Here is a 144,179-nt window from a genome sequence, read left to right as displayed (position 1 = left end):
AATGAGATTGGAACACTTCCTTCTTGGTATAACATTGACCCATTAGTAAAAATGAACCACATAATCATGAAATATTATGCGTGGAAAAAATTAATCCGAGGTTTAGTCATTAATGGCCCAACTTAAAAAAAAACATTCACAACAAAATTTTTGTACAATTGCTGCGTATGAAATTTATGAAACAGACAATTTTGATAACCCAAAAAATAATATGGAAAATATTGTACATCGCATAGATTCGAATTTACTGATTCAAATACGATTTTTGTACGTACAAGTAGTGAAGAAGGCATATGTCCCATCTTACTGTATTTATGAAACTTAAGGATGAATGAATATAGTGTAATTCCCTGCAATACGCATGAGTAATTTCTGCATTGAAGCTTAGTTACGTTACTCTTTCTCCTCCGGAGATGATATTTTAGTTTTTCGATCTATGTAAATCTGTATTTTCTTAAATTATATATTAATAAATACATATATATTTTCGTGACAGCAACGAATTTTACTTCGGATGGAAGAAGCTCATTAGAATTAAAGCGTCTTAGAGCCGAAGCTATGACGGAATTAGTAAATAAACGGCAACTTTAGTAGCAGAAAAGTTTCTCGGGTTTTCCACCGGTGGATGTCGCCCATGACTCCCGACGTTTCGATCCGCAACTTGCTGATCATCCTCAGGGGATCTTCATTCGGGTTTTCCACCGACATCATGGACGACATCAACCGGTGGAAAACCCGAATGAAGATCCCCTGAGGATGATCAGCAAGTTGCGGATCGAAACGTCGGGAGACATGGGCGACATCCACCGGTGGAAAACCCGAGAAACTTTTCTGCAACTGATACGCCGGGAAAACCTAAGATCAGGCAATTATAGTGTTCCAAGAGTGTAATATTGGAGGCAAGGAAATAGTGTGTGAAAAAATTCTTGAAGGCAGCTTATCTAATTGCCCATGTTCTTGATCCAATGGATATTGCAAAGAATGAGGGAAGAAATGCAATCATGGAGCAGTGAAGCACCATATTTTATAGAAGCACCCGTTTGATAATCCATGTTTTTAAACACAGTGTTGACATTGGTGATACAAGGCGGAAAAAATGAAGGAAAAGTTCACCTTGGAAGATCAAGAGGTAAGTCATTGGGACAGATAAAGAAGAGGAGGAGGAAAAAAGTGGGGAGGAACTCCAGAATCCAGAAGGAACTGGTTCAGGGTACTGTCGTTTGACTCATTCCTTTCTCTTTACCGAGGAGAAGGAAGCACCTCAGAGCGATGAGTGCGGATGTCCTTTAAGTATCAGACATATCCTGACAGAGTGCGACAAATACCGTGACGCGAGGATTCAGCTCAATATAAGGGGGGACCTTGAATCCCTCCTAGGAGACCGCACTACTAATTTGAATGGTATAATTTTGTTTCTCAAAGAAACAGGTCTGTTTAGTAAAATATAAATTTCAATAAATAATGTCTGTTTGATAAAGTTTCTAATCTATGTAAATAAATTATGCAGTGACGATCCTTCTACTATACGACTTGAATCAAATGACTGAGTAGTGGTGGAGAATGACCTAGCCGTCGACGCACCCTAACGCTCAATATTACTACTACTAGGAACTGTTTTGGGTCAGGTTACATTATGACTCGAATCAATGAAATATGAAATAGATTTTCCAGCTTCACCTCTTCAGAAAGGAAGCGGGAAAATTTCAATCCGGACAATTGAAATCTTTCAAGGTAGAAATACAGCTTTATGAGTTGATAACAACTGATATGAGCAAAAGTTTTATGGTAGCTCATGTAATAAATAATATCCTCCTATAATTCCAGGTCAAGCATACCGGGACAATGATAGGACTAATAAAGGTGTCAGCTTCAAAGGCATGTATGTATTGCCCTACAAACCACCTGAATGATATCTTCAGGTGAGTTGTCTTAATCATTCAGTACGGTTCAAAGGCGAAAATAATTTTAGTAAGGGCTGATGCGGTGAGTGTAAGTATAACGGCATATATATGCCTCTAAATACAGAGTTTAAGGTTCGATGGGTTACAATTTTACTCATAAGTTGTAACTCGAAGGAATATCATTCATATAATTCACATGTAATGTGGGCAATCTAAAAATGTGATTGCTGTCAATATTAATATACGTAATTTCTTATGCAATAGCAATCGCAATGAAGACAATAATAATTTTCAATTGTGTGAAAAAAAATTCTCCAATGCGTGATTTTATTTTGTAGTATGAGACATTATCTAACGATAAAAATTAATTCATAACTTTATCCTAATTTAATAAGGAGGTTTTAGTCATAACCTTGGCGAGACATTGCGATTCTTCACTACGTAAACATATAATCTAGAGAATCTCATCTTGATTTGATCTTCTTCCTCTTTCGCGTTGGTAGATGTGGTTGAAAATCATTGTTCATTTTTAGTGCACCGAACCAGTTTATGAATTTCCAGTGCTGTAATGGACGATTATATAACAATTTTAATCGCAATAAATAAAACTTTTGAGTGCCTTCATTGTTTCTTAATGGTTTTTAACAAATTTAAACAAGTGCCATCAGTATTAAGCTTTTCACTGTCATCAGGATGATATGTCGGCCCTCCTTGAGTGTCACTATAATAACTCTCGAAGGCCAACTTTTTTCAATGAAAGTAATTGAGTTATTATTTTTTCCTTTGTCGTGATAATATTCAAGCCTCCTATCTATTCCGCAGGTTTTGCCCCTAAACGCTAACTTAACTTTGGCATTGGGGAAAATGCAGGTGCATTAATTTCCAGCTAAATACAAAATATTAAAATACAGCTAAATGGTTAAATTCAGTTCTCAGTTCACAAGAAAAAAATTGGAACGGATATTGCAGAAATAAATCGCAATGATTCCTCCATGGTTTTGCATTTTAACAAGGAAATCTATGAAGACATGTTTGATGATTTTTGGACAGTGAATTTTTCGGATGTTCAAATTGATTCCCGCGCACAATATGCAGAAACCCGGGTCGTGCTATTTAAAATAAAGTGTGGAATAAAAGTATTTTTTAATTATTTTTAACTTGAACCTAAACAAGCTAATTGTGATACTCAGGGATTCGAAGTTATCTGTAGGCCTAAGTAAATCAGTGAAATCGGTAAAGTAGTCGTAGATTACAAGCAAGTATCGATTACAATGAATGTAACGATTCCTCTTTCACCTTAAGAATTGAAAAACAAATAAAAATTGCATTTCGTGAAAAGCCATTGTTAAGGCCGTTTTACACGGTACACGGAACTGCGAAATCTGACATACGTGCGAAGGCGCAATCAAAATTGCGTCGAGTAAAGCGGTGAATTGCTAGAAAAATGCGAAAATGCGTAAATGCGATACGGCAAAATAGCCCCTGTTCTAATTTCGTTCATGCATTCGCGCAACTCCACGCCATTTTAGAGATAAATGCACCTGCCCAACTCCGTGCCCCTTGCAAAACGGCCTTTACAAGTGCAAATTACTGCATAAGTAATCGTTACAGTAATCCCATTACCTTTACTCGATTAATTACCAGCACTGCTTATAAGTGGCAAACAAGAGTTGTGTCTCGTCGAGGCCGATGAGATGTTAAGGAATAAGGCAAAGCGACGGTAATGGTGAAAATATAATAAGATCTTTTGACGTGCAGTTGCAGCGAGCAATGCACGTTGCGGTTAAGACCGCGTCATTGGACCATGGATCAGAGTTATTAACCCACAAGACGGTTTGTGGGTGAGTCGAGGATGGAGCACCGCGAAGCTTACTCGTTTAGTGTGGGGGATTTCAGCTACGCATCCACCACCATCTGTGGATTCTCAGGAGGATCCCCTGCCCACGAGTCAACGGGTGAACGTACCTTATGGTACTGTGGAAAACATTGAGGATATGAACCACTCAACTGCATCTGTGGGAAATCCTTGTGGGGAAAATGTAGATGCATAAAATTCCAGCTGAATACAAAATATTAAAATACAGCTGAATGGTTAAATTCAGTTCTCGGTTCACCAGAAAAAAATTGGAACGGAAATTGCAGAAATAAATCGCTATGATTCCTTCTTGACAATTCTTATTTGCGATTTAACAAGGAAATATATGAAGACATGATTGATGATTCTTGGACAGTGAATTTTTTGGATGTTCAAATAGATTCCCGCGCACAATTGTTTGATTGCGTAATCAAGTAGTGGCATAACTCGTCAAAAATTACTTATAAGCAGTGTCGGTAAAAGTACTGAGAAAAATAACTGGGCTTAATCACAGTTACTTCGTAAAAAAGCAATCAGTTCCGAGTGAAAATTACTGATGTTAAAAAGTAATCAGTAAAATTACAGTTGCAATTGTTTCTTGTAATTTGCTGTTTACTTAATGATGAGCTGCGTAAATTTGGAAAAAAGAAAATGAAATATTGGAAATGAAGTATCAAAGTGTCAATTATAACATCGAAATTGCCACATTTATATATTTTGATAAAATGAATTGTATGTTCTGAGCGCATTTAGACAATAAGAGAACATTCAACATTTTGAAATATTTATAAGTATAAAAAATACGATTGCTCTCAACACCGTGCTCACAATGGAACTGAAGATGTAGAAAAAATTGTGAAAGAAATTGTTATGTATCATCTATGGGAAGGAAAAATGTCTACTTGAAATACAAAACTTCCCCAATAATGTTTCATTTTTTGAATTAAATATACTATATGCGTGTAAATCTACTCGAAATATCTGTATACTAGTTCCTAAGGTATTTGCACAAGATCTATCTTAATTCGTATATTTCTACTTATGACATCCACTGTGACCTCACATTGCTTCGGAGCGCAATAATATTTCAAAATAAAAATAATCGACGAAAAGAAACTATTTGCCCCAAGTTGACAATTAATAATGGTTATTAACTGGAGAAACTCGATATTTTCCCAGGATATATAGGAAAGTGCAAATACATTCCATGCCTATTCATCCGTCTGAAGTTACTTTTATTTCTCCTCTTCATCCACGAGCAGGCAAAGTTATCTCTCCGGAGTCAATTTCCATTTTGATGTCTCTTATATCGTCTGCCTTAATATAATCCATCCTAGACCTTCTTTGATCATTCCCTTCTCTTTATTATCGTTCATATTGTTTCCAGAGGCTTGAAAAGCACGGAATTCGGCCATGATATTTCTCGTAGATAATACCTTTCGCCGAACTCTCCTCACGACTTATTTCCCTTCTTTTTTCCCCTTTCTAGTATCATCATCGTTTCAAGAAATACCTTTGACCTCCCTTTATTCTTCTCCTCCTTCACTCCTATGCTTTTTCCATGAATATTACAAAAGAGGATCCTCAACTCGAACTCCATATATGTTGTCACCCACCGCGCACTTAAATAGCCTTACAAAAGTCGCCTCTCGCGTCGCAGACGGACAAAATGATCCTTATAGTTTCACTGGGAAACATGATATACTTAGGGGCGTTAACCGAAATTTGTGCATGACGATTTGATCTATCAAATTCATTAGCTTTCAATTCTACTCCTCGCAATTACAAACATTACACTGAAAAATATTGAAAAAAAAGTGGATTTCATTGCACTCCGCACCACGGACATGTTTTGCAGTACTCTTGCTTTTATCTTTCAAATTTGTTTCTCCTTAACTTGCCATTTACGCACAGTTTAATGGAACACTTGCCTTTTGCAATGGCTTTGTGTTTTTCCAATATTATTTCTCACAGTGCATTCACCCTTCCATATAATGCATTTTCTTGTTACCTGATCTGTTCTTCCGATTGCATTTTTTATTCGTTATATCTGTGAACAATTATTGGCGGATGACGAGAAATGCTCAAAGCTTGACTATGTCGATGACATAGTGTTCACAATTTTCATTATTCTTTAGTCGAGCGTTGAAAAATTGCTCGGATGAAAAACCATCCTTGGGCAAGTCTTGGGCAAAGCATACTTCGGAGAATATGGGGAATAATTCGTGGCTGGGTCGTTTTCTCGTTGTCATAATGCAACAGATACGATAATTTTCCTTGTATAAGGGGCATATAGCTTTTAAAATTCCCGGTTGTATGAGAGCATTGCATTGCGAGGGCAAAATTTTGCAAGACAAGTAGTCCCTGAACTGGCCGCTCTCAGACGCCAACGAGCTTTGCGTTAATTTTTTTCCGCCTCTGTACATGTGTCCACCACAATTATAAAATTTGTCCCATTTACATCCACATAATACCCTGCGAGCCACCTCTAGGGTGTTTGGCAGGGGGTGACCGATCACCATCATGCAGCATGCAAGAGGAACGCCACAAGCACACCGCACGGTCATAGAAATATTACGCATACGCATATAGGATTTTGTACCGAGTACTATAAAAAAATAAGTTTGAGTCATAGGGAATTGATGTGACACTACTTAGCCTATATCTCCACTCAAATAATAATATTTTACCTATAGAAAGGGAAATTTTCAGATCTGACCCCAGTAATCCAGATACTATTCTCATTATTCCCGAGCCAAAATATAACGGACGTGACGGCTGGCTCTCTCGTGCGTATCGGCCTAATTCCAACGCAACGTCTGATGTCATTTATCTAGAGACAGCGTGGGGAGTAGGTACAATGGCGGCTTTGCACGGAATAACAGGAGTCTCCGAGGGCAGCGAGGGTAATGGCAGAAGAGAGGGATCAGATCAGACGGGGTGAGTCGTGGGTGGGCGTGGCTGGAGGCGAAAAAGGGGGACATCTGTCGGTTGGTTCACGCGGGGCGAATGACCCTGTCGCCCCAATCTCCACCCCCTACCCACCCGCCCAACTCCATCCACCCCGCACCGCCCCCAGACAAACCTCCCCTAGCACCACCCAAGTCTAACAATCGAGAATTGGCGGAGGGGGAATGAGCGTGAATGTATGTGATTCGGGTGCCATCGGAGATTGTGTAAGAAGTTTAACAAAAACGCTTCAACTTACAAACAGTCTCAAAACAATTTTTTTGTAATTTATCAGGTGAAGGCAGGAGAGGCATCTTGAGATACGGAGGAGATAGAAGGTATGGATGGAGGGAGTGCTTAGCCGGGGGGGATATTTAAAATTGTGTAGGTTAAAGTCCAAACATCATATTATCTTCGTTCGAGTGAGGAGAGGAGATTTCGTTAGGAGTGACTGAGGAAAGCAATTTTTTATCGTAGGATTAAAATATTATCCAAACATCTGTGGCTTTGCTTGAATGACCTGTGCGTTCATTTGTTATATTTATTTTTTATATATTTTCATCACTCCAAAACAGCAATATGTGGCCTTTAAAATCATTGGTGTCCAGCAATTCACTTAACATAACCAGAAACCACCTTTCCCTGTTAGGAGTTACCTACTTAGGCGGGAGTTGAACCCGCGATAGTAGCAGGCGAGGGCTGTACCCCGCCGCCAACGAGCCCGGCAATCTTTTATCGAACTTTCGAAAGGCAAATAAACGAAACCCTTCATATGCAAGCTTAAAATGTTCGGCATTATCGTTGATCTAGTATTTCGTTTGTCGATTATTGAAGGCAAAGAGTATGTCAAACGGTATGGATATTATAAAACCTTTGAACCTCTATATTAATTTTCAAACATTCATGTGTGTACTTGCACATCTTAGTATTTCAAAATTTTACGAAATGGTTCAAATCGACCAAATATAATCGCGTAGGTGATGAAATTTGCATGCTCGGGATGGACAGGTGACGTGACGAAAGTGTTTGATGCCAACGAGGAAGAAAACAGCATGTTGATCTGACGTTATTTTTCCACGACGTCGTCGGGTCTCCAGACACTCATTTCCCCATCACATCTCCCGGCGTTTTAGTCCTCTCGCCCTCCCGCAATGTTGTCCTTCTCCATTTTACTGCAGAGTGAAAGGGTTGAATGATCTCCACTTCTTTCGCGCGTTTACCCTTCGGTGTCATGTCGCCCGGATGGCTTTGATCCCTCAGGCGTATATTGCGGAGCGTATCGATCGATAGGTATCGTGTGGTGTGTGTCCAATGACATCACTTTACTCGAATAAAATTGGTCCTCCCAATAGCGAGGGAACACTTCATCGGCAAAAGTGTGGCGTTTGGGAAGTAAAAGCAGCGATTGTTCCTCTAGTTAATTTAAAAACTCAATTAAATACTGCATTTTTAATATTTGTATACAATATAGAATATACTGGCGAATATTTTGAGCTTTGTCGATAGTACAGCGAGAACATCGGTGATAGATATCGATCTATCGGAGAGCTTTATAATAATTTAGCTTTTAATTGATAAATAAAGTAATGCATTATGTTTGGATTCGACGACAGAGATCATTATTTGGAGTTATTTCTTCATTTTTGTTTCTAAAATTGCATGAATTTGTGCAGTAAAATTGGGAAAAGAATAATATTTTTTTCGCAGTGACAACGCTAAACTTGACAATATCTCGTAATGAGTGCTTTTTTCAATCCTCAGTTTTTTTGCTAATATTTTCACCCAACGACGAACAGGGTTGAATAATTCATTTGAAAGACAAATGCAACTGTGTGGAAGGATTTAAAATCTGAAATCACTGTTAAAAAGAAATACCACGTTCCATTCCTTATCATTTATTAGGTATCGATTACCTTTTTCAGCTTCGAAATGTCAGTATTAAAATGTCTCCACTAAGCTTAGGTTAAACGCCTCTCTGAATATGCTTTCACTCATTACTTAAGACTGACTATCATATGTTGACGGGTAGGTATGTAATTTTAGTGATTAATTAAATAGTAAATTAAAATGAGCCGAGGATCCTACGTTGCGTTTAGTTTCCTTCTTGAACTTACAAGAGTTCTTGTGGTTGATTTAATGAAGCGAGAAATAAATATTTTTTGTTCTACAAAGCTAAATCTAAGTTCTATAGTTCGTTCGCTTCGTTCACTTAAATTCCATGAAGATTCAAGATCCATAAAAAAATTTTGATATAATTTTTAGTAATAGTCCTTAAGGTGCCAAAAATCTTTAAATAAAACTTAATTGTCGAGCCACAAAAATGTGTTACGAAAGTCCATTCTCCGCAAGTAGTAATACTGTAACATGAATACGTCGAAATACGTCAAAACCTGCGGTCTGAGCATGTAGAACAGTTGGTTCCTTTGTAGGAGAATTTGAAATGATCAAATTTTACGTGATTCATTTACCTGTATTGGTAATATTTATTGCAATTGTGCAAATTGTGCTTGTAAGAGCCATGGGTACTCATCAGTACTCATGGCTCTTACGAGCAGTTTTGATGCTTATGTGTATTGAATTGAGTACATATTATTAGAAGTTAATTCATTTCAATTGTGCTTATGGAAGTTGTTTAGAGACATGAATTTATTTCACCTCCAAATTCTTACACAATAATCATCAAAGTCCCTCATTATCTTTTCCGTTTTAGATCAAGCTAAACATTCACAATAGAAAATTAACAAGGGTATTGGAAACGTGAGAATATGTTGGAGAAGATATTGTTGTATTGCCCGGTCAAGGAATTATCATACTCGACTCGACTTAACTCGATACTCGCGCGTAGTTTTCAACTCGACTCGAGATCAAAAAGCAGTACTTGCACATCCCTACTTAGATTTTAAATGAAATTCTGTTACTCCTCATTCTTCTTGAGTATTAAATTTAGTGAAAAACCAATCTAAATAATTGCAATCAAACTCTAAGGTACGAATCAGCCAATATCAGACACATGAGAAATCAGGGACTTTGCTGTTTCAATTTTGGTTACAGTCGCCGAAAACGACAGTGGCTCCTGCTTATATTTACTTCGTGTGTTTTGCCCATTAATGTTCATCAAAGCATGATGTCAGACGTCGGGATACGACCTCAGCGATTCCATAGCCTGAAATATCCGATAATTTTTGATTTCCAAATAAACTATTGTTTAAAATAGGCCAAATTGAGAATGGGCTATTTTCACTCAAATTTAATATAAACAAAAGCGCTCAAGGTAGTTGTGTCGTAACTAAATATGACACCAATATTAAAACCCTCAACTTAAATGTTGCCGTGGGAAATGGAAAAAAATAAAATTAAATAGTAAAAACTATTAAATTTTAAGTGAAATCCTAGTACTCCTCATTCTTCTTGAGTATTAAATTTAATGAAAAACCAATCTAAACAACTGCAATCAAACCCCAAGGTAAGAATCAGCCGATATCAGACACATGAGTAATCAGGGATGTTGCTATTTCAATTTTGGTTGCAGGCGCAGGAAACGACTGGCTTACATTTACTTCGTGTGCTTTGCCCATTAATGCTCTTCAAAGCATGAGGTCAGACGTCGGGATACGACCCCAGCGATTCCATAGCCTGAAATATATTCGATTCCTTGAATGCTGCTGTTGGAGATGGGGCGAGAGTGAGGAATTTGGGGAGGCGAGAGCTTGATGACTGGAGGAAATGAGGCAGTTCACGCTGGGCGACGACGGACGATGGGAGGAAGGGATATAAGGACGCGAATGGTGTGGACCTCAGTGACCCGCATTCATCTCGCGAGACCCCTCTGGGCACGTGTGACACTTGTGTGCGTGAATCGGCCGAGTTCCTTTCCGAGGCCGAATTCGCGATCGAGAGAAAAATATGGCTTTACCTCCGGTCTTTCCGATTATGCTGATAGGTTTTTCAATTTCTCCCTTTTGCAAATGACTGAGTCATTTAAAAAAACTTACTCACTTATTTAAGCGAAGATAAGTAGGTAAATATAATGTATGGCTTGATTACAAAGTAAATTTTAAGAGAATGGACCTTTTCACATATTTTTAGGGCTATTGATACGTATAGCTTAAAAACTTAAAATAGACGTTAGTTCTTTGTGGCATGTTTCCATTTTGACGCTTAAACAGTGGTTAAATTCACATTACTTGCCGTAAAGATAAATAATCGTGGGCTAGGAAGTGATCCGTGGACCTTTGGCTTTTCGAGTAACTGCGCAGGCTGCTACGTAATGTAGGCTCCTTGATTACAATCGCATGAGAATTCGATATCGAGTCCTGGGGAAAATTTTCCCATGGCCATTAATCCGAATTCATTTTTTTAATTCACTGTCGGATCTTCGTCATTGGATTTCACAAATCTCAGCTAATTTTCAGGGGACGTGTGACAAAAGACAAATGCCTAACTAGAGACAAATACCGCCTAAGAGAGGGGAGTTCTACGGATGTGAAGAGTACTAAGTATTGTTTCGTAATGGTTATAAAATCGCACCATGGAAGTTATGACTTATTTAGACTTGGCCCTGGTTTAATTTTCCTCAGTAATCCACATTTTATAAATCAAGCCATAACATCGTATGTTGCGAGTGATCAGAGATCAAATCTCCTAACTCAGGAGACCCAAGGGGGTCTAAAAATATGCCCACGGTGGGTAATGAAAATAAAGAAACTATGAGAATGAGACACCTGTGAGGAGAGTATAAATTAGTGATCAGTCTCATGTTATTTTAGGATTGTGTTGCAGTTCTTTTGAAAATGCTCCATTTAAATAAAATCGACCATAACATCCCATACTCTACTCCACGCTCTTTTGAGTTGCCTTGAACGAATGAAAATTTTTCCATAATCGTTGCATCTAAGCTTGTGACATCATGCACCACGTTTCATTGCATAGGATCTGATTAAATAGGTGGATGTGGAACTAAATTCATATCCCAAATTTTTCGGCGGAACACGTGCTGTAACAAGATTAATTTTAGAAATCCATACCCTGATTCGGAAGAACGGAAAGAGCGACCGTTCGCAACCTTTTCTCGGACTGTTGATTTTATTTACTCAGAAATTGTTTACTTCTATAATAAAACTCCTCCAGGTGGGACATCAATACCAATTATCCTTGACATATTTAGAGGAGGCTGTCATCGACAACATATTGGTCTCAAAATGAACTCTATTCCTCTGATTGCCCTCGGATAAACAGCATTTTGATTCACCTTTCTCATGGCTAATGTTTTTTATTCTTTTTAGCCTTTTTGCTCCTCGGAAATTTAACAATCTCATTAAGGAATTTTGAAGCCGATAGATTTACTGTGAATAGGAAAGATAGCGAGGAACAGATTGCGATGATTTTACTTTGGGATCTCGCTTCATAAATCTTCCTCCTTTTTAATTCAGTCTGAGAGTTTAAGCGACCGGTCGCAACCTTTCCACAGACTTTTGACGCTATTAACCCAGAAATCCTTATCGTGAGGTAAGCTATCTGTTAGGATAGTCTCTCGATGTTCGCGCTTGCGATGGTATTTTATGACGTCGTTTACTGGTATCGTTTTATTGGTTCGAGCAGGCATCGCCGATCAACCTGCTACATTAACGATTTTAAAAATCCATCGCAAAAAAGGTAAATATGGGCAGGGGATGACTCAGTGTTGATGTAGCTAGCATATTTTCTTGGTGAAGAGGGCTGCACAGGGACAAAAACCGCTTCTGTGACGAAAAATCGCCATTAAAGAAACTAGGTCACGAAGAGGATGCGAGGAACTTTTGAAAATAGGCAAAGCAGGTAAAGATATACTAGTGGAGGAGGATGGAGATTAGCATGAGGAACTTAAGTTTCCTCCGAAAAAGCCTCGTAAAAACACTTCGTATTCGTTGCATCGTATACGCGGTCCTCTCGGTTTTCCAGTCGTTTGGTAACAACATGTTGAAGGCTAATACACGCTATCTCTTTAGCTGCCTGCTTTTTCATTGGCACGATAAAGATGAGGGAGGGAATCCCACGTAAATTTATGACAAAAAATGTCCTCCTGAAAAAGAGTAATCAGCGAGTCGTGTCTGTGAATTGTGGTACAGACAGGAGGTAGGGGGAGTGAGAAGGAATGATCAAGGTATTTGTCAAGGAGAGTGGTAATGTGCTTCTGTACATATTTGTTAGTCTATACGTGTCGGAACGTTTTTTTTGTCTCAAGTAAAATTCTGCTTATAATGAGGAACTTGCATGGGTCGTAGATTGCTCTAAAAACTATTTTGAATAAGTCAAATGGATACATTAGCTCGCAAAAATACCTTCAGTTTCTCCATTCAACATCAAAAGAAATAAAAAAATTGCGTTTAAAATCGAGAAAAATTTCTCTGAGCCGACCACTGTGCGAAGACACCCGAGCGTTGCCGAGGCCAGGCGTGACGTCATAGGTGCCTAAACAACCGTAGGGAGTAGGGAAATACGCTGAGCGCATGGTGTAAAATTTGTTTTGAGGGAGTATTTAGCCGCTCATTGTCACTTTATTTTGTTCTGTTATTCTTGGGCAAGTTCTCCTATTGCTATTGTGCCTAGATTATTACTTGGGATATTAATAATGCGGCATCGGGATTATGAAATACAAGCGTTTCACTTCGTGTGTTTTGGTTATCAGAAAAATGGATGATAACGTTGCCACTCGTTCGAATAGTACACCTGAAATTCATCTACGTCTACATAATACCCCGCAAGCCGCCTAAAAGGCGTGTGGCATGGGGTGTTAGGACACCAGCCTTTTTTTAGGACACCAAAAATAGATGCCACGACCCTCATGGAATTTGTTAAGACAAATTATTGCTATACGTCGGCGGCAAATCGAGTTCTAAAAGAAACTTGTAATACTGGAGGATAACGATCGTAAGCTGTGCTGTTGACATTAGAGTAAGCTGTGCTGTTGAATTTGGCAACGCCGGATTAACGGAGAAGGTAGTCCTATCCGTCCCACGGTACAAATTCACAGCAAAACAGTCTGCACACAATCCACATGTGAGATCGCGAATCGGTTCCGCTGCCAACACACACACAAGCTACAACCTATTTAAATAATATAGGTAAATCCATAAACAATATACTAGCATATACCATAAAAATATAATGGGAAGTAGGCAAATACTCTTATCAAAAACTGGATGTCACTATCACATTCTTATGTTCATCACGTACAACTTACAATAACAGAACTCGTTATAATGAATACAACTATTTATTCACTGATTTAAACCCTTAAATTAGCCCACACAGGTGACATTTCTCACTACTATTCGTTGAAATAATGGAATAACAAACTTCACACATAGTTTTTATTTCAATAGCGTGATCGTGAAATGTCATATCTACGGTGAACAACGGAGATTAACACGCCACTGACAATTTTTACACTACTGTTAGACATTTATCGATAGCGTAATAGCACTTTTTACAATTCAATCACGATGGAACACTGATAACTCTTGGCCGATATTTTTCAACCTTGTCAAACTTTGTGCATTACAACCACTGGCACTGTGATTATTAGCAGTAGCTTAACGGGAGATGTCACGTTGAAAATAACACTATTTTGGCACAAAAATGTTTCTAGATGTCTCCAATCAGCGAGCAAAAGTTGCATTGACTGGAATTCACCCCATAATACAAGCACAGACAGTCCTAAACGACGAATTCTCCGGTACCTACGAATAAACGGATGAAGTTATTGTATATAAAAGCTAACCGGACATTAGTAAACATCAAAATCGTTCTAATTACATACTTAAATGAATGATATGCCGTCGATAACATCAACTTACAATTAACGTATCCCCCTTCCAATGGCCGTGGCTCAGACTCCTACAACGATGTTATTTAGGTATTATCAAATTTTTGGTTTAACTGCTCCAGTTTTATATTTTATGCCCTTACTCAGATATTAATATTATAAATAATGCAAAATACGAGGGCTTCCAAGCCTCTATCGTCGGATATTTATCTTTAAATATAAAATAATCAACACGTCTAACAAACGAAGCTCTCACAACTGCTGGAAACTATTACAAACAATCACAACAATAGCTTCGCGTGATGTTTAGGCACCTTTGACGTCATCGAGGCTTCGTCGGCAGTGGCTTGGGGGGTGAGGGAGTTTTTCCCGCGCTTTAAAATTCGTTATATTTATCATTAAATATCTCGCGAAGGAAAACTCAGATTTACATGCGGTTTTCTTTGTTGTATTCAGAAAATAATTTTCTGTCCGCCTATGAAATAAAAAAAAATCATGCAAGTTCCCCATTCTTACGAGTACTCATTTTTTTAAAACTCCTTAGTGAATCTTCACCATCGTAGTATCCATATTTCAGCTAATTTTCATGGGACGCATAACGAAAGCCAAATACTTAACTAGAGAAATAGACACCGCCACACATAGAGTGGGGAGTTCTACCGACGTTTAGAGTATATAGTAGTGTTCCGTGATGGCTAGAAACTCATTGCACTAAAAGTTACTTGAATGACTTATTTGAGTTTAGCACTGATATTCATCCTTTGATCCTCATTATTTCACATTTCATTAATTAAACGATACCATCGCATGTTACGAGTGGTGCAGTCAGAGATCAGACCCCTTAACTCTCGAGACCAAGGGAGTTTTAAAAATCGGGGGGCAATGAAAACAAAGAAACTACGAAGAGGCTAAGAAAAGTAGAGGAGTCTGTCCAAACTAATTAACTAAGAGGAGGCTGTTATTGACACCAGATTGGTCTCTATTGAATTATTAAAAAAAAACTTACTGTATTAGGGCTTAGAGTAAGAGGTTCTAGGAAGTACGAAGTGCTGGCTGGACATGATGGGCGAGGAAAGGAAACTTCTAGATGAGATACGGAGGAAACAAGGGGTCTAAATTCGCGTATCCGCGCATTCGCTCTAATCGCGTACAAAACGGGAATGGGATACTAAAAACCTCGCTTTAGGAGGAATTTTAGGCAAGCAGGGAAGGAATATAATAGGGCTTATAGATGTAACAAAAGATACTAGTCCTAGTTTCGACTTAAAAAGAGAAGTCCAAATTACGAGTGGGACCCATTAGATGGAATTAGGACGAGGTGATTGCAAAATGCTGCATGTAAACCTGCTGAAACCAAATGAATATTTTAATTAAAATGTGAGGGATCTTGATATTTTCGTCTTACCATAGGATAAATAAGTATATACATCGATTCTCCTCTATGGTCTCGCGCATTGAACTGGAGTGGTGGAGTAAACCGCAAAACCGCAAGGGTCTGTTGATTCATATTCTCATCGCTTGAATACTGGAGAACTTGGACCCGTCCCAAGAATGGGAAATAAAACTCCAAACCGGCTAAGAAAATAGAACTCTCAAGCATAGATGTTAATGCATGGAAACTTCGTACCTATACGTCTAATGTATCACTGATAAAATAATATTTTACCTATCAAGCAATCCTAGACAACGACTCTTTTCGAAATTCTCTTTTGAATTTCTACAACGAAAGCTATAAAATCGTGAAACACCATCTTTATTCTTATCTGTCTGATTCTTTGATTAAAATGAACTCATTAAAATATTTCCAAGGCATTGATTTTTTTGCGAAGCATTTTCTGATTTCAGAGCTAAAAATTTTATCGCTGTTTTGTTTATTCAAAAATAGTACCCTAGGTAACGTACTCAATAGCAGATTTCTTTAGAACAGGTAAATTATCTTTCATTTTCTCCTGCGTGTTTATCGACAGGTATATACATTCTATCGCAATGGAATATATTATGTTATTAAATTGCACTGCAGGACTTAGGTAGTTTCCGATTTATTTAGTAGAATTAAGTACCAAACCTTACTTGAAAGAACAGAAATAGAAAAAAAGCTTGCGATTTTTCGTTTTGACGGAAAATGCATTTTATACACCTGGGTTTAAATTGCGTTTCAGTGGTTTAACGGAGTGATGACGGAGGGGTTACGGACAATGATGGTTGCATTTGGTTACATGAGCATTTGGTTACATTTTACAAATGAGGATGCTATTACTCGAGCTCGCTAACACGACCGCACTGAAATGTCTCACGACAAGTACTTGAAGCATTTGAATCAATTTAGCTCCTTTTTCGTTAATGCAGTTTCAATTTAAAAATGGAATGGGTTTGTTGGGTTGAGTTAAATGGAAGGAATTGTAACAGTTGTTATTTAACTTAATTCAGAGTAGAGAGTAATGGTAGTAATCCAATATTGATTTTCTGAGGGAGGGAATATTATCAAAGTTATTTCGTAAATGTACAGGGTCACACAGCAATATCAGTCACATTTGAAATTTATTATTCGATTTAATTAATCAATCGGAATCGTTTGCTTAACATATTTTAAGCAAAGATCCGTCGTAAAAATTGCGAGTTATGACGACGAACTCATGAATGTCCTCTATTTTGATCTGAAATGTTTACTTTTGATTTGAATCGTTATAAATGACCTTTGACGGCAGTGAAAACATTTTGAATGATTTAATGGTCATATTAATGAATGTTGATGTTATTTATTTTTTCTGGGTGATGTCACATACAAAACCTTCAAGTTGTAAATATTCATTTTATTCATTTAAATCATTAATTCTCATGTAAATATTTCGTGCTCCACCTACGTCCAGGTGTAAAATCAGTCGTGATGAACGAATTATACGGTGAATTGCATACAATTAAATGCTATTATTCAGTAAATAATGTCACCAATAAAATGTAACTCCAATTACTCATGCATGTGACCCCCTACATTAAATATCTAATTTTTCATGAATAACATCAGTTCTTTTGTAAAAACAGAGAATTGAATAAGTTCATAATTATTGCCTAAAACTTAATTTCTCTGTACACATTCTAAGATTACTAATCAAATTCAACATACTATACATGTGCATAAAGAAAAAATGCCAATTACTTCAATCATTTTACACATTGCACACTGATGCCATATCCGTCAATATCACCGAAACAATGGCAATACTTGAATGCATATTTAGCAGAGTGATTGAGAGACGATAAGGTCTGTTTTTTTTTACTTAAGATCCTTGAAAAGTGCTGAAGTTCATGGATCCTTGAAGGGTTGATTAATCGTAATAATGGTCACCCAAGTAGAATATAACGTTTTGAAAAGTAACACTTTAACAACTTATTCTAGCACTCACTTCAGTTTTATAAAGCAGACTGGTCTTTCGAAGTACTCATGAGTTCCGTAGATTAGTTCGAAACGTAATTTTCCAATTTTTTCCCGGTTCCAAAATTTTGGCATTTAGGCTCACCCAGATCCAATGAATTGACTTTATAGCCAGATTACCGGAACTTTGAACTTATATTTGGTGTGATTTGTGAATCGTAGAGAACCATTTGCGTGATACCAATAAATATCCTATAAAGTAGAATTCCTCACTATTTAGTATCGTTCTTTTATGGCTCAATTTTTTTCTTTGCCTTAAGGGGTAAAGAAGGAACACTTTATAAGGCATGTCGGACCACATGACATCCTCCATCGAGACTCACACATGTCACACATGTGAGTCTCGATAGAAGCTGTAATTGGATCATTTAAGGAGTCAAGTATTTTGCACTGTGCAATTATTTTAAGCATTCAACACAATTTAATATTTCCAATTATTTCTATTGTGACATCATTTATTACTATAAGTGAATATGAATTTGCTCCGATTTAACTATTGAGTACCCTCGCGAATTACCCTCCCTTTTATTGCGATACTTACCCGTGAATTTCCCATGCAACTGAGAGTAGAGCATGGAAATATCTTATATATTCTGCATATATTTTTAATTCATTCCTCCGATTGAGACCTCTCGCTGTCGTAATATTTCTGCAATCGATTGATTGAAAAATCGCAGCGATGAGCGGCATTGACACGTGAAGTCCTGCAGTCTTTCTAATTGGTCGGTTGTGGTGATGTCGACCCTAAACTAAAGCGAGGCATGTCAAAGCGCCGTGATCTCTGAAATGACGAGTGCTCGCAGGCTGCAGAGCGATAATTCTAGCCTGCATTTCCATTAAGGGCGGTGGAAACATGCCCACCCTTTGCCGTGAACGTACGAGGCGCTTCTCGGCACTAAATGGTCTTCAGAAATTTTGCGTGCACAACGACACCCACCAGCCTATCGCCTCTCACACATTTTCAAATGTTAAAGCTCTGTGTCCACGATAATTATTACGTGGGAATCATTTGACGGGTTCTCTTCGCTCCAATGCGGCTGATTCGATTTCATGATATCATGACTTGGTACCGCATGCCTCGTCCTCTGTCGATTGAAACTTATGTGAGAGCCTTCAAAGTTGGTCGTTGCAATAGCGTTACGCTATGCCAGACAATCGAATTCCATTCGAAGTGATGTATCCAAAACGCTGGTTTCCGAATCCACGGGGAAAGGTCTATTTACTGCCGAGTCGGAACTCAAGTATGAGCCTGAATGGTTCTATGCGCCGACGATTATTGCGTTGCATTGGAATGATTCACAGCCACTCTATGCTATGGCTGTTGGAGTTGTAGATATGGGAATCAATCGGCACTCTACAAAAAAAATGATAAAATTTGTAGATCAGTGATAGCATGTATGCCAGCAGGGCAGGGCCGGAACAAGGAGTTTTTTCAGGGGGGGGGGGGAGTTTTCCGCTCCCTTAACCACAGCCACCAATAGAATGTAATACATCCGTAAGCTATTTTTTGAGGTGCGGTAGTTGAAATAGCACATCGTATGTTAGCTATCAAGAAGTTTCATTTATTAAATATAATAAGAATTAATAAATTAATAATTATTGTTACATAATTTAAATAGAAAAATTGATAACTTTTTCAATTTAACTTTTCAAATTTTGCCTCCCTCTGGAATCTGTCGCCCGGGGCACGTGCCCCCACTGCCTCGCCCTTGTTCTGGGATAATAGGTAAAATAATAGGATCTATATGCAATGTTTCGTAATTATGAGATTATTATATTTAGAATCAAATCACTTTGTTAAGTTCCACAGATATTCTTCACCACAGACCTAGGTTTTGACTTCAAGAGTCATTGTCAATGTAACAATAATTCACCGTGAGCTTGAGCGTCATGAGTTTGAGCATCTATCCTAGTACTGGGTGAATTTTGGAAGATTCAAGACCTTATTTTAGACAGACTTGGCGTCGCGGCGTGGACTATTTTTCGTTGTTGGCAGCGTACGGGTCTACCCCCAGCGTTAAAGCCTACTTCCTTTAAAAGCCGTTTTACACGGGTCACTTCATTGCTCAATCTAACGCGTATACGAAGGCCTAGTCAAAAATTGCGTCGTGTAAAGCGGTGAATTGGGAGAACGTATGCGAAAATTTACGTATGCGAGATGACAAAAGAGCCTCTACTCTAATTCCGTGCTCACATTCTTGCAAATTCAACAAATGTTTTCAGTGCTAACCTACGCAATGATGTGCCCCTACGTTAAACGGCCTTAAAGCGTGACTGAGCCTGTGCTGCTGGCCAACGCGGTTCATAACCCAGTAAATAAATTCAAAACTTATGAACCCTTCTGAAAGAAGGAAGGCTGCCCTACGAGTTCCTCTTGGGTCGTTGACTCAAGCAAGGTCTCACCCTCAGGTGAAGCTACCCACAACCTACCGCAATGTAAAGTTCTGCGTCCCTCCCAACGGCAAGTCTGAGTACCTCTCCTTCTCCTTTCAACTGTGCCCTTTCTTTTCCCACACTATTCGAGTCATTTCGTCATCGAGAACCATCGATGGGTAAGCGGGATGTGCGGTGTGGCTTGGCTGCGCTAATTGCCCGCCTCCGCATTCTTGCGCACAACGTGACCACACGCTTGTGGATGCGCCTTCATACTTCATTAAGCCTTCTTCGCCGGGTGACATAGGAGAAGAGCGACGCGGCTCCTTGGGAGTGCAACGCAAAGATGAGAACGTCTTGGGTGCACTCTTTGCTATTTTTCCTCAGGAGCTTCTATTGTGACAAAGGTTTGAAATGAGAACAGAAGCGCCGTTCAATGTCTAAAAAATTTCTGGAGCTCTTAAACTCTGTCAAAAGATTCCATAGTTGTCCATGTTAAATTAACAATGAAAATATTTCTTTGACTTTGAGAGATTCAATTCCAAGAACTGTATCCATTCGTGTGCTGTGTACCAATGGAGACGAGGCCCTAACATTGATATTGACGAATAGGAATTACCATGGAAGCAAAAATTATTGAATATGAGGTTAGATGGTACGTGGTGGATTTGATGCAAATACTGTCTGTATTGTTACATTCCATTTTCAGGTGTACGACTGCGTGCTTAATATTTAACTCGACGTTTCGTTGACGACGTTCCCAGTAGGAGGAACGAAACGTCGAGTTAAATATTAAGCACGCGGACGTACACCCGAAAATGGAATGTGATAGTGCATCTAATCGCTGCGGAAACCCTAAAACCAAAAAATGTCTGTATCGCATGTGATAATATCGGCTACGTCAAAAAAATTCTTTTAACGTAAGTGTAGGTCAAAAATTTGGTTGAAAATTGAAATATCAGAAAAAAGTAGAATGAGCAGCTATCCAACCACCACACAAATGTTAAAACGAAGACTCAAACGAGGCAAAACGATCAGATCATTCTTGGCACATGAGCGGTTAAACATTTAACATACGTACGCCTATGAAATCTAGTTCAGCCTGTAGGCCATGCATAGAAAGGAAATTTTTGTTTTCGCAACGTCCGCATAAATTTATAAACCGCAGAAAGAGCGAATACTTTTTTCTATGCTAGATATTAAGGGGAGAGAGAGTCCCTGCCGACGGTATCTCCTTGCTCCCCATGGGCAGTGTTCACCGTGCTCTCGGACAATGCCGCGTTGAGGTGCCGTCATTGTCCCCGTCCGCATGTTACAACGCCCGAGGAGGTCAAGTGAGGTCCAAGGGGGAGGCGGCGGCGGTTTTCGAGTGAAGTGGGTTGATGGAGGATAGTTCTCATCTCTCAAAGGAAGTATCGCTCCGCGGAAGGGGCGCTGAACACTGGAGCAGGGAGGAACAATGCAAGTCGCAGTGAGGGCGAGGGAGGCGCTAAGTGGGATCCAGATGCGGAAACGTCACCCTGCGGCGTTGCATCGTAGTCGCTAAACCGATGAGCGCGCCTGAGTTCCCTCCAAGGTTTCCCTTGTTCTTCCGTTTCAGATCAATTGCGAAAACCCGCGAGCTCATCCCGACAATGCTGGGTAAGAACTAGACGCACTAATGCGAAGAGAACTTAAATCCGCCTCTGAAGCGGATGAACTGCATAATATAGGTTCTCAATATTCACTGAGGAATACCTTTTCTTATCGTAACAAAATCAATTACTTGATAAAGTGAACGGTTTTAGCAATATACATATATTAGCCTAATGATAGATATTCTTACGAGCGGTCACCGTAGCGATGGCGACGACTATGTTTTATCATAATTGGAGATACTGAGTCGTAATCCCTTGTGTAAATGGAAAGTTTTCACAATCTTCAGCTATATATTTATGCTCTGTTATTAATGCTATTTTAAAGTAAGTTACCTACTGCATTTTGCCTTGATTAAACCTCTAATACGTTTTAACCCGACTTCGCAAAAAAATTGAGAGTGCGGGTTTGCCAGATAACCATAACTAGTCATACTGAATAAGAAAAACGCGCACAATTTGGTGGTAAAACTCGGTGTCGTCATCAGCCTCCTCTTCACAAAATAGTCCACGGGGACAACGGCTTAACGTCCTATCCGCCGGACGGAGGGCTGTATTTTTTGAAGTGCCTTCCTCAAAGTACTCCAGCAGGGATGGAGCGGTCTTCGAAAAACGCCACCGGGGCTTGAACCAAGGTCCACGGAGTGTGAACCTAGCCCTTTAATCACCTCGCTAGCCCAATCCTCGTAAACTGATGGAGGAGGGTATGAAATAGGTGATTTACATATTTGAGAAAAGCAATGCTCATAAATTGCTTGCAAATCAAAGGTCTTAATCAATATTCCACTTGATCTAATTTTTTATGAAAAATCGGCGTGTCGGATCCTCCGTTTGAATGAGAGAAGGGAAACCTGGAGCCTAATTTCATGCATAGAAAGTCATATTTTCAGCGCCACACGTTACATCCATCCATATACTACACCTTAATGATCTTGGTGTCAGTAGCAGTTGGGTTTTTTGACATCAAGTAGCCCTTTATATACTTAAGATGTGATACGTGATTATTTTTCGATCAGAATTCTGTTTATTGATCGGGAATAACTAGATAACAAGTGGAATTGTGTACTTTGCATGTCGTTAACCCCACAGTAGTAGGGTGGGAAAATAATACCCCCCCCCCCCACGGTCAGCACTATGTCCATTGGTAATCATCTGCTTTCATCATACTTTGATGCGCTGGGTACTTCGAAAACTAGGTTTTTATTTACATGCACTGACTCCATACCAGTCAGTAGATATGTATATATACCCGTATTCATCAATTTTTAATATACATACCTATCTGAATAATGGTAGTGAGACGTCAACATACCTTCATGTCAAGCTTTACATTGAACGAGTCAGGCCAAAAAATCTCTAAAAACTTATCCATTCTTAAAAAATAATTAAATTATCTAATAAATAGTTTCAGACTCAATGAGGGAAACGAATAGCCTAGGAAATCATACTACCGGCATTCCGGCTTTGTTTTCATAAGATGTAGATTTTTCCATCGCAGAACTTCAACGTAATTCCTGTTACTATATCAATTATGGCGTAGATAGAGTTCACGATCAATGTAATTGGTGAATTGCCATTGAATTAATTAATTAATTACGAGATCAATGATGATTTCACATATTGATCTTTAAAAATTTCTTATAAGTATTTTCAGAGGTAAGGAAAGAAAGGGATAGGAACATACAGTAGAAAAAGGACGAGGACAACGGTGCTGTGGTAGATGGAAAAGGCCAGAAATCAGAGGGTAAAAATGCTACCTGACCTCCGGTAGCATTTTTACCCTCTGGTTTCTGGCTTTTTCCATTTACCACAGCACCGTTGTCCTCGTCCTTTTTCTATTATATGTTCCTATCCCTTTCTTTCCTTACCTCTGAAATTATTTGAATGTTTACGCCTAAGGCGTCGTGTGAATGAATTAAGTAGTCTTATAATTATTTTATATCTATCTCTTCGCTAATTACTCCATTAAAATTTCAAATCAAGATACTGTAACTTTACCTTTCCTATCAATAGTACGCATTAACCCCGTAACATCTTTCGATTTCATTTCCAGATGTTCGTGATCCCACGTTTCCATCAAGGAATCGTTCACATAGTAATGCATTCGAAATTTGAATCATCACTTATAATTCCCTCGCTCTTTTGCTTCAGCGGGGTATTAAGTCTCTTTCCCACCAATCACGAAGGGTGGAGGTTAAGTTCCTGAGTACCGAGCAAACGGTAAAGGGTTGCGAAATTTAATTAGGCGCCGGATCGCCGCGGGCTGTTTGCCAAACTTGTGAACCGCTTCCAAGCGATCGAAATTTCCTCCAACACTGAGCGAAACTCGCTTCGTTCCGCCCGAGTCCTGCCAGAGGGCCAATTCTATCATATATCTTTTCTTCCTCTTTGATGGAGTTGGTTGCTGGCGGTACTATGATCCATAATATAAATTCCAGGACCGCGGAATTAAGATAATCATTAAATATACTACCGGCTCATGAAGAATTTTAGTTTTTCCCGGCGTTTTTAGGAAAAATTCTCGGATTTCCTAATAGGTGTGCTTTTGGGTGATTGGTGAGAACGTTTCGAAGTTTGAGTCTGCCATCATCTTGAGGGATAGAATGTGGAGCCAAATTCTTGTCGGTATTTTCTTTATTTATTTATTCCTTTGAGTGACCGGATTGGTTCTTTCTCGATTGTTTTTTTTCATATATATTGATAGATTATGACATTCCAAGTATCACTTAGTTGGAAGCCTTTGTCCCTATTTGTATTATTTTCTTCTAGGTTAATTTCAATCGTCCCTTTTACAATGTGACCCCAATAATTTTTCGTTTAGCATGGAACCTTCGTATTTTTTAAATTTATTCTATGGCCATGGTCCGAGCCATTGCCCAAGGAAAGGTGGGACCAATTACCAAAGACCACACCCGCTTGGAAACCTGAGAATTATTCCTTCATAATCCCGGCTCATTTGCTAGCTTTATTACCTCGTACACCCCTCTGATGGGAATTGGAAATTACTTTTCCATTTCTTTCTTAATTCAGGTGGCGTTTCCAGGAATCATTCGACTCAATGCTCCTCGAATTTCATGCCAAGTGAGATAATTATTTCCGTAGTTGATCTCCGGTATTCACTCACTCAAGATCATCCATTAATTTCTTAATGTGTTGCAAGATGGTCTATTTTTTTAAGATTTCGGAGATTTTAAGCAAATATATTTTTATACACGAAATATTTTCATACGAATGAATCACGAAGAATATCACTATTTCGTTGAGTTTTATCTTTTTCGGTGCGTTTATTTTCCTGCAACCCTTTTTACCAAACTTGTGAACAACAACCTTCAACACTGAGCGAAACTTGCTTTTCGCTCCGCCGAATTCTGCCCAAGGGCCAACTCTGACAGTTCTCTATTCTTCCTCTTGGGTGGAGTTGGTTGCTGGCGGTATTATAATCCATAGTCAAAATTCCTGGGCCGCGGACTAAAGATCATAATTTCATATACACGCGGATTATTTGCTTGCTTTATTGCTTTATTACCTCGTATTACCACTCTTCGATTTTCATGCTAAGTGAGAAAATTGTTCCCGTAGTTGATCTCCGTTATTCACTCACTAATGATCATCTATTCAGTTCTTAATGGTCGATTTTTTTCAAATCTCGGTGAATGAAGCATTTTTTTAAATACGAATAAATTACGAAGAATATTACGCTTTCGTGAAGTTTTGATCTTTTTGGACTGCGTTTATTTTCCTTCAGCCCCTTCGGAGATGGTGCGGGGAAACTTACGTAAAACCAACGCACTATGTTCCGCATAAACTAAGGGAAGATGTGATTCTGTGCAATTATTGGTTCACGTTTGGTGCAAAAATGAAAAGGATTAGCCATTATCATTTGAGAGCTTGGCTGGTAAATAGAATATTGATATCACTTAATGTATCACATTCGGTGTATGATGGCCTGTGCTAAGAGATAAAAGATTGATTCGATCGATGAAAATGAAATAAATTATTTGATGGATGAATGGATTTGGCATTCATCCCTATAAAGGGTATGTTACCTATAATCTCTCTTTATGCAGATCCTCTCTACATTCAAAAGATTAAAGTCAAAATCTATAATAGGTCTTGGGATTATCTGCGTCAGCAAATGAATCATCGTCACCTTCGAGAATTTCTTTGGCGGAATACTTTCCTCTTATCCATCACTGTGTTCTTCGCAAGTCATATAATGTAAACGATTTTCATGCTATGGCAGCAAACGCTCAGGGTATTCATATTGTTACCCAATACCATATTTATTATTCATTCCGACTAGCAATAGTGTTTAACGACTACAAACATTTGCATATCATCTGAATAATTAAGCATTCAGTCGGTGTCGATCCGAAACATGTACGCTTAATTTCCTCATTGCCATTTATGCTTAGCAAATTAATCGTTTAATCTGTAAGTCGATTTACTTGTTCAAAACTGCATATTTTACTATCCATAAATGACATCATCCACTGCATTCACCAGGTAGTACCTCCTATTCTTTACTTTTTCCGTTATAATTTTCCGTAGAAAATACGGCATCTGAAAACACTTGTCTTTTTATTAACCTCTACCCTCATTTTGGACTATGTATTTTTACTGCGCATATTCTCTACATAGGGAATCTGATGGGTTAGTGTATTAAATTAGGACTCGGAACGTCTCGGGATCGGCAACGGGTAAACTTTTAAGTATTCAGATGATTGAAATACTACCGCTTCGTTTGTAAAGAGTCTGAAGTTTGTGAAGAAAATTTCGGGTAATCCATGGAAAAAAGCTGTCCTGTGTGTCTCTTGATATGGATTGATAGGGATATAGAGGCTGACGAATGCAGCATTCAATTTGTAATGCTCATTTTTCCCTGCTGGAGGGAATTATTACAATTGGCAAGAAAAAATGGAAGATTATAATTTTGCGGATGAAATATTTAGACAGTAAACAAATGTCCGTCATAAGTAAAATTTTCACACAGTACATAGGTATTCGTTTCTGCTATCATGCATAAAAAATGCCTCCTCTCCAACTATGATCTCTACACGGTAATTGCCGAGAAATAATACAATTCGTGTGTTATTTACCGAATTACGTGGTATGGATAATGTGAAACTCTAATCAGGGTATGTTGAACCCTTCGATGCTATTCGAGGCATGATTGTCTGAAGAACTACGCTATTTGAAAATCTATGAAAGGATAGGTAACAGCCATCTTTTGTTGAAAAATACAAAAGGGATGGATGGAGACCGCCGAGGAGGGTAAATTGACCGTGAAATTTGGGGGAGAAAACTCCGTACATTGGTTTCACGGAGAATTGAATGACGTGCATAAAATCAACATAGTCATGAAATTCTAAAAACTATATCAATTGGAAAACTAAGTGAGGCCATCAAGTCACAGGATAAGATACCGTGAGCTGTGACGGTAGGACATCACGAAAAAAAAAAATAAAAAATTGCGAATTCATAGGTATTATCGAATTGCTAACTTATATCATTTATGGCACATACTTGACGAGCTGATGGCTCAGTAGCACTTGAGGTGCGAGCATGTTTGTTGCTAGTATAAAATTATTATTATTGTAAATGTTTCCTATCTTTGAGAATGTAACTATTCAAATGTATAATTATTTTGAACAATTATCCTTATCCTTATATCGGTACCTTAAATTCCCTGATAAGACACACACTGAAGCATATTTCGGCAAATGTGCGTGAGATCTAGATTGAAGAGCTGAAAATCGAAGTAATTGTTTGATTTTTTCGATTGTTTAATTTGGGAAAGAAAATCACATCTGTAAAATGAGGAAGGGCGAGAAACATTTTCCGGCTACGAATATTCTAAAAAAAAAAAAATAGTGTCAAAACGAGAAGGCACCCTATGGAGCACATCCACGTGCAGTCCCAATTTTTATTCGTGGAAGGGCCCTGTAACGAGGCGGCTTCGCTCCCGTATCTGAGTCAGTCCAGCCATTCATCTCGTTCGCCGGCCTTCGTCATCGCCGCCTCTCTGTCCCAGAGGGTGCAGATTGCGTTGTCAATGTGGATGGCGATCATCATCCATCTCTCGGCACGGTCCAGTTCGAGAAGAGAGAGATTCCCCCCCTCTACCCCCTTCCTCTTTCTCTCTCTCTGGCATTCCAAAGGGGAGAGTTGGTTGGGAGGGGTCTCCAGGGATTAGGGGGGGGTGCGGAGGGAATCATTTGGGCCGGAAGCGAGGGGGATGGGTCCACTTGACGAGGAGTAGGGGCATGAGTGCCCTTTGCTATCTTGACGGGAAAGATTTGTGAATTCGGGAAGAGGGGGGTAGGCGAGGATACTGGAGCATCTCTGAACCAGTGCACAAAGAGAGCTGGTCTCGCGCTCGAGGCATCCCCGTGTCGTGATGCCGTATTGGATTCAAATATGGGTTTTTAGCGCATTTTCTCATGCATGAGAAAAAAAAGGCTCTATTGTATTCGGTTTGTCCTCACTTTCACGTCAATTTACAGAAAAACATGCAATGTGATATGATTTCAATGGTGGTTCTAGGTTTGGCGTGGAATGCCATTTCCAAAAACATATGATGATGCCCAGGTCTCGAATCCACGACCTTAGTCTAGCGCTTTGTTTGTTTAGACATGATGAATTTTTTCGGTTAATTTTAACATTATACCTACCGCAGCGGAATATACTAATCGCAGTTTGATATACTAATCGAAGTTTAATATGGTAATTGCAGTAAAAAAAGAACGATCTATACCTGAGAAAATGCACTATATGTCACTCACTGCAGTCAGTGCTGATACATTTTTAATATTATAATCAAAGTATTCAACCGATTAAGTTAGATTTGGAAGAGAGAGGAGTCAAGAGTGGAGGCATTCGAAATGTGGTGCTGCCGAAGAATGATGGAGATAAAATGGATCGACCGGTTAAGAAATGAGGAAGTACTAAGAAGGATGGGAGAAGAGAAGTCTTCTAAAAACCTCAAAGAGAAGACGGGACAACTTAGTTGGCCACATTGTGAGGTATGATTGCCCGATGAAAACTATTTTAGAAAGACAAGTGGAAGGGAATAAGGGCAAGGGATGGCCGCGAATATGGACTATTTACATAGGACAGGCGATAAAGGATGTAAAAGGGAAGAATACATGCTCCGCGGAATACATACTTACCTACTATTCTTAAAGTACTCTTGTAAGCTTCCACTTTAGATTATAAATGCGTGAGGTTTATGAATCTTCCATTTATTTCTCCTTGTACTATTTCCTATTCCGTTTTCGATATCTTCTGATTAGAAATGCAAATCGCTATCACTCACAATCAGTGCTTCTGCTGAAAATTATGCAGAAAAACCGAGAGAACTGAACACAATGAATGTGACCTTTACGTTAAGCATTAACGCCCATGGCCGTGATCTCGATTCCTGTGGAGCGTCTAAAGAAGCGGTGGTAGGTCTTGTATCAGTCGTTACTTCACGGCGAAAAATTTTCGTGGTGAACTCTCCAATCATCATTAATTTTTTACCTTTCTATATACTCTGGGTGGCAGCATAAATATTCGTCAATAATATGTCCATAAAATTGCTTTCCACTCTTTGAAAATTCTCGCTGCTTATTCACCAAGCCCATTTCTAACTATTCAATGAAAATTTTCAATACTAATCCGTATATATTCCACCAACCGCTGATGTATTTCATTTAATTCTTCATATCTCCCGCTTTTCTTTTTCTCCTCTTGCTTCTCTGGCAACTCTTCTATTCATCAAATGAGCCCTCACTTTCTTCCCCCAGTTGTCTAGCGGACAGACTGTGGCCAATGAGTTGAGGGGTATTTTCTGCTTCAGCCGTCACGAGGTGGAGAGAGAAGATGACGAAGCGAAACATGGTTGCAAATTATATTATGGCCATCAATTGCTCGACTGTCGGGACTAAGCGTCTATTAATTCAGCGAGCCAAATTGACACATGGTGAAATGGAATGACTTTCGAAGTATTTTACTTTAAAACAGTCAATTCTTGACGAAACTGAGATTATGGTTGGCCATTGTAAACTGAATTCATGCACTCTTTGCAAAAGAAAAATTGATGGAAGGCATTCGTTTGATTCATTCATTTTTATGGTGGAGACCTATCACATTGAATATTCAGACTCAACATTTGGTTTTATTGTTATTTATCAGCATATTTTCTAAAACTTTTTCCGAAATTTTCAAAATTTTGTTGTGCCCTTGTGATTCATTTGGTAGCTGATTCTTTCCTTGAGCCGTAAATTTTCATCCTCAATGCAGGGTGGATATTTTTGGGAAAAACTTAATGCTTTGATGATTTTTTGTAACGTATTTTTAATTTTTTTAAAATCTGCCTTTCACTTGCCGACAAAAAAAATTGTTAAAACTATTCTTATTCTTAAAAATTCACTGACGAAGCTACGAGTGACTTAAAAGATTTCGTTACTTTTACCCATGTCGGATGGTAAAATAAAGTAGGTACCTATTTATGCAACTCTAAAGATCTTTTCCCATTCATCATCTCTTTCAGTATTTACTGTGGTACTATGAATGGACGGATCCCTCGATAATTAGGCTGTAATTCTTTCCATGAATTGGGAAGAAGAATACGATTTGAAGAACAGAAAAAGTTTTTTGCCATGTAGGATAAATGACGCCAAAAATATACATGTTTTTCCAGTCGTCATTTTACTACTACGTTGATTGCGTTTGAGTTTAATAGCTGCATAACTCCTTCAATAATATTTCTATTTATTACTAATATTCCAGCAAAATTCCTAGACACCTCCTAAGAAAAGCTCCTCAGGCTAACTATCATCTTCAGCTTATTAAAACAACTTGTCTGTTTCCACACTCTTTTATTTTCACCGACCATGGTTTTGGCAACTTGTGCCATTATCAGGGTATCTTCGGGGTGAAAATAAAAGAGTGTGGAAACAGACAAGTTATTTTAATAAGCTGAATATCAAAGATTTCCACCGTATCACGCCGGACACAGTATATTTTAACTATCATCTCTTTTGTACACTCACAGGAGATATAAATATTGCGAATATCCAAGTATGATGAGATATTAAACTATTACTGTTATTATAATGGGTAGACACGATAGAATGCATCCTCTAAAGTTCCATAATTTCACTCATGAGACTAAATAACTACGTAATGTAGGATTTAATCAAAGCCTCGTCATATCATGCGACTCGACCCAGCCTATCTATATTTATAAGCATGTGACATCTTCTAGGCTCCCTGTCCCTTCATTGACTGATCTTCATCTTGCACAGAAAGGATTGCATCATCCATTATTAATGATCCTCTTACCTTCCAAGTCTATTCCTCGACGTCTGTTGACGGAAACCGTTTGTTTGCACGTTAGGCACACCGCTTTGTTTCGGTAAAACGTGTCATCCGTTGACTTATATTGATGTTTAATGATCGTGGCGTAAACGGTCATGCTTTGAACTAGGGAATCCCAAAATGAGCTCCGTGGACTAAAAATCTCATATATTAACTTCCTTTACATAGGTTTTTATAGGATATTAATTATTTCTTTCACGTGGATTAGCGTACTTTACTATGGATATCAGGAAGGGAGATTTATATTTTGATGTGTTATTGAATTTTCCTTATACACTCGATTTACTAGTGTATGTGGAAATATTCCTTATTTCTAATGTAATTCAATTATATCGGGACTTAACACCGGGATAACTTTACGGAGTCACCCGCAAAAAGCACAAATGTGCGATCGAATCCCGGCCAATGGGAATGATTTTTTTTCTCTGTGGAATTCTCGCAAACTTCAAACCTAGTCATTTGAATAAAAAACGGTCCTTGAGGAACAAACGGAGTATGTACTAAAATTTCTATCCTCACACCAATGCTCGGCGGGCGGGTTTGAATTTCGGGCGGTTTTTCCGCGGGAGCGATGTCGGTTCGGCATCAATCCCGCGCAATTCCAAGCGGAGCTGACCGGAACTACGCGAGGAAAGCACATCGCTTGTCGGGCGAGCCCATCGCACATCGAACGAGCGCCATCACGGAGAGTGGAGGAATCGGGTCAGGACAGTGAAGACTTGGAAGGCGCTGAAGGAGTGTGCATTCAGTGATAGCAGGGGCGCAGCTAGGAATTAAAGCTAGGGGGGATTTCGGGTGTAAAACACTGGGGTGTCTGAGGGTGTGGAATACCCGCCAGGGTAAGCGGGAGGTGCGGGGAGCCTCCCTTAGAAAATTTTTCAGATAAATGGTTCAAAATGGTGAGTTTTACGGCCTTCTGAGGGATATTTTATTAATATTTACATTATTCTATAGGTAATATTAATCTAATGAAGTGAAATTGGTGAATTAATATTTACACTATTCTATAAGTAATATTAATCCAATTAAGTGAAATAGGTTAAACTTAAACATTTCTCTGAGCTCTAGGGAAGGGGTTTATCTCCCAAAATCCCCCCCTCGCTGCGCCACTGAGTGATAGTGCCTGGTTACATGTCCTATGGTATCAGCACTGATATTTATTCGTTTTTTGTAACAATTCCGCATTATGCGACTGAAATAATTCGTGGGGATTCATGGAAATAAATTGGTTCCAGTGATACATACTTGTTGTTTTAATTAATTAATTCACTTAGTTCTACTCTTAAGTCGTGATTGATCCAATTTATACTCAAAAACTTTGAGTAGAATAGGCATTGTTTTCCAGAGGACTTTTCAAGGGTGATATCAATGTTCAATTGTGCAATGCATTGTGCATCCCTTGATGCAGTAGGTACCTCTCTCGTGCAACCCGCAATACAAATCTCTCCGCTTTCTTCTGATAAGAGGCTTGTCCGATGAGGGCTATTATTTTCGAGGAAACAAGCATTAACTACCCCTTTACTCAAGATTTTCCTCGTTTTAGTTCAAAGTGTATCCATCCTGAGTCAAAAATTACCAAGTATCTTTCATCACTACATCTGCTCAGGGTGAGGTTGCGGTGAACACTAGAAGCCATCCTTGTATACCATATTTACTTTCATTTGCTGAAACGTCGAGTAAACCGTATTTCGGAGAACCCGCAAGGAAATAAAAAAAATTTGTTTAACCTCTAGTAAGCTTGTTTGCTAAAAAAAGATAATCATGCTATGCTTTCTGAGATCAAGCACAAGGATTGCATGCAAAGGGCAGGTAACATTCTTTATTTTTACTTCCTGTGTCCCAGACGTATTTTCAAAAGGACTTCGTTTTATGGTCACTAAAATACGGCGCATTCGTGTTATACGTCCATATAATTATATCACCTTTATTTTGTAGAAGAAGGTTAGTGGTTGCAGAAATAAACACAATAGCTATTGCTTATACACCCGAAAAATACGAAAGGTTTTCCAGGAGGATAGTTGTAGTAATTAGAGACATTTTTTGGTTTAAGTTAAATCATGATGCAGAAGTATATGGCACAATTGAATGATGATTGTGGGCCATCAATTCAAATTATGCTGAGCGCATGCATTTGTCTGGGAAAAATCTGGAGGTCGTATCTTACATTAGTACCAGCTGGTTGAAGAAGATTTACGATTGCGAATAAAACTTGAGGTCGTAAAATGCTATGAGCACTTGGTACATGGAAATTTGAATGTACACAAAGTGTACATTTAAATTTCCATGTACCAAGCACAGATCGCCTCACCAAGCCTACCTCAAACATGCTTCAGTGCCTAAAAATAAAGCAATAGTCAAGAATGAACATAGTTGAGGGGGTGGAAGGACAATCATCCAAATGATGTCTACAATTGTATATGAAGTCTGCCTTAACTGTTCCGACAGCAGACCGCACTGGATTTGAACTTATTTCAGTGCCTCAGAATGGCCTGAGAATGCTTATCACATTCCGTGCGGAAGACTTCTTAAGCAGTCATGCCACCTCCCAGCCCATGGCGAATGACTGCTTATACAGTCATTGGGTCCATGATGATTCTTTCGATTCCCCCACCCTGTTGCCGCTAGGTAGGGCTCTCCTTTCGGTCCATCGTCATCAATTGACCCCTTAGAGTCGTTCACCAAGAAGTCGTTCTTGGATCCATCACTTTCTTTTTGTTACACGTTTTAAAATTTTGAAGGAAACATTTCTCGACAATTTTCAATGGACTTCAAAATACTCCGTTTTTCAATTTTAATTTCGTGAGTATTTTTTAATCACGTATAGGGTGGTTTCCTATTATTTTTTTATTGCCTAAATCGAAAGATTATTACTCCTGGAGTACGTATTTCACGCTTTTAGATTTTTAAATGACGATATCTATTTTTCGCGATTAAATGACAAGTGAAAATTTTCAAGCGCGCGAAAACGCGACGCGTAAGTATGAATGCCGGGAAATCTCTCCGTGTGACGTTTTTCTGGTTCCCGCTGCCGCCCTGTGAGGTGACCTTGAGGCGAGGCTTAGCGCTGATACGACGCAGGCTGCTAGCGGGTAGCTGAGTACCCTGCTGGCTGGTAGCGCTTGGCTTAAATAAGGATTATTAATACCTTATCAAATGAAGAAAACTTTCCGACCTTAGCCAGTTTTAATAGGACATGTTTCCCTGAGCTCTGCGCCTCATGCATGCATTGGTAACCTCAGACGATGTATAACTCCTATCTTCTCGTATAGAAACTAGGTCCCTGTGACGTCACGTGGAGTGGCATCGCATGGGCGCCAATCTGGCCCATTTCAAATAAGGAAAAAAATTGACCATTGCCTTTCGTCTTAACCGGTATTTCTAAAACGAAATAATTTGTATATTATGAATACACTAGTGGTGGGTAACGAATCGCAATCAATGCCTTTCGTTTTCTTTGATGAAGGAAACTACCCTATTGTGATACTATTGATATAAAAAAATTATAAACATTGTACATCAGACTCTACTGTAATTAAAGTTAGCATAATAATCTTTCCTGGTCACTCTGAAATACTTTTTGTGATCGATCAATGATATATATCGAAAAATAACTTTGGGGCAAGACATCTAATGGAATAAAATATTTGTGTTGCGAGTTACCTAAGTAATCATATAAGCTATGGCGAATGACTGCTTAAGAAGTCAAGAATTGTTTTTTAAGAAAAATTTTTTTTGCAGAAATATGGTAATATGACGTAATTACTCGGTAATCAGTCTTAAGAAATTAACGAAATAATAGATTCTCCATCGAATATGAACTCCAAATTTACACTCGCACTGAAAGTGTAGCATAGTAGGAGAATCGCCATGGTGACAACGTGGGCACGTGACCACGTCACAGTCGTGACAACGCGGACGAAAACCGAGCGACCGCCTTTTGGTGAATCAAAAATTTTATACCAATAAAAGGTATTTATTCATAGTTATGCATTCAGTCCAATTTCGTGGAGCTTCAATTCTTTATGGAGAATGAGGAAAATATGTAAATAATTGAATACATTATATGTATTCTAGACTGTGTACAATATATGAAAAGGTCGTCAACATTCTTACTTTAAAAATATTTTTACAAAAAGCTAGTATCTTAATTTTCTTAGGAAATTGCTCTCAAACGGTGCTTTCTGCGTCACAAAAATGTTCAAACGCCAAAATTCAAAAGGTCAAAAGTCAAAATTTTCGAGTCGGGTATGTATTATTCGATTCTCCGGAATGTTAATATCCTGGTCAACCCAATCAGACCATGGGAAAATAAAACCAATTTCCCATCTCAAATAATAATTACAAATAAATTGCACTGCCTATTTTACAGGAGTCACATTTTTCCGATCATAATTCACTGCAAAAACAAGAACAAAGTTTATCTATTTTTTAATCATTAACTACTTCCAAGAGGAGCGATGGACGTTGCTCTCCATCACTAGTCAAATTTTTATAACTTAGGGATTTTATTGCTAACTGACCAACTCTTTCCGCTCTGTCATTAACAATATGTTTTTAACAACCCTAAGTTCTTTTAGGAAATCCTTATCAAGCCTCCATTGATTCGGGTCTCTATCTACGTAGCTCGATGACATTCCAGTTGCTGCGCGTCTATCTTTATTTAACCCATAGAGTTTATTTTATCTTTTGACCAAAAATCAGAAACCAATGGTAACCATTTTACCTTTGTTTGATGAATTGCCGGAACCTTGGCTGGTCATGATATTAAAATTGAATGGAAATTCATCATTCTGGTTTTCAATTTTGACTTGAAAAAGACCAATTTCCACAAAGTTGAATCTGATATGCTTGTATACTTATAAGGAGTAGCATTAAAGACCTTGGTAGGGCATCTCCGTCTCCCCAAACGAGTCGGTTTGAGGTTTAAAGCAAGGGACAGAAAGGGATGAGACGTTGTAAAGGATTCACCGGAACGAGGAGAGAGAAAGATAAGGAGAGAAAGGAAGGGGACTAAGGACGGAATGAGTGAAGAAAGGGAAAACAGAGGAAGCGTTAGGGTGAGGACGAAAAATGATTGCGGTGAATAATGGAGAATGATGGAAAGGCACTTAAAATAATGGGAAAAGGAGGAAGAGGGGCGGGGAGGGGGAATTTGGCGCAGCAGAAAGGAATGGGGTGGGGGTGAGAGCGGGGGTGGAAAGAAACTCCGTCAGGGGATGCTCAAGGGAGGATTATGAAGAAAAAAATGTGGTGGGAAGAATGCGAAAAAAGGAATGAGAATATTGGAAGTATCAGATCCTCCCGCTAAGTGGCGCTGAGGTCGTGAGAACCTCCTCCTTGAAAACAAGGGATGTGCTTCGTTTTCGTGGTTTGTAAGGTTTCCACCGTGCTACTGATGATTCAGATCGATTGTTGACGAGTTCGCTTTGTGGAAATTCATTGTAATAAGGTAAAAAGAGAGAAAATGACATTAACGAAAATTAAAATTGGACGTACTTAGTGCTCAAAAAGGCTAAAAGATAGCGCCACTTGTGACGTCAAACACAGGGATAAACCGGCATTGCCCGCTGAAACGTAAAAGTTGCATTTTTTTCCATAGTAATCCGAAGCTTTTTACGTATTCCCTCGGCGTTTGAGTAAAGAAAGTATGTTAGGGTAAAAAAGTCTTGCATAAGAAAGTATGAGCGATGCTGTAGTCCACTCTGATTACTCGGAGTACGCCACCGGGAAGACGAAAAGGTATTTGGCTAACACGTCGACTTCTATAGTGGTTGAATGTTACTACGTAAACGGCAAGCTGAAACTCCCAGGCCAAGGCAAAAAATGTACTCGCACATCCCCACTAATAGGTAATTTTTAAATTTTAATTTATTTCCTAAAGTGTAGTGCATTTTTTCATAAGTATATTAATGTCACTTTGTCATGGGGTGACTTCTTCCTTAGTTCACACTGCATTTTATTTCTGATTAAGATAACTAAGAAGTTGAATTGACGCCAATTTTAGTACTCACTGATCACTATTCATGAGGGGATTATGGAAAAAATGCTAAAAAATTGCCACCCCTATCACCTCCTGAAGTTATTCCAGATTTCTCCTGAACCACCCTGTATATCTCTATTATATACAGCCCTTGAGGTAACTGACTCACTGATGGATACAAATTCCCGACCACTTCTAGAAGTGCTGGAGAGCTGAAATTTGGCACGCGTGCGGGGAACCCGAAATGATCCGGAGGAAAAATCCGAAAACCGGAAGTTTCCGCCACGTGTCGTCGCTAGGACGACAAAATGGCCGAAATCGGGCTTTTTTCGGGGACAGTCTTTCGGTTTTTATTTTACTGCGCGCGAATGGTGTGTGCCACACGGATCGCTAATGCATTTCCTGAAAGCTGATGAACGTGGGCACGTAATTACGTATTGCTGTTTATTTCTTTTTAAGAAAATTGCAGCCAAAATGGCGTCCAAAAATTCGTTTTTCGAATAAATTTTCATAACTTCCGCTCCCTTCGACTTAATTTAAGGTATAGGATAACGAAAATGATTATTATATATGCTAATAACATCGTCTACGAAATGAAGGTAACAATTTTCTTTCATCGTCCTTGGTTACTCAGAAAAAAATTAAAATATTCCGAAAATCACCGAAAATTACGATTTCCAACAGATTAATAGAAGATTATGTCAATTTTAACCTGACCGATTCCTTTCAAACTTTGTAGTTACATACACTTCTTTATTGTCTTTCACAAAACATGAACGTTCAATAAATGATTCAATATATTTAACCGCGAAAAAATAAAAATGGCGGGCACTACTCACTTTTTTTGGGGACTGGTTTGCTAATTATTGTATAACTCTCGAAATACGGATGTTATAAGGCAACCTCCTGTTAGAAATGACAGTAAATGAATGTGACCATATAGTATCGTCAAATTTAAACCCCCCGAAACCCCCTAAAATATTAAAATTTTCATATAAGTAGCCTTTTCGGGTGCTTATCGTCACAATTCCGCCGCTTCTCCAATCCTTACCACTCATCGCTACGGAATTGATGTGGACGATTGATGACCGCTGGCAGTAAAAACCTGTAAACCCCCGGTAAACCCTCATACACCCCCCAAAAAATAAAATTTTGCATATAAGTCTACTTTTTGGGTACTTTACGTGACTATTCCACCGTCCCCAACGACTCATCCCTACGGAATTTATGTAAATGGATGGTGACCTCCAGGAGTACACACACAAACCCCCGGTATCCCCCTGAAATCCCCCCAAATGTAAAATGTGCCATTAAGTCTCCTATTTGGGAACTTCTCGCAAAAATTACGCCGCACTACCCGTCCCCTCTGAGCTCTAGATCCGGAATATTTGGTGAGGGCGAGCCACCGTAAACCATACGGGAAAAAATATCAGAAAACCCCCGATCACCTCTTGGTACCTCGCAGAAAAAAAAATTTTAAAGTCGCCTTTCCGAGTACTTTGTTACAATTTAGCCGGTGCCCCTTCTACTTATTAAAACCCCCGATAACCCCGTGAAACATCCCAAAACAATTCTCTAATAAGTAGCCTCTCCGGGTAAAGGAATTGTCAGAACTCCGCCACTGTTGCGGACCCCTAGGACTTATCGGCGCGGAATTTATAAGGACGATTTCTTTGGTTTAACACAAGTATAAGGCCCCCGGTATTCCGTTGGAACCCCCCGCAAAAAAATGAAAAACTTGCCATTAAGTGTTCTTTTATGGGTACTTGTCGCCACTATTACGCCGCATTACACTACCCTTTACAATCATCGCTACATGATCACTGTGGATGATTGATGACCGCATGTATAACACATTAATACCCCCAATCCCCCTGGGCACCCCTCTCGGTGGAGAAGACCATGTATTACGACTAAGCGGAGCAGCAGCGGGGGGCTCCTCATTCCCAAGGCGGCGAAGCCGCCCCACAACGAGCTTATGTAACCCTCGGGCGGCGAAGCCGCCCCGACATTCAAGCGGCGCAGCCGCTGTGGGCTCCCTCCACCCCTGGGCGGCAAAGCCGCCCCTTAAACGAATAACGGTGAAACATCCGAAATGCCCTTGCCCTCTGGGCGGATATGCCGACCCCAGCCGAGGAACGGCGAAGCCGTTCCGAGGAATGGGTGGGGCGCTTCCCTACCCCCTGGCCGGCGAAGCCGGCCCCTAGACTTTTCTGGTGAGATTATTCAAACTAAAATTCTTCGAACGACCACAAATGTAAACGGCGAAGCCGGAACCGGGGTTTTTAAGGGGCGGAGCCCCTTAACGAGCGCGCGGAGCGTGCGAGTTGGAATATCTATACTGATTGAAGAACACGACTTAGAACTATCTACCTTTTTAAGTTATCTTCAAATAGTGTCCATACCAAAGCGTTATTGTAAAGTATTTTTACCCAGCTCTCATATCTTCTCTCAACTTATTTTACACCTCTTCCCTCCAATATCATCAGTAGCATAAGATATAAACAGCTGTAGTAATTTTACGCACCTTTTTATTCGCTCAACGTTCACACGTCATTATCGAGAGCTGTCTCAGAGCATGCATTAAGAAGATGAATAAGAGCATTCATTGTTGCATTGCCTAGTTCAAGAGATACCATACTCGACTCGATACTCGCGAGTAGTTTTCAACTCTTAGGTTTTCCCGGCGTATCAGTTGCAGAAAAGTTTCTAGGATTTTCCACCGGTTGATGTCGTCCATGTCTCCCGACGTTTCGATCCGCGACTTGCTGATCATCCTCAGGGGATCTTCCGAATGCCGTTCTTCAAAATTTTGAAGAACGGCATTCGGAAGATCCCCTGAGGATGATCAGCAAGTCGCGGATCGAAACGTCGGGAGACATGGACGACATCAACTGGTGGAAAACCCGAGAAACTTTTCTGCAGTTTTCAACTCGACTCGATACTCGACCCGAGGTCAAAAAGTGCCACTCACACATCCCTACCTATTAGTGTTATCCCTTCTTCTGGGATAAAAATATTTGAAAAAAGAGTACAATTCAAGGCTTGTTGAATCACTTTTTACAATGATATCAAAGGCATCCCAGTTGACGGTAGCGATAAAATATGACGTCTTCTTCACCCAGTGACTGATGCGTGGGCCTTAAAAGTTCGTCAAGATGTGATCTACTATTTCATTCGACGAGAATTTCATACGATCTCCTCCAAGACTTTCCTCCTTCTTTGTAAAAGAACTGCGAGAGTTTTTTTTGTGTGGGAATATTCAGTGTTACAGAGGCAAGATGATGAGGAATTGGCTAGTGGGGTGAGTCGGATGGTGAAGTGAACAGGTGGAATTGGAAGGGATATGTACGCAGGGAAAGGGAAGTCGGTTGCAAGGCGGAAGAAAGGAAAGGAAGAGAGGAAACCTTATTTTTCAATTTCTGGTCTATATTTATGCTTACAGAGTCCCCCGCGATGGATGGGGAGGGTTGGAAAGAGGGCGGAAAAGAGTTATGGCGCCAATTTGGTTTCTCGGATGGAGGGAAGAGTGTATTTGGACGGCTTTGAGGGCGGGGTGGCCTCTCTCATTTTCAATTCATGGATCCACCCAGGGGAAACTTTCATTCTCCTTCATCCCTTCAAGGACAAAGGAGGAGCGTGTTGCGCCCACCAGAGGGTGATAGCTACTTTCCCGTCTCGCGCCTCACACCCTCTAACTCGTCTCCATCTCTACTCAGAGCGCCGTCCTGCGAGATGGTAGTATTTGTCATGTCTTCTTGAGTGATCATAGGTGTAGAGGAATAGCTATAGAAGTGCACTCAATATTCATTCTCAGTTTTCAATGCTTCAGACAGGAAAAATATGCAGGAATTGATTAATAGGGATCAGTAACCAAAGTATTTTTCTTTGTATTTACCAGGGTATTTGTAGCTAAAATATCACCAGAAATGAGTAGTTATTTTACAATTTATTTTTTATGAATTCCATTATAGTATTATTACATACTATTTCCCTTACGCGTTAATTCATCAGGATAAATTTATCTTCTGCGATATAAATTATAGGGGTAACTAATTTCATAGGTTTTGGTGGGCCATTTGGACTCAATACACATCCATAAATCCTAAATGAAGAACCTTACTTGAAACAAAGACCTGCCATTGAGTGCTGCATCAATATTCCATAAATATTTTTCTATTTTATAGACATTAACTCCATGAAGATATCGATTAAATTATTGCATAAAAAATTAGTGCTTATATGATGCTATAAACTTAGGTAATATGCTGTGATAGCTAACAACGAATTTAAAAACATCGGTTGTGAGAAAGACATTTATTTGTTGCCGTTTTGGTACCGTGTCACGAAATGAATAATGTATTGGTAATAAAATCGCCGGAAAAATGCTTCCAGTTTACTTAGGAATGTGAAAAACTGTCATTGTGAAACTTTTTCATAACATTTGTTTAATGGCAAAAATAAATTAACTGAACGTCTCAGCACTGCACCTGAAGCCGTGCAGTCTATCACGGGTTATGTTTGCAGCCTGAAGTTTGGGGAGATATATGGAAACAGGAGAAGTTTCGGGCGAGGAAGATTTATAATGAACCTACTCCCAAGGTGTTAGGCGCATAAGGTTAAAATTTTTGTTTCTTTCGAAAAAGAAACTTTTCTCATGGCACGCTTGCAATGCAAGATAAGACAAGGGCGAGATTATTTCCTTTAATGCCGATTAAACGTCAGCGTTCATAAATACTTGCGAGGGGAAAGTCATATCAACCTTTCCTACCTATTTTTTTCAATAACTTGTGAATTATATAACTGTATATTTCTTTATTAACTTATTTTAATGCATTTTATTCAAGATACGGGAGCCAATCGCATACCCAATCGCATAAACAAAATCTAGGAAGCTCTATTATGTCCATACTCAGCATATAATTAAAATTAATATAATACTCAGCATATAATTAATAACTCGCTGCGCTGCGCGCGCTCGTTAAGGGGCTCCGCCCCTTAAAACCCCGGTTCCGGCTTCGCCGTCTACATTTGTGGTCGTTCGAAGAATTTTATTTCGAATAATGTCACCTAAGCTAGGGGCCGGCTTCGCCGGCCAGGGGGTTGGAAAGCGCCGCACTCCTTCCTCGTAACGGCTTCGCTGTTCCTCGTCTGGGGTCGGCATAGCCGTCCAGAGGGCGAGGGCATTTCGGAACTGTTTCACCGTTATTCGTTTAAGGGGCGGCTTCGCTGCCAAGAGGTGGGGGGAGCCCACAGCGGCTGCGCCGCTTGAACGTCGGGGCTTCGCCGCCCTGTGGTTATTGAAGCTCCCCCTCGCCTACGCCAGTTACTCCTCGGAACGGCTTCGCCGGCCAGGGGGTAGGGAGGCGCCCCACTCATTCCTCGAAACGGCTTCGCCGTTCCTCGCTGGAGGGCGGCTTCGCCGCTCAGGAGTTGAGTGTGAGTTGAGATGGGTGGAGTCTACAGCGGCTGCGCCGCTTGAAAATCGGGGCGGCTTCGCCGCCCGAGGGTTACTGAAGCTCCCCCTCGCCTACGCCAGCCACTCCTCGGAACGGCTTCGCCGTTCCTCGTTGTGGGGCGGATTCGCCGCCTTGGGGTCGAGGAGCCCCCCGCGGCTGCTCCGCTTATTCCTCATAAATGGTCTTATCCAGCGAGAGGGGTGCCCAGGGGGATTAGGGGGTTTTAATGTGTTATGCATGCGATCACCAATCGTCCACTGTGATAACGTAGCGATGATTGTAAAGGGTAGTGCAATGCGGAATAATAGTAGCGACAAGAACCCATAAAAGAAGACTTAACTGCATGTTTTTCATTTTTTTGCGGGAGGTTCCCACCGGAATACCGGGGGTTTTTACTTGTGTCAAACCAGTGGTCACAAATCGTTCTCATAAATTCTGTGACGACAAGTCCTAGGGGTCCGGAACAGTGGTCTGACGATTCTTTTACCTGGAGAGGCGATTTATTAGAAATTTTTTGGGAGGTTTTACGGGGTTACCGAGGTTTTAATAAGTGGTAGGGGCATCGGTTACATTGTGACGAAAACTACTCGGAAAGGCGACTTAAAATTTTTTTTTCGGCGATGTTCAAGTAGGTTTCATAAGTTTTGGCTCGCCCTCAACAAATATTCCGGATCAAGATCTCAGAGGGGATGCTAGTGCGGTGTAATGCTCGCGAGAAGTTCTCAAATAGTAGACTTAATGGCATTTCAGGGATGGGATTTCAGGGGGATACCGGGGGTTTATATGTGTGTACTCCTGGCGCTCACCATTCGTTCACATAAACTCCGTGGGGATGAGTCGTTGGGGTAAGAACCAGCGGTGGAATAGTCACGAAAATTACCCAAAAAGTACTTCGCCGTTCATCGTCTGGCGTATGCATAGCCGCCCAGAGGGCAAGGGCATTTCGGAACTGTTTCACCGTTATTCGATTAAGGGGCGGCTTCGCCGCCAAAGGGCGGAGGGAGCCCACAGCGGCTGCGCCTTTTCAAACATCGGGGCGGCTTCGCCGCCCGGGGGTTACTGAAGCTCCCCCTCGCCTACGCCAGTTACTCCTCGGAACGGTTTCGCCGCCTTGGGGATGAAGAGCCCCCCGCGGTTGCTCCGCTTAGTCCTCATAAATGGTCTTCTCCACCGAGAGGGGTGCCCCGGGGGATTCGGGGTTTTAATGTGTTATGCACGCGGTCACCAATAATCCAGTGATTATGTAGCGATGATTGTAAAGGGTATGGCAATGCGGCGTAATAGTGGTGACAAGTACCCATAAATGAAGACTTGATGGCAACTTTTTCATTTTTTTGCGGGGGGTTCCAACGGAATACCGGGGGTTTTATACTGGTGTTAAACCAATGGTCACAAATCGTTCTCATAAATTCTGTGCCGATAAGTCCTAGGGGTATAAAATAGAGGCGGAATTCTGACGATTCTTTTACCTGGAGAGGGGATTAAAAAAATATTTTGGAAGGTTTCACGGGGTTATCGGTGGTTTTAATAAGTAGTAGTGGCACCGGCTAAAATGGGACGAAAACTATTCGGAATGGCGACTTTAAAAATTTTATTTTTTTCGGCGAAGTTCCAGGAGGTGATCGGGGGTTTTCTGGTATTTTTTCCCGTATGGTTTACGGTGGCCCGCCTTCACCAAACATTCTGGATCTAGAGCTCAGAGGGGACGGGTAGTGCGGCGTAATCTTTGCGAAAAGTTCCCAAATAGGAGATTTAATGGCACATTTTACATTTAGGGGGATTTTAGGGGGATACCGGGGGTTTATATGAGTGTACTCCTGGCGGTCACCATCCGTTCACATAAATTCCGTAGGGATTAGTCGTTGGGGTGGAATAGTCACGGAAAGTACCCAAAAAGTAGACTTATATGAAAAATTTTATTTTTTGTGGGTTGTATGTGGGTTTACCGGGGGTTTATAGGTTTGTACAGCCAGGGGTCATCAATCGTCTACATCAATTCCGTAGCGATGAGTGGTAAGGCTTGGAAATGCGGCGGAATTCTGACGAAAAGTACCCGAAAAGGCTACATATATGCAAATTTTAATTTTTTAGGGGTTTTCAGGGGGTTTAAAGATGACAACATTATATGGTCACATTCATTTACTATCATATCTAAGAGAAGTTGCCCCTATGACATCCATATTTCGAGAGTAATACAATAAAAAGTAAATCTCTCCCCGGAAAAAATTAGTAGTGCCCACCATTTCTATCTTTTCGCGGTTATATTAATTAAATCATTTATTAAATATTTATGCTTTCTAAAAGATAATGCATAGGTGTATCTAACCATTAAATTTCAAAGAAATCGGAGAGGTAAAAGTTGACAAATCCTGTGTTCATCTTTTGGAAATCGTAATTTTTGGTGATTTTCGGAATATTTTAATTTTTTTCCGGGTAACCAAGAACGACGAAAGAAAATTGTTACCTATATTTCGTAGAGGGTGTAATAAACATATATAATAATCATTTTCGTTGCCCAACTCACAAAATAAGGCCGACGGCAGTGGAAAGTATGAAATATTTTCCGAGAAATCAATTTTTTGACGCCATTTTGAAAGCGTTCACCTTGGAAATTAACTTAAAAAATTACATAAATAACAGGCAACATTTATTGGCTTTCATAATATGCATCAATGGTTCGTGTGACAGAAATGTATCGCCTGTATAACGATATTTAGTAAACGGACTCCCGGGAAAAAATGGGAAGTGTCCGCCATTTTTAATTTTTTGCTGGTTTATCGATGGCAAAATTGTAAAAATGTTTAAATTTTCTAATACAAAATGAATATTTTTATGCATATACTAAGTCTAAACGATATCGGTCGTGTAAAACTTGACGAAATGTCGTGTTAATCTTTTGGAAATTGTACTTTTTGGCGATTTTCGGCATATTTTAATTTTTTCCTCGGCAGCCAATGGTGACAAAAAATATTGCTGCCTATGTTAAATGGAGAATCAAGTGAACATATATAGTAATCATTTTTGTTATCATACACTTGAAATTAAGTCCAGGGGAGCAGAAGGGATGAAATTATTTTCGAAAAACCAATTTTTGGGCGCCATTTTGGCTGCAATTTTCTTGAATTGAAACTAACAAAATTACATATTTACGTGCCCACGTTTATCATCTTTCAAAAAATGCATTTAACATCCATGTGGCACGAACGGTTCGCGCGCAGTAAAATAAAAACCGAAAGACGGTCCCCGGAAAAAGCCCGATTTCGGCCATTTTGTCGTCCTGGCGACGACACGTGGCGGAAACTTCCGGTTTTCGGATTTTTCCTCCGCATCATTTTGGATTCCCCGCACGCGTGCCAAATTTCAGCTCTCCAGCACTTCTGGAAGTGGTCGGGAATTTGTATCCATCAGTGAGTCAGTTACCTCAAGGGCTGTATATAATAGAGATTAAAATAACAAGTACGTATCAGTATATTGAGTTGAAATAATAGTGAAAGCAGAGCTTTTTTATTGATAAATCAATGCGGCAATTGAATAGATATGTATAATTTTTACCTAATGGTGAAATTCCAGAATATATAATATACCTGGTTATAAATGATAAATAGATATAATACATTAAATTAAATTTAGCAACATAATTAATTTTCTCGTTCAATTTCCGAGGAAGTCATTGTGTCGCAACGAGGCGCGGAAAATACGAGTTATGAAGGATGTAAATTTGGTTATGGAGAAGAAAACAAGGAAGTGAATAGCGAGCGAATTACGATACAATGTAGTACATTGAACGCGCAATAAATACTTGATTATAACTAATATCCCATTCCATTATATGATTTATTCCTCCAATATGGTAATAGAATAATTATTTCTTTTTCCTGGATTTTGCAAACATATAAGCTGGTAAATTGCTCATGGATTTTGTATACATTTAACTTTAAATTATTCTCCACTTGAATTATGTAATTTGAAATTTTCAACTTTTCTCCAATGCCCTCCATTTGCTGATATCTATTTATACCTTTTGTTAAAATATCTGGTGGAAATCTTAGAATATGTTGTACTATTTCCGCTAAGATATCCACCAATCTTTTGTCTTCTATGTAGGTACATATTTCCACGATCTTTATGAATTTCTACATTATTTATTTTATTTAATAACTCGCAGCATTATAACTTAGAAGAATTAATCATACAATTCTTAAGAATAAAGCACTTGATTAAGCACGGAATTTATGAGCCATAATGTCTGCAACTTCCTCTGATTAACACAGCAATACTGTATTCTTAGGAAAGAAGTGAATATTCCAGGAAATCCTCGCTGATTCACCACATCGCAGTCAAAGAAGTGAAGTTTCCTCGCTAAGCGGCTCTAACTTACGTCGTGTGGACCCTAATAAGTATTGCAGGAGGTGAGAAAGCAATCTTGGGACGAGCGCCAAGTCCTGATTCACTTTCCGTGTTTTATGCGTTGGCCCGAGGGCGACATGGGGGAGGGGAGGGAGGAAACATGCATTCCTCCGTTTGAGACACTCTAAGAAGGGTCGTAGGCGGAAGAAATTTTACTCCATGGGTTAAGAAAAAGGCAAAATAAATGTGAAAAGTTGAAGGAGTACACATTTATTTGACCGCGATAGAATCTAAAACTATCGGTCTTTCCCCAGAGTTTCCTTGAAACTATCTTGATAGTTTCAAGGAAACTCTGGGGAAATATATATTTATTTATTTATTTACTATATTGATACGCAAGACCGTTAATTGGCGTTGGTTTTCTGGATGATCAAAATATTACTTGTATATTGAATTAAGGCTTATATTGAATTAAGATTTAGGGCTTCCATAAATCTTCCATAAACAAGGCATCCATATTACTTCGTCTATAAATGAAATTTGGTTACCTGAAAGCCTTATTAATAATTCAAAATTGGTTGTGTTAATGGCGAGAGTTAAATAGCCGGTAAATTGAACTCTATTCATTTTTTCAGCATTTCATCCTTCAAAGCCCATGACATATTTTTCACTTCGCACTCTGGTTGCTATACAAGAAGAACATAGCGCACGCAAATTAGGAAAGTAAATGAAACAAAATAGTGAAATCCACCTCAGAAAATAATTATCGTTTAGATACGTTGTTAAAATTAAAACCTCTTCGTTATTCCTCAGCTTCTTGTGGATAGACTCGCTAAAATACCATGCAGTTTCCAAAGAGTGGAGACTTAAAACTTACTTCACAATAGGGTAGTTTCCTTCATCAAAGAAAACGAAAAGCATTGATTGCGATTCGTTACCCACCATTAGTGTATTAAAAATATACAAATTATTTCGTTTTAGAAATAGCGGTTTAGACGAATGGCATGGTCCATTTTTATCCTCATTTGAAAAGGGCCAGATTGGCGCCCATACGATGCCACTCCACGTGACGTCACAGGGACCTAGTTTCTATACGAGAAGATAGGAGTTATACATCGTCTGAGGTTACAAATGCATGCATGAGGCACAGAGCTCAGGGAAACATTTCTTAATAATCACTTATTAAAACTGGCTTAGGTCGGAAAGTTTTCTTCATTTGATAAAGTATTAATAATCCTTATTTAAGACAAGCGCTACCAGTCAGCAGGGTACTCAGCTATCCGCTAGCAGCCTGCGTCGTATCAGCGCTAAGCCTCGCCTCAAGGTCACCTCACAGGGGGGCAGCGGGAACCAGAAATAAGTCTTATGGAGAGATTTCCCGCCATTCATACTTACGCGTCGCGTTTTCGCGCGCTTGAAATTTTTCACTTTTCATTTAATCGCGAAAAATAGATATCGTCATTTAAAAATCTAAAAGCGTGAAATACGTACTCCAGGAGTAATAATCTTTCGATTTAGCCAATAAAAAAATAATAGGAAACCACCCTATTATGTATATTACTGGAATTTGTTATTATTCTCCACCTGCCGCTATTAAAATTAGGCATAATTTGGAATAAATTGGAGATGGCTTGGTTTAGCAAAGTGACGAATTCACATTGAATGACTTGAAAGTGTGATTGACGTGAAGGAGGGGCAGAGTAGCGCTGTCCATGATGAGGGCAGAGTGGAAACAGCTGGTGCACAGATAAGGAGGAGGTTGGAGGAATTAGGCAATAATGGGCACGAAAACGTCGAGCTCTATGGATTAGTTGAAGATGTTGAACAAATGAAATGGGATATGAAATAAAACAGACTTTGAGGGATGGGTGAAGAGATAAGATTCACTGCAGCAGTATTAAGAACACTACTATTGCCTTCAATAGATTTTTTCACGAGGTCTCACATATGTAATTCAAATATATCAAATTGGTTGCGTAAACGCGGTAAACAATAATTTTTGTTTCCATGAAAAACAAAATGCCGTAGGAACGGTAAGACTGGATGTATGTTGAGTAGAATAAAAATTTGTTTTTGAAACTTGATGGTCAAGTCTCGTTCAATAAAAAATATTTCTCGGAAGAAAAAAAGGACTTAATAAAAAATATTGTATGATTGTATGTAAAAACTGAGGTCTTAGCAGTGGCACACAAACATGGTTGAGGTGCCTCTGAATTCTACTCAATATATTGTCCACTCGTTTTTTTATCATTTATGCTGTTAAATTGAAAATACAGAATGAGCTAAAATTTTGGGGCCGACTTTGAAAGTGGACATAAGTAGACTTAAGTAAACCTCCGTCAACATGTCATCAGCGGCAAAAGAAAGTTCCTCGATAATAATGAAAACACATTAAGGTTCTGATGGATTATTTCTGTTAATCTATGTGTGAGATGCTGAAAGAACTAAGAGATACCTTTGATGACATAATAACCAAAGGCTTTGCGTAGCCTGACCTGCAGTTTCAGAAAGGTAATGAGGACTGGTGGTCGTGGGCTATAGGTGGAATTGCAAAGTTTTGGCTTTGCATGCCTGGGATTTCACTTCAAAACTCGATGTTTTGTTTGACTTTTTCTCACTTCTAGCTCTTATGGGTGCGAAAAACTATTATTTCCGAAATAGGATTAATTTTGCGGCTTCTGGCTTTGCTTTCTCAATTGAGCGAATCCATATGTTCATTTTTATTAAGATATTTTGCCACATTTTTGAAAAGAGTCTGCGATTTTAACTCGACTTCTAGGGTAGGAAAAATGATGGTAAGAATTTGCATGGTTATAATTCATTTCGTTTTCCGTAGAAATAAGATATTTGTTCTCTCTAACCGCTGAATAGGAAATGAAGGATACCTTCACAAAGTACAGGTTCCTTCCTATAGTGAGCATCAAACAATCGGTCGATCAGTTTCTTCTATTGGAAAATTCATCGATAACGTAGCGTGTGTGCGATTTGTATCGTGGTTGGGCCAAATATTTGGATAAGATTTATGGCGGGAAATGATTTTCCGTTTTCCAGCCAACCCATGCGGGGAAACGCTCCAACGACACCGTTTTCCAATCAGTGAGTGTATTTTGAATGATAACTGATTAAACTCTCCTTGTGTTGGCATAAGTATCATTTTAAATTCATTTTGTTTGAGCATAATCCAGTCATGAACCCGACGAGTGACTCCAGTAGCGGAGGCAAAGTAGGAATGTATAAAAATTCAATGGATACTTTATTTTAGAAAAACTTCTTCCGTGTAAATCACAATCCATATCTCTATCAGAATATCAATACAACGCAATGGTTCGGAGAGAACGAATGATAATTTGAAGGAAGGTACAATCATTGAGTACATAATAAATTTATATTGTCCATCACTAAGGAGAATTTGCACAGAGTTTCTCATTGACATGCACTAAGTGAGAAACAAAATGGCACTTGTCACTTTGATGAATGCAGAATTGCTCACAATTTTCTGATTAATATTATTCTTCTCAAAAGTCAAAGTGTACAAAACAAGTAAAGAGTGCAAAAACATCATCTATTGAGACTACTCTTACACGAATTTTGATAGCCAACGGAAAAATATTTGGAGAGTACAAAAATCTTAATTTTCGATAGGTATCCATAACTATAACACCATTATTCCCAATTCCACTACTTATAAATGCATAACACAGCACTCTATTAGATCGCTCACTATCACATATGCGAGATTTCAATAGAATTGTATTTTTTTATCGAATATACGAGAGGAAGAGGAAATATGAAGCAGTGATGCACTTTTAAGCTGACACGACGAAGTAGCGTGACTTGTGATGAGGGTCGAACCATGCCGTTAGCATTCCAGCACTCCGTGCGTTGAAATTTAAGTAATATTTTTTATTATTAATGGGAAGTAAGTACCAATGGAAATAAAAGTCACACTCAGAGGATGAATACTAAAAGCAGGATTTTGCTCAGTCCACATTATTATGGAGTTAGTTTTGCATTAGTGTAACTCAATTCCCAGAAGAGCAATCGCCCAAGAACGCAAAGGTAGCCAAGGAGACCAAAGCTGAAGTAAATATTATGCATCTAATCCCTTTTATTCAAAATTTTACCTATGATGTTTTCATTCTTTTTTAACGGAATGTGAATTGTTGTTTATCATCAAAGTTAATTTTTCACTCCCTTTTTTGGACTGTTAATTCCCATAATAGCTGCTTCTTAGTGAGGGCACACCATAAGAATCCATGGAGTGAACCGCTCCTAAATATGTATCAACCGTAAGTGTATGCATAAACGTGTTCAAGGAGGGGGAAGCGTTTATCTTTTCGAAATTTTACTTTTTAATGTTTCAATTTGTCATTCTTTTATTATATCTTAAATGAAAATTTTCTAATTTCATTGGTATACTTTCATAGCATGTTCGCCGTAGATATCTGTCATTAATTTAATCAGACCTGCTGAGTTATGACTGTATGTGAGCATATTTCCTATAGTTACGGCATGCATCTACAGAATAAGAAATGAATTTTGAGGGCATGTCGTCTCTGGAATGATTGACTTGTAGCGAAGAAAACCTCGCTAAAATACCTGGGCAAACTTCCACGAGGTTGTGCATCAGTGCTCAAACTTTTCAGACCCTCCCAACTGTCTCCGTTGTTTCCAACTCTGCATCAAGCGGAATAGAGCTCAAACCCTATCCTAAAGATACGGTCCAAAAGTGCCCCATCCTCTTCTAGTGAACCCACGAATTCCTCCCACCTACGACTTACTTGACAAGGAAAACGGATATCCCAAAAAGGAAGGTATCCACAACTCCCGGAAGTCAATCCAAGGATTAAATAGGATTTTCCTCTGAATCCACGAACGCGGGTGGAAATCCGAGGACGATGACAAATAGGAAAACTTCGCAGCTGAGGCTAATCTTCCCTATTTTTCTCTCTCTGGCATATGGTTTTTATCTCTTCTCTTGAGTTTTCGTCACCATTTTCCGCGTGCTACAAACCCAACTGCGACCGAAAAAATTGCTCCGAGTGTGTCTTCTTCGCGTCCGCGACGATCTGCACGGAGCGGCGGGGACGGGACTTGAGAGCGCCTCCACCGCGTCGGTGGCGAGACCCCGAAGCGCGGAAGCAAAACAACAATCAGGGGTCGATGCAACTTAGGGAAATTCCTCGGAAAAGAAACAAAAGAGATGGAGAGCAGTTGAGTCGGATGGAGATTAGCGGTCGCCGGGGAAGGAACCAGTTCTTCCCCCTCCCACTCAGTGGTTCAGTAACCTCTCCCCGAGATGACCGCCTCGCCATAAAGCGGAAGGAATATCAAATCATTTCGTGATTTCAGATGAGCTCCGGGAAATGACTGCGAGCATCCTGGGGAGGAATCAGGAGGAGAGGGAAACATTGGAAGGGTTTGGAAGGTAGCTACGTAAAAAAAACGACTGCGCTGCGCTAAGATACCTGGAAGAACTCGTCGAAAGAGTTTTATTGGGAGTTTTTTAATTGATGCTAATCGTAAAGAAGCGGAGAAGGGGGTGGCGCCGAGGCAGGTGGTGACCGGGGCCCAAATGGCGCGAGAAATAATTCCCGCGTAAAGTTGGTGGCGCCATAGGTAAGCAGCGGATGAAAATGGAACTAATGTTTTTTTTGCTACTGGTGTCTATGGGATCAGAAAAGCTGTTTCCTATAATCCTGCGTTTACATGTATAGCAATATAGCTAAATTATTGCCCGAAATATACCCCTATACTAAGTGGACAGCTGTTAAAGGAGTACTGCTAACTGAGGCGGATTGAGGGGACGGCCGGCCCCGTAATTTGGTTAGAATAAAAAATATGTAATTTCTAAATTGGCTGTTCAATGTACTTTTTGCTTCATTAAATTAACACACAATATTTGAAAGTAATTGGGGAATATCTAACAGCCACTTGTCCGCGCATATCAGACCTCAGACGCTTATTCGCTTCGAGGTGCTATTGAATACAACCAAGGTGCGGTAGGTAAGTAGGTAATATACAATGACCTTGATCCACCTCTGATTTTTAATTACGCTTATTTTTGTGTAAGTCCAATTGTATCAGAATAAGAGCAGACATTCCATTGTATATAAATTTTTTCGTGGTCTTCACAATATATACTAACATGCGCCCATTGACTTCATGTGCTCCAAATAATGCTCTCACCTATGCGTTTAATTTCATCATGATTCACCCGCCTTCCCTCATTTTTCTCAATCCATTTACAATACGCGCTTACCTTTTGATCTGTCCTCGATAGTTTTCTGAATCGTGAGCATGGGTAGACTTATGACCCGGCGAAGATTATGCCTACCTTACCTGTAATTTGCAGAAAAAACTTTTTCTCATTTAAGCATTTGAAGGAAAAAGAAACTGTTCCTGTTTAAAAGAAAAAATATTTTTTAAAAATCTTCTCATCCCTCTAAAAATGTCTCGATGGTTTTCTCCCTACGTCTGTACCGGGTGTCGTAATAATTATAGCGCCGTTTCGTCAACCGCTAGGAAATAAACCTGGGGTGAGTTCTCGTGGAACGTAGAGAATTTATGGCCCAGCAGGCGACGGCGGAAGGAAGAATAGTATTTTTTTATTTAATATATGATGTCTTTCTGCTCGCCCCAGGAACAAGTTTGCTTCGAAAATTTTGGTGCCAATCAGATGAAGCTACGGGATGGCATCGATGAGCTTCGGCCTAAACCAAGAGTAAACTTCTTCTATAGATTGAACGTTTGTGCATTTTTGGAAAGTTTTGGGTCAATTTAACCGACATTTTTAATCCTAAGGTCATGCGATGCCGTTACTTCGTGAGATAGAAGAAAAAAAATTTGATAAAATTAGGGAATAATTCAGAAAGAGTTCAAAGCAAAACTTGTTTTGCTGGTAACTCCAAGAACGGGAAACGACAAGGAGATTCTTTGAAATTTCTTTTGTTTCTTCAAGAATAATTGAAATCGAAAAGGATTTGATGGACAGATTTTAAGCAAAAACTATTTTACTACACAAGGCAAGGATGTTTTTATGATTATTTAATTCCATTCGTCTCATTAATTCTTATAAATTCTAATAATTAATTATGGCTTTTCTGGTGACACTGATAACAATGTCTTGCTGTCATTCTATTAGAATTGAGGCATTCTTGAAATATACCATTCATAACCCTAGAATTTTTACCAAAAAGTATCCTTGGTATAACATGTCTGAAAGGGTGCATGAAATACTCATTCATGGGTACAAAGTGATCTCCTCTGCCGTTTTACCGATCGGGATGAATTCGGAAGAATAGCAGGAGGCGCGAAACAAGGACATCCGGAGATATCGGGGAGGATATTCCCGAAAATTGTCACCGGGACGTGACAATCGAGGATATATTTGACCAGCTACAAATTTTCTTGGATCCCTACACTTCCACTCTTAGAAGACTACATTAAGGAAGCTAGATTGCCTGCCAAAAGAGATTCTGGCTCTACTTAAGAACCTAATTTGGTGAGTTGGGCGAAGATGAAGGGTTCGGGGACAGTGAATATAATGTGTATTAAAGTGATTCAGTTTGATTTAATCCTTATAATAAATTTATCACTGATTTAATTGATTGTAAGAATTTAATATACCAAGAACTAATTTTTGCTATGGTTTTTTTGCTTTATTGTAATCGAAAATGTCTGCAATAAGAACTTCTTTATTCATAGAGACCTCGAAATCAGTTTACCTTCTAAGACATTCTTACGAGTATTTCTTGTAAGTTTATTTCTAATTACATGATAAAAGGAGTAAATCACTAAATGAATCACTAAATTCATATTTTTTAAACAAATTTCGAGTTAAAACCAAGGCCAAATGTGTTTTTTGTTCACAATTTCGGTGATTATATGTTATTTGACAAGCAATTGGCGTACAGAGAATTCATTGTCATTGAAAGCCTAATAATAAAAAAGATTATTTCGGATATTATTCGGCCATACCTTTTGCCTCCTCTCTTGCATGAGAGTTAAGGTAAGATTATTCTGATATTTAAGTATAAAATGAGAAATTCCTATATTACTTTGCATTATTACTCTTTTACGACGTATCTTATTATTTTTGTTGAATCTGTAACTGGTTTTGTGGACCCAGGTACGATTTTAGCCAGGATCGCGGCGGAATTTGCCCCTGTGCGTCGCGTCAGTGTGTGAGAGAGCAGATTGGAGCAGCGAGACCGCCTCCGCGAATAAAACTACTTCATCCGTCGCGTATTTCTCGAGGCTGGAGCCGCCTCGCTGTCAAAACGGTGACTCCACGGGACCGAGATTGAGTCGACGGAATTGCTGAGGCGTGCGGAAACCAATTACTCTGCGAGCGAATCAGATCCCGTCTTCCTTTCCTCTGAGCGGGTTCGGCTTCGTTTCCTCCAACCTCTCCTTTGACACCGTGGACATTTTAAATGTACCGTGGGGGCGTAATCTGAGATTTTTTTCGTGGCAGCCCCAATGTTGTCAACTTTTGTCGAAATAAATTTAGCTCCATATCCTCTATGATAATGTAAGTTGCTGTGGATGTGTGTTGTTTGGAGTTAAATTTAATAACATTTCAGCAAAATCTTCCAATAGCGGCTTTGTTTTTTTATATCAGTTTGGATATCTTTTTATGAACTTAATTTTTCATTTAATTTTACCCTCAAAAATGGAATTCAATTCCTTGCAGTTGGTTGTAATATGAATTTTTTACTATTGCTCCTCTATTTTAGATTAGATGTAAGGTAATTAACTTTTTCGTGTCTTACCGCGTGGTTCAGGTTTTATCCCGAAGTTTTTGAGCGGTAAGACCCGAAAAATTTTATTATTTTTATCAACCATGGACCGCGAAAGCCTCAATGAAGATATACAGGTATGATTTTAAAAAGTAAGGCACGGTTGTTTCAGAATCAAACTTACATCCATAATTTATGGCTCACATATTTTATGGCATCTTGCCTTACCCCACGTTACACTGAATATTCAGTACTATTTGTAGCAGATGTAACATCTGCTGCGACACCTGTCATCCAAGTACCTAATCTCCATTCCTCCGAAGTTTCAAGCAACTTGATTGCATTCCCTTAAAAAGAGGTTGTCAAAGAAAACCTTTTCCCAAAATAAGCTTGAATCCTCATCAAAATTAGAGTTTGGAGAACCATTTGAACTCTGATGAATACTTTTTTTGGGAGGTTTCTCTACGTTTTCTTGAACTAGCACTTCCAGCATGCATCCAGCTGGAACGCCCGATGCGAAAAGCCCATGAAACATAATTAGAAAAATGTAATGTAGAGCGTTGCCACCATCGTAAACCCAAGAAAAAAATGCAATGAGAAAAAATACCCCGGGAGATACAAAAATAAGAAAAATAAGTACGCTGCATTTTTTAGTGCCTATAGGAAATCTTACTCATGTACCAACACTGCGTAGAATTTCATCTCAACTACGAGGTAAAATAGTAAGTTACAATACCGCAGAACAAGGGCGGATCGAGGATTTTTTTGGGGGTGTAGGGGGGGCATCAGACTCTTACAGATAAACGGTCTTCTCATATTTGGGATTAAAAACTACACGCAACAATTACCTACTCCTTGTAATGTACTCTTAATTTTAGAAATCTCAAACTCTTTTTAAATATGTAAATTTTATATAAATTTAATAATTTTTACATTAAAATGAAAAAATTAATTAATATTTGTATTAAAAATCTCGTCTTTTTTTAAGCGTAAGGGGGGTAAACGGGGACTTAGGGGGGGGGGGGACACGTGCTCCCGCCCCTCCTAAATCCGCCTATGCCTCAGAATGAAGAAGTTCACTCAAAACTACTTTTGTCATGGTGCATTATTATCGGAAACCATGTTATTTGCATGCATATGACGGTTTTTTTATATTTTCTTTGGTTAGGTTAAAAAAACAGAAAAATATATTTCCGGAGCGAATTACGACATTTATGATACTTTACTCCTGAAACGGTCATTTATATTACCTTACCATTATTTATTTATTGATTTATTTCCGATTTAGGTTAAAACCGTCTCCCTGTTAAGGAAATTAGCACAAAAACTTATGACCAAAGATCAATACGAAGATATCGGCGTTCATTCGTATTCGTCTAGTATAGTGAATTAATGTATAGTGAATTAATGTACTTCCATTGTTTATGCACGAAGTTTACAAGGATATACACTGTTCGATGAAATTTTCAGTTTAGACGGTAGAAGTAAAGTCATATGCATTTTTAATGTATCGTGTCAATTGCGTGATTCATTAGGTAATTTTCACTTAAAGTGATGAAGCTTCGTACTTGATGCAGGTATATCCTGTGATGATTCAAACTTTGGTGTGCATAATCTTTTCTCCATCCTTTTAATGCAATTTACATTGCCCTCGTGGAGAAGAAAATGCCCTCAAGCAAAAATATCTCTTTAGATAAGGCTTCTGGCGCAGCCCAAAATATCTTTTTAATTATCAACATTACTCCCTAATGCGTCGTTTCTGTTTCCTTCAATTTCCTCAGAAACCACTAATTTCCGTACAGTAAGAGAATTATCCTAATGAAACAGAAGTATATTTTCGGCCAAGGGTCATGAAAAATTGAAGGACGAGACGGGTATATAGTACCTAAATCGGTGGTAGTATTAGATTAGGTATTTAGATAGATGTAATTTTCAAATGAAAAACAATAGTTGGACTTAATAGAGTACATTGAAGGCACTGCTATTCTTACATGCTGCAATAATTCCGCTGAATACCGGCCCACCCAGATTGTAAGGTAAGGGTAGCAATATTTTGTCCAGGGGTTCAGCTCACGCCTGACTCCTCTCCGCATATTGCACCTATAGTGTTCTCGCTTTAGTGTAAATCATACTTCTAAGGGCATGTTGCTCTTGAGCAGTTGGCAACATAATACGGATTTTTATAGTAAAAAAGTGAACCACTTTGTTTTTTAAAGTTAACAATACACTGCAGGTGAAAACGATGCCATGTTAGTTGAAGTAATGTAACACTTGGCCTAATCCGGGAGATTCGGTTTCTAACCCGTCTTGGTAAATAATTTTTCCTCATCAGAATTTTCTAACTCTAACAATTACCCACATAGCACAAAATATCTTCTAGATGTCTACAAAATATCTAGAATGTCTTGAGCTAATGTCATAAAAATATCTTGTAATATCTTTTAGACATCTTCTAGATATTTTGTACATATCTGAATGTCCGCTTTTCGGATATCTACAAGATATCTTTGAGAAGATATTTTCTAGACATTCATATTCAAATTGGATCCATTGGGAAAATTCAGGATAAATGACTAAAATATAATATTTTTCGGTAAAACAAGATTTTATTTTCAAATGACAGCCTACTGGTGGAGCATGAGGTGATATGGTAGGATGCCTTCTGGGGATTCTTCCTGAATATTGGGAATATGGAACCTCTCTGGCATTCACTTCTTTCTAATGGGGGCTTCCTCCTCTGATTCCAAATTTGAAGTTAGCAAAGCAGCTAACAATTTCCTTTTAGATTTCTCAAAGGAGTCTGCAACATTATCAATGATTGTTGATTCAGTGTCTTGCAATATAACTCTTGATGAATTTTTAATGCAAGTTTTTGCCAACGCATTTAAACATCATCAGGGCTATGAATAAATGATATTTATATGAATGAGTACATAACTGTGATACGTAAAAGGTTATGGCAATATTTGTTAGGATAGTAAAAAAAATAGTAGTAAATCAATTATAATTAGCATAGACTAAAATTTTGACATACCTTTTATTCCATTGAATTGGATTTGTTTACTGATGGTAACTAAGCTGAGACTGCTCATAGTTACCTAAAAATTTTGATTTCACTGGAATTATGGAAAAGATTCTCTGCTCAAAAAGACATATGCAGGACATCTAAAAGATTTTTATAATATCCACGGCATTGAAGGCATTTTGGAGACTTCTAGTAGATATTTAAAATATCCAAGACATAGAAGATATTTTCTAGACATCTAGCAGATATTTAAAATATCTAAGACATTGAAGATATTTTCTAGACATCTAGAAGATATTTAAGATATCCAAGACATTGAAGATATTTTGTAGATATCTAGAAGATATTTTGTGCTATGTGGGAAGTGCACTTGCGAATGACTCCGCAAAGGTAAGCCGCTAGCTATTTCACGGTTATTTCCTTGAATAACACCAAAATTTCAATTCTAACACCGCTGGAATTTCGATGTCAAAAGTCTATTTGGGCGGATGGATGCTCAGGGACAGCAGTGAATACGGGTATTATGTTTGCTCATGGGATGTGTAATTTGACTGCGCGATCCTTGTAGGAAAGCAAGGGAGTTGCATGCGTGCGCACAAGAAAGAGAATATGGGAGGAGATGACGAAAGGTAACGTAAAGAAAGCGACACTTGAGGTGAGGGCGGGGGAGGAAGAGTGCAAAAAGGGAGAGACTCGGAGGAAATGAAATATTTTAGCGGCGGGGGAGTGGAGCGGTGCTGAATTGCGTTTGCAGCGTCCAAAAGGAGCGGCTTTCAAAGGGCGCGCTTTCCGAGGCGGCTCACCGCGAGCGGGAGCAGGGGAGATCCAAGTTGGCGTGCGTGGAGGAGGGACGCGCGTGTTTTTTTCCGATTCTCAAAAGGAACAAAGGGTGGGTTGGGCGGCTCAGCGTGTTCGAGAGTGAGAAGGCGCCGCAATAAACATAGCCCTCTTCCTCGCACGCCTCCTACCCTTCCCTCTTCCTCGCTCTACACCCCTAGGGCCCAGGGCCGTGCAAGCAGAATTGGGAGAGGTCCATACGGACGCCGAAAAACAGTAGTCGTATTTGGACTCGTAAGTAAAGAGCACCACGATGTGGGTGCTTAAATTACTTCTCGTAGGTATCTCCAAAGGGAATGGGCGAAATGCCGCAGATGAAAAGAATCGAATGTTACATTTAGTGGAGCAACTAGGGTACGTACGAGCAGGTACTCTAAAAGCGGTAGCGTAGAAGAAAACAATCAGTTCGGAATAACTGCAGTTCAAATGACTGGTCCCAGTGGCGCAGCGAGGGCTTGGGGGATAAACCCCCCTCAGAGCTCAGAGAAAATTTTAAGTTTAATTAATTTGATATTAATTTAATTAATACGTTTTAATTAATTTGATTAGTATTACTTATAGAATAGTGTTACAACTAATCAAATATCCCTCCGAAAGCTATTAAACTCGCCATTTTGAATATTTTTTAAAAACTTTTTCTGGAGGAGGGCTCCCGCGCCTCCCGCTTACCCTGGAGGGTATGCAATACCCCCACATCCCAAGTATTAGTTGCGCCCAAATCCCCCCTAGGCGTAATTCTCAGCTGCGCCCCTGACTGGTCCTTATGACGAATGTTAATCGGAATTAAATTTATTAACACATCAGTCTCCAATCGGATATAGAACTATATTTGGCTTTTTCTTCAACACATTTGGAGTGATATTTTTACTTCGAACGCTGTCGTCAATAACATTCAACGTTACATATGGCAAAAGCGCCAAAATAAAATGGGGTGAGCAAGTAACTCACAGCAGAGGTTTTTAAAAGGACTCGTTCGCTCGAAATAATACACATATATTGAAATATTTTTTGCCGTTATTATTAATTTGAGTCGCTAGCTACGAGTCAGCAATAAAATAAGGAGAGGTTAGGAATGGGTTATTGACTACCGGAGGCGTAAGGAACTCGTGAGCAGGCTACTTGGAAGATTGAAAATCCTGAAAGGGGAAGAATTCCCTTACAAAATACACATGACATAAATAAGTAGCACCATAGAGTAAGTATCAACTTACTCTATGGTAAGTATCTACTTACTCTATGGTAGTACGTAAACATGGGAAACGGCCATGTTCCATTAAATGTTGCCTATATCCTACTGATCTGATGGTGGCTTTTCGAATTAAGTGCTAGTTGTTGAGTTACTCTTCGATGGCGTATGATGAACTTGGCAAGTTTTATATAGCGTATGATGAACTTTGTAAATTCTATATATATCTATTCTCCCTCACTACAATTCTATCAAGGAATACGTTTATGGATACAAGTCAAGTTTTTAGAAAGGTACAAGAATTTTTCATGGGCATAAAAAGAATTTTAAAAAAATTAAAGGCAGTATTTTCCCAAATTTTATTATTATTTTGTATTAATAAAGACTAAAAGATTTGATTAAAAATGCTTTTGAGCCACGTTACAGGAACCGTTAAGTTCCCTACATAATTTCCTTTCACGGCTTCTGGTCAGTTGAATGCAAGTAGTGAATATGGTGTAATACTCACGCTGCATTTCATAGATGGTAAGAATTCTGAAAAATCCTGCGGAAGTTGCGTTTTTTGTTTTGTTTTTGAACCCCAACTATGCTTGCATATAGCATGAAAATTACAGCGACGTCAAATTTGCACCCTTTCATCTCGTAGGGCTCCCCCTTTGTCCTCGAAAATCGACAAATAACCAACTCCGGATGAGTATGAAAAAGACCCTTTGTGTGAGATAATGAGGAAATAACTTACGAAAGAGGAATGAACGCTCTGGCGCCCCGGTGAAAACTTTTTTCCCTTGCGGGTCACAGCGAGTCGGTAACTTGGCGCCCCCATGAGGCGAGATTGTAACGTGTGGAATCAGGAAATATGCATTATTGCTTTCAGAGAGCTCTCCTAAGCTAATTCACGACTACGTATCGGCCTCCACCCTCGGCAGTGACTCATCTCTGCCTTTCCTTTCTACTCATTCTTTTCTTCCACTTTTCCAAGTAATCGTATGATGTTGCTATTGTAATTTTCAGATTTTCGTTGATTAGCGACCAAATGTTTACTCTGAGTAACAATAATCTTCTGATCTGATGTTAATTAAATGAAGTGCCTTGAGTTCAGGTTACATTTTTCACTTACACCTAACCAGTTTCTTCTACAATTCCGCGTTAAAGAAATTAACAGGTTATAGTAAAATCAAATTCTGTTTAATGAAAATTTTAATATGGCCTCATAGGTTTGAAACAAATAAATTGTCACGAAAAAGACCGGTCGAGCAAGAGTAATGGTTCCTCTGACGAAGTTGAATTTTTCGCCAAGAATTATTTTAAAAAGCGGACGAAAAGAGGGGGAACAGGAAACTCGATAGTGGAATAAAAAATATGTCAGAGAGAGGATACGAGCGGCAGTCTGGCGAATCGGACGATATGGAGTGGGATGTAATAAGAGAAAGAGGGTGTGTTATAGAGGGGCTAATTTGGGCAAGAATGGAATATGGGTGTCCCGAGGAATGAGGAATGGAAGAGTAACCGTGAATGGTCACCCAAGCTGTGGCAAAATGAGGGGCGGGGGAGGGAGCGGCTTAATTTCTGGATAAAGATGAAAAAAGATGGTAATATTATATATAGATCATTTTGTACTTGTAGGTGACTGTAAATTCTTGCAAATTGATTGTGTATAGCACTTTTTTATTAAATTGTGCAATATTATTATGAGTATACACCATCACATTCAAAATATGGATGCCAGAAAAAGATAAAAGGCTAAAATAAAAGGCCATGTAACGTAATCGCCGCTTCCCGAAAGTAACACACACTAGCTTTGCTGAGTTTCGTCAAGCACTTGATTTTGGCTGATCTTTACCTACTCTTCTCCATCTCTTCGCTTTTTAATTCAATGGCTGCGGTGGGGAAGTGATATCACTGCTCGAGCTAATTCTGTATGAGTGAAATTCTTTTTGTTTTTCCACCGCGAAATGCATCGCGTTAAATTGGTAACTACTCATACATACCAGAAATTAATGAAGGTCCTCGTGCGTTGACCTCAGAAGAAATTTTCGCAAATTGTGTGAAAAGCAGTGACACTTGAATGCAAACTGTTGCTATTTTCTGTAAAAAGACATATTACGTTCATTTGCACAGTTAAAGGTTTTAAAGGGTGGCTGAAATTGTTTCCACTTAGTTTTTTTTTTGGCATTCCAGGTATTTCTAGTTATTACAGTTCATTGATGAACTTTGAGTGGCCAGGACCTAAATTCACGATTCTCAGCATCTGCATATTTTTATAATATCCTCCCGGAACCCAAGAAGTCTCCTCATTCATGCGACGATTAGTTGAGGTGCAATTTTTTGCGGTCAATCTCGAGCATTATCAGATTGACCCAGCAGCCGGGCATGGGTGCGGTCCACCGAGGTCATTCATTCTGGGGCAACGGAACAGCCCGGATTCAGTTTCTTCAGTGTGCCATTCGAAACTCTTACGAGATCAAAGGTGCCTTTCTTCTTCACCATCGTATTCGCGTTATTTTTTCAAAATTAATTATCTACACATATAAAAATAAAAATTCCGGGAAATATGTTGCGTATCAATATGACGGAATGAATGAGGCGTCTATACAGACTCCCTCGTCCAGTGCAGCCATCGCTCACGCTGCGATTTTTAGACGACTATCCCCTTAACTCGGTAAAAGTAATTACCCTCGCCAATCATACCTATCATTAACCCTAAAAGTGAAAGTGAATTGAGTTATTAAGTCCAAAAATTACGCAAAAATTCATTGCTCAGCAGTTAAAAGAAAAAATTATATTATGTATACTTAAATATTACCTTTTAGGGGCGAAGGTGGCCCAGGTTGTTTTCGCGCTCCGTCACTATAATAAAGATAGTCGACCACTGACTAATGCAGCCATTCAAACATTAAATTTGATTTGAAAATGCTAAACTGTTGCAAATCCTTCATACGTTTTTTGTGTATTTTCCTTCATATTTTCCTTTATGAATTTTTCTTGGAAGTTATACCATGATATAAGGAAAGAAGTTTAAACTTCGCCGCATTCACACTAGTAGTAGCTGGTTTCTTATTCCTATCCAGCCACGGTTGCACCCATTCCTATCCATTTCAAGGAATTATTATGAAAGTTATCCGATAACGATTAAGGTAGATTTGCATAGATTATTTAAGAAGTATTCTGGCAATCTCCCTCTCCTACATGTCCTTCCATCTTCAATTCAAAATAACGCCTAATCGTTTTCATCCTATCTAAAAATCCTATTCTTTTCCTTCCTCTTCCTCGTTTACCTAACATTCTTCCCTCTAACCCTGTTTTCAGTATCCCCTCCCCGCAAAGCACTCGCTCCATCCATACCTTCTGTCTCCATCGTATCGCTTTTAAAAGCTACCTCTCCTCACCCACCATGTCCAGCACTTCGTCGTTCATCCTCCTCTCCATCCACTCTACCTTCTTCATTCGTCTCCATACTCACACTCGAACGTCTCCGGTCTTCTCTCGTTCTCCTTCCTTTGTGTCCACGTTTCCGCACCGCACAGCGCTACACTCCAGTATATACAGCATATTAATTCATTTTAATGACAGCATATTTGCGCTAAAAACCGACTGCAAAGATGACGAAAACAGAGTAGCGGTGGTAAATGTGTAGCTCTGTTGAATTATGGATTATTCCAATAGAATAATTACAATGACAAAATAAAAATCAATAAAAATAATGGCTTACAGTTCACACGGTCACACATAAAAAAACTATTTTCCACCTCTACGAGAGCAAGGTGAATGAGTCTCAAAATTGCACAGACTCGACATTGTGAGAGAAATATTTCAATATTTGGTCCCTTCTTTCTCGGGGGAAAGAATTCACTATCCGGCTGGGGCTGGACGCCCGATGTCTTTCGAAATCGGCCGCGGGTGTGTTTGCAGCGGAGGCAAAGGAAGAGGAAGGTTTAGGGAAGCGTAAGTAAACACGGAGAAAGACTAATAAGTGTTCCCAACTCGGAAGTGGAAGCACCCAGCAAAGAAACCGCGCGTTAGCTTCCATTCGTCGGATTACGGTATGTTTTTGAACAGGCTATCCGTTTACTCCCTTAAGTCAATCTCCGACAGTAAATGTGGGGTTCTACTGAGGCCGAAAATAACCGAAATGAGTGCTCCTTAGTTAATGTCGAGAGGAAAAACCCGAGTTAACTGGTAAGAGAACAACAAATCATTTGCTAGCAAAGAAAAGGTATGCACTGCTGAGTTTGAGACGGTCTTTCGCCATTTTTTAAGGGATACAAAACTTTAGCTTTCACGTTATATGAGGAACGGAATAGCAAGGGTAAATTATACATTAATATTCCACGGTCACCTTAGCTATTTGACGGATTAAACTCATTCCATCTGGGACCATGATCCTTCTTGTGAATATAAGGCGAATGAGTGACGCAGGTTCACTTTTTGCGTTTTAGTCTATGCTAATTGCAAAAACTATTTTATTTAATAGGTATGAAATCCTAATATTCTAGCGAGATAGAGAGAGAGTCCATATTAGAGTAGTAAGGTGCAATTTTCCACGAAAGTAACTTCTAATTCACTCCGGAGGGCAATTAAATAGCTGCATTGAAACCATGTCGAATTAAAATTCATTTGATGGAAAATTACACTTTGTTATCCCAATACATTTTAAATAGGATTTTAAGACAGAAATTGTCGTATTTATGGGAATGATATTCACGAAAGTTACCACTTTTTAAGAGATTGACTATGCCTAACTATTCAGAGTGGTAGATGATTATTACCGAGGCTTCCGCGGTAATTAAATTGATGATTAGCTTCCGGATTCATTCCGCGTCGAGTTGAAATATGATGTGTTCCTATCCCTTTCTTTCCTACTATATGAATTTATTTTTATACGCAACAATATGCACTGTATTAATATTGTATTTCTGAATGTGATCCCTCCAACAAGCAATAACCTTTGGAATCACCTAAAGCTCCAAAATTGGTTTTGTATCTATGATATTTAAATTTCAATGGAGCAATGAATATGTTATTATGACATAAGAAATACTGCCATTGGAAATTAATGTTATTCAAAGTATCGAGAAGACAAAGATAAAGCGATCCAGTTGGTAAAGGAGGGTAATAGGTTCGTGAGTTGGCTAGGTTGTTTGCCAATCATCTATTACTCACTCATCCTCCATTACGAATACTTTCGGTTGTACCAATTCCTCAGAAGTTCAGCTCAGTCCGTCCAAAAGTTCAATATCGCTACTGATGAAGTGTACTGTAGGACTTCAACGACACAATTCCGTCTGCCGTATCAGACTTTAAAGCGTTGATCCGTCGACTGGTGCGAGCGCACGTATGAAGTTCGGCATGTATATATTCGAAAGATCCCCTGAGGATGATCAGCAAGTCGCGGATCGAAACGTCGGGAGACATGGACGACATCAACCGGTGGAAAACACGAGAAACTTTTCTGCATGTATGAAGTCTTTCCCTCACAATAAGTTGCCCTCCCTCCTAATCATCGGTGACCTCACCGTCGTTTTAAGTCAACATATAACCTGCCATTTAGTGATTCACGAATAATTGCCGAAGTACTAAAAACCTAATGGTGGGCGTCAGGTGATCTAAAGGCCGTTTTACACAGTACACGGAATTGCGCAATTGCGCGAAGGCGCATTCAAAATTGCGTCGTGTAAAGCGGCGAATTGCTAGAACACATGCGAGAATGCGTGGATGCGAGACGGCAAAATAGCCCGTACTAATTTCGTTCGTGCATTCGCGCAATTCCACGCCATTTTGGAAATTAATGCAGCTCTAACCTGCGCAATTCCGTGTACCGTGTAAAACGGCCTTAACAAAAAGATGCAGTGTCGGGCAGTTGAAAGAGAACTATCGAAGGAAACTCAAGAACATCGGTATCTTGAGAGCCAGTCTGACTTGCGATTTTGACATTTGGATCAACGGAAATTTCATTTTCATCTGATGATTGATCTGATATACAACCTTAGTTTTATATATTTTTCAGTGCTAGATTTTCAGTGTACATAATTGCACGTCCAAGAGGATAATTTCACGAAAAATATTCTTGTGGTAACGAAGGAGTGAATGGAATCTAATATGTCATCTACTGCTTGGAAAGGAGGGAAATGTGCTGTGAAACTATGATGGACTAAATAGTTAACGGGAGTGAAGAGGGGTATTGGTTCTAGATAGGGGAATGGGTGAGGCGGAGGCGATACTGTCGGTCGCCCGGAACAGCTCGCTGAGGTCAAACTCTGCAGACGGGCGGCGGCCATCTTTCCCACCTCACCCCACTGCCAAAGTCCGAAAGAGCCAGCCGTGGAGGCATTTTACACCGGAAGTCTGCTCTCTCCGATCTGTTTACCATTCACTGCCCCTCTCAGTCAACTTCCCCACACCACCCCACCAGGGATCACGTGACGTTCCTTCAAGTCCCTGCCTTCTTTTTGTTTCACCTCTGTCTCCACTCCTCATTCGTTCCAGTCACCAAAAGGTTTTAGAATATGTTGAAATTATTTAGCTCTCAGAATTACCGAGTACCTCTGCACACACGGCCGTAGCCAGGGGGGAGCAAGGGGGATTGATCCCCCCCCCCCCCCCGAAATGAAAAAAAATAGATATTACCTATTTAATGCTCGCTTGGTGCTCACACGACGATCATATATAGCTGCGCGGTGACATCTAGTAGTGAGTGGTGTTAGTACGTAGTATCACTACTCACTACTAAATGTCACTAGATAGCACGTACTACGCCAACTACGCAAGCAACGAAACTTCGGGGTCGTCGGTAGTATAGGAATAGTCGTTAGGCTTAGAGATTCCAAATATTCTCTAACTTCTAAAGATCTTCGCAACACTGCCTATTTCCACATGTACTCCTGAGAGGAATTTCTCTTCTCTAAAACGCCTCAAAAATTTAAGAAGCTCTACTGGCCAAGAAAGACTGAGCGGTTTGGTTTTGATGTCAATCCACCGCAGAATTGACATCGACACCGAGGAGTTAATTCATTTGTTCACTACAAAGAAAGCTAGAAGGCTAAATTTAATTTTATAATAATATATTTGTATTTTCCTTTAAGGGTTTATAATAAATGTGTATATTTAACTGTATACGCTATTTTATTTATCTCATAAAAATAATTTAATGTTTGTCTACTATTCCATAAACCCCCCCGCACCCCCCCCCCGAAAATATTTGCTGGCTACGGCCTTGTCTGCACATGCTTGTAATGACTACTTTCTCCGCCAATTTGGGTTATAATTGACCCCAACTTCAAGGTCTCATTTTCGGTATAGGTAATGTTTAATTTTTCTTAGAGTCTATCTTTGAAGTTTCTTATTCAATGGCTTCCATACATAGTTATTTTTTAAGTTAGCGAAGTTCGAAAAGGATACGCAATACGTTCTGTATTTGACTCCTCTGACGAGCATTTCTTTGAAAAAAAATTACCCTCAGACGATTACTTGTCCCAAAAATTATTTTGAAAAGTTATCTTCGGAAGGTAACGTTACTTATCGAAGTTTAAGAAGGTTTTTCATTCCTATTATTCTCTATGAAGATGTCGTCGTCATCAGTACCTACTTCCCCCACGCTATTTTTCCACCCTCTCCGATAACACGAAAAAAAAATTTCGGCTCCTCTGCAATGAAAAAAAAACGAATTGCAAAAATATGCAAAATTACACTCTTAATATACAAATACATGCATAAGTTTTTTTTTCAAAATTCAGCCAAAACTCTTTCTCCTCCCCTCATACCAGTAGTGTACCACGCATTCCTTTATTTCAAGCGAGGTACCCACCTAAAAATGAGAGATTCGCCACAATACTCATCCATCATAGTGGTTTAAATCAGTGGCGTAACTATGGGGATAGGTCCCCCCTCCAAAGCCTCAGAGAAGCAAAAATATTATTTAAATCTATTGTCTAGTTTTGATATAAGTAATAGCTGCATCTCCTTAAACTTAAATTTTTAGAGCCAAAATGATGAAAAATGTATTACCAGCCATGTCATTTTTCAAAAATTTTCCCGGACCCCGGGGTCGCCGCCCCAGGTTATCTCATACCCCCCAAAGCATATTCCTATTTACGCTACTTATTTAAGTACTTTCATTCTGCAGTATGTTTCAATAATCAACTGAATAATCCCCCGCGGGTGGGCTTGATTTTTTTAGAGTAGCAGATTTCACGTCACCAACTGCCCTTGCTGTTCGTTTTCTTCGTTTGAGTTGGGAATTGTAGATAGAAGAGTCAAAAATAGCAAATGAGAATATCATGCTAAAAATGAACAAAATTCAATCAACGCCCTTGTAATAATTTCACCTTGCACTTTAATTCTCATTTCTCAAAGAAAGCAATGATTCAGAAATCAATGAAAATAAACTGATGAAAATCATTAAAGACAGTAAGCGTTAAGGTGGGTGGTGAAATAAATAAACTGCAGATGGTGGAGACTTTTCGATAAAATCCGCGTCTTGCTCAACCAAGGTAGGAAATCAAACACCCACAGTCTCACATGCATGATTCGATCTTCTTCAACTTTTTTGTTATTTTAGGTCCGATTGAAAATATTTTGACAGATGACTGCCAAGTTTACCGTTACGTATGCGCGTTTAAATTAAATATAGTTATTTAATTGTTATTTTTGTATGTTTTACTTAGGTTATTTTCGTTGAGGGATAGGATCTTATGAAATATACATTAACTGAAGTGATATAGATGTGTTCCATACATATTTTTTCCAGGACTATCTATTTAATCCAGTATTTATTTATTCATTGCAGTCCATGATAATAATATTTAACTATTTAAGGGGTTGGCTAGAGTAAATTTTATCGTGGCCTTTCATCTGCTCTAAAATAGCTTTTGCTCAGTCATTTATCCGACCAGAAAATACTGAGGGTGCTTTCTTTTCGGCGGAACACGACCTGACGTGGCCGACATAATCAGAGCAAAAAGGGAGACACCCCAAATCATCGAAGTTACTAGGAGCCCAAGATCAGGGCGATGCACAAAGAAGGTCCTCTTGCAAAGCGGAGGAAAATTCGCTACTTCAGGACGGCGAATTCGGGAGCCTAATTTGCTTAATCGGCGAACATGACCATGAGGAGAGACTGTGTCTGTGTCACCAAATAAGATGGAAGGAGGAGGGGGAGGAGTTAAGACGTGGCCCAGGCTCTTCTTTTGAGCGGCAGAATTGAGGATGAGGACAATGACTGCTAAGAAAGGAAATTGGGCGGTCGAAAACTGCAGCCGGAGTAATTACGGGCGATTAAGTGAATGGCCGGACGGTCGACTGAGTGGCCACTCAAGATGAGCTCCCTCCGTGCGAGTGCAAGTGCTACTTCTTAACCTCCTGCCGAGTCAAGACTGACGAATAGCAGTCTACACCAGTGTTTCCCAAACTTTTTCGAGCCACCGCCCCATTGGATTCATAAACCTATACTCAACGCCCCCTAATCGGTAACTTTAAAATAATAATTAGAATGGTAGACTAAATAACCAAATGAGTAACATTGTAATAATTAAATTAAAAACAATGACTGATCGAATATTTATTTTGAATTCAATAGATGTATACTTTTCATAGCACATATATGTAAAAGACTTAATACACAATAAAAGGAACTTAGGTGGGAATATACTTTTTATATAAAAACAAATAGCTCGCCCACTCTTTCGCCTCTTAGACTAGAGCACCAGGGCAGAGGCGCAGCGAAGGGGGAGTTTTGGGGGATAAACCCCCCCCCCCCCCCAGAGTTCTATCTAGTTAAATCTATTTTACTTAATTGGATTGATATTGCTGATAGAATAATGTGAGTATTAACAAAATATTCCTCAGAAGGCCGTAAAACTCAACATTTTGAGCCATTTAACTTAACTTTTTTTCTTGCGGAGGGCCCCCGCGCCTACCGCTTACCCTGGAGGGTATACCACACCCCCAGGCATCACAGTATTAGTTGCGCCTGAAACCCCCCTAGCCTTGATTTCTAGCTGCGCCCCTGCACCAGGTGGCGCCCACTTTTGGAACCACTGGTCTACACTGTTTTTTCTCGGGCGATTCTTATTGGAGGAGACTGGTTTCTCGAGTCTTCTATCGTGTGTATCCATGGCTTCTGGATGTTTCGCCAGCGTTCCACTTATCTTCCTCAGATCCATTGAAGTTTTTCCTCCGGTCTACGTAAGGGGATAGGAATTATAAGTAGAAAGAAAGGGAAAAGACCTTAATGTGAATTGAAGAGGGAAATCCAATTTGGTGGAGGAGTAAGGACGGGGTGATTCATATAATTCTTCAATTAAACCTACCTTAATTGGTAGAGTATTAAAATATGTTTCTTCGCTAAATCTGAGGAAACCAACTGAAACGTTGACAAAATATCGGCCTGTAACGATGTAAAGACGCGGCAGGAGACCCGATAAATATAAACAAATAATTTTGAGTCTCCGCGGACGCTTTCATTTCCGTATGCCTTAGAGGCATTGGGTAGCCTAATTTCAGCTTTTCCAGGGACTGGGCGAACAGAACTTAACCCTTAACCGGTGACGTGCGGTCTGAGAGACCGCTGCGTTTCTGTTTAAATTTTAGAAATATTTAAATTTTGTAAATTTGAATTTCAATTCGATTAGCGATCTGTGAGTCCGTACGTCACCAGCATAAGAAAGCATCAAGAAAGGAATAAGCTGGATAAATTTCATAGCTGCTTACTACTTAGCCTTCCAACTTTAATATTTAAGGCTTTTTTTTAATCTGGCGACATATTGATGCATAAATAGAATAATTATAACTCCTAGTGTTTTGGGCATCAGTTTTTTGAGCCTGCTTCAATCACAATTTTTAATGACAAATTGGTTCGTATTGGGAGTGTAAAAATTTTAATATAAGTTTAAGAATAGTTAAGTATTCAAACAAAAATTAAACAAAACAATAACAATGGCGTTGCAACATTTTATGAATTTTTGATTTATTGCAGTCTCCAAGACCGCACGTCACTGGTAGTGTAACAAATATTTCACGTCACTGGTTAAGGGTTAACATTCATATTACCACACACAGAGTGGTGAAAAGCTCAATCGTTTAGGACTCGAACCTGTGTCTCCACGATCAGCCGGCGAGGGCTTTACCCCTCCTTCACCTTCTCTTTACCCTCTTATACTTTCACCAAACAACCGTCGTCTTATCCCGATGTATACTTCTGGAGTGGATAAATTCGAGTGGAAATGTTTGCATAAGAAATAAGTAAAAAAGTAAGGAAATAAAATAATACATAAGGAAATAATTCTTAAGAAATTTTCCGAAAATGAGAATGTGACCTGAATCTTTCAGCCAAAGCCTCTTACCCCCACCGTACTCTCATTAGCGGCTAAAATATTTTTAAACAATTAGATCAGGCCTTCGTTACAAGATGCTAGCAAGAAACGAATAAAATCGGTAATGATAATGTGCGGAGAAGACGAATTAAATGCATTTGGAATACGTGAAATACTCTTCAAACATCCAACTAAGTGGTCATGAGCTTCGTATAATAGGGTGGTTTCCTATTATTTTTTTATTGCCTTAATCGAAAGATTATTACTCCTGGAGTACATATTTCGCGCTTTTAGATTTTTAAATGACAACATCTATTTTTCGCGATTAAATGAAAAGTGAAAATTTTCAAGCGCGCGAAAACGCGACGCTTAAGTATGAATGTCGGGAAATATCCCCGTACGTCGTATTTCTGGTTCCCCCTCCCGCCCGGTGAGGTGACCTTGAGGCGAGGCTTAGCGCTGATACGTCGCAGGATGCTAGCGGATAGCTGAGTACCTTGCTGAACGGTAGCGCTTGGCTTAAAAAAGGTTTATTAATACCTTATCAAACGAAGAAAACTTTCCGACCATAGGCAGTTTTAATAGGTGATTATTAAGACATGTTTCCCTGAGCTCTGTGCCTCATGCTTGCATTGGTAACCTCAGACGATGCATAACTCCTATCCTCTCGTGTAGAAACTAGGTCCCTGTGACGTCATGCGGAGTGGAATCGCATGGGCGCCAATCTGGCCTTTTTCAAATGAGGATAAAATTTGACCCTTGCCATTCGTCTAAACCGGTATTTCAAAAACCAAATAATTTGTGTATTATGAATACACTAATGGTGGGTAACGAATCGCAATCAATGCCTTTCGTTTTCTTTGATGAAGGAAACTACCCTATTGTTATCCATGAATCTTGTCCAATAAGTGAGTTGACCTTGAGCAAAATGTCCTCAAGCGCTCCTTAAAATATGCCTTGATGTAATATTTACAATCAACTCCAGCTCATGAATGTACCCCTCCTCAAATGCGTGTCATAATGACATCCCATTTATTGCTATTTGAACACCCTTTATGTAATTATAGAAAGATTAAAACTATCTCGTGGCGCTTTTGGATTTATTTCCTCATTATTAATTTTAAAATGAGGAAAAATATTGATTTACTCATTATTAATTTCAATTTTAAATTAAATTTGAAAAACTATTTGCGTTAACCTTGTTAGATGCTCGATGGAAATATTCAAAGTAAATTCATCCCTCTCGCTCAACCGGTCGAATTTTTTCTTTTTTGTTGACGTAACACACAGATAAAATTTGCACAATAATCTATAAGTTTTCAGAGTATATAGAGTTCAACTTATTCGACTCTTGGCTGTTTACCATGTATAAAAAAATTGCACCTAAGACGGCTAAGTATGAATGCCGGGAAAACCCCGTGTGACGTCGTTCTGGTTCTCGCTGCCGCAAGTGAGATGACCTTGGGGGAAGCTTTGAGCGCTGATACGACGCAGGATGCTAGCAGGTAGCAGAGTACCCTGCTAGCTGGTAGCGCTTGGCTTAAATAAGGATTATTAATACCTCATCAAACGAAGAAAACTTTCCGACCTTAGCTAGTTTTAATAGGTGATTATTAAGACATGTTTCCCTGAGCTCTGTGCCTCATGCATGCATTGGTAATCTCAGACGATGTAAAACTCCTATCTACTCGTATAGAAACTAGGTCCCTGTGACGTCACGTGGAGTGGAATCGCACGGGCGCCAATCTGGTCTTTTTCAAATGAGGATAAAATTGACCCTTGCCATTCGTCTAAACCGGTATTTCTAAAACCAAATAATTTGTATATTATGAATACACTTATGGTGGTTAAAAAATCGCAATCAATGCCTTTCGTTTTCTTTGATGAAGGAAACTACCCTATTCATCGTAGGAAGCAGCTTAAATAGACGTCGAGAGCGTACTAATCTTCTTTAAGATAACCATATTGCTAACTTGTGGAGCAGAATGCCTCTTAAAACCTTAGTCCTTCAATCAATCAATCGTTAATGGATTAGGACGACACGTTTGTAGTGTGCAGATAACGCGATTTATTCTTAGTGTTGGAATGTGTCTATTAATGGATTATGATGCTGTTTTGGAGGCCACCATACCACTCACCACGCATGCCATCGCTCGATCGAAAAAAATGCCTAATAGTCGTATTGGTCGTTTTGAATTTGATGATAATGATGCATTCCCTTCCTAAGAAAAATATCCATGGATCGATGAATGGAGACGGTGAGTGAAATCAAACAGATGCAAGCCCAATATTTCGACGACAGGAATACATTTTCTATGGTTACAGAGTTGATTCATTTTGCACTCTAGAAAAAACTTATGGTGGTATGAATCATCGCACGATGTCTGCGTCGGAGGAAGGAAGCTACGCAGTTTTTTGTGATCGAGTCTGCCTTTTGCTACCGATGAATCGCTGGCCATTAAATTTGAAGGCCTCTGTTTTCTGTTAAGATTGAGAAATTTAATTAAAACGTTATGATAATAATAATAATAGGTATTCCACCTTTTCAAAGTTCTCAGAATATATATGCATACAATAAATAAAACATTAAAATAAAGGTACCCTGTATGTAAAGCTGAATGGGGTTACATACGTGTATTAACTTAAAGCAGCAATTGGTGCAGATGTATAAACATTTAAAAAATCTAATAGCACAAAATCAATATGGATAATTGAATATGTCATGTGTGATGCATAAGGAAGTAATAAAGAAAAGAAAATTTGAGAATTATAAATTACAACATTTTAAATACCTCGAGATACAAGTTTAATTCGTTCCGTAACCTTGGTCGTATCTCAAAGCAATTATCCCCATTGAAATAAATTGAAATGCCATTTACTCTTCAAAGACCGAACTAACTTACCAACTGATTGTTACTATGTTTTACCTTTCAAATTTATTTAACAAAAAATTAAGGGATGAAAGAAAACCCGAACAAAAAGTATTAAATGTTTTTTCAAGCATGTATCCAAATAAGAACACGACACAAAATTTCGCTATTGTAAAAATATAAATACACACTTAACCAAAAAAATTAGTTCAATAGTGAAATATGTATTGATCGTTTGATTAAATGAGCATTGGAGCATGTTATTGGAGAGCGAGTGTAGGGGAAAATATCGAATAAACCGCATAATCACTACAGACGTGATGAAAAGAACCAATTTTGAAAAGGTATAATTATCGACCAATTTATGATATCGCTACTTATATTTCTTACTCGTAAAGCCACCTCGGGTGTAGATATCATTCCACCCCAACGAGTGACTCTGGCTCGGGTAAGCGTGTTGGACCATCGAATCACTTCATCTCGCTCCATTCTGTCTGCAATGGCTCGCATAGCTGGGTTTGAGATCCTCATTGCACGCATAAAGTCCTAAAATACAGAAATGACATGGTTAGAGAAGAAGGGCTTCAATGCCCTGCATGCTAAGCATTGCTAAATTATTACTGTAGCATTCTACTGATTAAGGTAGGTTTTCATGGAGTACCTACTAAAGAAGTAATGTGGGAGCCTCCCTTTCCTTCCAGCACTGCCTTCTTTAATTCACTGTAAGGCCTACTCCCTTTCAATCTATTTTTTTAAATCCTATTCTCTTCCTTCCCCTCCCTCGTTTACCTAACATTCTACCCTCAAATGCCGTTTTCAACATCCCCTCCCCGCTAAGTACTCGCTCCATCAAAACCTTCTGTCTCCTTCGTATCTCATCTAAAAGTTGTCTCTCCTCACCCACCATGTCCAGCACTTCATCGTTTCTCCTCCTCTCTGTCCATTTCACCTTCTCCATTCTTCTCGATACCCACATCCAAATGCCTCCAATCTTCTCTCGTCCCCTACCTTAATGTCCACGTTTCCGCACCATACAACGCTACACTCCAGATCGAACTTTTTCCGTTTCGTTTTCCTCTAATATGCTATCAAAATAGTTGGATTGCGCGACCAGCTCAAGTTTTTCCCCATCTAATTTTATCTTGAGTCTCACATTCCTCGCACGCGATTCTTTAAAAAACCGCATAACCTTGGTTTTATTGTGATTAATCCTCATCCCCTACTCCTCGCAACGCTTGTCTAACGCAGTTACTAAAGTACACTGCGCAATTGCTGACTGGCTAATCAAGGCTTGATCATCTGCGAAGTTCACTGTTTCTTCCCACTTTCACTCCAGCTTCCAACTCATCCCACGCTTCTCTTACCATCTCCTCAGCGTACACGTTAAAAAGCATTGGCGATAGAGGACAGCCTTGCCTAACTCCTCGGTCAATGCTTGCGCACCCAGATTCTCCGTCCGCTACCCTCACTTGCGCAGTCTGTGCTATGTACAGATTACGAATGAGTCGCCTGTCCTTCTGATCTATTCAAGTTTTCTTGAGAATATCCGTTAACTTTACCTATTTAACTATCAAATGCTTTTTCAAAATCCACGGCGCAAGCATGCACGTTTAAACTTAAATCATCGTCATATTTTCGAAGCCTTTTTTGTTTAATTTTTTAATTTCTTTATTGAATAAATATTTACAGTTATCATCAATTTAATAACGATTTCAATAGCATAATTTTTATTATTAAACAATTTTCCGTGTACCCTCCATAGTAACGGACACAGAAAAAACTGAAGGGCGCAAAAGATATTTTGAGCTACCTATATCTATTGCAATGAAAAACAATCATGTTGCATGCAAAATTTAACACTTAACACTTTGAGTGCCGGCCGCTAATTTTAAAGCCCTACTGAAAAAATCCAGCCATTTTTACTAAATTCGCAAAGTTTTTAAAACATTAGCATCAAAAATATATTTACATCGATGTGTATTTCAATAAAAATGGACTTTGCTCTTCTCTATGAATGAGTTGAATAACATTTATTGCTAACTTTTAAACGTGTATTTTAATGATGAAAACCTACTGTTTTTGAAAAATAAAAAAGTTGCAACATATGATGTACCGCTCATAGCATGCAATATAATTTTTTCACTACGCTCAATTTGAACTATTTAAAGAATGGAAATCATACAAAATGCATTGTTCCAAGCAAAGCATTATAAATCCTGGATGACAAAAAGGGTCACTGCACCCTCAACGAACGGTTCTTTCCGCAAAAGAATTTTCACACCAAGTGGCCTAAGATAAGGATGCCGGTAGCTGCAGAGGACTTTTCGTGCTCAAGACATAAAGTGAACTCTTTTTCCATCGAGCAGTTGATTTCTGAAATAACAGAACCGCTAAGCAGTAAACTGGAAAAGTACCACGGGCGAAATATTACGGCTTCACGCATACAAAGCCAATTTAATAAAAAGACGTAATATTACGTCCACGGCATTCCTCAGAAGGATTAACAGGACGTGATATATTACGTCCATGGCACGCAAAGTGTTAAGATAGTTTTATTTAAACAGATTATAGCTACGCATGTACAATACAATGCTATCTTATGATATATAAAAGTTACAATTGAGGTTCTGCAATATTCGGCTACGCGGGCAGCCCAAGGGAGTTGGGGAACGGGATGGCGCCTCCATATGTATCCGCCACTGGTACCCTTTTGGGTTTCCGAATACTGACGGCGCTCAAACGCTAACACTTCCCTCACCCCCGCCGGTTTTGAGTTTTTTTAAATCCTCCCCAAAAATATTGTAATCCAAAAGTTTTTACGGCATAAGTTTACATATTTATTATTCCAATACTAATTTAGTAATCACTGGTTCTGCAAAGCTTTCCGAATATTTTTAACGTCCACATGGAATATTCTAAATAGGTATTTCAAATGAATACCATTAAGAGTTGTTCGCACAGTTCTTGGTACTTTCCGGTGACCCGCTAAAATTGACCTCTACAAAATGGGTCTCCAACGTATTCCTGGCGTCCATAGGAAACTGAAATGCTAGCACAAGTTGCGTTTAAACATGGTAAATAAAGATTAAATTCCAGCAGTCAATGTTGCCCGGGATAAAAAGAGACACAACCACCTTAAAATTCCTTCCATGTTTGCTGGACAGGTTAAGCATCTTACGTGATCTTACGGATCTTGGGCATTAAGTTCCACTTTTAGCATGCATGCGATAGATGGCGCATCAATTCTTTCATACATGGAAATATTATATTCTTATTATGTTACCTCTCTGAACATAATAAATTTAGAAATATGCCCATTTTTTGCTGTTTTTAAGTACTGAAAGTACTTAAAGTGATTCTCTCCCGTACGCCCTTGAATTATTTACGTGGTTGTCAAATTTTTCATACTCGCTCGAAATCTGCGTGTTTTTTGTTTTGGTCTACGGAGGGATAGAGGTCTGCCAGAATGAAGCCATAAATAATGTTTTAACACCTTAAAAACGCCTCATTATGTGCCGTTTTAACTTTATAATGCATTAGAAACTTTATTATTTTGCTTTAGTGTAGTAGTGTTTTGTAAAATTGGTAAGGAACATGATAATCATTTTCTTGCTCTTGTGTTTACGGTTATTCTGAATTTTTATGGCGAATGTTATTTCCTCTGCCCTTGATGTTGCATTTTCTTTGAATTTTCATGCTAAGGTTAGAGTAGCCTATGAAATTAGTTATATTATTTACTATCGGAGCATGTTCTTTTTCTACATGTGTAAATTCGTTATAGATCGTCAAGAATTGTGATATTTCTTGCGATCACTAGCGTGCAACCATATCCATTTATTTTCCTCTCTGTTTTTTTTCGTATTTTTGCAGTCCAAGAAGAATGGGATTTGATTTAAATAGATTCCAAGGGGAAGTTGATGAGGAATTAGTGTGTCCTATTTGTTCTGGAGTCCTCGAAGATCCGTTACAGGTGGGTTGTTCGTCATTGTATCGTCGTATATTGTAATTGTAGAGATTGAAACTTGACTACTATGATGGAAATACGGCTATTTTCAGGCTCCGGAGTGTGAACATGCATTTTGTCAAGTATGCATCCATGAATGGGTATCCCGTCAGCCAACATGCCCAGTTGACAGACAGCCAATTACCTCTGCTCAGTTGAGACCAGTTCCTCGAATATTGAAAAATCTTCTTTCAAGGTACTTTATTTTCATTTATGCCAATCTAATAACATGTCATCGCCACAATACTCGCAATTAACTTCCGTTTTAGAGATACCTACTTAGCAAAGTGCACATTTTAGTATATTTCCATTTGCTGTCAATGCCTTTTTGCTGATCTTAAGATAGTGAACCTTAATTCGACAATCTTGCATTATTATTGCTTATTGATGGTAAATTGTGACAGTAAAGCATTTCCTGCTCTTAGGCGAAGCACGAGGAAACTGTAATGACCCGAATGAAATCTTATTTTCCACAGATTGTGTATAACTTGTGATAACATATCCTTTGGCTGCACATCGGTGATGAAACTTGATGCACTAGCATCGCATTTAGAGGATTGTCCTCATAATCCTAAAAGACCAATAAGATGTGAACAAGGTTGTGGTTTAGTTATCCCAAAAGATGAGATAAAGGTGAGTCTTCCCTTTCTTTGCAAGTTTTAGTGCTTGCCATTAATGCTCATAACTTATTTTTTATCTTCACAAAATGATTACCATCGTGACAAGTGTTGAGATGAATTTATTTCTCACTTGTGTTGTTGGCTACCTGTTGCAATTGGAGCCAACTGCTTGCAAATGAATGTATCCAAGTACTTCATTATTAACCAGAAAATTTCTCCCGACTGCTATTCGTGGTTTTTTTTTTCCAACCTATGTTTGTCAGGCAATGGTTGATGAAATATTTTCATAGATTCCAGTATTTATTATTCCATGATTTTTATATATATTGGTAAAATCAAGGTAATTATTGTTTATGTAAGTTCAAGTCAAAATTTTGATTAGTGTTGAGGTTAGGTTATGATATAGAAATGCTATTTTAAAAATGAAATGGCCAAATGAAATATCAACATTGATGAAAAATATGGCTATGCATACGGCCTTGAATGACTCCCATCTGAATCATAGGCCAACCGGGCTGTCATGAGTTCTGGTCTACCCAGAGGCATGAGGCAATTAGAAAACCCAGTTGTTTCTTAACCAGCTCTCATTACCCATGCCTGCATTCAAACACATTCATGTGACATAGATGTGTTCAGGTGGAGGCATCTGCCTGAGACTCTTTCCCACAGCTATAACCTCCTTTTCCTCCTGATAAGAATATGAAAGAAGTTTTGGAAGCTCTGAAGCTTGGGACCCAATGCTTTGAAGGAGTCATGAATCTGAATTATAGCTGGTCAAATTCTCAAGAACCCTCAAAATGAGTAATATTAGTTCTCAGTAATCCCATCAACTTCAATTCTTTGGGGATATTTGCGCTACCAATCAAAGTATAAAAGGACAAATACAAATTCCCTACCTTGGTAAATTTTCACTGGTTTCCAGTGAAAAATTACCAAGATTGTGTTCTTGCTAATTCATGGATTTTTACAAGGTTAAAGCCAAATCGATTGATTTCACAAATTCCCTACACTAACACTTGTGCTGTGTAAGGATGCATGTTTCAATTCACGCACTGAATCTCTTAAAAATTATTTATTTCAATCTCTAGAACATTGGTTTTTGACTCAGATTCTATTTTTTTTTACATAAAAAATTTTCATGGTAGATTTTGTGATGTGGTCTGTAACATGATTATCTCACGACAGGTGCCAATTCCCAGTATGCCAATCCAATTCTCCTTAACATCATTGTCAATGTATCATCAGGGATGCTGTCAGTCTCTAAAACAAGTGGCGTAGATACCATACTTATTATATGGTGGGGGAGTGAAAGTGGTAAATGAAAGAAGTTAAATGCAAGGGTGTAAGGTGGAAATGATCGCATAAACTTGTTTTTAGGGGTAGGCGGAGGGAAAATTGCCTACTTCTTATATGGCAAGACCCAAGTGGATATAATTAAAATTATAGCTGCTGAAAATGCGAAGTTATTGTTTTATTTCATTCTTGTGGTATTCTATTTTTAAACTTCACTTAGCCTGTTGCACCTGTTGTCCCTCCATGGCTGTCATTTGATTAGTAATTTTCCAAGAAAAACTGTGAGGGTGGCTCATCCTCCAATCTGTTTCCAATCCAATCTTTTTTAAATCTATCAAATTTTTTGGTATTTCTTTGGTGTGTACCTGCATTAACTTGGTGGCCATCAGACTCATTTTGGGACCAAACTTATGGGCCTTTTTTGTCTTTCCAAGATGATGCACCTAAATTTATACCACAAAAATGTTGTTATTGCTTTATATTATATTCAAGCTTTCTTGTTTGACATAGCCTCTGTTTTTCTATGTCCTTGAAAGTATGTTTTACAATTCTTTGGTAGTTCATCCTTGATGAGCTTCCACAGCAATGAATATTCCACTAATTTGAAAACTTCTGTAAAATTTAATTGAAATATATTCAAGTTCTTCTCTTTTGTCTTTGGTAGTCTCCCAATACAAGTTAATTACTTGGAGTCGTGGGTTCTGTTATCATAATCTTTCAGGAAGAGTAAATTTGTACAAGGTTTTAGTTCCTCAGGTGCTAGTTTTGAGAAGAGTAGTCTAATTTGATACTAGGACTGGGATGGTACAAAAATAGCAAGAAGGATTGGTGTAAAAGATAGTTGAAAGTTGTGATAGAAAGCTCTTCAGGAAATAAGGAGCTAACGTGTTCTCAGAGAAGTAGCATCAGGGTTGGCAAAAACCCAGGTTTTTTTTCAAAATAACTCACCTCAGTGGGTTTTTGGGCTTTTTGGTTTTTTTTTCACGTCTTTCAAAATAACATTTTAAATTAGAATGTTTTGCCTTGTGATACCTTGAGCTTTGTTTTCCATGACAAGTAAATATTGTATCAAATTATTTTACAATCTCTTGTCCACCATACTACTCTCATATCTACTTCATACATAGATGTTTGCAGACTGCATATTCATTTCCATTACTCATTTTCTGTGCAGATTTGTCAGCGGAAATTGTTGAATTTGAGTGTAATAAATGGTCAGTTTTCAAAAGTAAATTCCAATTTCAATGCACATTGAAGCTATGAAATAATGAACTGATGATGGATATGCACGAACATCAGCTGGCATAATAAAATATTATAATTCTGATCATTTATTGTATTTTTGTTTTATGTTTATTTTTGGAGGGCAGGTGTAAGGCCTATATTAATGGGTTAGCTACTTGATGGTATGGTGATATGTATTATGATAAAGGAAGAAAGTTCTGTGATAGAACATTGTCATTGAACTTCCATTTGCAGTATTCATTGAAAAGAAATTATTTGAAAGTGCATGAATGTCGGATGAATAGTATAATTCAAAAGATACAATTCTTATTCCTCCATATAATTTTACTGCATTAGATAAAAGTTTGCATTTTGTGAAAATTGTCAATGGTCATCAACAATTGCTATCAAAATGTTGTTTTCCATAATTTTATCATAGAACATACATTTAATTAACGTGCATGTATGTTGAAAATATCAAAGAATATGTTACCAAGGTGCAATGGAATAGTTTTCTCAGTTTCAAAAGTGTATATTATATATGCCATCCTGTAGCAGTTTACCGCTTGTCAATTATGTAGATCTACCAAAATTCTGTTGTAATAATTATTTCCCTCATGTATACCAGCAGTAAAATGTGGTAATTTGCGAGGTTATCTTTACTTCTAGGATCATAACTGTGTTCGGGAATTGCGTTCCTTAATTCACACGCAACAGCAAAAACTAGGGGACTTCCAGCAAGGCATGGCAGAACTACGCTTTCAAATTAGTGAGCAGAAAAGGGAGTTACAGCTACTGAAAGTAAGAAATAATGCTTAATATTCAAATCAGTTTAACATAATTTTCTCTATTTGTATTACAATTATATGTGTTGTGGTTACAGCTAATTTTATTTCATTATAGTACCAGTTTCAAGAAGAACCGTAAACCCTACTATGTGTTATGTGATACTTTTTTATATCCTGTTTTAAATTTTGTGTACAGCTTGTATGAAATAAAATAGTCCTGCAGCTAAGTTTAGCATTAGAAATGTCCTGTTATTTCCTGAACCACTATGAAATTTTACTTCGTATTTCAAAACAAGTCCTCATAAGTTCTTATATTTTCCTTGCTCACATATTACATCCGAAGTGACTTAGTTGTATTTTATTTTGTTTCCCTCACAAAGGGTACCTTTAGACTGTTGTGTTGGTGTTGATTCAAAATTATGTGATTATCATGCATAAACATTCACAAAAAGCCTTGCTTGTGTTATTCTCTTGCAAAATACTGCATTTGGCAATAGGGTCATCTATACAGTGCATGCAAATTGTTGAAAGCTTAAACAACATGGAGGATAAGATTGCTAAACATATGTTGCCTTGGCAACTGTGTGGGGGAATCATTTTGCGAGTGTATGATTCCTGTACCTGGGTGGCGGTTGTTTCTTCATAAGGCTCTATATACGGTGAAATAACATATATCAGCTTTGTCCATGTGACGCTGTTTTTTTTGTCAAACCATAATATAGCATCTACTTTATCCTCAGTAAGTCAGGTATTATATGATTTGATGAAAAAAATATTTCATTCTCAGTGGATAAAGTAATTTCTCACCTGTTACTCATTATGATCATGCAGCTTGGAAATAACAAACATGAAACAATGCACCCCCTGGCCATTTTTAAGGTTCGTTCAAATGCAATCTTGAGAAGGCGTCTATCATCGAAGAGTATTTTTAATGTAAATTAAACCAGCTATTATTACTCTGACCACTGTTTAATTATATCTGTATGTTCTCAACTGGTCCCCTGTATTGGAGTACGTCTCTGTTGTTCATCCGACGTATAGACATGATACAGATTTTTTCAATACGAAATATCTGCTTAAGCCATGATAAACAGGTTCATTGTACTTCAAATGAGTAAAACAAGTAACAATCATTAGTAAAGACTCATCATCAGTATAATTAAAGCCATTTTATTTGCATGAATCTAAAATCAAACTTTACTCATACAACATAATTGCAATGAAACTTCAATTAATTTAATTGCATGATAAGTAAGGAAGCCTTTTGAGTTACAGAAATCCCAAAATAGAGGTAGCATTTAGCTTGAAATTCACAGTGTGTTTGGGTGAGAACTTGTCTTCTCAGGTGTTTATTGAAGACTGCACTAGTGAGGCTAGCGGATGGAGAATCTGAGTGGGCAAGCATTGGCGTGGGAGTGAGATGAGGCTGTTTGTTATCGCCGCTGCTTTTTAACATATAAGCTGAGGAGATGGTAAGAGAAGCGTGGGACGAGTTGTAAGCTGGATTGAAAGTGGGAGGAATGATTTCAAAATCAGCAAGGTTTGCGGATGATCAGTCCGAGAGAGGACTGCAGGGTCTAGTGGATGTGTAAGACGAGTGGTGCGAGGAGAAGGGGATGAGGATTAATCACAAGAAGACCAAGGTAATGCGGTTTTGTAAAGTATCTCGAGTGAGGAATGTGAGACTCAAGATAAAATTAGATGGGGAAAAACTTGAGCTGGTGGCGAAATTCAACTATTTTGATAGCATATTAGAGGAAAATGGATACAGTAGTAAGGAAATCAGGAAGAGAATTGCATCAGCAAAGGAGGCGTTCATGAACAGGAAGGAGCTTCTGAGAGGATCATTACGTAAGAGTGTCAAGAAAACGTAAGTGAAGAGTTCAACCTGGAGTGTAGCATTGTGTGGTGCGGAAACGTGGACATTAAGGAAGAGGACGAGAGAAGATTGGAGGCATTCCAGATGTTGGTATCGAGAAGAATGGAGAAGGTGAAATGGACCGGGAGGAGGAGAAACGATGAAGTGCTGGACATGCTGGGTGAAGAGAGACAACTTTTAGATGAGATATGAAGGAGACAGAAGGTTTGGATAGAGCAAGTACTTAGCGGGGAGGGGATGTTGAAAACGGCATTTGAGGGTAGAATGTTAGGTAAACGAGGGAGGGGAAGGAAGAGATAGGATTTTTAAAGATAGATTGAAAGGGAGTAGGCCTTACAGTGAATTGAAGAAGGCAGTGCTGGAAGGAAAGGGAAGCTTTCAGATTACTTCTTTTGCACTCCATGGAAACCTATCCTAATCAGTAGAATGCTATAGTAATAATTTCACAATGCTTAGCATGCAAGGCATTGAAGCCCTTCTTCTCTAACCATGTCATTTCTGTATTTTAGGACTTTATGCGTGCAATGAGGATCTCAAACCCAGCTATGCGAGCCATTGCAGACAGAATGGAGCGAGATGAAGTGATTCGATGGTCCAACACGCTTACTCGAGCCAGAGTCACTCGTTGGGGTGGAATGATATCTACACCCGAGGTGGCTTTACGGGTAAGGAAAAGTTCTTAATCATGCAACTGTATGTAAATTAATACTTGGGATATTTGAATTAGAGAGTTGAATTTACTTAATATTCCATTCTGAAAAACCCCTGAACACCCTTGGCTATTATGTCCTCACAAATAATTTTTTTATAGATTATAATTTTTCATGTTATGGTCATTGTAGCTTCAACCACTTTTGCGAATTAAATGTGTTGCTGAAAAATTTTGTTTCCCGTCCTGGTTTCAACCTGAAGTGAGTTGAGAAGTTCAGTGTTTTCTCTTAAAATTATGACTTCCTTGAGCACGAAGGAGAGTGTTGGCAGGCTCCAAAATCTGAGATTAATTGATATTTATTAATGAGGTTCTTCATTATCTGTTTTTAATGGTTGCAATTATTGTGAAAATGCAAAATTAGATTATATAGTGGTGGGATGAAATCCCGTAACTATGCCTGATTGTACCAAGAAGAATATTTAAATATGTAATACATATAATTATATCCTCTTATGTAATTAAATGGGCTGTTCAAATTAGCTTTGCTGATTGCAAATTTTGATTCCAGTATTATTAGAGCACAAAATCTTTCATCGGTGATGTCCGTTTGTTAAAGAATTATTTTTGAGTTTCCCTGCACCTGTTGTGGGAGTACCTGCAGGGCTATTCTGCTAAACGGGGCCATATGTATGGCCGGCCGTAAGTTTCTTATGGCCTGACCCGAAATTACGGCCTATACCGATTCCACTCTTGAGGGGCCATATCATACGGCCCGGCCATAAGTCTTTACGCCCTTTCTGCTGGCGAGTATGAGAATTATAATTGGTACTATAAGTTGGGTTAACTTATTTTAAACACTAGTCATTTTTTGATAAGGAAGTTAGTTCCAACATGGATTAAAAATTAATTCTATGCTCCTTAACTGAAATGGACTCTTATTAAAGGATAAATTTAGATTTTCTTTAAACACTGATCTGGCGGCAAATGCTGGAGAAAAAGTGAAGTACGCAAATCACGGACGAGAAGAAGCAGAAGAAATTTGTACACGATTTGTACCGTACAGTATTATAATATTCATGAATTGTACATGTAATGGATAGAGTTAGAACATGACATCCTATTGTAGTTCTTACCCCCTTCCTTTCCTTCCAATGGTGTAAATATTGTCTCATGACTGTAATAATTTGCCCCCGAAAGCCGTAGAAATCCAACCAATGCACGAAATCTAAAGATGAAATTGAAAATTTAAGTTTCATTAATTTTATTATCAGAGGCTTATGTTTAGGTAGCTGAATAAAATTAAAACATCAATATGAGACTATCATTCTTTCCTTTGTGGACGACATTTGTCCTTCACGCATCGACTTACTGAAGATTGCCTTACTGCCAAAAAAAATGTCTTGCCCTATGTTTCTTTGATATCCTCCCTAATGAACCGTAATGCTACGAGAATCTCAAAATAGGTATAAAGCATTTCGTAGCGGATATTTCAAGCTACCTATAGCTTTTTGAAACAAATTAGTAAAAAATCTGCTAGCAAGCAGATGCTAGAAAGCATCCATTTATAAAGTATTTCTAACTTTTTAACTACAAGTGAACTTTTAGTTCATCCACTATATCTACTTAAAGAGTAGTTAACAACTTTTAACGCATGGAAATATTTAATGAAAATATCATCATTGGCAGCGAACGGATTACCTACATGTAACCCATATCCTCCTAATGAAATCGGCGTCTTTCTTGTATATATCTAGCCAATGCCCGATGAACCCGTACGTGCTCCCCTGCAATATTCATATACATATTTCATGAAACAATCGCTGTATAATCGATGACACCTCGTAAATTTCTTTTATAACTCCTTAGGCGAGCAATGTTATTTCGTATGGCCTGTGCTATGACCGCCTCCTAGGCAGGCCATAGTATTTCAGCCTTTAGGCCATAGCTACCGTCCAACTTATGGCCTTTCGCTCAGGGTAGAATCGCTCGAAGCCATACGTATGTCTCGAGGCCGTAGTTACGGTCGATTTCGACTTATGGCCCGGCCATACGATTAGTGGATTAACCCTGCTGAAGTCCTCTTGAGGGATAATAACATTGCTTATGTTGTGCACCAATATACATATGTTCAATTGTGTGAAGAGGGATGGGAGTGGGTTTGGAATATTGCGGATGGTGTTTCTTCTTGTAGAGACTACTAGTAGATAGATGAGTTAACAGCACAGCAGTAATCTCTGCTCTTATGCACTTGACTCCAAAAGGCTTTCTGTGTTTTCTTCTCTTCCACCCTCATGGTTTGACTTTTGTATATACTTGACGTATTTTTATTTTCCTCTCTTGATGATGCTGGAATGCAGAAAAATCATGGTTGTGAACCAGTTTTATTTTTATGAACCTCTGCACAGTACTCTTTTTACTATCTTGGAAGTGTGTTTTTGGTAGATATTCTCTTGTTACGATTGCAAAAACACCGCTGAAAATAAGCACAAAGCATATATATCAAATTTTTGCAATCATCTCTTCAAAATTGTTGGATTTCAGGCTAAATATGGATTATGATGACCCCGCAAAATTAGATTATGACAACCTATAAAGAAGCCTTGAATTGGCCTATGTACTTACAATGGCTTGCCACACTTGGCACCAGGTTAAGTTCTCACCTTCTAACTCAGAGGTCCCTGGTTTGAATCTCACATGGTTGAGCATGAGCACTACCAGAGCATGTCTTATAAATGAATATCTCTACCCATCCTTTTCCCCTATTCTGGCATCCGTTTTAAAATTCATCAAGTAACTAGGAAACAATAATAGAATAAACAAATCATAATTTGCACCTAAAGATGATAATAATTCATTGAAACCCGGGTCGCGCTCTGTAAAAAATAAGTGGTATAAGAAATTGTGTGATACATATCCAGGAAAACTTATACAGTGCAACCTCGATATAACGACACCCCACGGTGCACTAATAAACACCCGCTATAGCGAATTGTCGCTTTACCGTAGGTGGAGCAAATAATAGCCAATATACCTGTTGCGAACAGATATACAGGAACAGGAGTGGTGCGGCGACAGATAAGCATCTATCCGATAAACGTAAGCATAAATCCAGATGAAAGGCGATGTTTTTTTGCATCACTAAATTTCCTTACTCAAATAACGACTAACTATTCAAACAATTCATTACCGCCGCACTGAATAAAAATCATGCAAAGCATTGTTTCGTCAATCATTATATTTATCGAACGACAGTTTACCACATAAATTTGAGACTGAGCACTCCATTAACTTCATTTCTAACAGATCGCTAGCAATTACAGAGGTTAAGGAGTCTTGATGAAAGTCTTCCGGCGGTGAAACCCTCGCTATGGCGAGAGCCAACAGTGAAAGGGTCTCGTAAAAACGAATTTTTTAATACTCCTATTATAGGGTCAATTGACGGTGCATCGGCTATCTCTCGTAATAGCGGGGGTGTCGCTATAGCCCGTACTCGCTTTAACGAGGTTCCACTGTAATGGGATACCACAATATAAATCAAGAGTTAGTGAATTTTGTTCATATTTTTATTTGATAATGGTAATCTTTTGGTGATGATGATCACGATGATCTATTGGGGGATGTTTTATCTATGTAGCTCCAGATAATAATTTATTTAGAATTGAATGTATCTTACCATGTTTTATAGTGGGGTAGGTTAAGGTTGGCCATTTTAGCATCTTTTATGCTAAGTTAGATTTATCCTTGGTTTCAATTGTTCTCCAGTAATAACTCACAAGGGGAATACATGACCTTCGCGTCGCCGATCGAGCTCAAATTTTGCGATTCAGTAGTTTATGGGTACAAATGTAATATGCCGAAGCGAGACGACGCACTTCTCGTAAAATTCCGAGAAAAAAGCAATTACAAATCGTAAAAAATGAAGCTACGCTATAAAAACCGTTTTGAACGCCAATGTTAATCAAGTAGGCGACAGACCAGTGGATACGGTATGCGACTGTGGATGTTAAGGTAGCGAGTTCGATGCTAAAACGAAGATAAGAAAACGTACTTTAAAAATTTAAACAATAAAAATCTTAAAAATTAACACAAAAAATGTTCCATGAGCGAGCATCGAACTCGCTACCTTAACATCCACCGTCGCATACCGTATCCACTGGTCTGTCACCTACTTCATTAACAGTGGCATTCAAAACGGTTTATATAGCGTAGCTTCATTTTTACGATTTTTAATTGCTTTTTTCTCGGAATTTTACGAGAAGTGCGTCGTCTCGCTTCGGCATATTACATTTGTACCCATAAACTACCGAATCGCAAAATTTGAGCTCGATCGGCGACGCAAAGGTCGTGTATTCCCCTTGTCAGTCACCCGATTGTCTTATTGTTGCTTTTAATTCTTTATATTTATGTCTAAATTAGAGATAGATCCAGTTGCTTCGTACATACATTTCTTATTCACAAGAAACTTACTGTACACCTCTATGCCATGTAGTTATTTAGCCACTCTTTTATATTATATTGCAATTCTTTTGTCTTCCATGTAACGTACTCAAGCGTGATTATGATCCTTGAGACTACATTTTTACAGGCACATGTGAGTGCAGATTTTACATTAAGCATATGCTTATCAACCTCTTCTTAAAGTGAGTTCATTTAATTACAGAATTGTGGTGGTAAATGATCACTTCTAAGTCTCAGAATTGCAGGAACTGTGTCGGAAACTTTCTCAATAAAAGTTACCACTGGCTGTCATTTCTCGTTGCAGACAATTTTGTTTTTAAATAGCCCACTCTGATGCCTAAAAAATGGTAAGCAAATATGGAGTCCCTGCCTTATTATTTGAGAATTTCTTGCCGTATCCTCAATAGAATATATGTTGTCAAAGTATGACATTTAAGAGGAGCTTCAAGCATGTGTTTCTACCGACACTTGGGAACTTGATGCATGTTTTAGGATATTTAACTTTTCCATCAACTCTTGCTGTCAGAGGTAGGTTAAATCTAATGTTTGGAATTCTGCTTTGCTAGTTGTCTTAGAAGGTTAAGTTTTTAAATTTTGTGTGTATAGGATTCTTTTTTGCTTAGTCTCTTACTTTTTTAAGATGAAAGGTATGTCCATGAGAAACAGTTTCAGTAGTTGGCAGTATTTTTAAGATTTACATATTTAACTATAAAACAAACAATTTTTAGGGCTTAGCTGTATAGTTATCCATATTTATCTCGTATTGAATTTTATCGTGACAGTCATCCTTCAGTTTGGTTCGAGAGACGTTTGTGGTGTAGTGTAGCTGAGTCATCTATGTAAAAATTAAAAATGTGCTGTCCTTGTCTCTAATGTATGTATGTATGTATAATCAAAATCGTCTCTTGTGCCATACATGCCTCAGTAGAATACTTTGCAACACTAGGTAGATAGGGTGATGGTTGTAGAGCATGTCATGATCATATTTTTTTACTTCACTTTTATATGCATTTAAGTAGGGAAATGTTTTCATTTCTCTTGAAATTCTAAATTTTGTTGTAGAAATTATTTTCCACTTATGTATTCTCTTAGCAATGGATGTAGGGGTTTGGTGGAAGCTGCTCAGTGAAATTTTATTAAATCATTTTGATGGACATATTTACTGGCATAAGTTAGTTACACTTTGGCTCCTTCCAGCTAGTAGGTCTGAATGAATAGTTATTTTTGTAAATTTACGTAAATATAGATGCGTCTCGTCCTTTAGTCTTGTTCTTTTGACAAATTCAGTGATATATATGTATTTTTATGTAACTGCCTTCAGATAGAGAACATGTGTATGTGTATATGCTAGTTATTTTCACACGGAAGGATATTCCCCAAGTAAAACTGATTTAGTTGTTTGATATCTTCATGCAATTCAGAACAGGGTGGATTCCTATTTTTTTATTGCCTAAATTGAAAGATTATCACTCCTGGAGTATGTATTTCACGCTTTTAGATTTTTATATGATGATACAATCTATTTTTCGCGATTAAATGAAAAGTGAAAATTTTCAAGCACGCGAAAACGCGACAGCTAAGTATGAATGCTGGGAAAAGCCTGTGTGACATCATTCTGGTTCCGGCTGCCGCTGTGTGAGGCCACCTTGGTGTGAGACTATGAGCACTGCTACGATACAGGGTGCTAGCAGGTAGCTCTTAGCTTAAATAAGGATTATTAAAACCCTATCAAACAAAGGAAACTTTCTGACCATGGGCAATTTTAATAGGTGATTATTAAGAGATGTTTCCCTGAGCTCTGTGCCTCATGCATGGGTTGGTAATCTCAGATGATGTAAGACTCCTGACTACTAACTTGTATAGTATTCGGCCCCTGTGATGTCACATGAAGTGGCATTGCATGGCCGCCAATCTGGCCTTTTTCAAATGAAGTTAAAAATGAACATTAACATTCGTCTACACTGGGATTTCTAAAACCAAATAATTTGTATATTATGAATACACTAGCATTCACATTCAGAACGAATGCTATCGAAAACGAGAGGGAAGTGGATGCCGATGACATGGGAGCCCCAATTTTAAGATCAGAATTTGATGCGGCTGTAAGAGACCTTAGGATAAATAAAGCGTCTGGCATTGATGACATTCCTGCAGAACTAATCAAAAATTCAGGAGAGAAGACGTTGAGCCAGCTATACAAAATCATTAGTGAAATGTATACGGCAGGTGAGATACCAAAGGATTTCGAGAGGAACATTATAATCCCTATTCCTAAGAAGAAACGAGCGGAGAAGTGCGAAGATTTTAGGACCATAAGCCTTACTACACATGCATCAAAGATACTGACAAGGATCATCTATAGAAGAATAGAACAAAAAGCAGAAGAGTACTTGGATGAGGACCAATTTGGATTCAGGAAAAACAAAGGCACAAGGGAAGCAATATTGGCCCTAAGACTGCTCATAGAAAAGAGAATGGAAAAGAACAAGCCAACATTCATTGCGTTTGTGGACTTAGAGAAAGCATTTGATAACGTGGATTGGAGCACAATGCTTGGAATCCTAAAGGAAATTGGGGTTCTTTATAATGACAGAAGAATCATCCACAGTTTATACAAAAACCAAGTAGCCGTGATAAAATCAGGGCCCAGCTGTGAAGAAGCAAGAATTAAGAAAGGAGTGCGACAAGGCTGTACATTGTCACCCGTAATTTTCAACGTTTACATTGAAAAAGCCATTAAGGAAATCAAAGAAAAGGCATTGGGAGTGAATATCCATGGAGAAAAAATAAGCATGCTAAGATTTGCCGATGACATAGCCGTTATAGCAGAAACAGAGAAGGATTTGAAAAATATTCTGGTTAATATGGGTAGGGTAATGAGTAGATATCAACTGAAAATAAGCACGAAGAAAACCAAGATCTTAGTATGCAGCAGAAGAGAAGAAGTCAAGACCAACATTAAAATAGGGAGGCAAAAACTGATAGAAGTGGATGAATTCTGTTATTTGGGAAGCAAGATAACTAGTGACGGGAGAAGCAAGAAAGAAATTATCAGCAGAATAGCCCAGGCGAAGAGAGCATTCCACCAAAAGAGAGACCTGCTTACAGCGGGAAACTTAAATATGGATGTAAAGAAACAATTTTTAAGAACCTACATCTGGAGTATGCTCCTATACGGAAGTGAGGCATGGACAATGACCGCAGCGGAGAAAGCAAGGATAGAGGCCTTTGAAATGTGGTGCTACAGAAGAATGATGACAATCAAATGGATCGACCGAGTTAGTAACGAGGAAGTCCTAAGAAGAGTAGGAGAGAAGAGAAGCCTCATGAAAACCTTAATAAGAAGACGGAACAACCTTATAGGCCACATCTTGAGACATGATGGCCTGATGAAGACAATCGTCGAAGGACAGGTGGAAGGCAAGAATGGAAAAGGAAGACCTCGAACAAAATATATGGAACAAGTAAAGAGAGATGTGAAAGAGAAGAAATACGTAGGAGTGAAAAGATTAGCTGATAGGAGAACTGAGTGGAGAGCTGCGTCAAACCAATCCTAGGATTGTTGACCAGTGATGATGATGATGATGAATACACTAATGGTGGGTAACCAATCGCAATCAATGCCTTTCATTTTCTTTGATGAAGGAAACTACCCTTTTAATATATGTAGTATTCTACACGTTAAAGTAGGTTTATATGGAGCATTTTACGAATACATAATTGTTTTTTCCCTCTCCTGTATCCCCACCCAATTTGGTCTTTCCATCTTCAATTCACAATAAGATCTACTCCCTTTCATTCTATCAAAAACTTCTTTTCTCTTCCTCACATAATATTCTTCCTTCTGACATAGATTTTAACATCCCCTCCCATCTCAGTACTCCATACATATAAACCTTCTGTGTCCTCAGTATCTCATGTACAAGTTTCTTCTCCTCCCCCATCATTTCCGTCACTTTTCTCATCCTCCTTCCTTAGTGTCCTTTTCCCTGCACTGTTAAGTGCTACACTCCTGACCCTTCACTATAACTTCCATTTATACTCTAACATGATGATCCACCCATCAGCATCCATTAATGCCTCCTTAGCTAATGCGATTCTCTTCCTGATGTCCTTACTACTGTATCAGTTTTCCTCGGAAGTGTTTCTAAAATTGGTAGTTTAACCGCTCCATGTGCTCTAGTTTGTGAACATGTAATTATATCTTGAGTCTCACATTCCTTGTTCATGATACTGTACAAAGTTTCATTACTTGTTAATCTTCTTGTGATTAATCATCATGCAGTATTCCTCGCATTGTTTTTCTAACTCATCTACCAGTGCGTGTAACCCTTCTAGCATTTAGCAAAGCAAAGCCTGATCATGTGAACCTCTCCAATTTAAACATCATTCCTCCTACTTAACTCCTGCTTCTAACTCATCCCACACCTTCCTTATCTCCTCAGCATACCCATGAAAATACGACGTATGAGTTAAGTTTTTTCTACAAATGGTTATCATTTTATGGAGGAAAAAATCACAAATTTTTTGCTAAAATTCATATTTTTTCCAAACTTAATCCTCAGTAAGTCAGGTATTAACATTATCATAATGAGTTTAAACTATGCAATGGTCATTTTCAGACTGTTTGGCAACTTTTTGGGAGATCCCTTATCTGATATTATGGAAAATCCTCCATCCAAGACTATGTTTCCTCCACTTACAAGGAGACATTGCTAAAGTGATGTTCAGGATCTGGATGCGGATGTTATTTTCTGAAACTATATAGGTAAGGTAGAAAAAGTATCTCGGCTTTCTTCCACGTAAGCCCGGGTTCGAGAGACATTTGCTTGTAAAGATTTTGCATCACATCACATCCCTTGAGTAATCGCCACCTCTCAACTATGGCCGTGGCGGTGCGGTCTAGGGCACTAATCCTAAAACCTGTAGTAAGTGTCCCAGTGTCAGCAAATTTTTCTCTCTTATAATTATTGAAAACACTGTTACATTTTAACCCCATTCGTTTTATTTAGTTACTTTGCGATTTTTTAAATTTAATGACAATTTTTGGATTTTAAACATAACTCCGAATTGTGCCTTACCACGCGAATTAGAGGGCGTATATAATGACTTACACGCAAATTTCCAGGGAATTTGATCATCCTCGCCCTAGCCATTGCTCCCACAGCCTCTTCCTATACTTGTAATCTCAAGTCTTTCTTCTTAACAAATAAACACCATTGCCTGTCCTCACATTAAGTTACTGACCCTAGCCTGTTTCCCCTCCTACCCTTCCAGTACAATGACCCTGCTTTCCAGCAGCCTACCCAACCCGTTTTCGAGGTCTTCTTTGTTTAGCTTTCGTACCTATTTTCACACAATTGGGCCTCGGTGCCTCATTCAGGGATTATCGAGGGTCAGCTGTGCAGGGAGAGTTGTTGGGACGGAAGTCTTTGAAGAACGCCAGAAGGCAGGTCATAAGGAAGGCATGGTGAGTGGACAGATATTCTGTTTAAGGATCGAGATTTGTTACGAAGACAGTGGTTGGGCTGTGGAGAAAATCTAATGGAGGGAAAGCCTAGTGGAAATGATATTTTGAATAAAAACATTGAAGCTGAAAAATACCGGTGCTTCAGAAATGGAAAAAAGACATTAAGAGTGGAGGCACACGCATCAAAAACCAGGGAACAATTTATGAATAGATGTACAATCGGTTAACTGAGGTGTGCATTAGTGCACATGATGGGCACATTACGCAGAAATTCACATTTAAGTAATTAATTCGTGTGGAAATCACAATTCGGAGTTTTGTTTAAAATCCAAAAATTGATATTAAATTTAAAAAATCGTGAAGTAACTAAATAAAACAAATGGGGATAAAATGTAACAGTGATTTCAAAAATTAGAAGAGAGAAAAAATATTGCCATCACTGGGGCTCGAACCCAGGACACTTATTACAGGCTAAAGGACTAGCACCCTAGACCACACCGCCACAGCCATAGTTGAGAGGTGGCGATTACTCAAGGAATGTGATGCTGTGCAAAATCTTTACAAGCTAATATCTCTCGAACCCGTGCCTATGTGGAAGAAAGCCGTGACACTTTTTCTACCTTACCTATATAGTTTCAGAAAATAACATCTGCATGTAGATCCCGAACATCACTTTGGCGATGTCTCCTTGTTAGATTCTGTTTGGTATTTTGAAAAAAAAACTGCTTGCACCATCTTTCCTTAAATTCTTGAAGGGATGTTGTCCTTGCTCACATATCTCATAGGGCTCTCTTGGTTTTTTTGTCTAAGATCCCCAATCCAAGAATATCCTTCTTAGTGGCTCTTTCCTGCTCTTTGCTCAGTCTTACTCATCTCTTTACAGTGTCATGCTGATCCTTGAGTTATTTCAACCACACATAAGCTGGCTATGTCATTTCAAATCAGACCTTAAAAGTTATGGTGTTTCTTGTACAGATTTTTCTTGAAAATTATATGCTTTAAGCCTATTGCAGTAATTCATAGATTTGCCACATTTAGATGTCTAATTTATTATTTCATCAAGCTTAAGTAATTTTTAAGTAAAATACCATACGTGGCAATTTGACAAGTGAGGGAGAAATATTTATGTATCTCTCTTGAAAACCAAGTGGCTATTTTATGAAAATCTATGCTAGACTCGTGATATTTTTTGGAGAACTTAGCATCATACATTGATGATTATTTTAAAGTGAACCATGAGTCTATATTCTTATGGCCTTTCTCTGTGCATTCATAGAAATAAAATGGTATATGTTGGATATTTTTTGTAGCTTAACTATTTCATGCAGGGAATATTTATAGATGGTCATGGAATCTTTTAGGAGTAATTGGCTGCAGGCAAAAAATGCTGACTTTTCATTCAATAGGAATGGAGTTGCGGATAAAAATAAATATCACTATGCATGATGGCGTGTTTCGACACTGTAAAGGTCATCACCAATCATAAATATACAATTTGGACTCAAAAATTCAACCTAATGCCTATCCATGCTAAAATGAATGCCCATAACAAGTTTCATGAGTATCTGAGTTAGAGGGTTTCATTTGATTAAAATTTTTGTTGATTTGACATGGAAGTTCAAAGAATTGCAGTAAACTTTTATTCTGTTTTATCTTTTAAAATAAGTCATCTTTGAATGTTGTACTTACACATTTTTGTGGAAACATAATTTTATTTCTCTAAAGGCATTGCATTTTTATGAAATATTTTTCCTTTCATGCATGGAAAATGTGCATGAAGGATGCATTATCGATGAAAAATCCTCCTTCAAAAGCATAAAAATTGGCATTAAATAACAACTAGAAGAAAAGTGGGATGAAAGGATATACTTGACGTACATCAACCAATCTTTGTAGCTTGTATTGACTATTGATAATGATAATTGGAACTATATTGCAATAAATGACATTGTAACTGTGAATTAGTGCCCTCAGTCTCTATATTCATAAATTTATCCTAGTTTATAAGTATTTGAACGTAGTTATTGTTAAAAGAGTATGGCATTATTTCATATCATCAATAAGTGGTTCTTGTCCTCAAATGCTGACTAACCACATCCAATTGTTTTTAGTCAATTAGTCTTTTAGTCAGTTAGTTTTGGTCAATTACTTTTTTTTTGATCTCTTGTGGGTTGATTGGTCACTGGAATGAAGGTCCTATGTATGTGTGTGTAAAGTACATGTATGTATTCTGTGTCTTTATATTTTTTGTCAACTTACTCTCAGGAACATCTATTTGAAAATTATGGAATTATCATGAAGAAATGATATGGTAGAGGGTTATGAATTTTAATTGCTTGAGTCCAATCGAATTAAGCTAGCTGTTCCAAATTCTCTGCATCTCATGGGGCAGATAGGTTGCTTTACCAAGTGTGTCAACTATGGCGGTTAAGTGGGTACTGTAACCTCTTTACGTAATATATTCCATGGCCACCTGTATTCAAATTTATAGCCTTTTGAATGAGTGGGCAGTAACCGAACCACCTACCGTATCCCTCCTGTACATTTTCTTTTGTTTTGTCCCCCTAATATCCTAGGTTCTATACAGAATGTTGCATCTGTGAAAATTTCTGTAGATGAAGTATTAATGTTGGTGGTCATAAAAATTCACTTAGAAACATTGCATTAAATACTTAAGGATTAAAGAAAGGAAAGATGGATGCACTAGAGATATGCTTCAAATTGAAATAACCAAAAAATATTAGAGCAGTAAGGAACTAGTTGGGTAGATGTTCCGATTGTGATCCTATGTGTGCGTAAAAATTCTAATTACCCATGTAACAAATAAAAGCTGCCGTTTGTCACTGAAAATGAAAATAATAAAGTGTTTTAACAAGAGACAAATTTTAAAAGCCTTATCTGTGCATGGCTTTTAAATTTCTCATACTAATATGGCTCTTGCCAGGTTGAAGCCAAATTCTCCTCTTTGGTTGCCCAATTCAGTGGCAGTGTAAGGAAATGTATCTTGTGAAACCTCATTGTTTGAGAGGAAGTTACGAAAATCTTTTCATAATCTTTTATGCTCAAGTTAAGAAAGGTTGTTAGGAAAAACTTATGTTTTTTTAAAGAAACTCTCTTCACCTCAACTCTTGGTGATAGTAGACAAAGAGGTATCAATATAAAAGGAATGGTCTGAAATAGTACATCCTGGCTTTCTTCATGTATTTGTGTTCTATGGAAAGAGATTTGGATGAAAAAAAAACGAAATGTTGTTTTGGTGATTTAATTTCCTTTTTCAATAGGTTTGTGATTATTAATTTTGTTCTTGAAATCCACATTTTTAATTATGATTAAAATTAGGTGACTTTCAACTTTGTAATCTCATTTTCACACCATCCTGTTATGACATGGATGACTTTAATGTAGCCATCATTCTGTCTCTCTAAACGTGCATTATAGCCAAGATTTGTTCAATTCAATACTGTCGACTAAATCCCTTTGACCCTTCCCTTCCAGACACTCGTGAAGAGGGCCCTCTCCGAGTGCAACTGCCCTCCACACATAGTGGATGACTTGATCGAGAGAGCACATGAGAGTCGGTGGCCTCCAGGCTTGAGTTCTCTGGAGACTAGACAGGCGAACAGAAGGCAGTACGAGAACTTTGTCTGTAAGCGGATACCTGGCCGCCAAGCAGTTGTGGTCTTGCAGTGCGACAACACTCACATGTCGGAAGATATGATGGTCGAGCCTGGCCTTGTGATGATCTTTGCACACGGTATTATTGAATGAATGTGTCTAATGAGAATATGTCATTGATTGTTTGGGGAGTGATTGTTGGAATATGAGGCTTAAGAATTTTTTGCCATTTTTTTCCCAGTCTCAAGTAAAGTTTTTCTATGTTTTTTCTTCAGATGTTTCATCAATAATTGTAGATATGGCTGTGCCAACATTTTTTTATGGAAACTATTGTTTTTCTTTATCATTGATGAAATCTTTGATAGCTCTCAATGGTTGATTGCCATTTTAGTATTCATTCAATTCCGATTTAGTTGATATTATATATTAGGGTGCCAGACTTATTGTTTTGAACTTGACAATGGCTTGTGATACCGTATCCATTCTTTGGATAGGCTAACATTTTTTCTTTGTCAAAGAAATAATCACTAAGAGTATATCATGAATGAATTATAGTCTATAATTGTTCACATAAGGAAATTTTTTACTGAGTCCGTAAGAAGTATTGTTAGGTGTTGCCGCAATGTTGAAAACTGCGCATTCTAAAATTTTTGGTTCTCTAATCGAGTGTGTAGTTTATTTTTAATTTATTAAATTTTAAGTTTCTATGTCCTATTGCAACTTTAACCTCATTTTGCAGTATTTGGTCAATACCATCGATATTCATTAGTGGTATTTTGATCATTAGTGTGTTAGGTAAATCTGAGGCCCGTTAAATCAAGATCCAATAGGCTTGGTATTGTTTTAATTTATCAATAATTTGATAAAAGTCTCAAATTAACACAAAAATTTGTGTGTTTCATTTTTATTGATCCAAATGGATATTTTTTATGGAGAGGAGAGGAAAAGACTATTAGCTTTTGAAAGAAATGAATTTAAATGATCTTATTGTGACTGCTTGGCAGTTTCCCAGATCTTCCTCAATGGAAATACTTTTGTATTTTTGAATATAATTTTCTTTGATTTCATTGAATTTGAAGTTGAAGTGAATGCTTTTGCAATGAAAGTAGTATGTACATTTGTACAGTATATTTTATTAATGGTAGTGGAGATTGGAATATCATCAAGTGCTTTGAGGAAAGGTAGAAGGGGTAAGTTGGGTTGCTCATGAGGGATGCCTTTACGGTCTTGTCCTATGTCCAAAAATATTCTTGAGTGGCAAAATATGTGCCATTTGTAAATAATTTCAGCCAATTTTGAATAAAACTTTGTTGGAATGTTTTACTTTGTTTTGATAGATAGAAACCCTTCTGAGTTATCCATTTATTAGCTCTTGAAATGAATTTTTAACATTAGAAATGGTGGTCGAGTACTACCTTGTTTACGCTAGATTCGCTGTTTGTATTAAAATTTGGTACATAACTGTTGCTTCAGGTTTAGCTTTTCCTGTCAAGTTCAGTTTTTCATTTTGTGAAAGTATGCTTTAACACTGGAATGACCAGGGCCGGTCAATTGACCGTTCGCGTGTTTCTTGGAGGGTTTCGTGGAAGGTTTCCATTCTATTTTTTCCATTGCTCCTTTTTGATGATTCATGCTTTACACCTCATCCAATGACTGTATTATGGTTGAAATGAGATACTTGGAATTATTCCTGTTTATTAATTGAGTCAATAACTTGGTAAAATTGGTCAGTGGAATTTCCTGATTGCGGATTGTGCTGAGACCTTCCATGGGTGAATTGAGTTCTGAGAAGTTTTGACTTAGGGTTGGCATATCTGAATGCCTTTTCTATTTTAAAAATTTTCAGAATGCTTGATTGATTTAATGGCTTCTAGTTCAGTATGTTGTTGAAAATCCATAGGTATCGAGGGAAATAAAGAAATCATTATTGATACTAAAGATATCGTTTTATGTAGATTCATTTTTAAATAATGTAAATGATAATAGTGATGCCATTACTTTGAGTTTGTGAAGCACCTCTCTCTTGAAGATTATTCTCTGCTTTCAAGAATGAAAAATTACTATTTTTTTTGTATTTTCTCTTTACTGTCCTCAGTATCACTCACAATCAATCTCTTCATCTTCAAGTCTTCTACTCTGAATCCTTGTATCCCTTTTTTTTACTGTCTCTCTGTTTCATGAAGACATTTAATATTCCCATTAAATACATATCTTTATCAATATCAATTGGTCAATGGTGATTTTTCAACCTATGAGTAAAACTTGCTATTAAGAGCTACTTGATAGACTTTAGGTTGGCATTCGATCAATATTACTGAATTTCCTATCAATTCATGAAGTGTTTACCTGTGGGTATGCAGAGGTATTATATAATGAAAGAATATGATCAGCTAACATAATTGTGCGACAACGGAATTTATAAATGGTATTAATGCAAACAATTGAGGGACCAAGCAAAAAGAAGTAAAATTGGATGGAAGTTAAAGGAAAATGTGAAGAGGCTGAGAAGAAAATATGCCAGGTTGTATTCTTATTTGTGCATGAATTTTCATCTCTTTGAACACTCACATAATGTCACTTTGTCACTAAGCATGATGTTTTCAAGTTTTATATTCGTATGGAAGAGAAAATTCAATAATATTATGCAGCAGAAGTTACTACATCAGTGTCACTACTCATATCTTATTGTGTATGCGTGCTGTAAGTAATGCAAAAAAGTGTATGATTCTTTTCTTTTCCCTCTTAAGATGCAACAAAGTTTTTTCTTAGTTAAAAATTGCTTTCTGCTTGGATAATTTTTTGTTATTGTTTTAACTCTGCAATTCATGCATCAAAAACTTTCCTTGTGCACCATTACCATGTGTTAAAAGACAGAGTTTGTATAACAATAAGTATAATCTCAGGTACAGGAAGAAGTTTATTGATCGTGAAATAATTATTCGTAAAGTTACCAATGAGAAAAAATTAGTGGAAGCTATCGTATAAAATCAATTATATGAGGTAATGTAGTTATTGAGGTAATTTTGCCATAGTTGCTGAACAAAATCCATTATGGAGTCTTGAATCTCTGGAATATTATGACAGTTTTTCTGATGAATTAAAACTTGCATAAATAAGAAGGTAGTGGGAGTATATAGGGAAAGGATAGTAGCAAAGGTCTGTGTTTTATGTCACTACACTAATGGGGAAAGATAGCATGCTTGTTTATTGTTTATTGGAGGAAAATGCAGAAGCATCAATTTTTAATACAATGAATTACAAATTATCATTCTCACAGATCCTTTCATATGAATTTTTCATGATTTACCGAGTTCTTGGTATGTGTTTTTTTTTGCGAAAGCTGATATTAAACGTGCAATATCAATAAAGGGGCATTGAAAAATTCCTAAATATTACACATAAGTCTTATCATTATCACTCCATAATTATGGGACTTTCACTGTGACACCTGATTTTACCATTGTCTTAAAAAATGTCATTGTCTGAAAATGTCAAAAGAATGCCATTTGCTATCATTGTACAATTACATTTTTTGGATCCCAAGTTAATTACTGCACCTTGAGAAATCCTTTTTTCAGTGAAGTCAATGATACTGAAGATGTACAAAAATCTTGGGTTCTTTTATCGTTTTTCTTCTGTTGCAGTGAGTAATAAAACAGCCATGAAATTACTTTTTTGTGGTAAACCGGATATTCTCTTTTTGTCTTCATCATGATGTAGTTCAATGCTTTCACTTTGAGACTTTATTTTCTTCTTCTGGCTCGTTCACTCCAATATTGGAGAGAAAAAAATAAAATAAATTTGTTAACATTTATGGTGTACCCTTAGATTTTAAGGAGCTTGCTGTAATTGTTATGTTTGGATATTTCAAGTTTTATTGTGTCTAATACCAAGTTAATATCATCTGATGGTCGTCCCCAATCAGAATCGTTTTTATCCATTCCTCACATATTTATCGTTGCTTTGTTACATTTAAGGTTCAAACTTCAGTCGTGGTGTCCTGGAAGATGTGGTGGATTAAGATGAAATATCAGCCTTCCAACCTTCTCAAACATGTGGTTGATGCACCATCCAGAAGGAGGATTTCAACCGGTAAAAATATGAGGAATATGTACTCTGCTACATTCTGCCTTGTGGTTTTTCACATTTGCTTAGAGATGTCTGTAGCGCAAGTCTCTGGAAAAATTTATTTTTTGTGCCCTCGACAACATTCCTCTTCCCAAAAATGTGGTCTTGACGCTAAAGTGTTGAGGCCATGGCATTTGAGCGTAAAGATGTTGGATCCAAGTGAATATCTGTGTTATCAATGTCCCATATATGTGAGACTTGAGATGTTACAAATGAAATCTTCCCATTTTGTGTTGTGAGTTGACGTTGTGTTTAGTCCCTTGTATGTAATGGTTTGCTGATTTAGTCAAGATAAATATATGTGAAGTTTGAATGAATCATGTTTAATGTTCAAGTTTGGTTGGGTAGAGACCTCCCAGGATAGTTTTACTTATTTGCTTATGGGAGAGTGAGAGCTCTCCGAGTAGCACTGCTGGTTTATTATCTTCTCATTCCGTTATCTCATTCATTTAGTTTGAATATTCATTAACCTTTTCAATTAATGTGGTTAAAAAGGGACTCGTATTTTTTAATTGTTACCGTGTAGTTTTATATTAGATCAATCAGTTTGGTCAATTTACAGTATTTTAAACAGCTGACAAAATTAACTCTTTCTGCCTAACTAAATTTGCAGAGCATTTTTATGAGGTGTTATTGTAAATCTTACATTTCTGGGGCAGCTGTGGTATCATTTATGCTATAAATGAAGTGAATTGCTGGAAGGCTTTAGGGCTGTTATTTAAAAGAATGAAATTAGGGTTTTTTGGGATATTAAATTCGTTATAGAATGTTATGTCCTGAGAATATATTTAATTTACATTTCTTTGAAGCCTGAGAATAGGAGCTCTTTTTTGGAGAATGGTTGTTTTTTTATATTGGAAAAAGGAATGGGAGCATCTTTTATGCTTGATCTCAAAGCCTATAACCTTTTTCTCGCATCTGCTGGTGGGTGTTTTGTGTAATTTCTTTGCTTCAATGTGTTCTATCTGCGAGTTTCATTCTGATATTTGTGCAGTAATCATTTCACTTATTTCTTGTACATTGTTGAATAGAATGCATAATTTTATGTATAAATAAATTTGATGATGTTTAATCAATTGTTTCTGTTCCTTTTGGCTACAACCTTCTTTTGGAAGGCTTGCATGATCCAATAAACTTCTATTTCCAAAAAACATGAAGCAGAATGAGATGATTCTAGGTTTATTATCCAACAGAACCTGTCTCACTAGGATGGATGTTGCTCTAGGTAGAAGGTGAAGGGGGATCATTGAGGTCTGTACTATGGAAAATCTTAGAGGAGACATCTCAACATTATCCAGGAAAGAAGAAAAAAAATGACTTGAGGATATGAAGAAGGAAGCAAATGCTGGGACATAGAATATGAGGTCAATTAGGAGAACGGGTTAGGTAGGAAATGTTATTGAGGAAAAAAAGAAGAATGGATTAATTGGGCTTTGGTTGGTGAGAGGAAATGGGAGTTGTGACGAGTGGGGTGATGGGTGAAGTGTGACAATGTGTATGCAATGACAGGGCAAAAGTCAGCAAGTGGCAGGAAACGAGGAAGGCAAGAGAGGCATGGCAGTAGAAGAAATGTGAAGAAACGAATCATGCCAGAAAAACAGTGAGGTAGGTGTATGTCAAAGAATAATTGTTATCAAGCAGAAAAAGAGGACTGGTCATGCCAAAAGTTGGAACTGAGAATGGAAGGTGTTAACAGGACAAGATGAGGTTCAGAATGAATGGAGGGATTGTGTAGTGGATATATAAGAGAACAAGAGCTGGCGGAGAATGCAGTGGAGGGGGATATTTTTCGATCTTGGACCTCATCATATTTTCTTTGATGTTATGGGTTAAGTATCCTAATCACTTCTTTATCACCATTTACTCTAGCGTCTTACCACCCTCTGTATTATCTGTTGATCTATTTGTAACTGCTGACCTCAATAGCCTCTATGACTTCATTTACTCTTCTGTTTTTGATATTCCGTAAAAGCATTCCATTACAGATATTCCACATTTCACAATTTTCTGTCGATTAATCATAAAATGTTCTTTAATTCTTTTAGCATGTTAAAATATATCCCTTAATCAATTTTGCTACTGGGAGAATATTAGTATTGCATAATCATGTTTTTGGCTAATTTTGACCCCTTCCCCCACTCCCCCATGTAAGCAAAGCATTACCTGAACACCAGAAATAAGCAAACTACCTAGTTACCCCTTTATCCCCTGGCACTTATGTAATACACAAACAGCCACAATTGCAATTTTTTCATATTTTACCATTTAATAAATCTCATTTCATGATTTGAGATTAATTACTATAGAGCTTTGTAACCCATGTGATTGAAGTAATATGCATTGCAGTGACCACCAATGGGATGCAGTGAGTGGACAAAATAATGATTTGATCATGACAAACAGTATGGCACAAGTAGTGTTTTCATTTTAGTCATTATGACCAAAGCAACTGTGAATGTGTTCAAATAAAAATTTGATGATCACCTAAGAATGCTGAAGAAAAGCTTCACTGCTAGAAAATGATCTAAAGAATTGCATTAGAATGAAAGCATTAGTAGTCTTGAATTTAAAAATATCCCCAAGCTCTTCATTCATGTATTTATCTTCTCATAAAATAAATTGCCTCTATTTTAAGTTGTATGTTTAAGGTCTCAGTTTTAGAATCATGAGAGAGAGCTTTGAGCATTTTCTGCAGATAACTTCGCTTCTTTTTGTGTGTACTTTCCCCTATATTAATATTACCTTCACGGTGGATGATGTCAGAACTACTGTGGATTTATTTGGAAGACTAAGAGTTATTGATGACAGCTAGCTGCCGTAAATACAGCTAGGGGGCCCTTACTTTAAGTAGTTACCTTAGGTTAAGTTTTTGAGTCTGCACTTGGCTGCTCTAATTCTCATAAAATGGCCATTTCTGTGACAGGTACTTTTGATATTACTAGTGCCATTGCAGTAGTTGCCAATGTTTTTAGTGTGATGCAGCATACAGTTCAGTTGCCTGCTTTGTGCCTGCACTCATTGAGTCTGAGTCAGATTTCAAAATACTCACCTTCAAGATCTGCCTTGTCCCCCCTGTAATTATGCTGGGGAACCTGGGTGTCTGTCCGACTCAACGTAGTTAGGGGGCATCCAAACGCCCCAAACCCTTGTTTAATTAGGGGGTATTCCATGCCAAGGCCCAAAGTAGTGGTGTGGCACAACAGCAGTTTGCCCAGGTAAGTATTTTGCCTTGAGCCAACCCTGTCTGTTATCACCCTGCTTTCAACTAGATTTTATGCTGAACAGAAATTCGGAATTCTGAGCAGGAGCCTTACCTTGAAAGAAAACAGAGTCGTTGAATTGCAAGGAAACTTTGGATTGAAGATAAAAACAAAATTGAGTCCTAATAAAAGTACCTAATATAGCTTGTTATGAAGTGGAATTGAAGTGCTCTGAATAGCAGTTATGGTATTGATGTCAAAATTCTTGGCTTGAAGGGTGAATAGAAGGAGAGTTTTGGATGAAGATGAAGCGGATGATGGAGCCTGAACTGCCATCAAAGGCAATTACTTGCTTGAATATATGGTGCAGAGAAAGGTAAGAATGGGTCTGAGTCAATGGAGAACTGAAGTTTGATATTTAGAGAATGCTTTCACAAAAGACTGGGATCTGGCCCACTGGTTGATACATTAGCTGCTCGGTATTGTTGGGCAAAATTGCTGATGCATGGTGCACTTGGTGAAGGGAGAATAAAAGAAAAAAACCAAATCTGAGGCAATAATTTTTGATATTCCATTTGATTTCATCTTAAATTCATTTTCCCTCTTTGGAATTTCAAGATTGATCAGCATTCTGGAGCCCTTAATTGATACAACTTGCATTCAATTAAGGATTCTTATGACATGGATGGTTAATTAGTAGATGCCCTCTAACTATTTTTCAAGACTGTATTTTAAAATTTGGAAGTGCTGTTTATTTCAAACAATAATAAAATACATCCATAGCTCCTTAATATTTAAGTATGTAGAAAAATCTCATTTTATATATTTGAAACCACTTCTACTCCAGCATTAAAAAAGTGGTAGATCAATTACTTATAATAATAGGTATTAAAAATGTATATTGTGCTTATTTTTTTACTCTTTTTCTTAATGATCAATTCTATCGGCCAATGTGATGAATTTTTAAATTTACTGTGGTAAATGAGTATTTTCAAAAAAGATGTGGGGCATTTTTCTCACACTCCAGTTGTATCATGTGACCTCTATGATACATTATTAGATTTATCATGTTAAGAAAGTTTATATTCATAAGAGATTTAGAAGACTAATACTTCGGTAAATTTTTATCTTAACAGTAGCATACGCCAAGGGACTTTAGGATTGGTTCATGTTAGTCAAATTTTCGCGGTTGTTCTCGGGATCGAATATGGCGTTGGAACGCGCACGAGGAAAGCTGCGTCGTCCGACTTGCGCAGTGCAAGCACGCAGGCGGAGGGCAGGCGTGGAAGAGGAATGCCTATTTCTGTGCTCTGTCGCGTCTGCGGCGGAGGTGGTCGCTGTGGTTCCTCACATGTGACTGGAAGTCCTTCTTTTCCTAGATTTGGCGGTTCTGTCTACGCCCGACCGCAGTTGTTCACTGCCCTCTTTTTTCTCAGTTCATAAAAATGTCGAAAGGCATTACGGAGAAACTTATTGAAAAGGTGAAGGGATATCCATTTATATATCAGCCCCAACATGAGCATTACTCGAGTATGAGACTGAAGGAAGAGACTTGGGCGAAGATAGCCCGAGAACTTGGATACCAAAACGGTGCGTATGATTTTTTGTTCTTTTATAGTTCGAGAGGGAATCAATTTGATTTTATAGTGCTCCTTATGAGGGCTTTCTACTTCAAGGCCACCCCTTTTAGCAATAGGCGTGCTTTTCTTACTCATTGCATTTCGACACTCAATGTTGTCAGTCTTATGAGGGAGACATACGAGGAACTCATCGAAAAAGCCACCCGCCCCCTAAGCCAATTTCACTCGGCGCGCACTTGCTGAGTCGATTCTCGAGACGGATAATGAAGATTTCCAATTTATTTTTCTCGCTTAGCAGCGAATGTGCACAAGTTATTGTACGTGTTTATTTGGCCATTGGAATTTCTTCTCCCGTTCCGCCGTGCTCTCCAAAGCTTGGATCAATTTCTGTTCGTCGTCGAAGGCACCGTTCCAGGGAACGACGCCAAGGGAATAGGCCGATAGGTGCCCGTGCCAACTTACTATGCGGAGCAGCTAGGGGTGGCGCAGGCGGTTGAGAGAGGAGTGTTCAGCGAGATGGGGGGAGGGGCGGTGGCCGCTGGAGAGATCTGCAGTTCTCTTAACCTTGGTCCGTTGCGGTAGTTGAAGTCATGCGATTTCCTAAGATTGCAAAGGTGATATATTTTCTTGCTTGAAAGTTTAAATTGCTCATTCATTACGCTTTAATTTTGTTTTATTGGACGAGAATAGAATATAGATTTATTTGGTAAGCGTAGCGTGCCGCTGTACCGCTAATGTTAGTGGTACATACATGTATGTATATTTGTCAGATTTTTTAAAGGTGTACGCAGTTGCATTTATTAGTAATACCGTAATTTTTAATTTTTTAAAATGTTAAATTAATATCTACTTAAGTTCATGGGTTATCTTCATTATAGTATGAGAGAAACTTATATTGATCTTGCACCCCCCCCCAAATATATAATATATACTTGGCACTGTTGTATACCACGTACTCTAAAAGCCGGTTAGTAATAAATTTTATTTTCCTAACATGCCCAACGAGTCTTAGAAGCTAATATTAATAAAAGTAGCTTTCTCACGCTGGAACGCTCGGAGAAGCTAAAACTTCCCGTAGTTCTGAAACGAAAGCGAAGAAAGCGCGTTAAGATAACAGAGCCACAGCGTTATTTCCCATTCCTAACGCTTGCGTCATATTTTCGGCGCAGGCCGTTGAGTTTCCTCGACTGAGCGGTCTCGCATCTCCATACGATATGCTACGTGCAGTGAATGTGTTTCAATCGCAATGTAATCCCGATGCTGACCTTTTGTGATTTCTTGATGTGGCTGAGGATGAATCTTGCTAAATTTAAGTTATACACTTATTAAAAATACAATAATATAAAATTAAAATTTTAAATTATTGCATTTTTTTAAAATTTTCTCACCATTATCATTAGTTGTATTATTAATTTCCCAACATGAAGGCTGGGAAGCATACTCCTACCCTGGGTGCAAGGCACCATTAATATTATTATTGTTAATTAACTTTTTTATTTTTACCTGTTTAATTTACTGTACTTAGTATTCTTATCTAAAAATAATCTTTTCTAAAGCTTGCGATTGGCTCAACGGAAGTTATTATTATTATTAAAAGTGTATAGAAATATTGTCATTATTGAGAAGTGTAATTTAGTCGTTTGTATTTATTCATGTATCGGAATTCAGTGGAGTAGGTTTAAGATATAAAAAATCTCACGTATTTCGGAGCGTACTTGTGAAGTTTATATTCCAATCCCTTTTCTGGCAAACGCTGGGAAAACCTACCTACGAGGGGGTGCTATTTTCTTTGAAGATCACGGTAGAAATCACTATGTTATTTGCACGGGTGCAATTTCCGTTGCCGATAGCGTACGGTCATTATTGACGTAGAGATGCAGAACGAAAGATAAAAGAAATGAGAATCATACGTGATTATGGCCTCATTTATATGTTTTATCTCTTGTCATATCACGTTAGTGAACTCAAAGGCGTTTGGTACAGAGGGAAAGAATCGTAAATATAAAGTATTCTCCAGGTGAAGATAGGTTTACTTGGTGCGTTTTGCGAGTCAGCTGGGTCTGTCTGCCCGCCCAGATAAGACTCTTCAATTCATATTAAGGCCTAGTCATGTTCCTATCTAAAAATCCTATTCTTTCCCTTCCTCTCCCTCGCTAACATAATATTCTTCCTTCACGGATTTTAAAGTCCCCTCCCCGCTCAGTACTCCCTACATCCAAGCATTTCTCCTCCGTATCCCATCCAGAAGTTTCCTCTCCTCTTCCACCTTGCACTTCGGACTTAAATTATGGAAACGAGCGTGCTACGCCCGCTCCCAGCGGGCTTCCCCCGCTCTTTTCAATGCAGGCCCACAGAGGGATAGGCGCGTTTCAAATTTTAAAATATAGAAAAAAAGGCAGGGTCTTATGTACAAATTTAATTGGAATTTTCATGTACAAATTGAGGTCAGAGGACCTCTTAAAACACAACATTGGAAGTAATTACACTATGTTCTGTTAAACGCACATGATGACTCATACTTACGTATCAACAAGAGACTTGAATGTGGAATCAGCCGCATTTTGATAAAAGTTATTTAAAGAATGCGAGATATTGTTGCGAATGAACAAATGTATCAGTTTGTGCGCCGTTAACGTCAGGAATATTTACCGGTTTTTGCTTTTTTTGTTTTTTTTATTATTTAAAAACCAATTTTAGGAAACAATAGCAATATTTAGGAAGTAAGATATGTCGTCGCATGTTCTCTGATAAATTCTGAGCATCTTGGTACCTCAATTGTAGAGTTTGGTTGCGTATAAGTTGAGAAAAAGGTATCTATACAGTAGAAATAATATAGATTATGGTGAGCGTAAAGGGTAGGCATAAAACGAAAGAAAGAAAAGACACGCACAGGCATTGAAACCGTGCTTAGGATACCCCTCTATCTTTAATAGTCAATAAATAGGAGGTTGATAGTAGACATTTTAATGTTGATTTGACGTCCTGCAGAATTTAAATGGATTTTTTTTTGTCAACGTTTACGTATCTTTAAATACCTTCATCAAAGCTATGAAAGAATATGAGCTCATAAATTTCATACATAAAGGCGTGAAATGTTATAAATTTTTCTACAATATTAAAATAAAAATAAAAAGACTTATGTTGTAAATTAATTAAAAAGAAGATAAATTTTACGAATTCCGACTTCAGGTTTTAGGATGTAACGGCAGAAATGGTTACACCAATTAATAGGCTCTCAATTCACAATGGTTGGTACTCGATGTCTATTTCTACTGTCACCACTCGTTTGATGAATGCATCGACACTTATTGAATCGCTAGGTTCATTTCAACTACAATGAGACTTCAGTGAGGGTAGTCAGCGCGGTGCAGCTGGGAAAGACCTGGGAGGACACGTCGAGCTCTCTGGCGATGCACTCTGAGGATGTGGCGGGCGATACCTCACCGACCCAGCGCGCTCGCCTGAATCCTCGCCCAGACAGCGGCTCGAGTTCGTAACACCACTGAGACTGATTGGCGTTTGCCTGGAAGAAATCAGAAAACGGACGCGACGACCAAATCTGATGTCGACGATGACCCGTCGCGTCTCGGCGAAGTGTAGAATCCCAAGGTCGAGCTAAGGGTATGCCTTTTTCTGCCGGGATGTCCTCGGAAACCAATTTCTAATAGTTCACGCACTGTACTTTGCCTCTCTGTAAGGTCTTCATGCCGGACTATCACCGTCGTCTGGTCACGACGAACCTAAGGATAGGATTTTTCTTGGTTGCAGCGCCCCTCGGGCGTTTTCTTAGACCTCTCGGACCATATCCCTAGGACAAGTGTGCTTATCTTGAAAATTAATGATTAAGGGAGTTTGCTTCTTTTTATTTGAGTTTTGTAAATGGAGAACGTCTCTCAGCTTTTACACGAATTAATAAAGACTCACGCACACTCGCGCGGATTCGGTGGCGGGCGCGATCATTGGTCATTTGTCTCACATGTGTTCAAGGCGCACGCGCACACCACGGTGCACAGTGGTCGGAAAGGCCGACCTGGCTGGACAAAAGTCAAATATTTATGTTTGGGTAAATAACGGGTAAATGTGCTAATTGAATAGGTAATGAGTTGTTGTTTAAGGTAATATTCTGTTTTCACGGATTTTTTTTCAAATGTATTCCACTTTAATCCCTAATAAGTTGGATTCGGGACTTGTCATGATTTTATAGTGATTTTATTATAATTCACTGACTTTTAGGCGTCATTATCAATGATATTGAAACCATAATGATAGAATATTTTTATGGAAATTATAAGTAAATAGGCTTATTTATAGGCCGCGGCGGCCTCCCGGCCTATGCCCTGTCGCACTCCGCCTTCGCCCCCGGCGGTGACGGTCCAACTCGAACGGTCGAGTTCGGCCGCAGCGGTCTGGAAGTGCAAAATCGGGTAGATGGCTTTGGTGACGGTATTATTTCTTTTTCTAGGACTTTTCCTGTTTTTTTTTTCGATTTCATAACCCATTTACCCCTTCATCGGCGATACCAATGCCTAGATTCTTTGTAACAATACATAGGTCATAATCAGTGGCGCCGACTCCATGGGGCTTGAGGGGGCCCGAGCCCCCTCAAAAATTCTTTATTGGTGTGAGGAAAAAATGAGTCCGGCTGGTCAATTTCCCCCTGAGTGTCCAGATATCGAGATTGTAGTTGTAAGGGTTCTAATGTTGATCATACGACTCTTCTAAAATGCTTAAAAAACTTAAAACTCACTACTTATAAAATTTCTCGGAGAAAGATCCCCGGTTTGGGCCCCCCCAATATTTTTTATAAGTCGGCGTCCCTGGTCATAATGTATTGCGCAATAGCTTCGGTTACGGATACTTTTCTGGTGAAAATTTGAGGAATGGTCTGTGACTGGCGTTTTATTGTCTCTTCGTAGTTTTTCAAAGGAACCGAATGTTTTTCTCAGGAACATGAGCAGTTGTACGGAAAATTAATCGAAGCTATGAAATCAAACTTAGTTCTTTTCAATCTATCACACATAAGAACACCAGGAAAAGGACCACTTATGGGATGGATTGGGCCGAAACCTCGGAGCACGAGGTAAGTTTAAAATTTCTAAGTTGTAAATGATTTAATCGAACAAGTTTTCAGACATTTATTGTACACTTTACGTTATTTATATATTACAGTGTTTCCCAAAAGTTTCGCGTATTTCCATAGTTTCCAGGTCTTGGACCATCTAAAGGTAGGTTTGCGAGTGCCTCCATTGCTGGATCTCTATCCTCTATTAGGTGTCCTAAAACCTCGTCAAATTTTTTTGGCATGTTAATAATTTTGTAGAACACATGCGGTTTTCTCAATTTTCACTGTGGTCTCTACTTGAACTCTATTGGCCCACTAAATATTCTCCATTTTTGAGACAAAAGGCCGAATGGGTTCTCCACCAACCTGCGCGCTCGACAGAGTCGTTGGTTAAACTTTTCTCTTCTTTCGTACGATACTCGAGAAAGAAATAGGCTTAGTTGATAGAGGAAAAGGGACACGCTTCATCACCTACGAGGACTCAAGGAGTAGGTTCTACTAGGCGAGGTAAAGGCCTGTCGTGCGGAACATGGTGAGTCCCGTGTGCCAATATCTTACCCACGGTCGAGGCTTCAAAAACCCCTCCGTCACTATTTTTTCCTTGTCCTGGAGCAAAAACTTGTAATTATGGTCTACGATTGCAATTTATACTATTGAAAACTTGTACAAATAGCAAAAGTAATTTGATCCCGATTTCTTGGGACGCTTTATTGTAATATGTTTCTCTTCTATTCTCCCAAGGGAATTGGGAAACTGTCATTTTTCTAGGAATCTTGTATTGATTCCTCCCATATCTTCTTAGTGGGTTCGGGCAGGTACAACGGCTGCAGACGTTTATTAATGTCTTGGCACACTTCTTTCACAATGCTGCTCACATTAGAAAAAAAACATTCTAAAGCTGTGGCCAATCGTGCAGTATGAATTTCCAGTTGATAGGAATCTGAAAAACGTCACATTAAATTGTAATGAGTAGTATCATTTGGACAAATTTGAAACCGAAAACATTTTGATGAATGCTCGTTAGATATAAGTGAATTTGACATTTTACGGGGTTATCGCAGGGATAAATAAAATATTATAAATAATTAAGATTTATTGATTTTTTTAAAGATCAAATATATTTCTCTTGAAGCATAATTCTTACATTGAGGTAACTCTGTTGTGGTTCAAATTGTGAGGAAAATTGCTACACCTCACTTAGTTGAGGCGTAATGGTAGCGTAGGCTAAAGATGGATTGGATTAAACTTATAGTTGATAAATGATATGCTTGTGTTATAAATGTAACTTAAATTGGCATTATTATTGTTTTTCAGGTGATGTCTTAAGAAAAAAGTGGAAGAATTTGAGGGACTCTTATGCCAAACATCTACGGGCTGAAAAGACTCACACGAGGCAGCAAGCGAAAGGAGTGGTTAGATACAGGGCTTGGCCATGGGCTCTCCAAATGGAATTTTTGAGACCAATTTTGCAAGTTTCACCAACGGATTCCAACATGTCCAGGCAGGACATGGCGTTGGATGATATAGGAGAGGAGGACACATCTGCATCTGAGGACCGGATTCCTATCAAAAGCCCTGGAGACGAGAATGACACCTTTGAGGAGCCAATTCCGCCAGAACCGACTGATGAACAGATTTCTTCTGATACCTCGGCAAGAAAACCCTCGAACGCCCAGAAGAGAGGATCAGAGGAAACAAGTCCAGTGAGCCAAGTAATTCAGTATTTGGAGAAGAGGAGGGTCCATCATAAGTTTAAGTCGTGCGATGAAATAGACTTGGTTTGCATGGGTTATGCACAGACTATAAAGAAATTTAAGCCTCGGCGACAGGCTATGGTGAAATTTAAAATTTTGGAGTTGCTGATGAGGGAAGAATTAGCCCAATTGGAGGAAGAGGATGGTGAACATTTGTAAATGAGTTTTTTCTGTGACCTTAATGGAAATTTATGTTTTGGTTCTGAGAGAAATTGTTTCAAACCTCAGCCCAGATTGATATTTTTTACTGACAAATAAAAATATTTTTGTTTACCCAAAACTGGTTTTAATGCAATAAGATCTATGGATGCTCAAGAGTGGATATTTTTTTATTTCCGGAAAAGTTAGGTATTCCTTTGTAACTAATTTACTGCAGGGGCGCAGCTAGGATTTTAGGCTATGGGGGGGATTTATGCGCAAAACACTGGGGTGCCTGAGTGCGTACAATACCCGTAAGGTGCGGGGGCCCTCCCCTCGAAAATTTTTCAGATGAATGGTTGAAAATGGTGAGTGTTCAATGGCCAGATGATTTATTCGCACACAGATACAGAAATTACAAAACTCTTTCCACACTTTCTTTCACGTGCTGTCCCATCGAGAGCTGTAGAGAGACTGTAGACTGCCAAGAAAAAAAAGGAAGTCCAACTTCCCGCACTCAGCGCCCAGGAACGGCCCGCCGGCCAACCGCACCAACACATTCAAATATGCGGCGGGAGACGCACTCCCCAAACATTCCGCCCGCCTCGTCTGAAGGACGAAAGAATTGTCTGCAGTGCACAGGGAGCAGTGCGCCCGCCATGATCGGCCGGTATCACGGCTACTGTCCCGCTGGCATTGGCAGCGGACTGAGTCTCACGATCGGACGTTGCAGCGTGGTATTCGCCATTTTCACTGTTACCACGCGAACTAATCCATCCGATCCAGGATGAACCTCGGTTATGCGGCCCAATGGCCACTTGGAAGGTGGGTAGCGGTCGTCTCGGACGATCACGAGCTGTCCTACATTTTCCTTTGGATCACGCCATTTGGTCCTCTGCTGCAGGTGGTGAAGGTACTCTCGTAACCAGCGTTTCCAAAAGTTCAGCTGCAGCCGTTGAAGAAGACGCCATCTGGATAAGCAATTACCTGAAATATTGGGACACTCAGGTTCTGGAATTAGAAACAAAGTACCACCAATTAAAAAGTGGGCTGGGGTCAGAGCATTTAGGTCATCTGGATCAGAGGACAATGGATGGAGAGGTCGGGAGTTGAGACAGGCCTCAATTTGAATGAGAACTGTTGAGAACTCTTCAAACGTGAGGGTATGTTCACCAACTACTCTGAGAAGGTGATGTTTCGTTGACTTTACCCCAGCCTCCCATAGACCACCAAAATGTGGAGAATTCGGTGGTATGAAAGACCAACTTGTTCCATCATTGGCCAGGACTGAAGCAACTTCAGCGTAGAAATCCGAAGCTGCGCCGAACATCCTCCGCAGTTCCTTGGCGGCCCCTTGGAAAGTGGTTGCATTGTCGCTGTATAGCGTGCGGCAAACACCTCGACGTCCAGCAAAGCGTCGATAGGCAGCCAGGAACGAGTGAGTTGTGAGGTCGCTGACGGCTTCCAGATGAATTGCTCGTGTAGCAAAACATACACTGCCGCGTGAGTTTTTTAACAAGTGCCACGTCCCCCAGTATCCAAGTCTGGCTCCGTAAAATAAAATATTGAGGGTAAGGGTAGGTCCGCCGTGAAGCGAGGAAAGGTGAGCAAATTGGACTAAAAGTTGGCTTAGATGGGATCTTTTTGGAAGGATGGATGGGTGTTTAGCAGAAAATGAAAGAGTGGAATTTTTTATACGACCCCCTACACGAAGAATACCGTTTTCGTCCAGAAAAGGCTTAAGGCCCCGTAGCGGATTACGCCTGGGCAGAGGCTTGCCCGCTCGTAGTAATTTCAATTCCTCAGAAAAGGCAAACGATTGTGCTAGCTGGAGCACCTTGCAACGAGCGGCAGCGAGCTCGCTAGTTGACAGAAAGTTGGTATTAGGAATCCGTGATCGTTGACAGCGCGCAATGAATCTTAGGCAGTAGGCCATAACTCTAATCAGCCTGGTTATCGAAGAGAACCGTTTCAATATTGCATTCTCTTCTGCAGCTTGAACGACGAATAGTTGAGGAACAATGACAGGTTCAGGTTGTCTTGGCCAATTTTCCTGGGTAGATAGCAGCCATTCTGGTCCTCGCCACCATAGAGATGAATTTATAAGAGCATCAGGGTCTATGCCTCGACTTGGGAGGTCAGCTGGATTCTGCTCTGAAGATACGTACTGCCACACAGCAGAAGGCAGCTCAGTTTGTATAAATGACACCCTATTTGCAATGAAGGTTTTCCAATAACTAGGATGCTTTCGCAGCCAGGCGAGAGTTACCTGGCTGTCCGACCACGCGAAGACTGGTAGCGACGAGAATGCTTTTATTTTCTGCAAATGATTGACCAAACGAACAAGAAGTGCGGCTCCGCAAAGCTCCAACTTTGGTATTGTTATAGTTTTAACAGGGGTAACCTTGGATTTTGCGGCGAGAAGAAATACTCGACATTGATTTGCGTCGTCAAGTACACGTAGATAAATTGCTGCAGCGTATGCTCTCTCCGATGAGTCTGCAAAGCCGTGAAGCTCGCATCTTGAGGTCGGCGTCGTTTGCAGCCAACGATCAATTCGCAGCTTCGAAAGTCTAGGAATTGCATTGAAATAGTTAGTCCATCGAACCTTAATATCCGTAGGTAATGGTGTATCCCAACCTATCTTTAAAATCCACATATCTTGCATGAGTATTTTTGCGACGACAGTGACTGGAGCGACCCAGCCTAGTGGGTCAAAGAGACGCGTCATCTTGGAGAGAACCGTCCTTTTAGTGAGAGCCATAGTGTGGATTTCTGTTACTCGCAGGTTAAATCCAAACAGGTCAGCTGTTGGCTCCCATATAAGGCCAAGAGTTTTTATAGGCTCCTTTGAGTCAATAGATTTTTCCTGCTCACATTCACGACGCTGTGAGGCACGTCGTTGCAGAAGAGCTGGATGGTTGACAGCCCATTTGTCGAGTTCTATTCCTGCACAGGCCAGCAGTTTCACTAGTTGCGTTGCGATCCTTTGAGCCATGAGTAATTCATCTGCTCCCGAAAAGATGTCATCGACGTATGAATCCTTGCGAAGGCAGGCAGCTCCGAGAGGAAACCGGTGCTCCTCATCTTCGGCGAGTTGAAGAAGGGAACGCATCGCCAGAAATGGTGCGCAGGCTGTGCCATATGTGACCGTGGTGAGCCGGTACTCCACCGCTGGGGTGTTAGGATGCGGTCGCCAGACAATTCTTTGCAGGTCCTGGTCAGCAGGATGTACCCATATCTGACGAAACATCTTTACAATATCAGCGGTAAATACGAAGCGGTGACGTCGCCAGTTGATTAGCACCAGCCCGAGGTCCTTTTGCAGAGGAGGACCAGATAGAAGAAAATCGTTCAGACAGTAGTGCTGTGAAGTACGGCGAGACGCATCAAACACAACTCGGAGCTTCAACGATGGGGTATGAACGACAGCATGATGAGGTAGGTACCAAGCCCGCTTTATCTGAGAATCGGAAGTTGGAACCTTTACCATGTGCCCAAGTTCCTCATAAACCTTCATGAAGTCTCGGTAGGCAGCGGCTATCTCGGGCTCCCGAACGAATCGTTGCTCAGTCGACGCAAGTGAACTAAGAGCCGTTCGACGAGTCTCGTCTACAGTTACAGGAAGCTCTGATACGATTGGAAGCTGAACGATGTATCTCCCGTCCGACCCACGAGAGTGAGTATCCTTGAAGTGCTGCTCACATCGCTCATCCTCGGGGCGCAAAGTTCTCGTGGAGGGAGGAACTTCTTCTACTTCCCAAAATCGCTGAAGATCTTCCAGCAGATTCTGTACAGCCTCGCAATGCAATGAGACGAGAGACCGTCTTGGAGTGGATCCCGCCCGCCGTGACTCGCTCCCTACAGTTGGTCCCGAGATGACCCATCCAAAAGCAGTGTTCTGAGCGATGATCTATCGGTGAGGGAATCTTTGCAGGCCTTGGCGTAGTAATAGTCCGTAGACATCTGCACCAAGGATGAGGTCGATGTTCTCAGGCTTATAAAATAGTGGGTCAGCCATCTGCAGATTGGAGAACAAAGACAAATCTGTCTCAATTATCTCTCTTGTAGGTAGTTGATTCGTGAGCCGCGGTAGTACTAATGCCTTAACTTCAAGGCAGAAAGATGGTGAATACACGGAATACAGTGAGAGTTGAACGATGTTCAGTGCAGTGCCAGCCTCAGCAGCGCCGATTCCTGACAGAGGAATCTGCGTTCGCTGGCGGGGTAAATGAAGAAGCTGTGCTAAGGCCTCGGTAATGAAGGATACTTCGGAGCCGTTGTCTAACAGCGCCCGAGCTTTTACTTGGACCCCTCGAGGACCCGTGACCAGTACCTGAGCCGTAGCAAGAATTACGGAGTGGATTGGAGCAGCCACGTTGGCCGTGAGTGTGTTTACTGCTATGCCATTTGCCTCAACAGGAGACTTTAATTGAGGTTCAGCCTCAGTATCTTTAGCAGCACACACATCGTTGCCAACCGTTACTGTATGTAACAAAGAATGATGTCGTCCACGACAAGTGACACAGCGCTTAACAGACTTACACTCCTTGAAGCGATGACGACCCAGACAGTTGAAGTAGAGGTGCAATTTTCGAGCCTCATCTCTTCGTTCAACAGGAGTCTTTTCTAGGAAACCGGAGCAGACGGCTATATATATGAGCATATAGGACAATTACGGGTGCTTGTGGAAGATAGTCGCTTAGTCTCAACGTGAAAAGACTTCGCCCCAGACGAGGAAAATTTGGGCGTCGTGTTACTTCCTTTGTCCCAACTCGTAAGAGGAGCTATCATCTCTAAGGCACGGATACGACCCTCGAGAAACTCTACGAGCTCCCTAAAACTGGGAAATAAGTTTGGATTCGCTTCACTATTTGGTGTGAGATTACTCAACCGGTCCTTGGTGGTCAGGTGCGACTCCCATGACTTTCGCGATTCTTTATCCAAACGCTGAGCCGTGATGAAGACAAGCCAGTCGTCCCATGTTGCCACTGGACGACCCAGGTTCTCTAGCGCTCGAACCACCTGAATCGTTCGGTCAACTAACGTCCGCAATTCCGATGCTGACTCCTTCATCATCTTTGGCAAATTCATTAGAGTAGACAGATGAGTATGCAAGCACAGTCGTGGATTACTGTACCTGGCTTTCAGGGCCTCCCAGGTCGGTTTGTAGTTGGCGTCCGTAACAGAGATGTTTTTTACAAACTCCGCTGCAGAATCCTTTAGGCACATCTTTAAATATTGCAACTTTGTAGCAGGAGAAAATCGATGTTCTCCGTCGACTATTGCTGTAAATAGATCGCAGAACGATTCCCAATCCGCAAATGTACCTGAAAAGCTCGGCAACGTTGTTCTCGGAAGCTGAACGGGAAGTTGGAAATTAGCGAGATCGGCCTGATCAGCTTCACCTTGTCCAGATGAGGTCGTAGGTACATCAGGTAACTGGGCGAGCATGGCTTTTAGTTCAGCGCACGTATCATAATAAATCTCCTCCGTCTTCTCATATTGTCCATCCACTAAATAACGCTCCTTCGACACGTCTTCCCGCGTCACCAGCTCAAAGTGCGTGGAAGTATAATCGTTCCAATACTGCTTAAGTGAGTCGATTCTACTCTGAATGGCTTCCTTAGTGATATTTGCAGCGCCCTTCTTCTTTAAATTCGGCACTAACCTAGTAATTGCACGATCCCGTTGTTCCTGCTGCGCAATCAGTTGCTTCGTCGTCATAGACATAATGTTTACTAGGATCCTAACGGGTAGCCGGTATTAAAGTAATGCTCAAAACGAAGACGTGGGAAAGTAAACTATTACAGTACTTTGCGCCTCAAAAAGTGCGCAAAACAGACGAGTAACAGCCCCGTAAGAAACTTCGCAAACCAGGGCGAGCAGCGCACAGCTGATTTCGCGAGAGGAGGGAGGATAGGGAGTCAGTGGGAGAAGAGAGGGGAGAGACAGACAGCGAGGTGAGGGGAAGTATAGCACGCTCATTCGCGGGGGAAGAGGAGTAGAGGCTTTTGCGAGAGGAGGGAGGATAGGGAGCCAGTGGGAGGGGTGATGTACACAGTCCACCATCCATAAGTTTGGGTATGGGTTAACTCACTGCGGCGTGACGGAGCGACGGCACGAAGTTCACAGGCACCTCCCCGGTCGAATGGCAGTGTAATGCTCACTGTAATTCACAATTGTTCCTCTGCAATTGTAGCCTCATGCAGTACTTATCACACAGTCGCGAATAAACAGGTATCCGGCCCGAAGGACCATTTGTTCAATGGCCAGATGATTTATTCGCACACAGATACAGAAATTACAAAACTCTTTCCACACTTTCTTTCACGTGCTGTCCCATCGAGAGCGGACTGTAGACTGCCAAGAAAAAAAAGGAAGTCCAACTTCCCGCACTCAGCGCCCAGGAACGGCCCGCCGGCCAACCGCACCAACACATTCAAATATGCGGCGGGAGACGCACTCCCCAAACAGTGAGTTTTACGGCCTTATGAGGATATTTTATTAATTTTTACACTTTTCTATAAGTAATATTAATCCAATTAAGTGAAATGGATTAAACTTAAAAATTTTCTGAGCTCTGGGTGGGTTTTATCCCCAAAACCCCCCTCGCTGCACCACTGACTGAGTGGAATCTAACTAAGAGTATCTTCGTCCCACAATGTCATTATAGAATAAAATAACAGTTTTATTCCACACTTTACTTTAAATAGCACGACGCGGTTTCAGCATCTAGTGCTATCATCAGGTGCCTGAGACCGTGTCTTATACCATAATGTCATGTTATCAGTCATGCACCTTTGGTTAATTTTTATACTTTGCGGCATCAAACGTGATAAGGGAATATTTCTATTGAATCAAGAGTTATTTTACCTCAATGCAACAGCCAGGCGCACGTCTGATTCGATGGCATTTCTATACTTTGTATACTGCTTCCAAATCATCATATCTGATGACTTCCAGCAAATGATCAAAGCATTTCCAGTTAATTCCGAAGCACTAATAGATGCATTCCTCGCGTACCATTAATTGGGGATAGAATGGAAGGAATTCTCTTTCTTTTCTGTGGAGATATTAATGTCATCCGGCACCTTTTTCTGGAAAAAATCCATGTAGATATATTAATGTACAAATACATAAAAATACTCAATTAAAGTGTATGGAGGGTAATTACCCTTTTCTTTGATCGCCTTAGTCTGCTAAATCTGTGAGAACAATGGATACCTCTTCTGAATCAATTGTCATGTCCATCACCGAATCACTATCCACAGGAATAAAATCTTAAATAACTTCCTTTACGAGCGTGTTCACCGCTTTAGTGTTCACAGCCGACTGCAAACCCTAACGTGCTGGTTTAACGTCATGGCCGCTCGATCGCTTAGGGGCGTCCATTAATTACGTGAGGCGATTTTTGACCCTTGCCCCTAGTGAGAAATCATGAGATTTAGCTCGACCCTTTAATCTCAAGTGATATTATCCAAAATGCGTATTTTCAGTTAAATACGTTAATATAAGCTTCATTGCGTAGGATTAGTAAAATAGAAACATTTTTAAAATTATTTTTTTTTCAAAATTTGTCAATTCAACTCAGTATTCTTGCAATTTTACACCGTTTTTTTTGCGGGAAACAATTACGTTATACCTACCTCTCTCCCCCGCGATGCTAGGACCTCCCTCTCCTCCGCGTGAGATTTGGTGAGATTCGGCTTTACACCTCTCCCCCTAAACGTCTCACGTAATTAATGAATGCCTCCCAATAGGTGTGTGCAGTGCTGCGGGCGATCTACCCGCCTGCTCGCGACCGCGCAGGTGTGTGGGAGCCTTCTAAAGAGGAGCCACTGAGACTCGGAGGCTAAATTCTAGGCTTGGTTTAGTTGAGCAATGAAGAACTGATGTTCTTCAGAGCGGCTCGGAGGGCATAATCGTAGTACAGCCCTATATTCCTAGGCCTGACGTGAACGATAATATTAGGGAGATATTATTCCGAACGGATAGTGAAAGCAATTCATTTTTCTTCTGATCTATAAGTGACTAATAAATGTTAGGTCGAGCTCGAGGACTGAAATCTCTCACAGCGCGCGCATACATTTTCTTTGCAACCTCGTTCAATTTAACGACTGTTGTCCTAGCTCCTCCGCCTACGCCTTTTTAGACAGCTTGCGGGGTAGATATTGTAGATGTTAATGAATTGCTAGTATTGTTGTATTTGAAATTGGTGCTTGAAAATAAATGAGACACGATTGGCTCGACCGGCACGCCGCCTACCCCGGCTTCTGAAGCTGCAGTTGTGAGCTCGAGGCCAGTTGCCACCTTACCTGCCGTAGAGCCAGTCGGCTCGCTGAACTGTTAACCACGTTGTCTTGAGTCATTGAGCCCGATACACCACAAGTAGCACTGCGGTCAGCAGTGGCGGATACATACGGAGGGCGCGCGCCCCCCTCGCATTGCCTATTATTGCAAAACCACAATTTTAATTTTTTCATATCGTAAGATGGCATGGTCTTGTACATGCGTATTATCAGTTTCAATAAAACTTTCTTAAACTTTGCATGTGGCTTAATTATTTGTCATTACTACGAAAGTAAAGGTAGATCAAGATATCTTTTGCGCCCCCCCCCCCTTAGAGTTTTTTCTGCATCCGCTACTGGCGGTCAGCACGAACATATGTCGGGGGCCCTGGGTTGCCAACCCATGCTGTAGTAAGTGAGTTAGTGTATTGCGTTCTCCTTTGAGGCTCTGTCGTCAATTGCTTTTTCCGTTCTTCGTTCCAGGTGACGAAGTCAGGGACCATTGGAAGAAGTTACGGGACTGCCACAGGGATGCCCTCAGGAGACAGAGGAAGAGGAACAGCAAAGGTATCACGGACGTGAAGAAGTGGATGTACCAGAAAGAGATGAATTTCCTCATACCTTTCATGGGGAAACGCACCACGTCCGGAGAGAGGGGACACCACAAGTACGAAGACGATGCGGACTACCAGGCCGGGGAGTCCCAGATGGAAGCCTGCGAGGAAGTCGGCGATTCCTCCCGGGATGTGCCCGAAGAGCCACCGGTGCCTGGCGAATCGCAGGTCCAAAAGAGGATCCCGGACAGTGTCGTGCATGCGCCACTCCGACATTTCTCTCAATACGAGGAGAGGAGGAGCGAGGACTCTAAATTGGCGATTTTACAACCAGAGAATAACGGGGACCCTATATCGGTTAGTGTGACGCGCGAAAACCATGCGGAACCTAGGTCTGTCGTTGTGGTACGCGAGAATCACGAGGATAACAGGTCGGTCGGTGTACCACGCGATGGTCAAGAGGACGAGCTCTATCACTTTTTCATGTCCATGTACTTCAGCACTGCAAGGTTACCCAATAGGTTGCGCTGCAAGGTGAAAAGGACAATATTTGCAGCCGTTACCCAGGCGGAGGAAGAGAACCTTTCAGGAGGGGACCCCCTTGGTGACATTGGATGACCGCTTCTCGTGTATTGATGGGAAATAAATGCCTTAGTTCAATTGTATCATTTTGTTTTGACCCTAATGTTTTTTTTCTTTTATCTCATCCTATTCCATTGTTTTTTTTACTTTCATTATTATATTTATTGAGCGATACTTCCAGTTAGTGCTATTTCCTGTGGCTCTAATCGCCTTTTTGTTAATAGTCATTCTATGCAAAGTAAAATTTTCCGGTTTAACTATTGGGGCATCGTTTTTTGAGATGTCACGTGTTAGCATTTTGGCTAATCGTTCTTATTTTGTTTGTATTTCTGGACTGCGTTGACTAATTCTTCTTTTGATTTTTTCCCTTCATTTCTCTAGCCATTACTAATCGTTATTTTTCAAGTACAAGAGGCGCTGGATAAAGGGTCGCACGCCGGTACTCGGTAAAAGTCGCCTTTGAGCACCTGAGGGACATAAGGGAACAGCTGAGAGGGGCTTTCTTCGCCATTCAATATATAATTGCATATCAAAGGTGGTGATAAAATACTATTCGCTTAAACATCATGAAAGTGTTTTATCCGATATCATGCTACGTAGAAGCATGGTAGTTACCTCATCGTTATTTATCTCAGGATGATTTATGAAATTATTATAATGATTGGAGGCTCTTAATTATTGTATTCGTTAATTGTTGTAGTCTATAATGTTTGTTAATAATTATATATTTGTTAATTATTGTATGTTCTCTTGATCATTCAATTGGTACGATTTTATGCCGTTCAGTATCTACTACTGACAAACCACCACAATAGCTTAACCTTCTTGATATTTATCCTATAATCGAAATTCAAAGACTGTTGTAATCCTTACAGGGAGTATAAAGCAGCCGATTGAACAAATAGCAATGAAATCATGTTATAGCAATTTTGATATTTCGCGGCGCGTGTAGACCCCGATGTATAGGTTTGCGGCGATTTTGGGGTAACAGGCTCGCCGCGTCTAAATCTTCATAATACCTTACGATCCACTTCTCAGTTCTAGGTTGCGAGGAAGGGGGTGAGTGATCATTAAAATGCAATTACCTACAATTTCGATACAGTGTTACGAAAAAAACTTCCGTTTTAATTCCACATAAGGCTCAAAATTGTGGCATCATGAAATTGCATGTTAATGGAAAGTATCATGGGCAACGCCAGTATATGATAGGATTCTATCTTGGGTGACGTATCCTGCGCATTACCTTGTGTAATAGATGCAGATTGAAAAGTGTCATAAATATGCGTTTTTCTTCGCACTTCGCATTTATTTGATAACTTTCCATTGCGATTAAATGAGATACGTATTTTTCTATTCCGCATCCGATTCCCTGAGCCTGCTACAAAGTCACTGAAAGTATACGTGCGCGATGGAGGCGTTAAAATCCTTTAAAAGTAGTGAATACAACACTTTCTATGGAGAGTGTACATTTTGAGGTCCACACCATCTTTGAACCGAAACTCTATGTTCAACATTAAGAAAGTTAGCCGTTGGGTATATATGTATATATCGGGTATAATATGCTGAGTTTAATTGCTCAGAATCACCTCAAAACATAGTTCAAGGATAAAAAGGCCAAATAACTAGATGGCAGTAAAGCTGAATTATCATTTTATTTGCGCAAATGATTTTTTAATGGGCATCTGTAAAGGTATTGCATGTAAAAAGGGATATTGCTGATACCTTAAAATTGCAAATGCTATACAGGGCAATTCACATATTTACAGAAAATGGGCAAGTTTTGTACGTATTTTATGGTACCATTAGCAAGCACCATTCACTATCGGTGCCCAATGATTGAAATAAGAAGTAATAGAAGATATGATAAAAAAATTCACATTCAAGTACATCCAAAATTCATAAACGTCGAAAAAAGTGCAATTAAATGTGTTGAGTAAATAAAAAGACGCAGTTGGAGCAGTAATAAAAATATACCTTGTGACAGGGTTCTCTCAATAAGAGCTTCAACGAATACCTATGTTAGTTTGGTAAGGTAAGAGCAAATATCAATGTTGAAGTGGTACTAGTTGGGGACTAAAGAGGGGTGGCATTCATCCCCTCTTTCGTCCCCTGGAAATTTCTGGAAAAATGAAAATCATGGTAATTTTTAAAATGGCTCTCCAATATAAGTGTTTATTTCCCCAGATTGTGAAATTATGTTCAAAAATTATCTCATAGCAAAATTCACGCGCTGGCCATATTAAACCTTCCCGCCTATCCTTGCTTTCCTCACCACTTTCTCCTCTTACCAATGCGGGATGACGATGACAAGAAACTACTTGTCCTAGTCCCTGCCCGGGGAATTCTGGGTACGAGCGGAGTTTTCTATACATATTAAGTTTGTAGCGTGTCATTCTGTCTGCGTCGAACGCAGTGGCGTAACTATGAATAGACTAAAATAAAATTACTTGTTTTATTTTATTTCATTCTATGATGTAGAAATTCCACAAAGTAACGCCTGAGACCGTGTCATATATAACTATGAATATTCTTTGGGGGGATGAGTAATGGCGACCTTCCACTCCCCACCCCCTTGGTGGGAAAATTGTGGAAAAATGACATGCCTTCAAATACATTTTACATAATTTTGGCACTTAAAATTTGGGTTTCATTAAAAGGTTACGTTGAAATTTACTATACGTCAAAACTAGATAATATTTTCTAATATTATTTTTATTTCTCTGAGGCTTTTGTGGGGGATCTAAACCCCTCATCTCCCCCCCATAGTTACACCACTGTGCGAACGTAAACTTCGTGGCTCTCTGCCTTGCACCCGTGATGACAAATGTCGGGAGCGGCAGGGAGTTATTTCGTGGATGGGAGTCTAAGTGGTTCGCTCGCATTGAATGCGAAAGTAAATCGCAGTCCGCCGACGGAAGATAGAGCGACGCATGGGCAACGGACTTGCACCATATCACAGCGGCAGGAAGGTAATTAGTGGCTGGAGTCGAAGTGGTGCGTTGGCATTGGAAGCGGACAAAAAAAAGTTCTCGCCTTTAGGTTCACGTCGTGAGACGAGTAAATTTGTGCTCGAATGACATGATGTATGCTTTCGAAAATACATCGCGTAATTTGCGTTTGACGCAGAGTCTCTGCACGAACGTTTTAGACTTGGTCGCAGCGCTGTACCTCGGCATTACGTAAAGTTGCTGGCAAAAAACGTGCAAAAACGGACCAAAAACAGCTTGCCCACGAAACGGGAGACAAACAGTGGCAAGGCACAAGCAATTCGTGTCTACCCACTGCAGTGTTTCTCCTTTACAAAACTTCAGCACCCTCTTCGGGGTCTTCATAGACCGTAGTCTCCTGCGCAGGTCTAAAAATATTTCATCACTTCTCTAAAAGTTGGTAACATCTATTTGTTTAACGCCCACGAGGCGCCAAATAAGGGACAAGTCGTCTCACTACGCATCGTTTTTTACCTTCTACCATCTTCTGATTAATATTATCAAAGATAAACGACCTCCTTGCACCATGCGCGGGATGAATTTTGCTGTGTTAGAGGCGTGGGAGGGGGAGAAACGAGCGTGGAGGGGAAGGGATCGGCCTGCGGCTCTGGTATCCGCGACGCTGCGTGGGCGTTGGAATATTTTCTTCGCGGACGCGGACTCAAATTAGGCATTTTGTGGCTAAACGGTGGCAGATACGTCAAAATGCACGAAATATTTGGTCTAAAGGGCAGTAACTCGGCAAAATCTATAAGGAATGACCATTAAATATTGTATTTTTCGAATTTTTGACCTTCCCCCCCTAAATTGCATTTGAGCGAGGGTCAGGGGTTCACGTACAGGTCTCAAATTTTTCAGGCCTTATTTTTAATCGGTCCCACAACTTTTTTTCATTGGGCCAGATGGATTTGAAAAAAATTGATTTTTGCGATCCGCCCTAGTGCCCCCCTAGATCCGCCTTTGCCCAGGATCATAACTAGGGGGGGGGCAAGCCATGGTCTAGGCAGGGGAAAGCCAAGTTGTTACATTTTAGCAAGGAAAAGGTGAATGACTCCAACATTTTAAGAAAATTATAACAGCGCTTTATTAGTTTATGAGATTATCTCCTTGAAAAAAATTGTTTTATCTTAGTTACTTGTACTAACACACATAATTTTTCGTGGTTTTAAAGAAAATTTGTTGAATAAGTACTAATCAATTCAGTACTGATTTTGCTTAAAGACTTTTGCGATTTTTGCCTCTCGGGGGGTAGCAGCTGCCCCCCTCTCCCCTGCCCCTCGCTAGGTACACCCATGGGGCCTGGAGATATTTAGCTGAAGGGATAGAAGAATTGGGTAGGATAAATGCTTGTCATAATCTTGCTCGAGAATTTGCTTTTTATGTGCAGATGGCTGGTGTCCTAGCACCTTATGCCACACTCCTTTTTAGGCCGACTGCTGGATAGTATGTAGATGTCATAATGACCCTGATTTCTCGCGACATTTTGGTACCAAAACCTGAGAGGACTCGCTCAGGAATTAAGTTCCTGATCAAAGTAAGTGAGATTCAAAAGGAATGTGTTTGGGGCTACTATTAACCCTTTCGAGATGGTGGAGTTCTCTCCTTAGTATGGCTGCTGGACTGAGCCCCAAGAGACTCTTCTGTCCTCTTTGTACTGAGCATTTTTGCAGGACATTCTTTAAGGCGGCGAAGGAATTGGTCGGTGGAAGTAGCTAAATCAGCTCCAGAACTAGTTCTGACTTTAGTTAAATTAGCACCAGAACTAGTTTTGACTTTTGACAGGGGGGCAAATATCAGTTTTTTCGCCCCCCTCTCCTGATATCCCCTACCTCCCTCCCCCTTTCCCACTACAAAAATATGATACATCCATGTGCTATTTTTTTGAGGTGGGGTAGGTGAAATTACACTTCGTATGTTTGCCATTAAGAAGTTTTATCAATATTATTGTTTTATAATTGGATAGTTATTGTTAAATAATTTAATTAGAAAAATTAAATAAATCATTAAATAAACTATTCTAATTTTGTTTTTTTGGTAATTGGCTGGGATTTCTTCCCATTGCTGAGGCAGTCCTTCGCAGTCTTCAAAATTTTGTTTCTGCCTTTTTTAAGTCTATGGTTCTTTAAAAAGAATTATTATTTTTGATATGGGCGAGTTTTTTTGTATCGGCTGGATGCTCGGAGATTGGATCCCACTAAGTCGACGAAATTTGAAGACTAACAATAAGGCCAAAGGTTTTCCTACTGCTTCCCAGCTTCTAGTGTTTGAGAAAAGTCATGTTAATATTCTTCAAAGTCCCCAAGGCACTATTGCAAAGTCCTTGTTACGTTAAGGATCACAATCATCATGAGAAAAAGTGGCCGTAACCCTTGAGACGAAAGATTGTCTCAGATAGAAGGGAAGGGTCACTTCTCTCCAATTTCAAATCGTGAATTATGCTCTTCATCTCTTACTCTTTCCATATTCCCCAGATATTTAGAAATGGGGGCTAGCCAACGTGAGTCTTTTGTGCACTCAAGGAAGTTATGTTTTAATTGCTTGAAAAAAGTTCCAAGTCAAAGGGCTTCAATGCTAGTTATACCTTCGTAGGCATAACACCTCATTGCATATTTTTAAAGAAGATATGAGAGACCAACTGTCGGAGGTAAATTGCATATCGTTGGACACTCCATCATCCTTAGAAATGGTGGGCTGGGAAAATGAAATAATTGTCCCGTCCTTGGATTCGGCTCTCCTCATGTATTTAACACGTTGTGTAGTGGGGTATTTAAATTCCTAGGAACGCCGAGATTGGAAATATGTGCCTATTAGGGCGTAATGCCTTTGGTTTAAACATGGTTAAAAAGCTAATGTTTAGAATATATGACTTTACCCAATCAAACGTTATGATGCAACAATTCATTATGAATAATGAACAACAACTGAAAACGTACTAACGAATACGTATTGTACACTTTAAAATTGTTTACGTTGACACACCAAAATGACGAGAATCTTCGTCATCTGTCCAGAACGTTCGGGAAAAAAATTATGAGAATTCTCGCCATCCGTACGCAATGTGTTAATGCAGCAGTTCTAAGTTAATTATTTTAGGTACTGCAGTTATGTCCATTTAGGACTGTGAAGGTAAGGCTAATTCCATTTGTGTATTAGTGGATTTGGGTTACATGATATCCTCAATTTCGGAAGAAGCAGCAAAGGGATTCAAATTGCCTCGCTTTCCTTATCACGGTTCACTTTTGGGATTGTGGAAGACTCATATAAAGGGGCCAAATGCTTGGGTTCAGTGTACTGTTTCATGTGGTCTATCTGCCAACAACATTTTAATGATGCAAGCAGTTGTTTTACCAAAAATTGCAGGGCCATTACCAAGTACATTGCTTCCCTCAGAGGCAAGAGATGAATTTTTAGATCTTTTCTTGCCCAATCCATCATTTGATCAGCCCGCGATCATAGATATGCTGTTGGGAATTGGTTTTTTCCCCAAATTCTAACTGAGGGAAGGAGGTCATTTACACGTAACAATTCAATTACCGTATTTCTCCGAGCATAGTCCCCCTCTGAATATAGTCCCCCCCTAATTTTGAGGCTTCAGTTTCAGGAAAAGTTAAAAAAGTGTGTTTGAATATATTCCTCCCCTTTACTTTACTTTTACCACAGGCATTTTTGGAAAAAGGGGGGACTATATTCAGACATATACGGTACATTGAAATCCATATTCGGGTGGATTGTTCTAGGTTCACTTTCGAATGCTGCCATCCATTCCAGGGGCTGTGATTCCATTTCAACTATAACTAGCTTTACCATCCATTACCATAATTTTGATTAAATAAGCAGTTAAAGGAGTTTTGGCAGCTAGAAGAGATATCTGAAAAGAAATACTCAACCAGAGGATGATTTGTGTGAAAAAAGGTATAGCAAGAGTTGCACAAGGAACAAATTTGGCAGGTACATGGTATTACTTCCATTTAAGCAATTGCCTACTCATATGGAATGTTCTTATGGCTGTGTAGTTTATAGATCGATAAATTTAGAATGGCGTTTATTGCTGAAGGTACAACTGAAAGTGGATTATGATAATTTTGCGAGTGAGTGTGAGAGACTTGATCATATGACTCCTGTTCATGAGTTGGGATTATATTATATTCCACACCAAGCAGTGGTAAAGGAAGGTTCCACTGGTCCTAATTTACAGGTGGATTTTCATGCTTCTTCCAAGAAAAATTAGTTGTATCTTTTGATGAACTACTAATGATTGGCCCTAAGCTTCACAAGGATATATTAGGAGTAGAAACAACAAGGTGCTAGACATGATGAGAGGGGAGAGGAAACTTCTAGTTGTTTGTATTATGCTTAGAAACTGTATTATTCCTAAAAAATTTCACTGTGTTATAAATCAATAATATACTCTGATCGCAGAAAAATCTTCTCCAATCCTATCCCTTATGTTCCATTTTGCCTAAGAATGATTTGAACCATAATCAGCAGCTTTTAAACTTTTGAAGTGCTTGAAAATATTTGGTAGGAAATAATGACAGCATTTATGTTTACAAAAAAGTGATGTAGAGAGATTTACATAAATGCACTTGGTACCAATGTGATGGCAAAAATGGAATAGTCATTATTCCTTCAAAATCTACCTTAAAAAAGAAAGCCATTGGAGGTAAAGACAAAGGGGTCATTACATTAAAACACATGCAACAAAAATAGTGCTAAGTGTTATGAATGTGCGAAGTGCTGGACATGGTGTGTGAGGAGGGGCAACTTTTAGAGAAGTTACAGAGGAGACAGAAGGTATGGATGGGAGGAGTAGGTACTTAGTGGGGAGGGGATGTTGAAAATGGTGTTAGAGGGGTTAGGTAAAAGAGCGAGGGTAAGGAAAAGAATAGGATTTTTAGATAGATCGAAAGGTAGTAGGCCTTACAGTGAATTGAAGAAGGCAGTGCTGGAAGGAAAGGGAGGTCCCCAGATTACTTCTTCAGTACTCCATGGAAACCTACCTTAATTGATACAATGCTGTAATTTAATAAAATAGGCTTTATAAAATACTACATACACTAGCAACAGCTTAAAATTTTTTGTATCATTCCATAGATAATTTGAGGAAAAAACTCATTATTCAAAAAAGTAATTGAGTCATGGGTTACCAACTCTGCACGTGTAACATATCACTGCAATCACATTCAAACTAACTTCAAAACATCAACATATTAGGGGTTAGCGGTACAGGACTAACTGAGGTGTGGCCCACACATATATATGACTAGACACAAATCGAGAATTTGTATTGGGGTTAAAAATGTTTATGTCAAGTAATTAATTCTTGAGGTATCACTGACCAATCTCTGATAGGAGTCACTTAACTGAAACATTCATAACACTGACATAGATTTTCTGTGCCTTCGTGGCACTTGTGGTTCTTAAAATGCTTTTAAAATTAGTCCTTTCCAGTGAGTTTACCTGAATAGCAGTCTAGTTTTTTTGCAATCTTTAGTGTTATATTTACTTTTCATTATTTCTTTAATTTTTTTCTTTGGTACCTAACTTCTTAGAGCTAATCATATTGGGTTTTTCGACCACTCTACAAGAACAAAATCAAACTCTGCTATTTTATTATGCATTCATCTCTTTAACCCATACAGGCCGCACTCCCCTTCCCGAAGTTGCCCCCGCGACGTTAGCGTTGCTTTAACCTGCCCATCTATGCAGGGACATTTTCAGCATGAAAAGAATGGGCTCCACTTTAAGCACAGCAGCTCTTCTGATCCCAAATCCCATCCACTCTTGAACTAAGGGAGTTGCTGATTCTTGCTACTAATGACATCCTTGTAATTCACAAGTACATACAATGCTTTTGTCTCCTCTCTCAATCTCTCATTTATCTCATTAACCAGGGATGGTTAACGGAGGGAGTGGTGGTGACCGCCCTCATTTCCGGAAAAATAGGAAAGATTGTACCTAATCATTAAGGTGACTCTCCAATTCAAAATTTTATATCATCAGCATGACACACAATGTTTAAAGATAATTGGAGAATATCTAAGAGCTGGTTGTCTACAAAGAGATGCATTATTACATTTCAATGTGGAAGTGAACCTCTCCCTAACCAAAGCAACAACCTTATACCACCTCTGTCAATAGCTAATATCTTAGAAACAAGCAAATTCAAGGTTTGAAACTACAAAAGAAATTCGTGACATTTTATTTTGCATTTAAATAGATATTTAGAACAGGCTTTGCAGGATACAAGAGAGATGAAATACATCATTGTATTTCTTATCTCTTGTGCATATTGTAAGACTTTCGCTCACAAACATGGTCAATTATGGACTCTTTGGTGCATTGTATTTCTTTCTTTTTTCTGATTTCTATCTGCCAGAATTTCTACCAGATTTAAAATGATATGAGAGAGAATGTCCAGGCTTTACATAAAATATGCCCTTAGAGTGATAACTTAATCATTTTCACAATAGAAACTGCACTTCTAGTGTAATGGTATTGCCAATCAAAATTAGGAAAAGATGTAGCAGCCAGCAAACTTGATTCCGGAGAAGAAATCTCTTATTTAATACGATGAAATTACAGTTGTGCTGGTGCCCAGTTCTTTGTCTGATATATGGCTAAAAAGTTAAATTAAACTGATGTTACAAGTCACCTAGAAGTAGGGTAAAATTCTAACCACCAATTCTATAGAGAAAATGGCAGTACCCCCTCTTATCGCAAGCATGGACATTTGATGAGTTTTTTTATATACCTACTCTTGAACGTTACCATAAACATAGTCAGGATTTCAGGATTTTTCATGCGGGTACCCAGAGCAGTGGCGCAGCGAGGGGAGGTTTTAGGGGATAAAACCCCTCCCAAAGCTCAGAGAAATTTTTAAGTTTAATCTATTTTACTTAATTTGATTGATATTACTTATAGAATAGTGTAAGGATTAATAGAATATCTCTCAGAATGCTGTAAAACCCACCATTTTGAACCATTTATCTTTATTTTTTGTGACGGAGGGCCCCGCACCTCCCGCTTACCCTGGCAGGTATGCCACACCCCCAGACACCCTAATATTAATTATGCCTGAAACCCCTCCTAGCCTTTATTCCTCGCTGCGCCCCTGACCCAGAGTACTTATGAGAACCCCTCCCATAAATTTAATCTCTTGCATGAATGATCATGAATAAATCGTCCCATTAAAAATAATGTTCAAAAAGTTTTAAGGAAATTTTCCTATTTATTCCCTGCAATTCAACTTGCAATAAGAAATCAATTTTTGATATATTATATTAAGAGTGTAAGTGTTCATCATCTATGATTTTGCAGTCATAGCTTCCTCCTATTTCTAATATAATATTTTTAGGATCAAAGCTCTTGTTAAACACTTGATTGCTTGGTTTTTCAAGGCTACTTTTGTGCCATTTGAAGATCAAATTTGGATGGCATGGCACCTGATGCAGACATGACTTAGAGGAGAGCTTCGAGGCTTTTTCTAGGCTGTATCCATAAAAAATAGAAGGTGGTGAGGGAAAAAAGAAATTAAGCGATAAATAAATTCACCATTTAACAAATTTAAAATATCTAGCCTTTGATAACCATTCATTTATTTTATATTTAAATTCCACCATTTCAGACGTGGAAAAGAATGGACAAGTAAAGTTTTTTGGGAGAAAGAAGAATGATGAAGAGCTAGACATGATGGGTGAGGAGAAAAAGTTTTACATGAGATATGGAGGAGACGCAAGGTATGGATAGAGTCTGTACTGAGTGGAGAGGGGATGTCAAAAAGACTTTGCTTGGGAGAAGAATTATTGGTAGGCTGGGTAAGAGAATATAGATCAAATGAAAGGGAGCAAGCCATATTGTGAATTGAAGAGGAAAGTCCATTATTGGAGGGGAGGGAGAAAATTTGAAAATGCTCCATGCAAACCTAACTCATCCAGGAAAATACCTTTATAATATATTCCAGAAATTATAAATTTTCTTGAAGTAGAAAACACACAATGTAATTAAGAATTATATTTTAAATATAGGTAGACTCGATAAAAAATAATTTTTATTCATGTGTCAAGACCAACATAACGTGAGCTAGGTACTTAAACATTTTTTATGGGCCTCTGTTAGTTAATATAAGTTGGATGATAATTATGGGCCAAGAGGTTCCCATAGATAACAGTGGCATTTGGAATGCAACCAGTGCTCTGCAGCCTGAACTGGACAGAGGGGCCGCACTTTCTTGATGAGAGCAGAGGAGCACAAGAGGTGTTTCCCAAAATGCATTCTCTCCCAGTCCCACTTCGCAAATCACATGTCGGAGGAAAACTACACCAGTGATTTGACCCTGAAGATTTTTCACTCTGAAGAAAAAGGGAGTCCAAGGGACGGAAAGGAGAAATTGGAGATAAGGAGACATGAAGAAATGTCCTCTCCTTAATGACATACTGTTTGAAAAACTCTTCCCCATCCTCTTTAACCCTCACAGAAAAAGCATTAACCCGTAATTTTCCATACCCCCCACTCCGATGGATACCCCCACTGCTACCTTAGTTACCAACAACCCTTCAAAACTCAAACCTGTCAACATTCTTCCATCCCACTCCCAGCTCCCCTCTCCAACCCCCACCACCCGCACTCAACTCCACATTACATCTCAAAAGTGTGAACCCCTTCCACCTACCTTCTTCCTCCCCTCCCTAACTTGGGTCATGTATAAGGATCAAGCCTTAGATTTGATTCTTTGTATCTGAGGATGACACCAATGTGTCTAAACTAGTTTTACCTAAAAATAAATTGATAGAATACAACAAAGTTTTTCATCTCATTAAAAATATGTATAAGAGTTTTCACAAAGTTGAGTGTGAGGTGATGGAGATACATTTTTAGAATATTTATCTTTGCATGGAGTATATGGTTAAATACAAAGAAAGATTAACCCTCAAGCCGGCACTCCTAGTCCAGTGGAAGCCATGATCAAGGTTTGTTGTTTCTCTCCATGTCATACAAATATGGAAGCATATTTAGTAAAATGATTCCACTTAATGTATTCTAAGAGATACCATGAGATACCATGCTCGAGTATTGAAGATAAATTCAAACATCAAAGGATTGCGAAAGAACAAAATTTGACACACCATAAATGATTTTTCCAGATACATATCTTTTTAAATTTCCCTTCCCTTACATGACTTTTAAGGTGTAAAAGACTTCCCTGACTATCCAGTTGTTCCGTAAGACACTGACAATTCATATTATATTTATGTTATTTATTTAGAGAAGTACATGTATAAATTCTACATTAACTCTTCAATCTTTAACGTAATGAAATATCCTGTCCTATTTTTTATTGCATGATCAAGTCACTTATCTGCAGCAAGGATAGGCTAGTAATGGCCATGGCTAAAATTTTTTTGGTAATGGGAAATCCATTATGGAGGTTCACAAAAACTCATGGATCCAAACTGAAGTGAACTACACAATGCTGTTTATTCTGCTGTGAAGTGATGAAGAGGGTTGAGCAAGACTTAGAACTCAGCTTTGTGGTGGAGGGGCATATTCATTTATTCCTCTATGGATAAGAATCCTTTTGGCAAGTTCTCTGGCACATGAAAGAAAACTGGCACTCCTGGTCCAGAATAAGCTATGATCATGGTTTGATGATTCTCTCCATGCCAAACAAATATGAAGGTAAAACTTGAAACCACTTCCCATCTGAAAATTTCATTCATCTATCCATCTGAATTTGTTAAAGTTTTCAAGATAAATGAAGACCTGCACCATTTAATTCCTATGCTGTTCATTGCATAAAAATTGCATTATAAGCAACATTATTTATGCTTGAAATAAGATATAAGATTTAAAAAAATTATCAAGCACCTCAATAGTAATGGCATATTTTATGTATTTGTTAATTTCTGCCATAATTTGGAAAGAAAATTAGTGACATGTAATGGTGAAATTTCATACTGCTGGTAATTGTAAAAATATTTCATTTCAATAAGTAAATCCAGATTTATTGATTACAATTGTAGATGCAAAAATGGGGGTTGAGCTTCTACGGCCTCGGAACTGTAGAAAGGAAATACTCAAATGGCCGTATGATTCTCCCACGACTCGTCCACCTTGCAAGTAAAAAAAGTCACTGCGTTGGTGTGCAGGAAGGGGGAGAAATTTACCACAGGGACCAAATACCAGCCTCTCAGCCGGAAAGCCCGAAACACACACATTCACTCACTACAAACAAACAACAAGATCCTTTGTAAGGGCTGTAGGGACTTCTACTAAGGATTCTTGCTCCACAAAATAACCGGTAATCTTCACAGGATGGGCCTGTTAGGGATAGCCAGTGATTTCGGTATGCCAGGTAGTTAGGGATGCGGGGGAGTGAGGAGTCTTGAGAGAATTTTTTAAATGGGCACTGAGATTTCAGGGAATGGTAAACATTCAAATTTAAAATTTAACTGTTGAAAATGTCATGTTCGGAGATGGGAAAAAGGGAACTGTAAGGGATAGATCAATGATCACTATTAACAATTTTATTCTTCTATTATTCTTTTATTTTATGCCGCAAGACTGATTTCTGGAAAAGACTGGTAAAGGAATCCATCGAGATCCGGCTGACAACTAACACCCTCAACCGTGACACCGGGTATTCACTGAGTAATGTATGGAAACCGGCACTTAAGAAAATAAGATTGGCTGCCTCCCGGGCAATCACGTTAGACCTCACAACCAATTGAAGAGTATATAAGCTGGTAAACTTCATCCACTCACCATTAGCCCTGAAGATGGAACCTGACTCGTGTTCCGAAACGTCGGCAGAATGGAGGGAGACCACCCGGCTGGAAGCCCGAGTAGCCTTTTTTGAATTTTATTCTTGTTTTTGTATATGAAGAGACTTTAATAGGCATCTAGTAAGTGGTTTGTTTGAGTAATTTAAGATGGCTTTCTGATGTTTCATGTCCAGTATCAATTAAATGCTGAGCCAAGCTAGATTTTTGTGGCCTGTTATATCTGAAATGGTCCATGTGCTCTTTGAAACTGGTCTTAATATTTCTAGGTGTCTGCCCAATGTATGCCTGCATGATAAAATCCATGAATAGTATATACAATCCATATTTACCAGCAAGCAACAACTCCAAGGAATAGACATCCTCAAAGTTTATTCCAAAAAGCATAAGAATTTTTGAAATGACCCAGGTAGCATTTTGATGTCGGTCCAACGTCGATACGACGGCGACATAGGTCGTCTACACGTCGATCCGACGTCGGGAACCGAAGTCGGTCCATCGTCGAAATGATAACGTTTAGCCAGGCTACAGCCGACACGCAAAGCGACGTCGGGCCTACAATTTGAATGAATGGTTTGATTTGATGAATACAACATGAATGATTTCCAATTTCCAACACTCGAGTGTTGGAAATTGGAAATCATTCATGGTGCAGTGTAAATTTTCCAGCTTTTCCAGTCTTAAAATTAGATCCTTTCTCCAGATTCCATACTCTATTCTGAAAAACCATAATGTCAACTTACAGAAATGACATCCAAAAAGTCACTCACAACAATCTTTTTCCACACAAATGCATGCTCTTTCATACTTTCGTTATGCAAAGCTGACGCCTATTAAGTGCATCAAATAATTCGTTATACGGGCAATAAAGTGGAACAGCTATGGTATGGAATTTTTTGGAAAGTAGCAGTGGCGTAACTGTAGGAGAGGATGATAGGATAGATCTCCCCCAATGCCTTAGAGAAATAAAATAATTATTTAAAAGTATTGTCTATTTTTGAAATTTAATTACTGCATTTGCTTAAATTCAAATTTTTAGTGCCAAAATTATGTACAATGTATATCCAGGTATGTCATTTTTCAAAAATTTTCCTGGATCCTCCATTGCCTGGGATGGGCGCAGCTAAGAATTAAGGCAAAGAGGGGTTTTAGGTACAACTAATACTTAGGGGTGTGGGGTATTGCATACCCGCCAGGGTAAGCGTGATTTTGCGGGGGCCCTCCTCCAGAAAAATTTTAAGATTAATGGTTCAAAATGGCAAGTTTTTTGGCTTTCTGAGGGATAATTGATTAATCCTAACACTTTTGTATAGGTAATCCTAATTCAATTAAGTAAAATGGATTAAAATTAAATATTTCTCTGAGCTAGGGTGGGGGGGTTTATCCCCCAAAACACCCCACTCGCTGCGCCTCTGCCTAGGTGGGGGGGTCGTCACCCCAGGGCATCCCATCCCCCCCATAGAATATTCCTAGTTGCGCCACTGGAACGTAGTGTTGGCTATTTTCAAGGCCAGTGCTTGGACAGTAAGCGATTGTTCTCTGTACATACCATTTATCATTTCATTTAAACTGGTTGCGGTAAATTTCTTTCAAGTATCTACCATAAATATTTATTTTTACCATTCGCACATTCTTCATCTCAAGCAACTTTTATTCCAAATCCTCTCTTTACTATTAATCCTTCATTTTTTTCTGAGCAAGCGTTTCTCAAAGAGCACGTCTCTAAATGTCATTGTTTATACATATTTTCACTCCCTCACAAGAGTTGTCCATTAGAATGATTAACTTAAAAAATAAGCTTATTACAATTTTTAGAGGTTTTGGAGCTGATGGAGCACATGCAGAATTTGAGAACCACGATTAATTTGACTAAACAGATCAGATGATGTTTTGAATATAAACAAGGTCGTTAATAGTTCATCTTAACTAACTTTAGCTCAATTTCACCTTTTCTGAGGAGTATGCATATTTAGTCCGCCATGGAATTTAGTACTTTGCTTTAGCATGCCTGAAACGGAGTGGCGTGCTATAATGGACGAGCGCAAAACATATTTTGAAAATCTTTCTTTGTATGTTAGTAAATAGTTCGTTGCTTTCATTATTCATGGGGGAGCCTGTGAGGAACGCGTAAAATATCCCATGGTAGATCAAGTCAAAGTGTCTCTTAGGACAACATGAATGTAATTTAAAGGCCGCGGTTGCTATAGCATGCTATCTGGATAATCGCTGTAACTGCATCGACCTCCGCCTTTTTCCTCGCGTTCTGATCGGCGACACTGAATCATGAAAAAAACGTAGTCAAGGTCACCCACACAACGGAATCTCACGTCATTTCAATCTTAATTAAGACGTCTTATAGTTCTGTTACCATACCCGCGAATACATCCGCACCTCAATCATTCTCACCATCCCTCTACATCGTGGGCTGATTAATTTTCTATGCAAGCCACATTTTATCGCTTGTTGAGTTCTGTTTCAGCTAATGCTGCTGAATTAATCAACTCACTGCACTTTTAAAATACAATCAACCTCGAATCTGTTGTCGCTCTGTACTACTGCATAATTATATAGACTGAGAGTACCGTTGAAATTGATTTTGGAATGAGGAACTATACGAGAAACACGTAATTAAATAAATATTTCCGCCATATATCTGATTCTTGTGATATTTTTTATCTCAGCGTTTAAGCATTTCTGTTTGACTTGCAGCCTGCCATTTAAAGTGGATTTGAATCGCGAATAACACTAATGCATAGCATCTTACACATTATATATTCATTGCAAAATGTGTGCTCGAGCTGATATAACGTCAATCTAGAGCACTAATGGTGAGGAATCAGAGATTACCAATCCTCATATAGATAAAGATTCTGACCAACTTCCAATTAAGCTTCTCCAGGTTTATCCCTAACCTCTTAGTCTTGAATTATAGCAAGTTAGAATTCAAAGCTTTTTCATCCTTGAGAAAAATATCAGCGTCAATTTTTTTATCTTTTTATCCTTGGAACCCTCTGAACACTTATTATGTTTAAATTAAGAAGTAAATACATTCCTGCACGTACAGACTTAAACTTTTACATTAATGAGGCAAACCTGGGCGAAAAAAAGTTTCTCATCTAAAAGTAGGCACTCACTATTCATTCATTATTTATGTTTTTAGAATTACATTTTGATAATTTTAAGTAACTCCGTCGATATGATGGAATTTTTTCTATCTTTTACTGACTGACGAACGAAATTCAATATTTTACTTTTAGATATGATTGAATGAAACGACTCGTTTGGAGCATTGTAGACTCCAAAATGATAAGGTATATCGAATTGAATCGTCTCGATAAATTATTTTTAGAAGGGGAAAATGGCATGTGAGTCACCAGTATACATGTGATTTTTTAAACAAATTTTTGATGCTCTCTCCTTTTGAAGAGTAGTGATCATTCGTTATAACAATACCATTTAGAATCGTCGTAAAGTACTCCTTGCTCCTCAATATCGTTGCCTGAAAATTTCTCGCCCCGAATGATAAAACTTCAGAAATATGCTCTTGAACTGGGTATAGATTGAGAGCACTATTGGATGAGAATCAAACAGCAGGAGTCGGGGGCGTGGCAAGTGGAGACTACTACCAAGTCATATTAAGAATTTGACGGGAGCCTTGTGACATATTGCACCGCTGAAATGGGGAAAGGTGTTCGAGTCGCCACCGAAAGGAATCTCTCAAGGACTGGCGAACGGAACACGCCCAGTGCGATTTACCTGATAGACGTCGAGCGCAATGTCGACGCAGGAATGAAGCCATGGAAACCGATTCGTTTTTTTTATTTCATCCTCCAGCGTCTTAGGAAAACAAAGGTTAAATTTTTGCGGCACGAAGGTTTCAGTTTATCTCCGTGAAATTGTTCCCTTCAAGTAATGGCCTGGATCAGAAATCAAAGCGAAAAAAATGCTCTCGTGTATGTGACAAGGTTAAGCTATGTCCATATAAGTCAATTGTGGTGCAGAGGCTTCCGTGGTGTATAAATGGATGTTTTTCGAGCAGAGTAGAAAAACTTTAGCGACGACAGTTTCGGACGCATTCCAACTCCCATCTTCGGGTCCTAATCATTTTCCCCTTTTAAAAATAATTTGATGAGATGATCCAATTCAATGTACTGCGTCATTTTTGAGTCTTCGAGGCTTGAAAATGATACAGTGTACCGAACCGAGTTATTTCATTGAATTATATTGAAATGTATGAATAGTATTAGGACCCGAAGATAATATTAGGAGCTGGAATGCGCTCGAAATTGTCGACCAATTAAAATGCGTCAACTCGGCTTTAACCCGGAATACATTTATCCAAAATCTCTAGTGTTTAGATCTTCCAGGGACTCAAATTTTATCAAATTTATATTCAGGTGATATGGTTAAATAATTTTTCCGACTTACTTGTTTCTTACACCCGACTATTATACCTTTTTAATGTGTATGTCCTGTCGTTGAGTATAAAATGTAACTAATTGTAGCATGAAAAATTATAAATATCGGAAAAATATATTTTTTAACGAGCATAATATCTGTATATAACAATATCTCCTCAGAATTACCCTCGGCATCCTGTTTATCGTCCCGAAAATCCAGTGACAGTGAGAGGTTTCATTGCTGGATATTCATAACGCGTTTCGTGGCCATAATTCGCACATTAATTATGATTTTAACTGCCAATCGTTGTAAGCAAAAGAGTTTGCCAATTGTAAAGTGTGGTAGAAGAAGGAGAGCTTGTAGTATCTATAGGTTTGTTAAAACCTTAATCGAAAACTTATTTTTGATACAAAAAAATCCTTGCCCGAAGTGGTACCTGAAGCGTATAAGGTTTCGAGAGAGGGTTATACAAAACGTAGTTTCAAAGCTGAGGATAAGAATATAATTTTAGCCACGGTAAAGTTATGATAAAAGCAAAAATACATTATTCTTATCATGTTTAGGAGTTCATTTCCCGATGGAAAGATGGCATTGGTAGTGAAAATATATGGCCAAGGAAACATAGTGCTGGACGAACAGGTACCACATCTGTTTTCTAGGTGAGCTAAATTATGGTATGGTAATTACAACAGAGAGGAATAATATTTTGCATTAAGTCTTCTGATTTATTGAGGCACAATAAAAAACCAAGAAATGGAGTTTTTTTGTTGTTTTTTTTCAGATTTGGTTAGTTGAATATCTTAGAAAGAACAAAGGCTACACTCTTTTGTATACCGGCACGGCTATACGTAATTCCTTGTACACATCAATGGCTCAGCAATGTGTTTATGCCTCTGGACTTTTTGGTGTAGTTTTTTGCATTAAGCTTTCTGGAATCTTCTCCTTTTTTTTACCTCACTAGCCTCTAAGAGAAGCATTCGAAATTCATAAAGGCTTCGCTGAAATTGGATATAAATAACAGTGTATTCGAGAATTTCTGCGTTGATCCAGTTCTCTTGCCGACTGTAGAAGTATTCCTTTTGCTTGGAAAACCTAGAAAGGATAAACCTATGAATTAGATAACTGCTCAAGCAAAGAGAATGTAAAAATGCCTCGAGGATTTTGTCTTTGGGGAACGAGTTCGCTTCCCGTTTTAACTTATGAAGTTTTATCAATTATTTATTCTTATTCGATGAAAAATGGTAAAGAATGGTGTATTTTCCAGATTTATTACAAAAAACAATCGACCATGGTTTTCATATGCATACTTATACGAAAAGTTGCAAATTGCATTAGGTTTAAAATTTATTGTAAATAAATAAAAGGATTAAGTTCCATTTTTCGGCACAAGGATCCCCCTTATAGGAAATTCTTTTAGTAACATAATGCATGGAAATAATTAACAGTACTCAAAGAATAGGAAGTCCTAGCATGGTGCTTTGCCGGTTTTAAAAAAGAATATTAAATTGGAGCCATCTAAGTACACTTACATGAATATGGTTAAATGTTTTAATAATTACGATTAATCCTGCTTACTAAATAATAATTTGGAAATGTTATTTTAAGCAAGAATTTTATGCTTTTGTTACTAATGAATTAATTAAGTAATTGACA

General features: G+C 39.0%; 2 protein-coding genes across 3 annotated transcripts; both read left to right on the top strand.

Moving 5' to 3' along the window:
* Positions 1-78,475: 78,475 nt before the first annotated feature.
* On the top strand, positions 78,476-104,268 carry LOC124162989 (E3 ubiquitin-protein ligase NRDP1). Its single transcript, XM_046539775.1, has 8 exons — positions 78,476-78,651; positions 78,937-79,036; positions 79,123-79,265; positions 79,546-79,702; positions 82,876-83,007; positions 85,383-85,538; positions 98,949-99,207; positions 103,046-104,268. The coding sequence occupies exons 2-8, from the start codon at positions 78,947-78,949 to the stop codon at positions 103,087-103,089; spliced, it is 981 nt and encodes a 326-aa protein (XP_046395731.1). The 5' UTR covers positions 78,476-78,651; positions 78,937-78,946; the 3' UTR covers positions 103,090-104,268.
* A 3,320-nt stretch (positions 104,269-107,588) lies between these two features.
* Positions 107,589-124,440, top strand: LOC124162975. Of its 2 annotated transcripts, none has more exons than XM_046539765.1 (2): positions 107,589-107,986; positions 114,353-115,072. In XM_046539765.1, the coding sequence occupies exons 1-2, from the start codon at positions 107,842-107,844 to the stop codon at positions 114,949-114,951; spliced, it is 744 nt and encodes a 247-aa protein (XP_046395721.1). In that variant the 5' UTR covers positions 107,589-107,841; the 3' UTR covers positions 114,952-115,072. The 2 variants fall into 2 exon arrangements, with proteins under 2 accessions (XP_046395721.1, XP_046395715.1); XM_046539759.1 differs by lacking the exon at positions 114,353-115,072 and adding an exon at positions 123,705-124,440 and having other exon boundaries at positions 107,636-107,986.
* Positions 124,441-144,179: the final 19,739 nt, after the last annotated feature.

Source organism: Ischnura elegans, chromosome 1 (genome assembly GCF_921293095.1).
Source record: "Ischnura elegans chromosome 1, ioIscEleg1.1, whole genome shotgun sequence".
In the NCBI taxonomy this organism is placed as follows: Eukaryota; Metazoa; Arthropoda; class Insecta; order Odonata; family Coenagrionidae; genus Ischnura; species Ischnura elegans.
This window is presented reverse-complemented; position numbering and strand designations above follow the sequence as displayed.

Bases quoted from the DNA above. Each gene is read 5' to 3' on its own strand.
- LOC124162989 (XM_046539775.1), top strand. From the start codon at position 78,947: ATGGGATTTGATTTAAATAGATTCCAAGGGGAAGTTGATGAGGAATTA. The intron at 79,266-79,545 runs GTACTTTATTTT...TATTTTCCACAG, and splicing joins TTGAAAAATCTTCTTTCAAG to ATTGTGTATAACTTGTGATA. The intron at 99,208-103,045 runs GTATTATTGAAT...GTTACATTTAAG, and splicing joins TGTGATGATCTTTGCACACG to GTTCAAACTTCAGTCGTGGT.
- LOC124162975 (XM_046539759.1), top strand. From the start codon at position 107,842: ATGTCGAAAGGCATTACGGAGAAACTTATTGAAAAGGTGAAGGGATAT. The intron at 107,987-123,704 runs GTGCGTATGATT...TCTTCGTTCCAG, and splicing joins AGAACTTGGATACCAAAACG to GTGACGAAGTCAGGGACCAT.